A 144,179-nucleotide genomic window follows, 5' to 3' on the forward strand; every position below is an offset into this window, starting at 1 on the left:
CCGTCCTTGAGTAAAATCACCAGAGGAAATACTCGAAGTAAAAGGTGAAAAGGAAGATATAAGTAAAAATACTTTATATGAGTTAAAAACCCTTGGGCGGGAAAAATGAGAACTACCATTGGGGGAACGACACGTGTCACCACCTCAACGGGTGACGCATCGAATTCACATCATTGCACCGAAAAAAGATGACGGCTACCATTATGTGTAGAGCGTCATTTTCCAATGACACCTGTCAAGTATTAACGGAGGTTACGTATCGACGAAAAAACTCAAAGAATTCATGGTTCGGTACCGACCCATCCTACCCACTATGAATATCGAAAAATTTGTGTCTCTCGGACCCTCAAACAAACGGTCGGTCTTGCTGATGCTGGGGCTCGAATAATTTACATGGAGCATAACGAGAATAGTAACACATATGAGCAAGAGATGAATCTCATTGGATTGTCCAAATGTATACATTGGGGGACTTCTAGGCCGAATTACATGAAAAGAAAATATATATAGATAAATATTGAAAAACCCAAAGAAGTTACTGTAAGTCTTCAAAGCTCCTAGTAGACAAAATGGGTTCCCCCCGGATCCTTAGGGAAGAGTAGCAGAGAAGGGCTTCTCGCCTCCTTGATAACAAGATCCGGGCCAGAGGACTCCGAGTGAAGTACATCACTCGGCAACCTCTGCTTTGAGGGGAATCTCCCTTTGAGAAGGCCCGACACCCGCCAATGAGTCTTGCAGCTGGACCTTCAGTGCTGCATTCTCCTCCTCAAGACGGGCGACCTTCATCTGGATGTCACAAGTTTTCTCACCCAACTGAAGGAACTCTCTGGCGAACTCCAAGCCCCAAGTTCTGGCATGCCTCACCTACTGTCAATAGTTGCGGGCAAAGGCTCGAAGCCTGTCCCGGCAGTACATGTCACAGGTGTCCGGGGAGGAGTGGTGGACCTTGGGCGGGGCACTTGGGGATTTCTTGCTGGCCGCCCGAGGTGGGAGAGGTTTTGCCGCGGGAACTTCTTCCTTGATAACCTCCTTCCCCATGGAAGCCCTTCAAGCTCTCTTCGCCACCGGTTCCACAGAGAGCACTTGTGGAGGCCCCATGTCAGGCAATGCATCCACATCTACAATCTAGGCGTTGAAAAGCCCAGGGATGGAGAGATCAAGATCTTGCGCCATTAGAAGTCAAAGAAAAAGAAGAAGTTAAAGGAATGGCTTTGAAGCCAGAAGCGATGTGAATAAAATAGAAGAAGAAAATCACTTACGAAGAGAATATGAAACGGAAAACGGAAAAGCAATTGATGACAGTTGGGGTTTTTGCCACCTTTTGGACACGTGTTAGAACCCTATCATCAAGGAAAAGTACGCCTCATTATGAGAAAGTTCCTTTCCCATCACGCCATCATTTCTATTACCGCCGTTTCGTTTCCCGCGACTGATTTAGTAGATTCCCATAATACCTGGCAATCTGAGATCTTTAATGATCGTCAGAAATATGTTATTTAATCATAATTGCCATATATATCGATATTGAGTAATCATTTGGGAGCAGGAGCCACCTTGGATAAAGAGCCACAAATGGATAAGACCTGTTAGGCCCAAAATCGGTTAACAGATATGACAGTGACGTAAGAGCCGAGCTGGAGGGCCCGAGGGAGTTCGTCCTCCTTTTCCTGAACGGCCACAAGCTGCCTCTCTCGGGCTCTCTCTCTCTGAGCGGTGAGGGCCTCTGTGGCTTTCTCCTTTTGTGCGGACAGTTGTGCGGCGAAGTCTTCTTTAAGCTTCTTGTTCTCCTCGGCCGATTTTTCAATGATTTTCTGAAGCTCCTTCGCCTCCTTGATCAACTTCCCATTCTCCGCCTCCGACTTCGTGATTACTTCAGAGAACTTCTTACTCTTCCCCCGAGGATCATTGAAGTACACTCCAATCTACAAGATACAAATGAGCAAGTGTTAATACAGGTAAATGAAGTAAAAGACGGACAGAGTAGGTGAGCCTGAACCTATGGCTGGTCGACACCTGCCTTGGAGCATTAACTCCCCACCTACCCCAAATTTTCCCTATAAAAGGGCTTCCAAAGCTCATAAATCAGGGTATTGAATTCTCACCCACCACTCTTAAAACTCCCTCTTCACTCAGGCTCATACTGACTTGAGTGTCGAAGGGCCTGTCCGGAGTATACTCTGGGTCGGTCATTCTGACCTCGTTTGCTTCTGTGCACAACACAGTTCGTCCGGACCCTATTTCCTTCACTTCGGCTCCTCGGGCCCTCCAGCTCGGCTCTTATGTCACTGTCATATCTGTTAACCGATTTCGGGCCTAACAGATTGGCGCCATCCGTGGGACCCCAGAACTAAAAGCTGTTCCCAGATACCTCACACACAAAAATGACAGTGCGAGGGTGCCAACCGCGCGGACTACCCGAGCCGTCCTTCCTCGCTGGACTCGGAGTGAGCGAGTCGCCTCGCTAGTGGTGGCAGCTTCTGCTACGGCCGAACAGAGCCAACCTCGTTCGGAACACCTGAACCCCATGCCCACTCCAGAGCAAGTCAAAGCTCTCTTTCAGCAAATGACAACTCTCGTTGGTCAGTACCAGCAGCTACTCTAGGCGCCTCCTCAACCTCCTCCGGAAGCTCCACGACCTGTCCAAGAAAGGCCAGAAATCCACAGGGGAGAGTCGTCGCGCCATGGTGAGGATCGGACTCACCATTCCCCAGGACAAGTCCGTCACCCCACAGCCAGGCATGCACAGATAGAGCCGCACCGCCGCCGGAGGTCGAGGTCTCGCTCCGCGCAAAGGCGCCGAGCTCATGAAGAGCGCGCACCACAAGCAAAATCTCGGTCCCGTCGTAGGAGTCCGGAGAGCCACTCCGGCTCCGCGGCGAGCCAATCTGTGGAAAGAAGCAGGTCACCAGACCGTAGAGCTGACCCGATGCTGCGGAGAATAGAAGAGATGGACCACAGAATTGAAGAGCTGGCTAAGGATCAAAGCCGGCCTGTGTCTAGGGCGTTCTCAAGCAGAACACCGTTCACCGACGACGTGATGGGTGCCCCAGCACCCAGGAGATTTAAAATGCCAATTATCCCGCAGTACGATGGGACCACCGACCCCGTGGACCACTTGGAGACGTTTCAGACAATGATGCTCCTTCACGGTGCGTCAGACGGTTTCCTCTGCAGAGCATTCCCGACGACCCTGACAGGTGCGGCAAGGGACTGGTACTCAAGGATCAGACCGAACTCCATCAGCAACTTCGACGACTTCGGGGAAGACCTGGTCCGCCACTTCATGAGCAGCCGCAGGCCAAGGAAAACAACTGCATCCCTGATGACCTTGCGGCAGGAGGATAACGAACCTCTCAAAGCCTTCGTCAGCCGCTTCAACAGGGAGGCACTCCAAGTGCCAAATCTAGACCCCTCGGCCACTACGAACGCGCTTCTCGCAGGTGCTAGATCAAACGATTTCCGCAGAGCAGTGGCCCGCCGGAATCCTCACTCCCTAGCAGACCTAATGGCCGGGGCAGAGGAATACATATCAGTGGAAGAGACACTGGCTGCTCTGGACTCGATTCGGAGGAGAACCTCTGATGACAAGAACCAAGACAGGTACCCCGCTAAGCAGTGCAGGGATGATAAGGTTGGCAGGAGAGACAAGTCCCCCCAGAAAAGGGAGGAAAACTTCACCCCTCTCAACACCTCCCGAAGACATATACTGGCTGCCATCAGCGGAGAAGAGTTCATAAAGTGGCCAACCCCAATGATCTCCAAGGGAAACAGGAGAGACAAGTCGAAGTACTGTCGGTTCCACAGGGACCACGGCCATGATACAGACGACTGCTGGCAGCTGAAGGAAGAGATCGAGCAGTTGATCAGCAGGGGCTACTTGAAAAAATATGTCCGAAATGACACCCGCAGAAGTGACCTCAAGGAGAAAGGTCCCCAGGGCCGAAGACCTCGGCGGTCTCAACCGCCCCCAGCCCGAAAACAATCTCCTCCGCCGCCTAGTCCACCACCAGAGGCACACCGCTCCCAACCAAGGGGAGTCATTGGCACAATCATGGGTGGTCCGGCAGCTGGAGGCACCTCCTTCGCTGCTCGGAAAGCGTACGCACGCCGAGTCAATGTCGTGCACGCATGCAGCAAGAAGATGAAGACCGAGAATGAGATCTCCTTCTCGAATGCGGACCTCGACGGCCTGATACTACCACATGACGACGCCCTAGTCCTAACAATGCTCGTCGCAAACTGGGAGCTGAAGAAAGTCTCGGTAGACAATGGGAGCTCCGCCGACATCTTATATTATCACGCCTTCGAAAGGATGATGATAGGTGACGACCGCTTAAGGCCGGCGAACTCAGATCTCTTTGGCTTCTCAGGAGAGGTAGTCAAGGTTGAGGGACAAATCGAGCTTCCTGTCCTCGTCGGAGAGCCACCCTGCCAAGCCTTCGTCATGGTCAACTTCCTAGTAGCGGTCTATAACGCTATTTTAGGACGGCCTGGCCAGAACCTGATCCGCACCGTCGCTTCTGCTTATCACCAGAAGATGAAGTTTATTACGCCAAACGGCATTGGGGAAGTGAGGGGAGACCAGCCGCAATCTAGGGAGTGTTATGCAATGGCACTCAAGGGCAAAAACGCGACGGAGTCATTGCCAATCGAGCTACTCAACCTGAGGGACGAAGCTCAGGGAGCTCAGTCAACCGAGGACCTCGTCTCCATCCCCTTGTGCAAAAATGATGATGAGAAGGTGGTTCAGATCGGCTCCTCTCTAGACGACGACACCCGGCGCAGCCTCACCCAATTTCTTCAGGACAATGCAGATGTCTTTGCATGGACCCCCGCGGACATGCCCGGTATTAACCCGGAGGTCAGTACGCACAGACTAGGTGTCGACCCAACCTGCAGGCCGGTAAAACAGAAAAGAAGACACTTCGCCCTGGAAAGGCGGCATGCGATCAAAGAAGAGGTGGAGAGGCTCCTAAAAGCTGACTTCATTCGAGAAATCCAATATCCGGACTGGTTGGCAAACGTAGTCCTGGTGAAAAAGGCAAATGGGAAATGGAGAACCTGCGTCGACTTCACCAATCTGAATAAAGCCTGCCCCAAGGACAGCTACCCGCTCCCAAAGATCGATCAGCTCATCGACGCCACCGCGGGTCACGAGTTATTGAGCTTCATGGACGCCTTTTCCGGATATAATCAGATCAGAATGTATGAGTCCGATATACCGAGGACCTCCTTTGTAACAGACCAGGGGACCTACTGCTACCGTGTTATGCCCTTCGGCCTGAAAAACGCCGAGGCCACATACCAGAGGCTTGTAAACAAGCTCTTCCGGAGTCAGATCGACCGCAACATGGAAGTGTATGTCGACGACATGCTGGTCAAAAGCCGGAGTACGCAAGATCATGTCTCCGACCTGGAAGAAACATTCCAAGTCCTGAGAGAGCACGGGATGAAGCTCAATCCCACCAAGTGCACCTTCGGCGTCAGCTCGAAAAAATTCCTAGGGTTTATGGTTAGCCAAAGGGGCATAGAAGCCAATCCAGAAAAAATCAAGGCCGTGGTGGAGCTCACTCCGCCCAAAACCATCAGAGAAGTGCAGCGATTGACAGGGATGATAGCCGTGCTGGGGCGCTTCGTTTCGAAATCTGCAGAGAGGTGTCTCCCTTTCTTCAACGCAGTCAAAGGGCTCAAGACCGCGCCCTGGACGCCACGTACGCCCTGCAAGAGACACACTGAGGTTTTTGCGGAGAGCATCTAGGGGGCAAGGCTCTGGCGATCAAATTCCTGCTGAGAGGTCTGTACTGGCCGACATTGAGACAAGACGCACTGGCCCTGGTCAAGAGGTGTGAGAAATGCCAAAAGTTCTCCCCCACCATTCATCAGCCCGCTATATCTATGGCTCCGATCATTAGCCCGCTACCCTTTGCGATTTGGGGGATGGATATCTTGGGCCCCTTTCCACCAACCTCCGGAAGGCGCACCTTCGTAGTGGTGGCCATTGATTATTTTACGAAATGGGTGGAGGCTGAACCTCTAGCCCAGATCACCGAGCAAAATGTGCAGAACTTCTTTTGGAAATCAGTGGTCTGCAGATTCGGGATTCCTCGCGCCTTGATAACAGATAACGGCAAACAGTTCGACTGCCGAAACTTTCGGAAGTTTTGCTCCGACCTGAAAATTGAGCAGAGGTTCACCTCAGTAGCACACCCACAGACCATCGGGCAGACAGAAGTCATAAACCGAATCCTACTTCAAGGGATAAAGAAAAGACTGGACGAAAAAGCTGGCCGATGGGCCGATGAGCTCTATCATGTCCTATGGGCGTATCGCACCACCCCGCGCGCGACAACGGGTGAATCACCATTCAACCTGTCCTTTGGGACAGAGGCGGTAATACCTGTCGATGTAGGCACCCCGTCCGCTAGAATCACCAACTTCAACGAACAGCTCAACGGTGACGGGCTCCGCGCGAATCTTGACGTATTGGAGGAGGCCAGAGAAGAATCCTGAATAAGAGTCGCCGCCTACAAGCAGAAAGTATCTCACTATCATGACTCCAAGATGCGTCCCAGAGAGTTTCGAGTTGGGGACCTGGTCTTAAGGAAAGCTGCTATGAAGGTCGGGAAACTTTCCCCAACCTGGGAGGGGCCCTACCGAGTAAAAGAGGTGATTCGTCCGGGAAGTTATAGACTGGAAACACTTGAGGAACAGCTACTACCCCATGCCTGGAACTCAAAGAACCTTCGCAAATACCATCAGTAGCGAGCTAACCGGCACAAAAATGACTTTGTAAATATACTGAATGTAAATGAATGAAGCCCGTTCACAAATCTCTTTATACTCATCAAATTGGAAACCCAGTTCACTAAAACTAGGGTACTCGACGCTTGGTTCGCCACGGCTCGTCTCCGCAAAGACCGAGAGCCCACTCCTGGTCCGGAACCAGCCCGGATGCAAAAAACTAAAAGCTCCTCGGAAACCCAGTTCACTAAAACTAGGGTACTCGACACTTGGTTCGCCACGGCTCGTCTCCGCAAAGACCGGGAGCCCACTCCTGGTCCGGAACCAGCCCGGATGCAAAAAACCAAAAGCTCCTCGGAAACCCAGTTCACTAAAACTAGGGTACTCGACGCTTGGTTCGCCACGGCTCGTCTCCGTAAAGACCGGGAGCCCACTCCTGGTCCGGAACCAACCCAGATGCAAAAAACCAAAAGCTCCTCGGAAACCCAGTTCACTAAAACTAGGGTACTCGACGCTTGGTTCGCCACGGCTCGTCTCCGCAAAGACCGGGAGCCCACTCCTGGTCCGGAACCAGCTCGGATGCAAAAAACCAAAAGCTCCTCGGAAACCCAGTTCACTAAAACTAGGGTACTCGACGCTTGGTTTGCCACGGCTCGTCTCCGCAAAGACCGGGAGCCCACTCCTAGTCCGGAACCAGCCCGGATGCAAAAAACCAAAAGCTCCTCGGAAACCCAGTTCACTAAAACTAGGGTACTCGACGCTTGGTTCGCCACGGCTCGTCTCCGCAAAGACCGGGAGCCCACTCCTGGTCCGGAACCAGCCCGGATGCAAAAAACCAAAAGCTCCTCGGAAACCCAGTTCACTAAAACTAGGGTACTCTACGCTTGGTTCGCCACGGCTCGTCTCCGCAAAGACCGGGAGCCCACTCCTGGTCCGGAATCAGCCCGGATGCAAAAAACCAAAAGCTCCTCAGAAACCCAGTTCACTAAAACTAGGGTACTCGACGCTTGGTTCACCACGGCTCGTCTCCGCAAAGACCGGGAGCCCACTCTTGGTCCGGAACCAGCCCGGATGCAAAAACTCAAGCTTCTGAGAAACCAAGCACATTAGCATCGACCTGAGCCCATGCCGCCTGCCTAAAACAATAGCTACACAGTATGCGAAGAAATAGTATAAACTAGAGATGGGCAAGCGGAGAAGAGGTAGACAATAAAAAAGTTTGCTTTCTATTCATATGTTAGGGCCTCAGAAGACCATTACAAAAAAAACGCCTCAACGGGCTATTACAAAAAGTTGGGCCTCAGAGGACCATTACAAAAAGAAATCCAGAAATCACCAAAAAGCGGAGAAGGAGAGCTCAAGATGCCTCGTTGCCGCCGTCCGGCGAGGGATCTGCCCCTGGGGCCAAGAGTGCGTCCGCTGTGGCCGGCTCATCACCAGTAATTGTCGGTGGGTCAGGAAGAACCATCTTGGACAAATCAACGCCCGGGTCGGAGTCCTTGATCTGCCCAAGGCAGTCAAAAAACCCTATTTTATAAGCCTCACTGGATAGCAGAAGGAGTTCGTCCTCCTTTTCCTGAACGGCCACAAGCTGCCTCTCTCGGGCTCTCTCTCTCTGAGCGGTGAGGGCCTCTGTGGCTTTCTCCTTTTGTGCGGACAGTTGTGCGGCAAAGTCTTGTTTAAGCTTCTTGTTCTCCTCGGCCGACTTTTCAATGATTTTCTGAAGCTCTTTCGCCTCCTTGATCAACTTCTCATTCTCCGCCTCCGACTTCGTGATTGCTTCAGAGACTTCTTACTCTTCCCCCGAAGATCATTGAAGTACACTCCAATCTACAAGATACAAATGAGCAAGTGTTAATACAGGTAAATGAAGTAAAAGACGGACAGAGTAGATGAGCCTGAACCTATGGCTGGTCGACACCTGCCTTGGAGCATTAACTCCCCACCTACCCCAAATTTTCCCTATAAAAGGGCTTCCAAAGCTCATAAATCAGGGTATTGAATTCTCACCCACCACTCTTAAAACTCCCTCTTCACTCCGACTCATACTGACTTGAGTGTCGAAGGGCCTGTCCGGAGTATACTCCGGGTCGGTCATTCTGACATCGTTTGCTTCTGTGCAGAACACAGTTCGTCCGGACCCTATTTCCTTCACTTCGGCTCCTCGGGCCCTCCAGCTCGGCTCTTACGTCACTGTCATATCTGTTAACCGATTTCGGGCCTAACAAGACCCAACAAGTACATCCAAGCCATGAAAGGTTGGTACCAATGAACCTCAAGCTACTTCCTTGACTCGGATTTGACTAAAGGAAGTGGGGGCAATATGTTGGGGGTAAAATCGGCACCTCCCACTGATGAACGACAGGTGGCATTCTGTATTATTAGAACCCGACTCTTATATGATAAGAAGAAAGTTTATTACATATCATTTTCTATTCCTTAAAAATAGTAACGTATCTAAAAGGGAAACCGTCCCCAAGGAAGAATCCTTCAGTGAGGAGGCAACCTTCCCTACAGAACGGATCTCCGTTAAATGAAACTTACTTGTTCAGGGAAATAGGATATCTATCGAAATAGATATAAACTTATCTCCCGGGGAAGTCGACCAATTAGGCAAGACTCCTAAAACAGTATGTTTTTTACTACATTGTGGACTGCTCTCTCTATAAAAAGGGACCCTCACACTCACAACAGATTCATTCACACTTGTTGGTAACGCATCTAAGCTTCCATCTCTTTCCTTTCACTTTCCCTGTGATACCGATTTCCGACTTGAGTGTCGAAGTGGCCGCCCGGAGCCACAACTCTGGGCCCGCTAACACTTTTTCTGTGAGTGCAGTGCTCTTACAGGACCATCTCTACCACAGCTAGATCGTACGAGCGGATTTCGGCATCATCAGGTTGTATGCCTCTTCGAATTAGGGCCTCTTTACAGATAAGAAGTGGGGAGTGGGGCCTCTTTGCCCTACTACTTTCGTCGGATAGTAACCCTTGCAAAAGACCTAATTACCAACTGTGAAAAACCTTAGCATGACAAAAGCCCAGATTTCAGTCGGGTTATAAATTATAATGCAACTCAAGCACAACAGGAATCCCAACACCTTGGATACATGGATTTTATAATCAACGATTGTAAAATCCTACATTTTAAAGCTAAAACCCAGATTTAAAATGCTAAAGCTTGGATTTTAAATGCCGTGCTACCACTCAATCATGTAAAATCCAGGTTTTGGCTCATAAAATCTAGGTCTTAGCTTGTAAAATCCATCTAGGTTTTGGCTTATAAAATCTAGGTCTTAGCTAGCTTGTAAAATCCAGAATTTTACATTCCTGGATTATAAAATTCGAGAGAGAGAGAGAGAGAGTAATTCATTTTTAGAAGCATATTATTAGAGGAATGATAGATACAAGGGGCCCTCGCATAAGTACAACCCAAATTATAATAACTAATCTAAACTCTTACTATTGAGAGAGAGAGAGAGGATCATGGGGAGAATAATTCCTTTTAAAAGCGTATTATTATAACTAAATCCAAAATGTAATCTAGTGTGGATATGCCGTATTTCATTTGGAATTATCGTCATTTTCTTGAAGAAAATGGTCACATACGATGATGTTGAGGATTTCACATTCAAGCCTCATATTAACGGTATTGACCCCCTATTCATGTTCCACGTGTACTGCGGAGATGAGATAGGCTACGACAGCATTTTCTAAGGCACAAATATTGACCCCACCTTAAACCTACCAAAAAGTCTTCTGAACAATACCATGAGAGACTCTTAGAATGAGACGACCATGAGAAGCTGATCTGAACCCTTTGTACACAATAACCACCTCATCTCTACACATTCTTAACTATTCAATTAGTGAAATTGCTAAATAAATGGTTCCAGTCATGCTGTCATGAAGCCTGAACTGGGCCCACACAGGACACTTGCGATCTAAACCCTTTATCGTGGGCCCTACCACAGATGACTTCATCGAAGAATCACATTTGCAAATGATCCAAATTGTCAGATTAATGGTCTGCAAATTGTCGGTAAGAAGAAAATGAACGATGATCTGCATTCAATTTGCACGATCCAATGGTTAGAAATGTACTAATAGAGCAATCCTCACAGTTGTCTCTATACTTTGGCCACACTAAATATGCGGATCACATCGGGGAAGTGATATATTCCCCTTCTTTCTTCCCTGGGCCAGCCCCATCTCCTGTATCCATGACTATGATTTTAAATTTCGATTGAAATCCGAAAAATTTCTGGCCGAAACTGAAATTGGATATACCCAAAACGGTATAAAATTTTGACTGAAATTTTGATCTTTTCCCCGAAATTTAGGGAATTTCACCCAAAAAATAGTTTTTTTCCGTTATTTAACACTTTCCCAAAATTTCAGCCAAAATTACCAAAATTTTGGTAATTTATTTCAAAATTTTCTATGAAATAAAATATTATAGGGAATTGCTAACGTCCATCGCAAAAGGCATTTCGCGGCTGGTCTGTCGCATGTCACACCACGCACCTCATGAATGGAGACAAAAGATGTTGTCTTCATTCACGAGGTGATAGGTCTTACATGCAACAGACCAGCTGCGAAATGCCTTTTGCGATGAACCCTAGTAAATCCCAATATTATATTAGGGCCCGTTTGGATACCTCATGCATTTGTATTTTGATTTGGATTTGAGTTTTTGGATACAAACTACATCAATCTTCTTCATGATCATGTTTTAAGAGAGAGAGAGGGAGAGGGGGGGGGAGGGATGTCTCGTTGCTGCTAGAGCAACAACGTTGAGGAGCAGCGACGGTGAAGGATGTTGCCACATATTGATTTCCAAATAATGTCTCATAGAACATATTTCAAAATCGAAATTTTTTGCACTGTCGTTGCTGATTTGGAAATCTAAAGGATTTGATCCAGTTCAAAATATGAACTAAATCCAAATCTTAATCTTGTGGGTATCCAAACGTGGCCTTATTTCATTTCGTGGATTTCGCCCAAAATTTCTGTTACGATGAGGACCGAAACGCTTTCTGAAACCGAAATTTAAAACCATGTTCATGACCACCCTTTTAAGTCTTACCCTACAAAGGGATGACCCAAGGAAGAAAAATGGGCTAACAAATTATTTCCCATCACATTGTTTTGATGAGTGGGCCCGGGTAAAGCTCCTCATTCGGTTCTGATGTTAAGAGCAACTCTCAATACCATTCCCCATTACCAACAAAATCCGTTCAGCCGTTGGTTATGAATTAATTAGTCCATCATCCACGGCGTACGTTAGACATAACCCCTTCATTTCCTTCGGAATTGGGAGTATTTAGTTTTCTCAGCATTCAGGTCATAAATTCATATGTTTTTGTCTCAAAGAGAGAGGGAGAAAAAAAGAGGAGAGAAGATGAAGAGATTCCAAGGAAAAGTGGCAATAGTGACAGCCTCAACACAGGGAATTGGTTTTGGCATAGCCCAAAGGCTTGGCTTAGAAGGAGCCTCTGTTGTGATCTCTTCTCGTAAACAGGTTCCTCTTTTTTTTTATCTTTTATCTCTCTCTTTTTTTAATCAAAGTGAGAGAGCTATGATGTTCTAATAATATTGGGTTCGGTTTTTTTGTTGCAGAAAAACGTTGATGAGGCAGTTGAAAAGCTCAGAACTCAAGGGATTGAGGTTATTGGGGTCGTTTGTCATGTTTCAAATCCCCAACAGAGAAAGAATCTTATTGACAAAACCGTTCAGGTGAGAATCCTTTCTAATTTGATTCTGATTTAGGAATAGAAAAAAGTGATTTTGTTTTTCTTTTATTCTTGGTATGATCCCAAGCATGGGTTGTCAGTTGATGATGATGAATGTGATTTTATTTAGCAAATTTTTTATGTGTTTTGTGGGTTTTTTTTTTATCATTCCAAACATGAAGTTCTAGCCTATGACGATGGAAGATAATTTATAGTTCAAATTTTCACTTGGGTTATAATCAAGGATTTCAATATCGGTTTCGGTGGAAATTTCAGCCAAAATCATGTAATATTCGATACAAAAATTTTTGGTATTTTTTAAAATTGGGTGGTAAATTCAGAAATTTCGGCAATTTCGGTGGAAATCTTGCAAGTAACCTGAATTTCGCAGAAATACTGATGACATGTGGATTTCGTTTCGGCCTTGGCCGAAATCGAAACTGCTCGGCTGAAATTTAAAACTATGGTTATGATATCAAAACAGAAAATAAAGAAGAAGAAGAAGAATAGAGTATGAGAAATATTGGACAAAACAATGAGTTAATGGGAGGAAACTCGGCCTCCAACGAATAGCCATACGACATCTACATGTTAAAGAAATTTGGTAGAGCAAAATAGGAAATAGAAATCAGCATAATAAGAAAAGAAAAATAGGCAAATCTATTGCAATATGGAAACATCTTAAATATCGAAAAACAATGGTAGCATGATTCAAACATGTTCGTTTAGTGGTGTGTTTTGTTTCCCTTGTATATTTTTGTTATCACTCCAAACATGGGGTGTTTGTTGATGGTGATTTTAATTTTAATTTTTATTTTGGGTATGATTCTCAGGCGAGTTTTAGTTGACGAGAATAAAGGGTGATTTTTTGTTTGATTTTTTTTCCTAAAAATTTTGGGCATGACTTAAAACATTTAGTTTAGTTGTCGGTGATGAACATCGATTCTATATGGCGTCTTTTATTTTGGGTATGATTCCAAATATGTTGTTTTAACTGAAGACCATAGCGAAAGCAAAGATGGCCTTGAACTGGAGTATGTTTCCTTTAGTGATTGGATTCAGACAACATCTTAATCTTTTAGGCAATATGGCTGCATGTGGTTTTAGTTTTATGATCAATGCTTGATAGATTGTATTCCTACTGCTTTGTTTTTACTAATTTTAGTATGTTGTTTTGTTACAGAAATATGGGCATATCGATGTAGTTGTCTCAAATGCAGCTGCTAATCCATCTGTGGATAACATTTTGGATACTCAAGAATCAGTCCTTGATAAACTCTGGGACATCAACGTTAAGACGTCTATTCTTCTCCTGCAGGTAATTCAAAAATCACTTGCTGTGTGTTTTGAAGTTTATAGATTCATTCTGGATTCTTTCGACTTCGTTGCCATTACAGTCTGCTTCACCATACTTGCACAAGGGATCCTCGGTTGTTTTCATTTCTTCTATTGGAGCCTATCAACCACAAGCATCAATGGGAATGTATGGGGTCACAAAGACGGCTCTTTTGGGACTTACCAAGGTAGTTTTTTGACGCCCACATTGACGTTGAATATTTTTCTCTTTTTTCTTATTTCTTCTTATTGGATCTTTGTATTGAGTAAAGAGAGGATATTCCATTGAGCAGATAGTGTGTAGAGAGAGAACTACACACTATTGGCTGTGGTCTTGTTGGCTTCCGTAAAGAACATCAAGCAGACTGCAGAGGTCAGGGTTCTTTTGCCGGTACCCAAAAGCCTTCATGTGAAGTCCCTGACCAAAAGCGGGGTTCATTTCCTGGTACCCAAAATCCTCCATGTGAAGTCCCTGAGAGGAGATGTCATGTTAAGCCAAGTGTATCCGAGTCCTGATGAGTCTATTTGGTTTCACAATATCTATGAGTTTATCGGGTTTTGTGTGGTTTTTGGTTGCCATTTAAGCAAAATAATCCAATTTCATGTCGAGTTTCAAACTAGTAGGAGACTACTTGGCTTGTCTCCTTGTCTGCTCATATGGCATACCGGCACATTCCTAGCAATTTCCAAGCAAAAAATCACCAAAAAGGTGGTCTTTTACAAGTAGATTCTTGGGATCGATGCTTTTTCTCCTTTTTGTTCTCCCATTCTCTCTCTCTCTCTCTCTCTCTCTCTATATATATATATATATATATATATATATATATATATGTGTACTGATACCTCCTACCACTACTCTATGAGGTTGACAACTAAACACTACTTACCACTACACTATGAGATAACTATGAGGAGACTACTAAGCTTGTCTCCTCCCTCTTGACTACTTAAGTTTTAATTCACTGCTATTCTACGAGATAACTACCTGCAACCAAACGAGTCCTATAGAATTGTTTGGACAAAGGGGTCAAAGTTTTTGGATGTTTTTGAGATGTGGGTCTATGTTTGAAATTAATGCAGAGTTCCCATGTCTTCTTAACCTTCAATATTTACTTAAAAGTTCTTATATTTCTTAGATAGAAGAGAACAAAAGAATTTGGGTTGTTGACCCTCGGGGCCTTCTCGGTGAAGCAGTCTTTTGGTTTCCTTTTATAGACTAATACTCCTACCATTTTGGAAAGCTTAAGTTCCTCCAATAGTTCAAGATATTTGTTGGATTTTTGGTGCTTAGGAAAATTAATACCTTGGATTGGTTGAAGAAAAGGAATATTTGTGTTGCCAACGGATGTGTGTTGTGTAAGAATGAAGAAGAGACAATCGAGCATCGTTTCATGTCCTTTTTAGGATTCCAAAGGAGATTGCTAACAAATTGGAAAGACATGTAGAGGAACTTCTTGTAGGAAGGGAAAGAGGAAAGAGGAATGAGAACTTCTGAAACATCTAATTATGTGGGATGAAGCATGTAGATGAAGTATGTAGATGCAAAAGTGGTTTGGGTTGGGGAATTTGTTGTTGAGGAACATATCCCTTTTAGACAGATGGTTGTGCAGATGCGGTGAACAAAAAGAAGCCTTGTAGATGAACGATATTTTTGGGATTTTTTTTTGGGAGAGGGGTGGGGGGGAAGTTAGGTAGGAGTTGAGGCTTGGTGGCACGGATGTCGACTTGGTAGATAAGAGAATTTTTTTGGCTAGGGATTAGGTTTAAGCGTATGCGAATTTATTAATGCTATGAGAGTTTTGTTTTGTTTTTATTTTTTAGGTGGGGGGAGGGGGTGTGGCTTTCGGGGGAAGGGGTGGATTCTCTATGAACAATAAGGATTTGGAGTTTGATGCTATCCTTAACCTACTTGGTAGCTGGAAGGATTTCTATGTCTCCTGGGTTGCAGCAACGAAAAGAATATGGCTGGCAGATACTCATAGAACGTTCTCCGTGTTCTTGCTTTTCAAAGTGTCCTTTAAGGAAGATATTCCATCTTGGGAGTGGAATTGGGTTTGGAAAGCTCCATTTTTTACTAGAGTTGAATGGTTTTATTGGATGGCATTGTTCTCCAAGATCAGCATCCATGGCATGACTGGATGTGCTCTTTCCAAGATAAGAATGAGTCAGTGGACCATATTCTCATTCATTGCAATTCAACTAGAAGAATTTGGAGTGTGATTCATAAGTGGTTTGGGCCTTTGGGGTTCTCTGGATTTTCTCTGAGTCCTTGAGGGAGATATCCTTGATGATTGGAGATGTCGCCATCTTGGGAAGTAAGATTTTAAGGCTCACAGCTTCTTTTGCGATTATGTGGTCAATTTGGATTGAAAGAAATCAATTCTTTTTTTTTAAGAAAAAAAATGTGTTTTTGAAAGATAATTCTCATAATCAAAATTTTATTGGTGGGTCGAACGACCTCAAAGAAGACTTTTGGGCTATGAGGACCCGAGATTTCTTCAGGTGTTGGAAAGAAATCCTAGTAGTTACAAGAGCGAAGGAGAGGAAGTTGCAAAATGGAAACCATCTCCAAACCAACCGATAAGCTTAATTTTAATAACTTGTTCGGTGGATATTGGCGGACCCTTTAGAGACGGTCATGTTAATGGGCTTTTAGCTCACTCTTGTTCAATTGGCATAGCTTATTCTAACGAAGCCGAGATTAGAGCTTTGCTTATGGTCATTCGCTTGTTCAAGGAGTTTAGTTGAGAGCTATGTCCAGGAAACAGGAGAAAGACATAATTAGGACTCTTACATAGTCTATAATCTCATTTATAAAATGACAACATCTCCATGGACTGCTACACTCTTGTTTTGTTTTTTTTTTGTTCTTTGGAAAATGACTGATACACTCTTGTTGCCCAGCCTATTGCATTCTTTGAGTCACCCTTACAAAAGGGGAAGTGTAAGAAGAAAGCTTCGGCCGAAATTTCTGAAAAATAATATATATTTTAAAAAAAAATTCAATTTCTTGAAATTTCGGCCGAAATTTGGTAAAAATCCGAAATTTCAGGTTTCGGGGATTTCGATCTCGGTCCCAACCGAAATTCGAAATTTCGGTATTTCGGCCGAAATTTAAAACCATGGTGGTAGGTCATCCTATCAAATTCCAACATGTCTGGGGCTCTGCCAACAGTGAAGCGGACCCTACTTGGTTTGGAGTTGACCAACCTAACCTAGAGTCGTTCGATTTCCTTCCTAAACTCCTTTTAGTTGTAATTTGCTTTTTTCTTTTTTTTTGGCTTGTTTCTAACTTTGGCCATCTTGGTCCTAGGGTGCTGCCTTTTATTTCATATTAAAATTATTTTTTCATTCAAAAAAATGTAATTAATTCGAAAAAGAGGCATATTTTTTAACAAGACAATTATTTGATCAACATAAGCTTCCATCAAGTATATGTGAATTATCTGGGTATCATGTCATGTCAGACACAGTATGTTCGGCCTCTAGAAGTGTCTACGCATCATATGAGTTATATGTTAAGCAGTTAGTAAAATATCTTCTCCTTGAATCGAGTTAGTCAATCATATTTTTTTTGAAAGATTACATATTTTATTGAGATTAGAATGGCATTAGGGACCAGTAGTACCCCTTGCATTACAAAATATCAATGAGAACTGGATTAGGCATACCCAACCAGAGAAAAACCTTAAAACAAAAACAGTCTTGTATCTTTTCTTACCTTCATCGTTCCATTATCATGAACAATTTTCTTTTCAAAATTCCAAACGATTCTTTCTACATCCTCGTTAATCCCTTCAAAAGCCCTATTAAATCTTCAGCCGGCTCTCCTATGCCGAGCACTTCTCCAATTCCTCCATGATGTACTTGATTTGAAAATCCGGCATGTCAATGAGAAGGTGCTCCGGCAGCCAATTCAAGAATACATGGTTTTTTCTGCTGTCAATCCTCTCCTCCACCAGCCGGATACCTACGACCTTGTTGGCTTCCCAATTCAACCGTCTCGCAGCCCTTTCCTCGCTTAACAGCAGATGGAAGAAAGGGTGTTTGTACAACGGCGAATAGGTATTCTTGACAGAGTCCATCCCACAGAGCCTGTACATGGTGAAGGGGCGATCTTCAGCCTCTAGTTTAAATAATTTCCATTGCTTTCGGAGAAGATCTCCCGACAACTCTTTGTGGGTTGGATCATTAATAGAGGCCCTCTCTTCGTCGTAGGTCATCGACCTCATTCTCTTGAGGATATTTTCTAGGACCAGAATCTCCATGAATAACCTCCTATTCCTACCTCCATAGCATGAAGAAGATTCGTTATCCAAGTCAGGTTGATTGAGGTTAAGAACAAAGGCTTTCTTTTTCACTTCTTACTCTTTCTTCAAAACTCTATACCTCAGATGCCCTAGAATTCCAAACCCCAGATATTACAAAATCCCGCCCCAATGCCCTAGAATTCCAAACCCCAGATATTACAAAATCTCACCCCTATATAGTAAGGACAAATCACTAAGAGTAAAGAGAAGTGTCCAGATCAATGAGACACGTCGCTTAGGGTAGCGTGCTCCTAACAGGGGAAATTTATAGCCTACTTCCCCTTTACCAATAAAGAATAAATTTAAGGAAGCTTGTGCGTCACGGTTTAACCTACAGGCCTCGCATCAGCAGAAGATACTAGAAGGTGGGCCCCCTGATCCAAACAACCAGAATCTGCTAGTGGCTGGGGAAGTTATAGAGAATTAGCTGAAGGCGAACCCAACCCTGGGCAGATGGGAGATTAATTTAATAGGTTTTGGGAGCCGACTGCTACTTTGCACCCTTATTGCTCCCATGGATTTCTCCAGATAGGTTGAACAAAGTTTCACTTTTGATCTTGCCATCTTCGCCTTGAGTTTTATACCAGGGTTGATCTCGGCAGAGGGAATATTCCTTGCGTTTACTTGGCAACCACCTTTTTTGCTCAACTTGGTAGATAGGTCCAGCCACGAAACTTTTCGTCTAGGGGCAGGAGGGTCAATTGACTCAGACCCAACTAGAGAAAGACAGGAAAGACTAAGGCTCTTGCTTTCAGGCACGGCAACCCCAAGACCTTTGTCAGATCTGACCTTGGCAGCGCGCCCTGGTTCAATTCGAAATTTGAATTCGGTATGGGGGCCGGAAGATCGCCGGAAAGCAATCCCAGAGGGTTCAAAATGGCCTTCTGCTGGCGAGAATGTCGGAATATCCAAGCCAGCAAGATCCGAAGAGGATTTAGTCAAAGAATACCCGTCCAATTTTTCCGGAATTTCAATCCCGATGGAATAGACGTGATCTAGAACCCTAATTCTAACAGATGGTCCTAAAAATTTCCATCGAAGGGCTAAAACTTTTGCCGAAACAAAACTCATACAGTGTTGATGACTGCCTTCCATCTTTGTTTCCAAGACCTTACCAAAAAGATTCCCTATAGCCTCCACTGTAGAAGTAGCCCAAACGTGTAACGGAATACCATAGAAGTTGACCCACAAGGGTTCCTCTCCTTGAATAAATTCCTTATTCCACGGTGAGAGGGAGATCAATTGATTCCCCAGAGCTTCCGAGCCCTTGGAGAGGACCAGAGAGGCCTGCAGTTCTGATTCAAACATAAACAGGAACTCATCCTCCACCAAGATACAGGGGCATTGTAGTGATGGAATATCCCAAGACTTTTGTGCCCAAAACCAGAGGTCCTCTAAAAATCCTTTGTGGTCTTTCTTTTTCTCTATCAGACAGGCTTTTAGAGAATCCAATCGGACTTCTACCTCCCTACCCGGGATGGTCAAAATCAGGTTACCTCCATTCTCTTGTGAGATAATTTTATGAGTATCAGGCCAACGATTGCTCTCACCGTAATCAATCTCCGATCGAGGTAAAGGACGAGTACGGGGTACCCAATTAGAAGAGTTCCTGATCCGGCGACACCAACGGCAATTATCCCTCCATTTGAAATTAAGGTATCTACAGGGGAAGCAGAACCAGTTTCCATGGGTAGAACCTACCTCTGATTTAGATCTCCCTTTAGGCCCATCTCCCCCCTTAGATAGCAAAGCCAATTTCCCTTTATCTTGCTTACAAGTTCTACATCTTTTCCGCCAACCGAAGTTCTGGTAACAGCAATAGGGACACACTTCCAATCCTCCGACCATCTCACCCTACTCATTTTTCCTACTTGATTTGTCGTTATAGAACTACCTGATCCTTTACACGAAACATTAATGGCCTTCGCAATATCATCCAAGTTAGTCAATCATATTATTATGAAATATTCTTTGATCCTTGGGATATTTTTTGGATCGGATTTTCCACAAACCACCATGCGCACATGGCGTAGGCAAATCAACTACCTACTTGTTCATTTCAGCTGCTGGGCGTAGAATTAACCCACGGTGATGCTGTCTGAATTCTTGTGGTCCAAAGTTCACCCTCAAGGTTCGAAAGTCTCCCCTGGACTTCTTTTCCGTCAAGAGAGAACCTTTGGAAAGACCAGCTCTAGGGGAGCAAGAATGTGCAATCAAGATCAAGTATTGGGGACAATATATACTTCCATAAGTAGTTATGTGTGACCCTTTTTTGAATGATATGTATGACCTATTTTAGATTGAGTCGCTAGTTGTGAAAGAGAAACGGAATGACAAGTGTTGAATGTGCATGCTTGAAGCTTGTTCTTTATGACTTTCTCACTGTTGGGACAAGTTTGGACAGGTGCTTTACTCGTTCCACCAGTTTAAGGTGGGTGATAACTGAAGGTCCTCAAAATTGCAACACGTAGCGTGAGTCGGTAGTTGTGTGTCCGATTTTGTGGAATAGTGCTTAGTTGAATGATTTTAGCAGGTGAAGTTGGCCGAAGACACGAGCTTTTTTTTTTAACTATTTATCTAACTTTTCAGACTCTTTGGTTTGCTTGGGGCAGAAGACTGAAGAGGGGGGCTTTTTTTGACATTTTTCCACAACAAAAGGAAGTGTCCAATTAAGAGTAGTATCCAGCAGAACAAGCCTACCCTCTTTTCAAAACGGAAGAAGTGATCCCCACATGAGTGGAATGGTCTAAACACGCTTTTCCACCCTCATGTAACTATCTTCATAGCCTAATCCTCATGAAGCAGGAGCTGGGGCTGGCATATGGGCTGATGCATCGGCTGTTGGAGTGTCGGATGGTCATTTGATAAAAGGAGGTGAGGTCGTGCCACTCATAAAGATGAGGGTCAGAATCTCTCTTTGGGGTCCGGCTAGAGAAGCCCACGGAACGGTACGAGATGGTTAGAAAGTTAATGACTGGTGACAGTTTCGATGTTGTGTTTGCCAAGGGGATCCGGAAAGCCACTTACTACTTCGTAATGGCTTCATGGCGTGTCTGAAGGTGTGAATTTTCATGGTCAATTTCAATTACTTTCCAAATCGTAAAGCGAAAAAATGGAATCGCAGATTGTTCTTAGTTGTGTGTCTGATTCTGTGGAATAGTGTTTAGTCAATGCGCTTTATTGGGACCTTTTGTTAGCACCCTCCCCCTTTTGGTATCCTTAAAGTGGCATTCCTCTTTAATGTCTTGTGCATGAAAGTAAGAAGAATAGGGGATAAGGAAAGAAAACTAAAACTAGTGTTATTTACAAATGGCACATTGGTAGTGATTTGGAGATGACTGTTGCTTACATTCGGTCGAGTTAATCTTTGATGAAGAATGGACAATTTTTTCTTCCGCTTAGATGACTGAAGCTCTCTAGGTCAAGCACCAAACCTGTTAGACAGATATTCTTGTCTGTTCTCTTCAATCACAAGCACTCTACAAAATAGTCAGCCCAAAAGGGGTAATCAAGGACTTCCAAATGCTTGAGCTCATGAGTCGTGACCTAGAAATTCCAGTATCACTTTCTCTGATGAATGTAAACCGAAGTGATGAAAACTTGACCTAATATTTTTTTTTTGAAACTCCAATTTCGGTTATCTTGATCATGACCTAATTGACCTAATTGCAGCAACACAATTTTGATTATCTTCTCCAACTCCAAATCAGTCAACTTATTTTTTTTGAAAGGTCAAATCAGTCAATTTTTAAATATGAGCTGGAGGTACTTGATCTTTCTTGCAGAATAAATGAACAATAGTATGAAGCCAGAGATGTAAGATCGTTCCACAGAAGTAGGCAGTAGGAAACCTAGAATGCTGGTCTAATACTATTAGAGTTCTGCAAAGAACAAATAATTCTATCCATCTTATGTTATTTGTATTGTATACAGGGTTATAAGTTGCAGGGTATTGCACGTCAGCTAGCGTAGTGGGTTTGCTCCCCATAGATGCGAGTTCGAGTCCCCTCGGAGTTACCTGATGCATGTGGAGTTACCTGATGCATGTGGTTTACGGGTGATTGCGTGCATCCATAGGATTAGTCCCGCCCTAAAATGGGGTGGGGATACCCTATGTCATCAAAAAAAAAATTTGCAAGGTATTGGTATGCAATACACACCCAGTACTACCAAAGGAGCATTATATTCTCTAATAGCCAATTCATTGATGTTTTTTCAAGTTCTAGCTACCCTATCATAGGCACATTTGTGCACCAAAATCTTCATCATATATTCCACAGAATCCTTTCAATAGATCAATGACATCAGTGCATGAAGTGGCGTAGGTTGCAGTGCTCAAGTAGGCTTGGATACAACATAGACTTGGTGGAAGGGTACCATCTTAGTATGCTGCCTATGCTATGAACTCCATGGGGATCAATCAAGTAGAAATAAATCAGTGCATTCAACCTAATTTGTGACCTTGGTTGGTCAATTAGGCTTGAATATTCTATAGACTTAGGTGGAAGGGTACTATCGTACAATGCTACAATGCCACTGCAGACAGGAATGGTGCAGATATTACAATTTTGGGTTTCAATTAATGCCCAAATGAATGAGATGAAAGTGGGCATCTAATGTAATATTTACAATAGCTTATTCTCATCCTTCTTTTTTTTCTATCAGTGATAGAAATTGGGTTGCCTTGAGTTCCTTTGAATGAAATTATGTTTTCTTATTTGTGTGAAACATTGTATAAATCAATAGAGGATAATGCATGTCCATTGTTTTTCATTTTAAGGTTTTTTTTATTCCATCTTTTTTAACAAATTCTTTATTGGTATATTTATACATAATACAATATATGCAAAAAATCATAATAACAAATAATGATTACTTGCTATTTGTAGACACTGACATTCATTTCATGTTCTTCTCTAGGCTCTTGCAACTGAAATGGCACCCAATACGCGAGTCAATTGTGTTGCTCCTGGATTTGTACCCACTCACTTTGCCGATTTCATCACAAGAAATGAAGATGTTGTGAGTAATGTCTGGTATTCGATTTGTCTGCTTCTATTGCATTCTGCTTCATTAAACTAATTTTTCGACATTGGCAGTGATGCTGTTTCAAGATACTGTAAATTTTTATATTCTGCAAAGAGTTTTCAACTGTCTCAAAGTTGATAAAATAATTACTTGGGTTCTGAAATTATTTATCTTGTTATCTTCTTATGCATGGATTGCAGTCACATAATTCTTTTTAAGTGTTGCATTAGAATTCTTCACTTTTCAAATTTTAATATTCTGAAAAGAGTTTCTTCACTTTTTGTCTAGTAATGCATTAGAATTCTTGTTACCGTAAGTGCGTGACTCAAATCCACCATGTCAATGAATTTCCTTTTGAAAAGTATAATTACCAACTACTTCTTCCCAATTTACTGAATTTTGAATGGATACTTTGCAGAGGAAGTCCATTGAAGAGAGAACTTTACTGAAAAGATTGGGGACCACAGAGGACATGGCCGCAGCTACCGCCTTTCTGGCCTCAGATGATGCTTCTTACATAACAGGAGAAACTGTGGTGGTGGCAGGAGGGATTCCTTCAAGACTCTAGACTTCCCCTCTTTTTTACTATTTCCTTTAGGACTCTCCCTTGCTGTATTAAATAATGCATAGTATTAAACTATAAATAATGCATCTTATCTTCGCAATTTCTTTCTGGTTTTTTTATTATTCTGCTGTCATTCCCAACTGCAGCTGAATGAACTCAGCGATTTGTTTGTTTTAAATATAATTTTGAATTTGGAGTTAATACACAGTGGCAGTAAAGAAAGATTAATGAAGTTTTATAAACCCATAATGAACCATGGTAGCTAGTACTGGTAGGATAATCCAAACAGTTAAGTGGAAGATCTCATATTCCAATGAGTTTTGTCAACACAAAACACTGCCACTCTTTATTGCTGTCTCAAGCTGTGGATGTTGCAATGAACTTTTGAAATGATAAGAAAATAACCCCTGAATAGGATATGAAGGGTATTTTTGTACATTGGGCCCTCTATTTCGAATGCTCCATCGAATTTTGTTACGTCTTAGTCATCATGATTCTAAATAATTCATGAAGTTAGGATATGGATCCAATGGACATGGATCGAATCCAGTTACTAAGCCCAAATACTGTCCATTGATGTTCACATCCTTGCTCCATGGTACCCTCAGGGTCCATTGATAGCCCCATTTAGAAGTTAGCAAGATGTTCTGCGTCTCAACCTTGTTGGTTTCCTGGTATTTTTGTAATCGAATACATTATACAGTGCAAACGTGCACGTGATCCAGACAGTTTATTTAGTGGGCCCATGATGAGTGGACGGTAGCTTGCAGATCACTGTTTAGACAGTCCTCAACATCAATAGGAAGACTTTTGAGGATTGCTCAAGTGCATGTTCCTCATTCAAGGGATGGGCAATGGCACAAAATCCACATTAATAGGAAGACTTTTTAAGGATCGCTGTTCAATGATCCAACCCATCTATTTCCTAGACCTTGCTATGGATGGGACAATGGCTACAAAATTCTCTCTTATTGGAAGATTCTAACCCTTCAAATTGAGGTCACCATATAGATGGTTATAATCGTCCGACAGGGGTGGATTTTGCTCCATGATCCTTCCATAGCAATGCCTAGGAAATGAATTGTTTGGATCATTGAACGAGTAGAGTCCCTCACCTGTACTTTTGGCTACTCATATTCTTCCACTCATCCTGTAAGAACCCTTTTAATGGAGGATAATTTATGCAGGCCGGGGAAGAAAAATAAAAGAGAAGAGAACAAGAATAGGAGAAAAAAAAAGAAGAATACAGAGAGTGGGACGAAGAAAAAATCTGGGGTAGAAATTCTCAATCAATAATTAAAACTCTCTGATAATTAAAACTCTATGATACATAAGACCTAAATATAGCGTATGTTAATGACCTGAAAATAAAAGCCATAAAACTAAAAACATGGAAATAAAAATCCTAGAAACTAAACACCATGAAAATAAATCCCTAAAAGTCCTAATGGGCAAATAAGCCTCTTATTGGGCCTACAACCTGCATCAACAATACTCTGAAATTAGTTGCTTAATCCTGCAATGAAGCAAAACCATTGACCAAAAGCTAGAATTTCCCACAAAAACAAATACCAGATGAAACTCTACACATTCAACATCAACAAATGCTGTCAACAAGCAAATCTTTCCATAGAGTATAAGTGAGCATTTTAATATGCAATTTAACTGCAAACAAATCAGCTACATAAGCAAAGAGCAAAGAGGATCCCTTTTGGGTATCTTTGCATCTTATGTACATAAATCAGACCTAATAAAATGCATCCTAACACAATACAACTACTCCACAGCTTAGAGTAGATAGACAGAGAGGGAGCTTTTTTCCACCTCCAGTTGAACCCAAGCATGTATCATCCCCACTTATTATAATCATCTTCCTCCGTCTTCATACCCTCTAAAGGCCATTCTACATGAAAGAACACTGGAGCTAGTGAGAATGAGGGAGCTGAAGTGCATTATCTCCCTATTTTTTCACCCTCCCAACATTTTCTCTACACGGTAGTAGTTTTGAAATCCAATATTTACACAGGAATGACTTCGGCCCCCTGACTTTCATCGCATATCAAAACGAGGCCTTCAATGTAGGTAGGTAGAAGGCAGCTCCGCCATTGAATGCCTGTTGAGACTGGCTCTGGGGATGGTACAATCATAAGCATATTATCATGGCGCTGCACGATGCCCATCACACTTACAGTGCTTCCCTCTTTGATATACCTGGAAACAAGTATTACCTTAAATTGACAGATATAACATAGATCAGGAACATAGTTAGCATAACGTGATTTGGAAAAATAAAGAGATGGGAAAATTTGAGTTTAATACAGTATTGGTTCAGTAAAACGTAGTAAAAAAAAAGTTAACACAAAAAAATGAGTTTAGAATTTTGTAATTTACAAAATATAGGTTTAGAATTTTGTAATTTACAAAATATAGTGGGGGTAAAGTTGGAAAGATGGCCAATAAAGTGTTTAATATGTTTAAAACGCGTTTTAAGCATGTTTAAAAAAAATTCTAAAAATTACAGAGCTTTTTTTATGGTAAAAGTTTAAAACGGACTAATAAACGGCAAAGCATTAAAACACGGTTTTTTTTTTTTTTTTTTTTGAAAATAACGCCGTTTAAAACAGAGTTTTGCTAACTATGACCAGAATTAGAGAGGACTATATATTTTTTGAAAATGGTTAACTGGGTTCTTGGCTAAATTGACAGATGTAACATAGATCAAGATTAGAGAGGACTACATTTTTCCAAAAATGGTTAACAGAGTTCTTGGCCTACCCTTCTTCGAGGCGCATTATGCGGTCATCGCTAGAGAGATTACGCTCTGCCAACCAGCGGAGAAAACTAGGAGAGAACTCTCTGTTTTCCTTAGTTATATCAACCACAGTTGCAGGTTTGACAAAAGGTGCAACCTTTGCCCCAGAGCCAGCTTTCACAAGTGCTCTTAACCCAGATTGGAAGTCTGATATGTAGAAATCCGCCACATGCCTCTGTCACAATAGATAAGCAACCAATTACCATCAACAAACATTAGCACTACAGAGACAAACATAAGGATAACCAGGCACGATAGATGCAACATGACCAATAGTAAACAACTAATTGTTAGAAATCAAAGCATATATACCCACTGGAGAGAATATGCTAAGTGTTACACAAATACTCTGTTTGCTCGCGCAGGAATCTGTAAAAATCGTGGGACTAAGATCTAATAAATAATTAGCCACATTGGGATAGGGACAACAGGATGCAAAATGAATTATTGTGTACATATTGAATAAATTACAAAATGTACCAAAATCAAATCTGCTCATTCTCTTAACTACTGCAGGAGATAGCTTTGCCAATGTCCGGATTTGATAGTCAAATCCCATACTGAAATATAACATGCGCAACAAACTACACATTAAGGGCGTGTTTGGATTGCCATAATCGGAAATAAGAATTGGCATCTGATTCTTTCTCCGCCAATTCTCACATTTGGTTACATTTAATCGAAGTAATTGGAAAGGCATGGAGGGAAAAAGGGGAGGCTGTTGCCGCCCAGCATAGGTGGTATTTTCGATTTCCCTCTCTCTCTCTCTCTCTCTCTCTCTCTCTCTCTCTCTCTCTATATATATATATATATATATATATATATATATATATATATTTTTTTTTTTTTTTTTTTATTTTTTTTTTTTGAAAGATGACGGAAATATATTAAGATCATACAAAGAGTACATGTGTGGGGGACCAGTAGTCCCCCTAGTATTACCTCTCTCTCTCACTCTCTCTCTCTCTGTCTATATATATATATATATATATATATATATATATATATATATATATATATATAAAAGAAACCCTCCCGCCCATCTGTCTCAACAATTACCCCACAGAAGTCTCTCCCTTATTTCAGGGAGAAAAAAAACTCTCTCTCTCTCTCTCTCTCTCTAAGAAACCCTCCCGCCCATCTGTCTCGACAATTACCCCACAGAAGTCTCCCTCATTTCAGGGAGAAAAAAACTCTCCCGAAATCTCTCTCTCTCTCTCTCTCTCTGACACAGAGACAAAATCTCTCCCTGATTTTAGGGAGAAGAAATCTCAGAAAAATCTCTCCAAAATTTCTTTCCCTAAAGCTAGCGAAAACTCCTCTCGCCCTTTCTGTTTCTACTAAAAATATTTCCCTGTCTCTCTCCCAAAACTAACTGCCAAAATCTCTCTTCGATTTCACCAAAATCCTTCCTTCTCTTTGCTACATACTTGCTCTCTTTCAATACTCCTCAACGAGAAGAGTGAATAGAACAGAAAACCCAAAACCACCACTTTCTCCTCCTCCCCTCTTAGCGACGCCTCCCTTCCTCTGCCAATCAGCGACCCCTCACCACCTTCTCAGCTTTCTCATAACTCGTCATTCCATGCCCATGCTATTGATGAACCCAGACAAATCTCTTGGAATTCATATTCTGTTTGCAGGGTCAATCAGAACAGCAATGGCATCTGATATCCATTCGGATTCTTGATTCCGACAATCTAATTCCAAACACACCCTAAAAGCTAACAACTAGTCAAGCAGAGCACAAAGAGACACACTTTCACAATCCCCTCCATTGCTAAGGAAATCTGCAACATTGATAGCTCCTAGGAATATTGATATGCATCAGAAACACCTCTATATTTCAAATCTCAGATTGTAAGAGCAATATTAGTCAATCTTAAATCACAAGGCTTAAGCTCGAAGTCCATGCGATGGCATTAGTAGAATCAACTTCAACCTTCAACTCCAGAGGTAGGTCTGGTTCAAAGATATGAAGACACTCCAAAAGTGCATACACATCTGTGACAACAATAGGCCAGGAGAAGGCTTTGTCAAGCTCAACTGCTACATTCTTAAGAAATCATGTTCTTGAATGATCCATATTACCCTTAAAGCAACCATTGAAATTAAGTTAATTCAATTTGGAGGAGGTGAGATCACTTGGCTATAATTTACAAGGATAACACCAACCAATTTCCTTCCACATATGATGGAGTTACTCCTGAATATATACTACAACGTAAAGGTAGAGGTATATTTTTGTTTCTTAATTTCAAAACTACAAATTAGAAACAGTCAAATTATTTTTTTATTTTTTGAAAATTGACATACTTCATTAATATTCAGATAGCATTCGGGACCAGGAGTCCCAGCCTGCAATACAAAATATTAATATAAATTGGCACGGGCATGCATACCCGAGACCAATGCAAAAAAACCAAAAACTGAAGTATAGCGTAAACCATCCTTTCCTCTATTCCGTAGCACGCCTTCTATACAATTCCCATGGCATTCTTACAAAGCTGTCATCGGTACCTTTCTGAAAGTGCACATACTAGATCACCAAACAAGAACCTCTAAAGCTATAGAAGGACTACTTCTCCTGGAGTACTAGACCTACACTCTGAATTCTAAAACTCTTGATCAAATGCAAAACTCCATGAAGATATAGCAAAGCTAAAATATCCAGACAGGAAGCCTAAGCGAGAGAACGGATCTCTCAAGCCATGGCTATTGAGGATTGAGTACTTTTGGATAACAACAAGCATTTCATATTGCTATTTAGAATATAAGTGTATTGGATTACTCATCAGAAAAGTTTATCATCTACCAACCTTCCACTCTGATTCTGAGACTCCAACGAAAGACCAAAATAGTTGAGAACAGCACTACCACCAACAGGCATTTGACCAAGGAAGAGTCAACCCTAAGCGAGAGACATTGAAATCTTATGCCTAAGGGAAACAACTTCCTCCTAGAAGGACAGTTGCAATGGAACAAACCCAAAATTCTGTTTCCTTCTATTTTCTATTTTTCATTTTACCTTCTATTCCTTTTCATTCCTCTCTTATCTATTCTTTTTCTCTTATTTCTTTTTTCTTTTTTCTTTTTTTCTCTTTCTTCGGGAAGGCCATTCATCTAGAGTTACTACCCTCGGCCCCCTTCTCTTCACCATTCCTCTCCAAACATAACTCCTTACATTCTTTCAGATCTCCGATTGCCATAGACCGAAACAAATTCTTAGTGGCTTCAAGGTCATCATCGAAACCGATGCCAAAGACATCCCCTACTGCCAACAGTTCGTCCATTTCCTCAGAAAGACTAGCTCTACTTTCCTCCGACTCTAAGGGATCTACTAACTTTGAACCTTCCTCTTGATCTTCCACCTCCAAACCCATCCGGGCCCGAACTTCCATGCTAACTTCCCGATCGAGGGAATCCCTTGACTACTGGGTTTCAACGGCTACGGTAGCCTTCAGTTTTTCCAGTCTCTCAATCTCCACAACCTTCACCTCCTCCCAACGCTGTCGACGGGCTCTTCGCTCCTCCAAAGCTTCCTGAAAAAAATAAAGTTTATAGATTCTAAGAAAAGCTTCCTTAGGGTTTGTCGTCCTTGATACTTTTAGCAAACAATCCTTGTTAGCCAAAGCGTCCCTCTTGAATTTTTGCCATTGCCTTTTCTGGATACCCATAGAGATTTCCCTTGGTGTGGGGCACTCCTCTGCCTCCATTTTTTCATCAAATTGCAGCTCTTTGAGGAACTGAAGATCGCCTATCTCTAAAAAGTCCGCTTTCCTTTTCCTAGAGGACGGACCAGCGTCAGACATGGTAGAGATCCTAGAGGGGAAAGGTTTATCAAAATCCTTCAAAAGAAGGCTAAACATGGAGGCTAAGCAACTCTTACTAGATTCTTCTTTCCTCCGGAAACCCAAGAGATTTCTTTTAAAGAGAGAGAGACCCCTTTCATGACTAATAAATGCTTATTGAGACGCACGCCTCTTCCCTTCTGTTCTGCTTTTTCTCTCTAGATCGGTGTGCCTTTTCTAGAATTGACACGAAACCCTTTGAAATGACCAGTGTTATCATTCAAGATTCTTGGACTCCCTTTGTTCTTTTTGTTTCTGAAGAAACGATTTTTAAATTTTACCGCATTTTCTACTGACACAGGTTGTATATTGAGACAATCAAAGATATCCTTTCTAAAGGCTTTTCCAGGGTTGATATAGCATTTAGCTTTTAATGTCTTCTGACACGCCCCTTTCCCAGGACTTACAAATTTCCCTTTCAATGGTGGGGTTAACCTTTTTAGTGTATCTGTCGATTTTCCCATTCTCGAAGTAAAGGATAGTTCAAAATCTGGGTTAGGTCTGTCCAACGGCTCTTTTCCTTTGGATGTGACGGATTTACCCCAGAGACAGATGGAGAAGGAACAACCATCGGCGGATCAATCACCGGCAAAGGGTCAGCATAGGCTTCAGGAGCAAGAGCCAAAGATGAGGAGTCCCCTTTCACCGAAGGGTTCTTAAAGGACATTAATGCTTCATCCACCGTCTTAACTCCAACTGGATAAATAGTGGAATCTACCATAAGGTTTATAAAGGATGGTAGACAATTCCACATTGATGTTAATAACTTAACGAATGCAAATTCTAGACAATGATCATGACTTCCATACATATGTTTCCAAAACATGTCCAAAATGCTGACCCAAAACCTCCACCGTGGAAAGAGACCAAGCATAAAGTGGAATATTAGAAAACCTAAGCCTCACTGTTCTTGCTCCCGTATTTAGAACCGGTTACCACGGAGTAAGAGATAGAAGATAACCCCCCAAAGCCTCAGAATGGATGTAGCCTGACCCTGAGACTCAAAACAAAAGAGCACCATTGAGGGGCTGATACAAAAAGGCTTGCTGAGAAGCAAGAGGGCCCATTGTCTCTTCGCCCAGGACCAAACTTCTTCCAGCAGGGACCTATCCCTCAAATTGCCTATCAAACAACTTTTTAGGGTCTTCTTCCTATCATTAACCACATCAATTGGGATAATAAACGAAGGGGTTTTCTCATCCATTCTAAAAATGAGATTCTCCTGGGTGGACGTCTTAGGAACCCATGTTTTAGCCACCTCTACCTTTTTGCTAAGCTTCGGCCCTAAACATTTCCTGCAGACACTACATGATCAAAGTTGTTGTAGCTGCACTTCAAGCATTTTCAGTCGCTTTCGCTTTGATTTGGGCCGAACCTCCTGCCTTTATCGGTACCATTTCTGAAATCTAACCTCCTTGTCATCATGTCTAGGTCCTCCTGACTCCCTAGAGACCAAGGAAAAGATCTGGGAGGAAGCCATGATGACTCTCTACTCCCCCCTTGGCTTATAAAAATCAGAGATCTTCGGCAACAACTTTTGAAGATGCCTACGGTATAGAAAGCTTCCTCAGCTGAGTATCCACAATCCACAAGATCTAAAAAGGAAGGGGATACCCAGTCGAGGCTGAAACCACAAATGCACTGGTTTGTGATATTCTTCAATCCCGACGTTAGGTTTGCATGCAGACGGGAGTTTGCATGCAGACGGGAGTTTGCATGCCGGCGGTTAAAAAATTCACGGACAGACATCCCTCTTCGGTGGGATCCGTCTTTTCTAGCTCCTCTTCACTTTCTGATGCTGATACTGCCACGTCTTTAGAAACAGTCAAATTATTAGCATAGGGTTGTTAGAGAATTGTGACATTTTCATTCTCAAACTTCGCAAATTGAAACATCAGATCAGAGTAGATAAAGCAAGGGAAATTAACCAAGATGCATAAAAAGGTAGTATGGTAACTTTTACCATTCTAGGTTGCTAGTGGGGGCGGGCGTGTGGTTGGTGTGTGGTGGTGTCTTTCCTTCCATAAGTCCCACACAAACACATATCGAGTGATCTTACAAAGGATTTCACCTTTTGCAGACCAACAAATGCACTGGTTGACGATCCCAAAAAGAGCTCAGACATTGACAAAAAATATAAAAAGTTATATAATGTCCTTTCAGTTCTTTTTTTCTTTTTGAAACCGATATTGTCCTTTCAATATTAAAATTTATTTTATTTATTATCTTATGATTCAAAGATTTTAGACTGAGTCGGACTAAGACAGAGTATATGGAGGGCAACTTCAGTAATGTAAAGAGGTGGGGCAAGGATGTAGTAAATAAGACTGGACAGGAGGTACCTAAGAGGGCTATCTTTCACTATCTTGGTTCAATCCTACATAAGAGGATGTTAACCACAGAATAAGAGCAGGTTGGATGAAGTGGAAGCATGCTTCAGGAGTTCTGTGGGATTGTAAAATACCTACCAAGTTGAAGGGGAAGTTTTATAAGACAGTTGTGAGGCCAGCCATGCTGTACGGCTCCGAATGTTGGGCCACCAAAAAGCAGCATGTGCATAAGATGAATGTAGTGGAGATGTGAATGCTTAGATGGATGTGCGGCCACACAAGGTTAGATCAAATTAAAAATGAAGACATCCGTAAAAAGGCGGGGGTGGCACCAATTGAGGAGAGGATGAGAGAGCACCGCTTAAGATGGTTTGGGCATATCCAATGTAGGCCTTTGGATGCTCCAGTGAGAAGAAGCGACTCGTGCCAAGTTGATGGAGTAAAAAGAGGAAGGGGCTGGCTGAAAACAACTTGGGTAGAACCAGTGAGGAAAGACTTGATGGCTAGGAACATAACTGAGAACATGACCTTGGATAGGAGAGAATGGAAGAAAATGATCCATGTAGACGAACCCAACTAGTGTCAGGATTAGACTTAGTCAATTTGAGTCCGGTAGATTCTTTCACCTTCTTCATGAAAATTTTCAAAAGGATTCATTAGCCGACCCCAACTAGTTTGGGACAAAGGCGTAGTTGAGTTGAGTTGAGTATTATCTTATGATTCAAAATTTTAGAGTTCAGAAAGAAACTATAACTTGAAGAAATAATAATTCAATACAAGTTATTATTATTAAAAATTAATAATATAAAGAAGTTATCAATTACTCATTAGAATGTATAACTTGTATTATAACAATTAACTTACTGGAAAATGATTTGGAGACACCGCAATGAGGATGTATGTTTGAATGTCATGATGGGATACTAGGATCTAAAGTCATCAGTTTTTTTGATTTGGGGTTTGAGATGAAAGCATTTTTTAAACCTTTTTTTCCGTTGTTGTACTCAATATATTGCTCTGTTGTTTGCAATATATTACTGGAATTAGGATCTGATTTTTCCAAAGCTTAAAGCTTCTATTGCTGAACTGTTTGTTTTCTATTCTTTATCTTTTTGTTTTCCTTTTGATTTTCTTTTTCCTACTCACATCTTTTGTTAGTTTTCTTGATTTGAGGACTTTGCAACTTTTATGGTGATGATCTTTTGGGGTGTAGTGACACAAGTTAGATGCCATTTTTTTTTTAAATGAGTTTCTATAAAAGGGGTGGTTCATTTGAGTCCAACCCTGAGGGCATTGTTGGGAACGGGGCACGCCGACTCGTTGTCCTTCTACCATTGGGGGCGGGAGGTGATCGCTGCTCTGTGAATACAGCCTGGAACATTGTCCTCCCCACTCTAGGAATCGTGTCCACTCAAGCCTCCGCCCGAGTCACACGAAAGTTAGATGCCATTTTGTTGAAGACAAACCTAAATGAAGTAAGATATTATCTTCAGTTGTCAGAATGTGTAACAAAAACAGAAGACAATACTAGTCGCCAGAAAATACCAAACAAGACAAAATAAGTTAATCTAGTTCTTGTTCATCGACAGCCTAGTGCAGCGGTTATACTCACAACCAGGTACAATAAGTCAATACAAAGTAAAATGCTTGGCAGCTTCTTCAAATTATTTTTTTGAGATAAGAATCTTATGAAGGAAAAAAAATGTTGCACAATAGATGATTCTGGTCATTGGTCATCTAAGAGATTTGATAAAAATGGGGATCAAACTGTGTATGTGCTTTGTGTCTGCATGCTTTGTGTACATATATCTACACACATGTTTGAACGATATCCAAACTATGTATGTGCAGGGCATTTACCTGCTTTACCAGAACACATTTAGGACATCATGTGTGCTCATTGAGTAGACTTAATTTTACAACACATTGATGGGATATCTAGCATGAAAATGCATTGGATCTCATGCAGGTGCACGTGAAAGGGAGAGAAATCTAAAAAGACGGTCCTAGGGTGATGGTCATTTAAGTTGGATGGAGAAATTTGCTACAAAAGTACAAAGGACAAAGTGGCAGAAATATTACATGGGAATGGATTCAAGGAAAGTGAAGAAACAGTGAACGAAGTTTTGCATAATCCTTTGCATACAACATGTTCTTATTTGAATCCCCATTTACTTTTTGATGGTCACATATCCATGGATAGAAAGATAAGAAATGGATTTAATAGTGCAATGATGAGAATGGTATCTGGTAGAAAGGTTAAATAGGTTGCATTAGAGTTGGTGAAAACCGTGAAATACCAAGCAAAAAAATTGGAAGATTATTCAACACATATTGATGAAGACATTTCCATAGTGCTCCTTAGGAAAAATTTTAACAGATTAATTCATTTAATTTTACTTTTTGAAGTTACAATTTCATAAGAAAGGATCTAATGTTTGCATATTTGATGTAAGATTTAGGGATGTGGTGGAATTTTATTATGTAATTTTCTGTCCCTGATTAGCTCGATGAGTGTGGCCTGTGTACTTTTTTTAATAGATACCATATATCATTCCAAAATAATTATAAAAATTATGCCAAAGGCATGTGTAAATCAATTTGAATAAGGTGAGTTTTGGCTCTTTTGAGGGGGATTTGTCTTGTGCACTGCTCACTCCTTGAACACCGGTGGTGGAAGGAGATGTTAGAGTGTATGCCCTAAAAGCCAGTTGTTGAATAATGTATTAGGGTAGTTTAGACGTTACCTGTAGTATATAGGGGTATTGTAGTCATTGTACATTGTTGCCCTAGTTTGGGCCTATATATACATCATTTACATGGAGCTCCCTAGTGGAGATTCTACATCACTCCATTCTTCTTCTTCCTCTCTTCTAACCTTAACTACATTACTAACATGGTATCAGAGCCAAAGGTCTCGAGTTCAAACCTCCCGAATAGTAAAATTCCACTTGTGATGGTCGGCCCAAAGTGGGACCACATATGCCACGTGTTTTCCATGTGGGCCACATGTGCAGGGGAGTGTTAAATAGTTAAAGTATAAAAGATAAATAACACCTTTCTCCAACAGCTTAAGCTTTTGGAGAAGTTGGTACCGGGTGATTGTTAGAATAGGTGCCCTAAAACCCAGTATATTTCGCATGTTAATCAATAAAAGTTTCTTTTTCATGACATTTATGGGTACTAAAAGTTAGATATGTGTGATATATTACTTGTTATTGGAACGTAATTGTCCTTAGGCAGCAAAGCAGGAAACCCATGCTCATAGATTCACAAATCCTAAGGAGCAAGGAGATATGGGATTCTAGTTCTTTGCAGACCTTAGTAGTTCCTAGTTGGGGTTGAGGTTGGACATCTCCTCCTGTACACAACTAGCATCTATCTTGCCTACATGCACGAGATGTGGAGTGACTTATCTCAATCACTTGGGTAGTGGACCCTAAGCAAGATAGAATGGGTACGACCGTACGACAATGAGATTGCATACTGAACAGGATCACATTAGAATAGCTTGTAGACATTGAGACAGTTGAGCTATTCTACCAGACATGACCCTTTACATGTCCTTTGACCTGAGGGGTCATATTGGTCTATTGGCGAGTCTCTCATTTTTAGTCTATCTAACCGTAGTTCTTATTGGAGTCACAAGAGGGTAGTACTGATGTGTTGGACAAACCTTCGAGGTCAATAGTGATACCCGACATGGAATTCACTGCCAATTCAATAGGATAACATCTACGGTTTTGGTCAGAGCAGTAGGCCTAGAAAAATACCTGGCCAGATGGATTTGATAAAATGTTCAAAAAGGATTCACAAAATAAGTTTTCTTTTTGAAATGCCTTTTTAAAATGGTTTTAGCAAATGCATTTGTGGGCCGACACTGCTTGACTGAAAGGTACACCATGATTGAGCCCAGGGGGTAGTTAATGTCCACTCCCCGTAGGACTCAACTCGGTAGATGTGGACTTGGAGAAAGGACTTGCACATTTGATGTGATTAGGGGTATGATAATTTGACGGTTATCTTCAGGGTTACGTCTTGATAGAGGCCACTGACTCAATACGATTGTAGCATTAGCTATGGAGCAATAATCACAGTGGGGCCCACTTGTGGGTTCTGCAGGATCTACCGTTAAATCCCTGCTACGATCCCACTCACTACTCGATTGACCTATTATAATCTATTGGATAGAGGTCCCGCATTTATTTAGTTGCTCACACGAACTAGTTTCGTGCAATTGGATGCATTGAAAGGATATACACAATGTATATAGTGTATATGCACTATGGGACATTGGGAATACCAAAATGGTTAGGTATCAACCATAAGGGTATTTTGGGAATAACATAAATTATATTGGAGTTTTAACCCTATTAGATAGGATTGGATTGCATTAATTTAATTAGGAATTAAATAAAAATGCAATGAGAATTTAAATTGGATAAGTGGACCCACATGGGACGAATTTGGTGGGACCCATGTCCACACGCCGCATGTGGTGTGCCATTATCAATTTTAATTTCAAATAATATTTGAAATATTATTGCTTGATTTGTTTTAACAAATTAAAGCAACACATGTGATGAAAATGAAATGATAGAAAGAAGGAAACAATTGAAAAGCAAAATTGGAAACAAGAGAACCACATGAGGCAACCCAAGGAGCTTGGGCAGCAAGGCACGCCCACCTTGGGCGGCCCATGTGGGTTTCCCAATTGGGTGTGTCTTGTTTCCCAATTGGAGATTCCAATTTTGACTAGTTTCCTTAGTTTTTGGGATTTTTTTCTAGAAACTTTGGATTGTTCAAAAGGCAATTGAAAACTTTATAAATACAAGACAAAGTGCTGGAGTTTTTTAGAGCTCTCCCATACTTTCTTGTGCTGGAAATTGGTAGAGACACCCCAAAGTATTTCTCTTGTTCTTGTCCCTCAATTCCATCAACTAGTTTTTATCTTTTCAAGGTCAAAGACAATCATCCAACTAAGCTCCATTGATCTAAACATATATTCCCATATTATAATCTGATTTAGATCAGATTATAAAGTGAACAAAGAGTTGTACACAAGTTCCTTTGTGCAACAAAAGGAATCTATCAATTCAACTTGCGGTTTCGCGTCGATTAGATCGCCGGCAGATTTTTGAGTAGATCAAGCGGACATGCTCTTCTCTACAGCAACTAAAGGAATTTGATTTATATTTGTGTTTATTAAATCACCATAAAATCAATTAATTCACAGGAATCCTGGGTCAGAGCAAAAATTTTGTTCTACACGGTTTATTCTTTCGCTACGTGTAGCGATTTTGCTCGGGGTTTTTCAACATTTCTAACAGCGATGGCTTCCATATCCATCGTTGGTCGGCTCTCTTACAGGCAACGGTCTTTTCCCGTCGACCTTTCTTTTCTTCCTCATCGTTGGTCAGCTCTTTTCAGGCGATGATGTTTATGCCGTTGATTACTTGATTTAGTCTCCTTACGATGGTGTCTCCATCGTTGGTTGGTTTATCTTTTCCTTCCTTTTTTTTGTCTTCAGGCAACGATGTTCATGCCGTCGACCTTGTCACTAAACGATGATTTCCCTATCGTTGGTTGGTTATCTTCTCTCTCTCTTCTTCTCTTCAGGCAACGGTTTCCCCGTCGACCTTGTCTCCGATGGTTTCCCCATCGATGGTTATCTTCTATTGGCGTGGTGCTTCTTAGCTGGTGTCCCTGCTTGTGGTGCTTTGTCGTTGTTCACATTCACACCTTTGGTGTGCCTTTTTTGCTCGATGGATCGTTGATATTCCCTTGCCGAGGTGCACGATTCGATCCTCGGGGTTCCAGACTTATTTGCCGGGTTCTCCTTCAGGAGGAGACCCGGTTGTGACTGCTCTCGCCGTAGTGCTACTTCAGGGGGAGTTGTTCCTTTTTTGTGGCCGTTCTCTTTTGTTGTGCTTCCTTATGTATTCACCACACCAGCTTGAGGAGTGTTATACCAAGCTGGATGTGTGTATGAGTATGTACTTTTTGTTATTTTTAGTTGTCTATTGTAGTTTTCTTTGTACCAAGGTGGAGTTCCATAACATATACACTCCAGCTTGAGGGGGAGTATTGAATAATGTATTAGGGTAGTTTAGACATTACTTGTAGTATATAGGGGTACTGTAGTCATTGTACATTGTTGCCCTAGTTGGGCCTATATATACATCATTTACATGAGGAGCTCCCTAGTGGAGACTCTACATCTCTCCATTCGTCTTCTTCTTCCTCTCTTCTAGCCTTAACTCTATTACTAACACCATTGATTCTTGTATTGGACTTTATTTATTGAAGATATTCATGACATCTACTGGGTAACTTGAAAGAAATGTGTGTGATGGGCTTTTATATATTGACACATGTCTCTCCCTAGGCAGCAAAGTAGGAATTCATGCCTATGGATTCAAAGATCCTAAGGGGTAGGGAGATATGATATTCCAATTCTTTGCAAACCAAAAATGTACCTGATTTGGGGTAAGACTGGACATCTCTTCCTGTATACGACCGACATTAGGCCTTGCCTCCATACACAGATTGAGGTTGCTTATCTCGACCATTGGGGTAGTAGACCTTCAGAAGGCAACATGTGGGCTGTGAATGGTTCACGCACTGAACGAGATTATTTATATTACAATAGCCCGTGGACAAGGAATAAGGATAAGGCTATTCTACTCAGATAAGACCCTCTACCATTTTAGAAGAGTCATTTACAGTTTCAATCACAACATGAGCCTCTAAAAGTGCCTAGACAAGCAATTTGATAAATTGTTAATCAAAAGGTTTTTGAAATATAAATATATATATATATATATATATATATGTGTGTGTGTGTGTGTGTGTTTGAACGGATTTTGCAAATGCATTTCCGAGCCCGGGCTTGTAGATTATAAGGTATACATTGAGGCGGGCCCAAGGGGTCATAAGTGTCCACCCCCCAGTAAGGCCTAGCCCAGTGAGGATATGGAGCAAGGATGTACACATAGGATGTGATTAGATGTTTTTGGATGATCTGACGGTCATCTTCAGGGTAATTTCCTGGTGGGGGCCACTTACCTAAATGCGATCGTAATTGGACTATAGAGCGTGGTCGTAGTGGGGCTCTAGGAGTCATGCAGGATAGGCTATCGGATCCCTACGTCGATCCTACTCATGACTCGCTTGACCCATGAGGATTCTTGGAGAATCCAGGTCCCGGATTTATGCATTGCACACACGAATTGGATCATTTGTATGAGACAGGGAGGATTTACATCATATCATTGGTATATGCACTTTATTGTGGTGTATATTACATAATTAATTGGATTAATTAATTACTTACGGTTAAAAGGGAAACCTGGATTTCCATTAGGTGAAAATATAGAGAGATTAAGATAAACCGGAAAGATTCTATTTAATAATAGCAAATAAAAAAAGGAAAGTGGAGAAAAAGAGGGACGAGAAAACGTCCAAGGAAACCTGAATGACTCGTCTCCTCTATCTTTCTATATAAGGTGAAAAGGGGGAGAGAGAGAGAGACAGAAGAAGAAGAAGAAGAATGGACGTTTTCTACCTCCACTCTCTCTATCTCTCTCACCCTTAGTTTCTAAAACTCTTTCCCTCTCCTTCACACTTTTTGGAAGATCTAGAATTCTTCCTTTTGAGAGCCAACAATTGAGAAGAAAAGTTATCCATCGTCTGTAGTATGTGCAATCGAAGGGAGCCATCACTCCAACTTCTGGCGTTAATCTTGGGAAAACCTGAAGCCAAGCGGGGAGTGGATCAGCTAGTGATTGTCAATCGGACAATCACTAGTATAATTTTAGATCTCTTGTATTTTATTTTTACAACCATCGATCATCTAGTAATTAGGATCTTAGGAAAAGGTTAAAGGAATTATAAAGTTCTTGAAATAGTTCCTCCCAGGCCTTCCGCTGCACCTGTGAATCCCTATATACGCCCAACTAACAAGGGAATCGTTCAACATCATTTGTCTGGTGAAAGACAAAAAAAAGGTTTCCATCGATATTTTTTGTTAGAAATGAGATTAGGGTTAGAAGAGAGGAAGAAGAAGAGGAGTGAAGGATGGAGAGTCTCCACTTGGGAGCTCCTCATGAATATGATGTATATATAGGCCCAAATAGGGCAAGTGAGTACAAAGACTACAATACCCTCTATACTAGAGGTAACGACTAAACTACCCTACAACATGTTATTCAACACTCCCCCTCAAGTTGGAGTGTATATACTAGGGAACTTCAGCTTGGTACAAAGGAGATTACAAAAAAACAACTAAAAATAACAAAAAATACAATAAGCTCATACACACATCCAACTTGGTATAACACTCCTCAAGCTGGTATGGTGAATACATAAGGAAAGCATAACAAGAGATAACGACCACCATGAGAGTACGGTCGTTGAGATCAGCGGCCACCAAAAAGTTACAACTCCTCCTGAAGTAGCACTACGGCGAGAGCGGTCGCAACCGGGTCTCCCCCTGAATGAGAACTCGACAATAAGTCTGGAACCACGAAGGATCGAACTGAGGCACCTCGGTAAGGGAATAACAATGATCCATTGAGCAAAAAGGGGTCACACCAAAGGTGCGCACACAAACAATGACGAAGCACGAACGAGAACATCAGCTAAGTAGTCAATGCCAAGAAAAGAAGATAACTACCGATGGGGAAACCATCGAAGACAAGGTCGACGGGGAAACCATCGAAGACAAGGTCGACGGGGAAACCGTCGCTTGGAGAGAAGAAGAGATAGAGAAGACAACCAAACAACGATGGGAAAACCATCGTCTGGTGACAAGGTCGACGGCATGAAAATCGTCGCCTGAAGATAAGAAGAGGAAGATAACCAACCAACAATGGGGACACCATCGCCTGGAGACAAGGTCGGCGGCATGAACATTGTCGCCTGAAAAGAGCCGACCAACGATGGGAAAACCATTGTCCGGAAAAGATAGGTCGACGGGAAAAGATCGTCGCCTGTAAGAGAGCCGACCAACGATGGATATGGAAGCCATCGCCCGGAAAAGGAGGGAGAAGATAACCAACCAACGATGGGGAAACCATCGTCTAGAAAGAAGGTCGACGGCATGAACATCGTCGCCTAATGAGAGGTCAACGGGGAAACCGCCACCTCAAGATAACAAGATAAAAGGAAGAAGATAACCGAACAACGATAGGGAAACCATCGTCTGGAAAGAAGGTCGACGGCATGAACATCATCGCCTAATGAGAGGTCGACGGAGAAACAGTTTCCTCGAGATAAGAAGAAGACAGGGAAGAAGATAACCGACCAACAACGGGAAAACCATCGCCCGGTGAAGATAAGGCATAAAGTCAAACAACACGAAGAGATATGAAAAACAAGACATGAAAATAAGACAACACTCCTTCAAGAAGACAAAGACAACACTAACAACACTCCCCCTCAAGCAAAGACAACAAAGTGGACAACACTCCTAAGAAAAGACACAAAGAACTACATGAAAACACTCCCCCTCAAGTTGAAGGTCAAATACCTTCTACTTGCAACGAAAAGAAGACAAACAAGGCACTACACCGCTTTCGGACATTTGATCAAACACTTGGTGTGCGCCGTAGAGAAGAAGAAAAATGAAAAATGACAAACAATGCACCACACCTCTCTTAGATATTTTATCAAATACTTGGTGCACGCCTTAAAGAACTACATAAAAGACATAGAAAGTAATAGAAAGAAAGAGATGATAAGAAGACGACAACAAGACAAGCACAAGAGAACAACAAGAAACAATACAAGACAACTCTCCCCCTCAAGTTGAGGCCAAAGGCCTTCAACTTGAAACAAAAATAACACTTTCAAGGCACAAAACCCCTTTGAGACATTTCATCAAACACTTGGGGTGCACCTTGACGATGAGATGAGAAAGACAAAGGCCATAGGCCAAAAAAGCTATAGAGAAGAGAAAATAAAGAGAACTTTGGAGTGGAGGAGAACCCAAAATGGGTTTACACAAGTAATACAAACATGATTTTTGTTTTGTTTTGAGATATACGATAAAGGGAAAATGGGTTAAAAACGAAATGGGTTTGACAAAATGAAAGAGAAAGAGTGAGATTTCTAGGGTATAGAAATGGGTTTTTTTTTTTTCTTAGTTGGGTATTGTAGCGGGTTACTGTAGCGATTTACTGTAGCGGTGCTATAGCGGGTTACTATAGCAGTTACTGTAGTGGGTTACTGTAGCAGGGAATGGAGGGGTTAGGGGAAAGGGAAGAGGGGCAGTGGGAGGAGGAGGAGAAGGGAAGGACACGAGAGCGAGAGATTTTCTTCAAAAAAAAAAAAAGGTTTTAAAGACAAGGAAAGAGAAACACTACGAGAGAGATATTTGAGGGATTTGAGATTTGAGGAAGAAACTATAGAGAGATAAAGAGAGGAAAACGAGATACGAGAGAGATACGAGAGAAAGGGATGATGGCATGGAGGGAGATAGACTCTTCTTCTTTCCTTCTTGAAGGATCAGCCCATTGGCTCTGATACCATGTTAGAAATGAGATTAGGGTTAGAAGAGAGGAAGAAGAAGAGGAGTGAAGGATGGAGAGTCTCCACTTGGGAGCTCCTCATGAATATGATGTATATATAGGCCCAAATAGGGCAAGTGAGTACAAAGACTACAATACCCTCTATACTAGAGGTAATGACTAAACTACCTTACAACATGTTATTCAACATTTTTCAACAAAATGGAGGAGACATTGGATATGGTGGAGGGGCACGTGAGTTATTTCAACGTTCTCTGCTCATGTAATTGTCCGGAAGATCAGTTGGTTCGATCTGGGGTGGAGAGGAAGTGTTTGATCACCTTCCGCCTTGAGGAGTTTGTATCTTTTGCTCTTGTTTGGGTGTAGCCCTTGACCAACTCCGCCAAAAAATATATATTTTTGTTTAAATAAAGCTTCGTCATTAAATAGTATAAAAAGAATAGAAAGTCAAGCATGTAGTGCTTCAACTTGTGAGCGGAAATGGATCAGATTTGAGGGAGTTCACACAAAGAAAACGAATAGGGTGGGACAAATACATTTCAAGATTTAGTATTTATGCAAATAAACCTGTAGAGGCAGTGGGATTCTAGTGGTAAAGAATTTAAGGATTCAATGTTAATCTGTCTTGACAACATTAAAGCATTAGAAGAATCATATCCTTTGGAAGATGACCATGCAGACATCGATTATCAGACTAGTGGACGTGTTACTGTTGAAGCTACAATACCAATTCGGGATTAGTTTGATAGTCTAACATAATTGGATGAACCTCGATAATCAATATTTAGCATTGACGCTTGGTTTATGGTTTTCTACTTGATATGGTATGCACTTGGCTTTCAGTTTTTTACTTTATTTGATCTTTTTGTGAATGGTGGTTGATCTTGATGTGTGTGTGGGGTTGATCTTGTTGGCTTTCAGTTTTTTACTTTGATTTTCTACTTGAAATATTATGCACTTGGCTTTCATGTTTGCCTTTTGGTCAAACAAGCCAAACAAAAAAGGCAAACAGGAAAAGAAAAGGCAAAAATCAGATATAATGAGGCATAATCATGGAGGTAGAAAATCAAAGTACTCCAATTTCATCCAGGAAGTGCCCAACCGAGAGAAACAATCAGCCTCACTATTTACCAACCTCCACACGTGTTGGAAGACAGCGTAGTGGCCAACGATCCGCTCCTGCACTTCTCCAAGGGTAAGAGGCCCCTTACTCATCGCCCTACTTACATTGAGTTGTCATCCTCAATTTCTGCATTGATAGAGTCCATATGGGCTGAAGTGCCAGCATAAGCCTACCTAATCTCTCCATATAAGTCCCAAATGAAGCCCCAGATACCCCCTAAAATAAGGGTTTCCTACGCACGAGCCATCAAAATTGAGCTTGAGAAGGCCAAAAGAGGGGGGAATCAACATAGCCGAAAAAGTAGTTGAATCTTGAGTATCTTGTTTTATATTTATGTGGCCTTATTTGATTATACTCTAAATTGATTGTTTTTCTTGTGATTCTTGTGAACTTCATATATGGTTGACTGATATCCAGTCATAATTGGATGAACTTAGATGTTTAGTAATATGTGGCTGAGGAGTCCCGTCTGTGCCGTGCATTCCGGACCTTTGGGTTGGGGAGTCCCGTCTATGCCATGCATTTCCAGACCATACTGTCTAGCGACCAGTGGGGAGGAGTATGTGACTGTTTGGTGAAGGGGCGAGGAGTTTGTGAATGTTTTTTGGGACATTAGGCTTCGAAGGGATCTCAAAGAGGAGGAAATTGACAGCTTCTTATCTTTACTTGGTTTTCTCTCTTCCTATTATTGTTCTCCTCATGAGTAGAATCACTGGCTATGGACCCCGGATACTCAAGGTGGTTTTTCTGTTAAATCTTTCTTCTACAGGTTGAATGATGGGTGTAGGGCTGCCTCAAGTCGCGCTCGTATTTGGATTTCGTGGGTGTACTTCCAAGAGTTGTGGCTTTTGCATGGATGGTAGTTCACATATGGATCAACACCTGAGATCGTATCAAGAAAAGAAAGTTTTGGCTTCCTTGTTGGTGTGTACTTTTCCGCAAGGAGGAGGAATTGTTTGACCATTTGTTATTACTTCGCACTTTCTCCTATTCCCATTGGATGGGCCTTATTAAGTCTTTTGGAATGTCGTGGGTACTTCAAAACAACATAAAGAAGGTACTAATCCATTGGTGTGGCGCCTTTCCTGGTAGTACTGGGCAAGCTATGTGGAAGTTGGTTCCTTAGGTTTTGATTTGGCATATTTGGAAAGAGCAGAGTAACAGAATATTTCAAGACAAGGAAAAAAGATGGCATCACATTGCTCTTGACATCAAGCTTACTCTTATTACTTGGACAAGAGAAAAAGTTGGGGTTCCTTATAGTGCTACGGTTATACTGAGCAATTGGCGGCCGGTTATATCGGAAAAGAAACTTATTGTGAAGGCTACCCTTAAGAAGAGGGTGCCTCCGGTGGGGTGGTTTAAATAGAATTATGATGGTAGCTCAATGGGTGACCCTGGACATGCCGGTATTGGCAGATTGGTTCGTGATGCAAACGGTCTCATTTTGATGTCTTTCTCCGACCCGGCTGGTACGCACGATGCTAATGAAACCGAAGTGAGGGCTTTACTGCTCGGCTTGAAATGGTATGATAAACATAACTTGGGTCCCCTTATTGTTGAAGGGTATTCCTCGAATGCACTTGCTTGGGCATCGAATAGAGGAGTAGTGGACCATGGAAGCTCGACAACATTATAGCTGAGATTAGGGACCTAGTTCGTGTCATTGGCCCTCAAATACAACATATGAGGAGATCCGCCAACGAGATGGCGGACCGTTTGGTGAAGGATGGGGTCAATTTGGAGATGGTTGATGTGCTTCAATGCTGCCCTCGTATTGGGCCAAGCCGGCACCTTAAATTTTATTGGTATGAAAAAATAGTACAAGAGGGGGATATGCTTCCTGACCTCCAACCTAAAGATATACAGTGCACTAAAGATTGCTCCGATAGCTAGCAATTCCAAATGCATCGCAAAGAACCATTCCTCTAGAGTCCCTTTAGGTAACTCTTTCCACGAATTAAAATTTTTGCTATTTTTGTTATTACAAGCAAAATTCGCTAAATGGTCTGCCTCTTGATTACCTTCTCTTGAATGATATTGATCAGGACTTGGCTATCTGATTCAATCCATACCCCCGTAATCTTCAGTCATGCAGTATCTTAGACCATCTAATAAAGCTCTGCACTCAGCCTGCATATTTGTACCCACACCATAATAGTGAGAAAATGATAGAATCACTTTTGCATTGCTATCCTGAATAATTCCTCCTCCTCCTGATTCACCTGGGTTGCCCTCAGAGGCCCCATTTATATTCATCTTGAAAGTTGGTCCTGGTGGCCTTCTCCAACTCACCCAAACACCCTTAGGAGGAGAAACTTTGATTGGAGCCATTCCCAAATGGGAGAGAGCCAATGATTCGATAAGGAGCACTCTTTTTGGGTTTTAAACCTTCATCAAGGCAGATTATCCACTCAAGAATAGACCTGACAGTAAAAGAAATAGGCCTCCTTCCATTCTCCTTCTGCATCTCTCCTTCCAAAGTTCCCAGGATATTATAGAAGGGACAACTCTGATAATATTGACATATTGCGTTTGGACCCTTCTCGAGATGTTATACCAATAAGTAAGCCTGCCATGAATACTTTGATTACACATCACCGGGATATCCAACTTGCTGGAAAAGCAACTCCAAACTGATTTTTCCATGCTACTATTAATGAAAAGATGGTCCATATCTTCCGCTTGAATATTATCACAACAATTACACTAGGCGAGCTTAGAGGCGAGCTGTACAGTCTTCTTCTGGATCTGAAAGTCCACAGGAGTGGCTTTAACAAATAGCCTCCATAAAAAGCAACTAATCTTTGAAGGCAGCTCATTCCATATAAAGTTCGCCCATGATTTCCTTCTCGCTTGATGTCTTATTGAGTTCCAAGCAGAACTTGTTGAAAAATTGCCAGCTCTATTTGGCATCCACACCAGCTGATCTTCACGGCTAGACACTGCAATGTTAGAGCTACTGACTGCATTGACGATCCCAGGAGGTAGCAAATTTTCAAATTGACTACTATCCCATTCACCATACCCATTAACCACGTCTTGGATAAGCAAGTCTAAATTAAAATCCAACACATTATCTACATAGCAAATAAGAGGCAAGTTGCAAATCCACCAGTCTGTCCAAATATTAATATTATCTTTCCCAATGATCTACTTTGCGTTAGAAAACCATATGTCCTTTATATGAAGCATGTCTTTCCAAAGTTTAGAATCTCAAGCCTTTGATTGAGCTAACCAAAATCTCTATCATCGTAAATAGCGGGTCTTTATAAATTCACTCCATAAAGAATAACTGCTATGGAGCCTGTGAATAGCTTTGAGTCTAAATGCCATACCTCCTTTATTGACTTAGTACCAATCCCACCCTCGGCTTTCTTCTTACAAATCTTGTCCCTCGCATTTATGACCATGCTCTATCGTCCCCCACCAAGAGTTTGACAAAATGCTTTCTATTCTTTTGATAACAGTGATAGGAGGATTCATAGCAGAGAGTATGTAAATTGGCATAGAGGATAACACATGGTTCAATAACACTAACTTACCTCACTGGAAGAGTAACTTGCCTTTCCAACCTTCCACTCTGCTTCTAACTTTGTTAACAAGTTTCTCAAAAACCTCAACTTTTGAGTCTTCCTTTGAAGAGAGGGGGCGAATGAGTCTGTGGGTTGCAACATTTATGCTACAACACAATTTTAGTCTGTGCCTTCAATGTATGGCTATGAGTAGCTAATACTCCCCTCACACATTGGCTCTCACTATTTTCTCTCGGGTTTCGCCAGATTACGCAGCTAACAGAGAGCTATGTTTCTCTGCACTTTCACTGCACTTTGTGGTTGTGCCTCTGCTCTCTGTCTGCATTTATATTTGTACTTTCTTTTTTGTTGTTGTGTTGTTCTTGTCTAAGGGAATCTCCTTTTAAGGATGAATAAAACGACGTTTCGCGCATGTAAGCGTCACAGCAGAATTCGACACTGAATTCGAAAAACTGATTTTACTGACTTTTACGAATGCACGTGCCGAAAGTAGCCGACTTTTGAGCGTGCTTCACCGAAAGAGAGAATTTTCTTCTTCTTTCTTAAATAAAATAATAATATACATCACCATCATCATACTTTAATACACACACACCCACTACCATTAAAATGATCGGCACTCCCAAATGGGAGGGACCCACTCCAACAAATCTCCCCCACGACTTATTTGGGGAGGCCGTCAAGCCCGCTTCTTTTCTACTAGCTTGTAACTTTTCTTTAGGTAAGGTTTTTGTTGTCATGTTGGAGCCATTATTATCAGTGTGGATTTTCTCAAGTTGTAATAGCTTTTCATCCAACACATCACGTATCCAGTGATACCTCACATCGATGTGTTTGGATCTAGAGTGGAACATTGAATTTTTCCTGAGATTGATTGCACTCTGATTGTCACAGTACAAGAAATACTTTTCATGCCTCTAGCCCAATTCTTATAGAAACTTCTTCATCCATAGGATCTCCTTACATGATTCTGTTAAAGCAATGTATTTTGCTTCTGTAGTAGATAAGGCAACACACTTTATAATTGGGACTGTCACGATACAGCTCCCCTTGCAAAGGTTAATAGGTACCCTGACGTGGACTTTCTCGTATCTACATCACCAGCCATATCAGCATCTGAGAAACTTTCCAATACAAGTTTAGCATCACTGAAACATAACTGAGTGCTAGATTTAACGCTAAGATACATGAGTATCCATTTGACTGTTGCCCAATGTTCCTTACCAGGGATTTGAGAGGAACCGACTGACAACTCCAATTGCATGAGCAATATCAGGTCTTGTGCATACCATGGCGTACATTAAACTGCCAACTGCTAATGCATAAGGCACTTTATCCATTTCTGATTTTGGAAAGTATGATGATGGTGATGTATAGCATTATGTGATTGACCGCATCACAGTAGAGAACATGCTTTGCTGAGATGGATTGCACTCTGAATGTCCCGTGGTTTTTCCCTTCACCTCGGAGGGTTTTCAACGAAAAGCTACAAGCTTGCAGAAAAAAAGCAGGCTTGACGGCCTCCCCAAATAAGTCATGAGGGGGAGATTTGTTGGAGCGGGTCCCTCCCATTTGGGAGTGCCGATCATTTTAATGGTAGTGGATGTGTGCGTATTAAAATATGACGATGGTGATGTATAGCATTATTTTATTTAAGAAAGAAGAAAATTTTCTCTTTCGGGGCGAAGCACGCGCGAAAGTCGGCTACTTTCGGAGGGTGCATTCGCGAAAGTCAGTAAAATCAGTGACCGAATTCAGTGTCGAATTCTGCCGTGATGCTTACATGCGCGAAAGGTCGTTTTGTTTATCTATAAAAGGGGATTCCCTTGGACAAGAACAACACAACAACAAAGAGGAAAGTATAAACACAAGCGTAGACAGAGAGCAGAGGAACAGACACAAAGTGCAGTGAGAGTGCAGAGAAACATAGCTTTCTGTTAGCTGTGTAATCCGACAAAACTCGAGAGAAAATAGTGGAGCCAGTGTGTGAGGGGAGTATTTGACACTCATTGCCATACATTGAAGGCACAGTATTTGTGTGCACTTAGTAAAAGATCCACCTTGCAGGTGATGTTGTAACTCATTATTCATCATAGTGAAAGATTTTAACTGGTCTACGGTCCCGTGGTTTTTCCCTTCACCCCGGGAGGGTTTTCCACATAAAAATTTATGGTGTCATTTGTCAATTTATTTTCACCTCCATATTTTTATCCCATTTAATTTTCACAGCTTCGATTCGGGAAAACTTTATTTAGACCTGAAATTTCACTCTTCCTCTCATACGATCGGCAAAATACCCCATTGTCTCAAGGGCAAGCCAATAGAGAGTTGAGTAGGCATGGCATAATATGGGATGTTACTAACCAAATATCTTCTTGAAAAACATGTTCTCTCTCCTAAACCTTTTCTAGAAATTCATCTCTAACAAGAGAGATCGACAATCATCCACCTGAGCATCTCCTAATTGACCTTTACCCATGATAGAATAAAGAAATGCATAACCCACACTTTGTGCCCCTCTCTACGAAAATGTTTTCTTCAATTTTGTGTTGGAAAGACGTGCATTTGATCTGCATCACATTGAAATTTAAAAGAACTAAGCATGCTCATCAACTGTGACATATTGCGAGAGAATGGCCCATCTGTACTTCGGGTGAAAATAATAGTCCTTTCTGGCGGGTCATGTACCAATACACAAAAAAAATGAAATAGAGCTTGCACCAAATTCATCTAGCAAATAAGATTCCACGTGCACAAAAGGAGGCAATCGGTACTCGCAGCCTACAGTAATCTGTGAGCAAGCATTGCTGCCCAAAGTAGGATGGCTATTGAGTAAGATAAATTTCTAGGAAAATGATAACCCTTAATTAATCTGAGAGCAACCATGACATCCAAAAGAGGATGGCTATTAAGTAAGGTAAATTTGTAAGTAAAATGATTAACTACATGCACGATTCTGAAGGCTGCATCCTGTTATTAAATCAAGGCAAATGATACTAATTGACTAGTTTTCCTTCCAGTGATCCGTTTATTCGGGAAAATTGAATGAGGTAAGGGAGATTTCCACCATGTATTGATTCTTTCTTCTAGTAATCCCGTTTTGTTTTGGTTCCTTAAGGATATGATAATAATTCCCCAAACATAGATTGGAAAGAAAAATAAAGCGAGGTGCATTATCCATCCAATCATGACAAATAAAGCCATAAGTTCACCAAATAGTTTTATACCACTCTTTTTAAATCTAAAGCACTCAATAAGTCCTGAGAGGTATGATTTAAATCTGCAATCCCTATTCTCTCTCCAAGTATTCTCCTTTATTTATGCCACCTTACTTTTATTATTTAGTCCTGTCAACTTCCAGTAAATATGTCTATCCCCATAAATCAAGAAGTTTCTTTCCACTGGCACTACTCATGTTGTGAGCAACAAATGGTTAGTTACCACATTCCCAATATTTTATTTGTTGAATCTCTTTTTCGTTTTGAACATTGAGGTAGGAAAGTTCAATCCCAGCTTAAACTCAACTCAACTCAACTAAGCTTTTGTCCCAAACTAGTTGGGGTTGGCTAATGAATCCTTCAGAAATTTTTCATGGAGAAGGTGAAAGGATCTACCCGGCTCAAATTGACTAAGTCTGATCTCGACACTAGTGGGGTATGTCTACGTGGATCAATTTCTTCCATTCTATCATTTCTAAGGTCATGTTCTCTGTTATATTCCTAGCCCTCAAGTCTTTCCTCACTATTCCTACACAAGTTGTTTTCGGTCTGCCCCTACCTCTTTTTACTCCATCAACTTGACACGAGTCGCTTGTTCTCACTGGAGCATCCAAAGGCCTACGTTGGATATGCCCAAACCATCTTAAGTGGTGCTCTCTCATCTTCTCCTCAATTGGTGCCACCCCCACCTTTTTACGGATGTCTTCATTTTTAATTTGATCTAACCTTGTATGGCCGCACATCCATCTAAGCATTCGCATCTCCGCTACACTCATCTTATGAACATGCTGCTTCTTGGTGGCCCAACGTTTTGAGCCGTACAACATGGGTGGCCTAACAGCTGTCTTATAAAACTTTCCCTTCAACTTGGTAGGTATTTTACGATCGCACAGAACTCTTGAAGCATGCTTCCACTTCAACCAATCTGCCCTTATTCTGTGGTTGACATCCTCTTCAATCTCTCCTTCCTTATGTAGGATTGAACCAAGATAGCGAAAGATATCCCTCTTAGGTACCTCCTGTCCAGTCATATTTACTACATCGTCACCCTACCTCCTTCATTACTAAAGTTGCACTCCATATACTCTGCCTTAGTCCTGCTTAGTCATATTCAATCCCAGCTTACCTATCAAAAAAAATCTCGCTTTGAATTACAACAATATTTTCACCCTTATAAATATTTTCACCTTTGTCATAAACATGCATAGCCATACGGGAAGCGTACCCAAAATGGCGATGGGATATGATATTTAAGCAAGGTAATCCAACATATGCATATTCTCCCATGGCTACGTGATACACACAATTTTACAATGTATAGAACAATGTGATATGCACATCGGTTTATGCATTTGGCAAGGAACCCCTGGTTTTAAAGGTTAATCAGTTTTTTGGTTTATCATTGATATATAAAGTTGAAAACTATTACACAAAGGATATAGCTTACACAAATAATACCATCAGTCAAGAGTAAATAGATTCCTTTTAGCAAGTATGTTTTAGCAACTTGCATTCTTACATGGTCACACATATGCATGTCATAAATAAATATACATATATAGAGATTTGCTAGCCACTTCGCAGGAAGCCATTTCTCGCCTTGCTTTCCACGCACGCACGCGCGCACACACACACACACATATATATATATAGGGATTTGCTATCCACTTTCGTGGGAAGCCATTTCTCGCCTGGCTTTCGCAAGTGATGACAGACGCATGTGTTGACTTTTGGGAAAAGTGAGTATGAGCGGTATATGAGGTGAAGGTTAGAAACACGGTGGGCCCACATTTTTAGGGTGATCCAAACCATTCGTTTGATAGGCCCTAACATAGATAGGGTGTGCCCAAAAAATCAGCTCCATAGGATCAAACCAACCCTTCGAACTGTGTAGGTGAAAAATGGGCAAATTTGGGCAAATTTATACCCGCCCATTTTCACGTCCACAGTTTGAAGGGTTGGGAAGATCCTATGTAGCTGATTTTTCGGGACACCTTATCTATGTCAGGGCCTATCAAATGAATGGTTTGGATCACCTCAAAATGTGGGCCCACCGTGTTTCCAGCCGTCACCTCATATAAGCTTATATGAGGGGCCACTCATACTCACTTTTCCCTATATATATATATATATATATATATATATATATATATATGTGTGTGTGTGTGTGTGTGGACAAACTGTGTCTGTCCATTTTTTCCCTCTGCTGTTGGATGGGTTAGGATGATCCTATGGATCTGATTTTTTGCTGACACCCTATCAAGGTAAGGGGCTTTCAAATGAATAGTTTGGATCACCAAAACAATGTGGGCCCCCACTGTATTTAACCCGACCGAGTAGATAAGCTTAGCTACAAGACCGAGTAGCAACACTTTTCCGTATATATATATACTTTTCTACACACTAGTGTAGATAAGTTATCTACACACTAGCTTAAAATACAGTGGGGGCCACATTGTTTGGGTGATCCAAAGCATTCATTTGATTGGCCCCACATAGATAGGGTGTGCCTAAAAAATCAGCTCCATAGGATCATCCCAACCCTATGATTTGTGGAGGTAAGAAATGGACGTGTATAAACCTTCACAAATCTATCCACTTTTTGCCTCCACGGTTCGAAGGGTTAGGATAATCCTATGAAGCTGATTTTTTGGGCACATCCTATCTATGTGAGGGCCCATCAAATGAATGCTTTGGATCACCCAAACAATGTGGCCCCCACTGTATTTTAAGCTAGTGTGTAGATAACATATCTACACTAGTGTGTAGAAACCGTTCTCTCTCTCTCTCTCTCTCTCTCTCTCTCTCACACACACACACACACACACACACACATATGGGTTTTGCTAACAAGTGCCCTAAAGGCACTCGTTAAGCATCATTTAATGGCCCTAGGGATCATGAATTTACACGTACTTTGATGAAAAAATCTCAAAACATGTGTAAAGGTATAAAAGTATCTGTAAAATCATGTTCCCAATAGTCATTAAATAATGCTTAAGTGCTTAACCAGTGCCCTTAGGGCACTCGTTAGCAAAACCCTATACATACATATATATATATAGGAAAAGTGTTTGTGAGCTAGAGTTCATATAAGGGCCTGTCAAATAAATGCTTTGGATCATCCAAACAATGTGGGGCACCCTATGTTTGTGAGCTCTAGCTCATATAAGCTTATATGAGCTCTAGCTCACAAACACCTCTCTCTCTCTCTCTCTCTCTCTCTCTCTCTCTCTATATATATATATATATATATATATATATGGGAAAAATGTTTCTACTCTGACGGACCATATAAATTATATATATATATACAGAGAGACAGAGGGCGATAGACAGAGGGCGAGAGAGAGAGATGGTTATATTCCAATGCATAGAAATTCAGATTCTGTTGACGTACATATTAATTACCCTTAATCCTACTCTAAGAAACTCTAACCTTGGCAAATTGATAAGCATCCACACCCTTCAAAAGAAAGGGCCTGCAACCCTATGCAAGAATTTCAATGTATCCCATGATGTATGCCGGGACATGGATAGCTAGTAATGCAAAGTCCAAGCAGTAGTAACTTGATTAAATCCGAACAGCTAAAAACTACAGGTATGCCCTAAGCTTTCAACCTCCAAAAAAATTATTGTAGAATGAAACTACCAGAGTTCTAATGTGGAAAGCATGACAAACTGACCTCTACATGTCTTGAACCCCAAGTAAAGCGACGGTGATTAGGATTTGCAGACTTTCCACCCCATCCTCGGTACTCGTGCAATTCAGTGGATACATATATACACCTAGGGAGCCTCTGAAAAGATGACTCAAGAGGGATACTGCCACACGTGACAACCTGCATGAAGAAAAAATCGATATTGTTTCAGAAAAGAATATTGCAATACAGAAATAAAAAAAATAAAAAAAGAATATTGCAATACATATTGTTTCTGAAAAGAATATTCCAACAAGGAGATATCACAGTTTGAGAAGAGCATTTCAACCATTTGGAAAAGCTGAAAATACATGGCAACACACTGAAATTTGGCTTTCGACGTCCATATATAGCTACTGAAATAACTTCAAGATAAATTTCATGAAAACAATGTCCGTGAATTTTATTTTATTTTGTTTGGATAGTTGATGGATTTTATTAATAAAAGCAAAGAATAAATTAAAAACAATATCCATGATTTTTTTTTGTTTTGATAGTTGATGGATTTTATTAATAAAAGCAAAGAATAAATTACAACAGGATCAGAGAATGTCCATTGCACCAGAATGGTGAAATTACTTCTTCCTTAGCATGTGTATCCGGTGCAAATTACTTCTTCCTTAGCATGTGTATCCGGTGCCTCCGAGATAAGTTTTTAACTAATAACTATACGATCACTTTGAGAAATTCAGCTGCATAAGTGAAATCTGCATGTGTGAAATCAAGCCCTAGATAAATATTAGTAGTTACACAACAGTTACTGTCATAAATCAAATCCAAAGTATTGATTTCGCAATTGGAGGAAACCCAATATTGCAAGCAATGGATCTTCTATAATGCCTTAAAAACTTATTTTCTGATGAGCTGTCATCATAGGATTCATATAAGACCCATGTATAGAAATCCGTATTCCTTGGAAGAATTTACTTCAACCTATACGCTCATAGGCAAGCCTGTATGTAACATATAAATTTAATGCAAGGATGAGCCATGGCCCACCAAAGATGGTCCTGGTGGGGACCATGGCCCACCAAAAGTGTCCACGTGACCCTTGAGTGGCTTTAGAGAAGGCTTCTTTTATTTTATTTTTGTTAAATGGCGAAAACTAATTAGAAAAAAGGTGGTTAGATGCAAGCCAAACAAAGAAAATAGAGGAAGGAATACAAAGGTAGTATCAAGAAGGAAGAAAATTGACAAGCTCCATTTCAAGCCTAGCGCTACTACAATGAGCTAAGTGGTTTGCTTCGCTATTCGTACCCCATAAAACACGACCCCTTCCTGATCACCCAAAGGGAGTAGGAGTGTGGGACCACCTTTCCTTCCAAATCACCCAAAGGGATGCCAACAACACAACACTCCATAAAACGCGACCCCTTCTATGCCGGGGGGAGTAGGACCACCCCTAAAAAGAGTCCCAATATGCACGATAAGAACCCAAATTGAACAACAAAAGACCCCACTCGTAATTCTGCGATGGATGAGGATATGGTAAACGAACTCGCCCACCTCAAGGCATAGAGCACAATGATATATAATGAGCATCTTCTGATTGCGTAAGTGGTCCGACGTGAGAATTTTAATGAGGCACACCGTGAGGATTTCATTTGAAAGACTATTATTTTATGGACATAAAAGGGTATTTTGCTAATAAATCAGTGTTAGTGTTTAATTACAAATAGATGTGAGTGAGAGAGGTCTCATAATAAGCATCAAGCCAATTTTTCATGTCAAGGAAGAGCCCTCTAAGTCTTCAAAGATGGATGCTCTCATACTTCAACCATGATAAAATTGGCTTAACTTGTAAGTGAAATGCCCTCAATACACATTGTTGACTTCAAAGAACCTTACCTTTCGAATCCTAGTTAGGACAACTCTCATTTCAGCATAAATTGCCTGGGAATCAGCAGAAGGGCCCACATATGCGAATAAAAGCCTATCATTAGCATCCGAGATGGCTTACCCAAGCCCAACACTCAGAGAAGAAGTGTTGTTCAACATAGGGACCTTGTTGCTCCCGTCAAAGTTCAGTTTCAAACATCTGTTAGAGGGGAGCAATCCATACAACATAAACTTTGAAAATTGTAAAATAGAAATCAATTAAATAATTAAAATAAATATTAATAAAAAGATTAGTTTAGATGTTCCCTCAGTCACCTCAATGATAATTTTATTGATTATGATTGCAGAAATGTGATTATGGTCAAAGAAGATGTGATCATCTCTCTCTCTCTCTCTCTCTCTCTCTCTCTCTCTCTCTCTCTCTCTCTCTCTCCATTTTTTTAAATGGCATTTCTCTCTCTTTCTCTCTCTCTTCATATGATCCAATTATTGATGGGAAAATAGGATTTTCCAAATACACGATAGCCTTTTGTTTCCAATTGGTCTACTATACCACCAAATCTAGTGGTAAGTCAAACTGGAGCAACTATCTAAGTTACTATAGACATTAAAAGGCGTGACAAAATAGTCCCAGAGACCAACACACCAGGGGCAAGATATGAATAAATGTGATGGGTTATCCTCTGGGAGGTCACAAAAAAGAGCAATTCACGAATTCACAGATGCTCCTCTTCAATAGTTGACAACGAGTGAGAAATGCCACAGAGAACATACCAGATTGGTCAGGTTTAACGTCACGGAGAACATACCAAATTGGTCAGGTTTCCATATCACATCATCTTCATCATCCAATGTTGGCACAATACTTGTGTTAAGTAGTAAGTACAAATCCAATAATCCATCAGAAGCCCTTAAAGAGAGGCTTTCACGAAAAATCAAAGTGATGTGACCAGATAATCCTTGGAGGCCATATAATCTGCAACTATAGCCCTAGGATTCAGGGCTTTCGTAAATAAGATTGGGTAGTGATTGGCCAGAATGCAATCTCCACACCATTTACCCAGCCAGAATAAAGTTTCTTTATTTCCAATGCTGTAGAAAATGTTTAATTTCAAAATTTTGAATTTTTATTTCCGGGAATTTCATATCTGTGAACCCTCACTATTCCTTCCTAGGCGAAGGCTAGACCCTTGCTTTTGATATCTTTCTCGAGTTATAGAGGCCCAAACTCATTTTGTCACTAAATAGTCTCCAGACTCTCTACCACCATTTAGCCAGTAAAGTCCCGATTTGAATCCAAATATTCTTTACTTTGATCCCGCCTTTTGGGTTGGGAATACACACCCGATTCCAGCCGGAACATTGGTGGTTTGCTTGTGGGTTGTGAGAGGACTTGCTTGTGCGTGCGAGGCACACAGCAGGAAATCATACTGCAGCTCATGTGCATGGTCTAAGGGAGCTTTGAGTGCGGACTATGAGTTTCCCAAGGGAATGCTCCAGTTTCTTTGGTTGAGGACGGGGGGCCAAAGACAATGCATGTTGAGTTGGTTTCCCACATGCCTTGCGCGTACGGTGTAGGGGGCTCGCTATACTACTTGCCTTCTACATCGCAGTACGTCTTGTGGGTAGGCCAATCTCTAGGCCTTCCATGAGTTCGTGCCGGGGCGACCTTGGTTGCCCTCGCAAGGTGCACAGCTTGCGGATCAATCCATAAGGCATCTTGCTTCTTGGATGACCAAGCCTTTGTCCTTGGCGGATTTGTGCATGGCATCGTTATGCCTCGTACTGGATGGACTTTGCATTAGGCTTCAAGGCCTGATGTTTGATGTACTCGTGATGCAGTTTGATCACGAGAGTGGGTTCAAAGTAGGTCTCGGCAAGTCTAAGCTCAGTAGCTTTTGATGAAGGTTTGGTGGCTGTGAGCAAAGTATCTAGAAGTGCATGTCAAGATCTTAGCCGAGTAGCCCTTTGAACAGCTTAGAGATTGTGTGCACATATGAAGCAACAAGAGGTGTTGGGAGTGCAAGACCTTTAGAGCTTTGCACGGGTTGAAGGTCGGCCTTAGCATATGCGTATGTTAAGGCGCCGCACGGGTTATTCCGCTGCTAAAACAAAAGGCCCGTGACACTAGTGACGTGTGTTGATGTGTAATCCATACAATGTTTAACATGATACATACACCACATTTCCAATGCTATTTATATAAGAGAAAACGGTTCCTACACATATGTGTAGAGAGTTCTCTACACACTAGCTTAAAATACAGTGGGGGCCCACATTGTTTGGGTGATCCAAGCCATCCATTTTAAAGGCCCTCACATAGATAGGGTGTCTACAAAAAATCAGATCCATAGGATCATCCCAACCCTATGATTTGTGGAGGTAAAATGGATGTCTTTAAACCTTCACAAATTAGTTCATTTTTTGCCTCCAAAGTTTGAATGGTTAGGATGATCCTATGGATCTGATTTTTTGTGGACACCCTATCTATGAGAGGGCCTTAAAAATGAATGGTTTGGATCACCCACATAATGTGGCCCCCACTGTATTTTAAGCTAGTGTGTAGATAACTTATCTACACGTGTGTAGGAACCGTTTTCTCTTTATATAAATATAATTATGTAAAACATACTAGTTTATCATATCAGTTTTAGGAATTGCTAGAATAAGCACAAATAAACACTAGAAAACATCACATGAGCAAAAAAAACAATAATTGTTTAACAATATCATACCCCTAGTGACGTGTGTTGATGTGTGATCCATACAAAGTTTAACATAATACACACACCACATTTCCAGGGTGTCGGGTGGGATCTCTATGGACGATTAGTCTCATAAGAGGTGATTTTTCTTGGGATTAAGCTTGTGTGTCTCTATGTGTGTGGGTGGAGGGGGTGTTAAAGGTAGAATGCTATAGGAACGTGGGTTAGGAGGGGGTGTTGAAGGTAGATTACTATAAGAATCTTAAGGATGTTGATTTTGATAAAACTCTTTACTACTAGGTTAGAGGACTTCTACGTCTCTCCTGTTAAAGCAAATAAGAAGTTATGCTCAAGGTATTTTTTTCTGTCAGCTCATTTTTCAAAGTGCTCCTTTGTATTTGTTGGACGGAAGTGTTAGGCAAGGCCAACATATACGATCGACTCAAGAGGAGGAAGTTTAAGTTTGCCAATATATGCATTCTTTGCAAGATGGAAGAAATGAAGAAGAGCCAGGGACCATATTTGCATTCATTGCATTTGGCTAAAAGAATTTGGAATGCAGTTCGTAAGTGGTTTGGGGTTCTTTGGATTTTCCTAACGGCGTAGGACGGCCAACTAAAACAATTTCTTTATTGGTTGAGGGCCAAATCTGGGATTGTTAGGTCAGAAAATAAACTGGAGTTATGGGACAAATTGGGATAAATAAGGTTTAGAAGGTTTATGGCAGGGTCAGAGAGAGAGAGAAAGGTTGATCTGGACAGATCTATACAAATAGTTGAATTGGGTTTGCTTCAGGTATAAAGTTTATAAATTTTAGATAGATTAGGGACAGAGAACAAATATAAGGGTAGGTTGGATCGGGTTTATAAGCAAGAAATTTGGACTGTTACAGGTTGTCCAGTGACTGCTATGGTTTGAAATGGAATGAATACCAATTACAGTCAAGGGGAATAAGGTTTAAAGGGATTTCACAGTGACGGAAGGGTCGCAGGTTGCACATATCCAAAAAAAAAAAAAAAGACTAGGATCAACTAGGGGCTACCGGAAGAATAGTAGATAGGAGTCGACTGTGCATATATTGTGCTGTAATAGCTTTTCTGCAGGGTTTATACTTTATACTAGGTGTTAGGAACAAGTAGGCTTAAGAAAGGATTTGGGTGTGGTCTGAGATATGTAACTAAAGAAGATGAAGGTTCTAGAAAGGATCTTGAATGCATAATTACTCAAGGTGGGGGAAAACTGTGTTGCGCTCCGGTTGATGAGGATCCTTCGATCCGTCCGATGGGACGTATGATCAATGTTGGCCTCTTCGTAGGTTAGTCGGTCCCCCCTATCACGCCCTTATTAGTATAGATTGTTAGGCGGTTTTCTTTTCCTTTGATTTGAAATCTGCAATGGATACGTTGCCCTCTGGTATCACTGAGATTATCCTCGGGCAGCTGTCTGGGGTAGGGTTTGGTCTGATAAACCTCGCCCACAAGAAGTATCCAACGTCCTCGTTGGAATAGAGTCTAACTACTGCTGGATGAGGCTTTCAAACTGCCAAAGCGTCGTATCTTTCTCCCATGAAGCTTCCTCCATCAGCTTCCCTTTCCACTTAATCAAAAAGTAGGTCCTCCGACTCTTCTGACTTTGGCCCTCCGTTTTGTGATCAAGGATTGCTTCAGCGACGTCTGTGAACTGCTTCCTGATCATTGGGGTTTTGGATAATGGCTTGCAAGTTTTAACAGTTGAAAAAAGATTAAGAATTTGGGCTCTGATCATGGAACCAAGTGATCACGGGTCGAATCTAAGGTTTAGTTTTCGTGTGGCAGGTTAAAGGTTAGGTGTGATGTTGGGGTAAGGCAATGTAACGGAAAGGGAAAGGGGCGGCAATAGGAAGTGTTCAAGAACCGGTCGACAGTCTAGTTCTGGATTGCAAGTGGTGAGAATAAAGGGTTATGTAGCCTCTCGGGTGAAGTAGAAAGGTTTCTATCCAGTCATAAATCAAGGTTGAGGAATTTGATGGTTGGGTGAAAGGTTTGGGTAAAGGCTGTTGGTCGATGGAGTGAAGGATGGAAGGGTGCAGGTGAAAGGTTAATGGTGGTCGATGGGTTCAAGGTTTCTGGCAAAGGCTTTAATAATGTAAACAAATGAGAGAAGAGAGCAAGAGAGAAAAGAAAGTAGAGAAACAAGGAAGAGAGTAAAGAGAAGAAACAAGAAAACTAACCTAAAAACATCCCAAGGTTCTCCTAGGCATCACACCATAGGATCTAAGGCATCACACTAATCCCATAAAGAAAGGGTTTCAATTCATTAAATCTTCAATGTCCATCAAAGGCAAAAGGCAGTTGCAATATATAGACTTTAACTCCCATCAAATTCAAGACTAGAGGAGGATTAGGAATCCTAAAACTCACCCAAATCTAGTTGTAAACCCCGATTCTTACCCCTTCTAGGATTCCTATCAACTTAGAACTCTTTTATATGCACTTTCCTATTTATAATAGAATTCTTAACATTCAAATCCCTTATTGGTCGGACCGTAATTGGAGTGTTCTTTGGATCCTATATCCCGTGTCTCGGTTACGATCCATTTCAAATTGGACCGTCCATCGAAGTGTCCTTGTAGATCCTACTTACATTGTATGAAGTCAAAATTCTTAAAAGAAGCAAGCGCAAGTGCGAGCATGAGCCGCAGCCACAACGGCAAGTGCGAGCTGCAGCGACAACGGTAAGGCCGAACTGCAGCGGCGATGGCACAATGGGTTAGGGATTTAGTGTCAATACTCAACTCAACTCAACTCAACAAAGCCTTTGTCCCAAACTAGTTGGGGTCGGCTAAATGAATCCTTTAGAAAAATTTAATGAAGAAGGAATATACCCAGCTCTAATCCTGGCTCTAGTTGGGTTCTTCTACATGGATCATTTTCTTTCATTCTATCCTATCCAAGGTCATGTTCTCTGTTATGTTCCTAGCTATCAAGTCTTTCCTCACTGTTTCTACCCAAGTTGTTTCTCACTGTTTCTACCCAAGTTGTTTTCGGTCTGCCCCTACCTCTTTTTAAACATTAAGAAGTTTTAATAGTTTTGCAAATGCATTTGCGAGGCTTACATCACTTGACCAGAATGGTATACCATGAATGGGCCCAAGGGGTAAGAGGTTTCCACTCCCCGTAGGACTCAACTCGGTAGATGTAGATCAGAGAAGGGACTTGCACATAATAGATGTGGTTAGGGATTGGAGAAAAAAGCTAAGCGGGTGACTTGAGACTTGGATGAATGACAAAATACTAAAAATAGGAATTGTTCAAAAATCTCCACATTTCCTATACATCGAAGTAATAGCAATGGTTATTGCTTGGGCGAGATCTCTTACTATGCTTCGATGTGTTTCAGCTTATGATTTATGGGAGGGGTGGAAGGTGGTGTGTGATAGCAGTAAGGGCGGGATACAATCGTTCAAAAATCGGAGGCGCCTCCAACAGGCATTCGTAAGCTTAACTTTGATAGCTCTAGTTTGGGAAACTCGGGGCCCTGGGTATTGGTAGAGTATTGAGAGATTCTTTGGGAGGTTATATGGGCCTCTTCTGGCCCTATCGAGACGGCAGATGCTACTGAAGCGGAAGTTAGAGCAGTACACAAAGGTATGAAGTGCCTAAACAAAGAATCAATGGACATATTGATTGTAAAAGGCAATTCTAAGAATGTCATTCGATGGCTAAGAGGGTCAGAAGTTCCCTCTTGGAGATTCGCTCCTTTTTTTGGTGAAATTCAAGATCAGATAGGTGACTCATCAATCATATTCAATCGCATAATGCGATCGGCTAACTATGAGGCAGATAGTCACTGCGTGGTGTTGTAAGGAGACCGGGGTTGGAGTTGTTCGATCTCCCCCCCCCCACCCCCCACCCCCCCGTCGTGATTGTAATGGTTCTTTTTCTTTGCTTTTCTTTTCTATTTTTTCAGATATTGTACTTGTGGGTTTGACTGTCTTGGTCTGCCCTTTTTTTTTAATGAAACTGCAACCATTCAAAAAAAAATTGCTCGAAAAAATACGTATGATTTATTTTTACTAAAATACCCCTAAAATAATACTTAAAGTTAAAAAAATTTGAGGGTATTTTCATAAAATAGTATGATAAAATTGGATTTAGGACTATGCCATGGGTCATTGATAGTTGTCTAGATCCGGTCAAAAATAATTTTGGATCGTATATTAGAGATCCAAATTTATCCATGTGTCCTAGTAATGTGTCTAGATCCTGCCTGTCTAAGTTCAGATTCGGATAGTCCCAAGGAAGTAGGATTCTTCCCTGGGAGCCTTCGATTCCCGCTCTGGCAACCTTGAGTAGGATTCTTCCCTGGGAGCCTTCGATTCCCGTTTTGATTCCCGCTTTCGATTCCAGCTCTGGCAACCTTGGATAGTCCATTGGTTTCGGTCGCCATGGAAATGGAAATGTTTCAGTTTTGGTTAGAAACTTTGATACAAATCCGGTAAAATCACAAAAATATATGGAAACATATTAAAATGATAGAATTTTAAGATGAAACTTCAGAAAATATTAAAAAAAAGGTACATACACACTTATAAATCATCACAAAAGCAAGTTAATAATCTATAAAGGTTTGACAACATAGAACACTTAGTGACAAGCGTTGTCACGCACATCTGATAATTCATTACGTACCAAATTTCACATATCATTCATATAAAAATGTATACTATATTAGAGATCCAAATGTGTCCGTGCATCCTAGTAATGTGTCTAGATCATAGTTGCTAGGTCGGGAAACGGAAGCGTGAAACGGAACGTGAAACGCCTGAAAAAAATCAAAGGAGAAACATGAAACGCGTTTTCTTGAAAACTTTCTCCCTCTTTTTATCAATATAGTGTGATATATAAAAGGAAATGATTTGACCCTTTTGTTTTTGGGGACAGCCCTATCTAGTGTAAAAAAGGAGCAATGCACTAAAGGGGGCTGTTCCAAGTAAAAAAAAATGACGTGAATATATCACTTTGCCTGCATAAAGTATTTGCCCCTTATATAGGTAAGTAATATATTGACCAGATTTTTTACTCGGAACAGCCCACTTTAGAGTGTTTATGGCCCCTCTTTTACACTAGATGGGGTTGTCCCATTTAACAAATGGGGCGAATACTTTATGCTGGTAAGTATATATTCACCCCATTTTCTTACTTGGAACAGCCCCTTTTAGTGTATTTATGACTCCTCTTTTACACTAGAGGGGGCTGTCCCCAGTATTTTAATATCTGCTCAAACCACCTTGTCTTTTTAGTATTTAAAGAACTGTCAAAAGGTGATTACATGTCCCAAAAAAAGAAAAGCTCTCACAAGCCGATTAAAGAAGAAAAGACAGTTGTGCAAATATTAAAATATGGTTGTGATGTATAGGCCCTTTTCTTTACTAGGGACAGCCCCATCCAGTGTAAAAGAGAAGCCATAAATACACTAAACAGGACTGTTTCAAGTAAAAAAAAACGATCAAAAAATTTTAGTATCTAAAGAACTGTCAAAAGGTTATATTTCCCAAAAAAGCTCTCACAAGTCACAAATCACGAGCTGTGCAAATATTGTATAGCCCCTTTTATTTATTGGGGACAGCCCCATCTAGTGTAAAAGAGGAGTCATAAATACACTAAAGGGGGCTGTTCCATGTAAAAAAAAGAGGTGAATATATCACTTACTTTTTTTTCAACAAAACCCTAATCCTGCCATCTCTCTCTCTCTCTCTCTCTCTCTCTCTCTCTCTCTCTCTCTCTCTCTCTCTCTCTCTCTCTCATACGTTTTACCTCCTTTTCCCAGTAGTTTCCGACACGTTTCCCTGGAGTTTCCGGCACGTTTCCCTGGAGTTTCCCATCCGTTTCACTATTTTTTTCAACCCGTATCATTTCCGTTTCGGAAACGCGTTTCCCACTTTGCACCAACGTTTCCTGCAACTATGGTCTAGATCCTGCCTGTCTAAGTTCGGATTCGGATGGTCCATTGGTTTCGGTCGCCATGGAAATGGAAATGGAAATGTTTTGGTTAGAAATTTTGATAGAAATCCGGTAAAATCACGGAAATATATGGAAACATATTAAAATGATAGAATTTTAAGATGAAACTTCAGGAAATATTAAAAAAAGGTACAAATACACACTTATAAATCATCACAAAAGCAAGTTAATAATCTATAAAGGTTTGACAACATAGAAGTATAGAACACTTAGTGACATGCGTTGTCACGCACATCTGATAATTCATTACATACCAAATTTCACATATAATTCATATAAAAATGTATACATAATACATACATCACATTTCATATGCAACTCGTAAATTTTTTTATTTTTTTTGAATGGTTATGCAATTCATGTAAATATAACTGTGTAACACATATTGATATAGTAGACCATAATACACTTATGTTTTTTGTTTCAGTATGCATTTCAGTTTTGGTATGCGTTTCGATGGAGATGGAACGGAAACCATTTCGGTCATTTACCACCGTAATACATACATCACATTTCATATGCAATTCGTAAAAATTTTTTTTTTTTTTTAATGATTATGCAATTCATATAAATATAACTATGTAACACATATAGATATAGTAGACCATAATACACTTATGTTTTTTGTTTCAGTATGCATTTCAGTTTTGGTATGCGTTTCGTGGGAGATGCAACTGAAAGCATTTCGGTCATTTACCACAATTCAATAATATAAAAAAAAACATTTCTGTCATTTTTTGTTGGTTTTGGTGGAAATTTAAAACCATGCAAATCATCATAGACTATAGTAGCTAATGACTTACATGGCTGCCTTATTGAAAGAGAAGTCGATAGCGATGCAATGTATGTGGGGCAAGCTCATGCCCTAATGTTTGTTCTCTTCTATTAATGAAAGCAGTCACTATTTCAAAAAGAAAAAACAAGTTATAAATAACATAGAAGGCACTGACGGCCTTCCCAAAGAAGGCGCCCTCTTGGAGGAGAATCGTGTGATTTTCTCCGTGGACTAACCCCTACAATCTTGCTAGTCGGGTTGTTTTTTCTTTTCTATGGGCCATGTTACTGTGCCTTGTACTATTTTGTCTGGGAACGTCTAGTACCCTTTCAAATTGTAACTGGATCACGTTTCATGGAATAAACTGGTTGTTAATTTTCAAAAAGAAAAAAAAAGTTATAAGTAACATAGTCCCTATGATTGAATTCTTCCTTCTAACACCAAGCAAGCAAACATCGGTACACTCAAGGCCACCCTAAGAGGACAAAATTGAACCACAAACTTCGAACTTCATGAACTCAAACTAAATGTCCATCAAAGTTTAATCGAGAGATGCTAGAAGGACCACATGGCTGCATTTTGTACCATATTATACCTAACAAGTGTCATTGGAAGATATAACCCTAAAGCATATTTTGGAAGATTCCCCGCAGTCAGTGCCTTCCAAAGTACATGAAACCTAGGGTTTCAAACCTACGTGATGCCTATTTACTCAAACAATCACCATGAAAACGAGCGCAACCAACCTTGACTTAAGGAAGTCTACTACCAAAGGTGCGTCATCCCAGATATAGATAGGTCAACTAATAACCAAGTACCTAACTAAACACCGGGTGCCCCTGATAGATCTTAAGGACATCACTAAACTCTTTGAGAACCAATCCTTTAAACAATTCTACAAAGGGATTTCCAATTCATGTTTCTACATCCATTTATTAGATGTCATTCAATTCTACAAACATTAGAAGAATGAAAATAGTCCATTGCATCAAAATATATATAAATGTGTGTGTGTGTGTATTATGCTAACCAATAAAAAATACAGTAAATGCTGCAATCACTGAGACACTTATTACTAAACCCACGATGAAGAATCATAGTTGAAAGGCTTACACATTGTTCCTAAAACCAATCTAGCTAAAACAAAATCAATGTTAGTATGCCTTAAGAAATTAGAACAAGTAATCCTATACATCGCAAGGCATTCTCAGAAACACAATAAAAAAAACAGACAAATCTAAAATACATTCAGGCAACACAATGATGAAGACAACAATGTGAGAAGAGAAAAAGAAATTTACCCCTGTAACCTTCACATATTCCCCGTTTTTCGCACCCCTAAGCTCAGCATCAGGATACCTCCTTAAAAACCTCATCAAACCCCTTCTCCCCAAACCATAATTCCACCCCACTAACACCAAAACCGGCGCGAAAATCCCCCCAACAACCACCAAAATAACCACTTTTTTAACTGTCACCATCATAAACACTCCAGCCATCAAACCAATCGCAAAAACCACCCCACAAACCCACATTATCGTCTTCGAAATCTTAAACCCTAACTTCACGTCCTCACTAAGACTAGTAACAGCCGGCCCGTAATGCCCCGGCTTAACCACCGACGGATCCAATTGCCCAGACCGTCGGCCTACTGACGAGCCAAGCGGGCCACCGGAAGATCCGAGCGGTCCAGAAGTAATGAGTCCAGTGGGTTGGAGCGGGAGCGGGCCGGACGATTTTTTAACAGGTCCAGAATTGGAGGATTTGGGTTGGGGTCCGGAATTAGATCCGGATCGGAGGGATCCGGAGTTGTGTGCTGAGGAGGAAGGGCGGGGTTTTAAAGATGATGATGAAGTTGTGGCCGTTGGATCTAGGACGGGGATGTCGAACATTTTTCCGAGCTCGCCAGATTTTTTCACGTCTCCGCCCGTGTAAGGCATGGCACGTGACGCCATTGTTGGTTGCCTCTCTTTGTATTGTTCAGGCCTGCCTGAAACATAGAGGCCACTACTAAGTTGGTGTGATGGGATTCTACTCCCCATCTGGTTTTGAGTTTTTCCTTTCTTTTTCTTTTTCTTTTCTTTTGTGAGGAATTGAAGGGAGAAGAGAAGAGATGTGGAGTGAGAGAGTAAAAGGAGTAGTACTCTTGGTTTTGTTTTTGTTTTCTTCTTTTGGGGGTTATGGGGAAGAAGAAGGAAGGGGAAATGACGGATATGGGGTGAGAGATTTGTGATAATGACGTGTGTATCCTGTCGCCGGAATAATAGACAAAGGTGGGTTGCTACCCGGTGGATAACCGAATTTGCCATTATGCTTACTAGAAATGACTAGTTTCTCTTCTTCTTCTTTTTGTTGGGAAATGATTATGAGAAGTTTATTTGGAATGATCGGATACGTTGATCTAATTGACAACTATAGATGATCTTAGGCACTTGATCCATCGAGGAATGGATCATGCCTCGTTTGATCTAAATTACCAATATAAATATAAATCATAGAATTTTAGTTTGCCCAAACATGTGAGGGGCAATTAGTGAGAGTTTGATAGGGTGATAGCGAGGAGAGTAGGAGAGGACGCTCCAAATGGGAGAATTTTGATTTTGTGGGTGACTTGATCATTCTTCTTACATTATCCATCACCCCTAGCAAGCATCCAAGTGAGTCACTACTCCAAAGTTTGTGGGTCTGGGATCTAAAGTCGGATAAGGAATAGAAGAGATTATAGTTTTGATCTTCAAGTATATGCAATCATTTCTTATTTCCTTTTTGTATCTAGAGCTAATAAACATGCAGGGGCCGTTTGGATACACGGATTTTAGAATCTTGTATTTCCTCAAAATCCTGGATGGTTTTCTGATTTCTCAGCCTTCTTTCCGTCGATTAAGAGAATAGGAGATCATCCTGTGTTTCCAGGTTTTAGAAACCTTACGATGGGGGAGAGATTTCATACCTGGATTTCTTACTTAAATTCGAGGATAATGGATTGTAAAATCTAGAATTTTACATCGCTTTCAAACTAAAATCCATGTATCCAAACAGCCCCATAAATGTAACTAGGATCTTAGGCTTTTCCGAAATAGTTTTTAAAAGGTATTTTTACAAAAAATAATACCCTAATTTGCAGTTTCTCCCTTTCAAGGTCTAGCGCCCCACACTCCCCTCCCTCTCATGCTTTGGCATACCAAAATTCCATGATTTTTTCTATGGCGGCCAAACTAGCCCGTATCATGTACATTGGATGTATATTCAGAATGGGATCAAGACCATGTGGATCACCTCATTATGTTCTAAAAGATCAACGGTCTTGTCACGTACATGTCACCATAGACTCGATTTTACTTTTTATTGTTGATCTGGTTGAATGAACCATATCCATCATATTTTTGGGGGATAGTGATTGAAATATCCATTTCGTGGGTCTCGCCATGGATGGATTGTGTTAGGGTGAAAATCCGACCCCCAATAGGGCGTCGTCGCGTGGTGTGAGGTGGTTGGAGACAATAGACGACCAAACGGCAACCGAGGGCACAGAGATCATTCACACCTCATACCGAAGCCGTAATTTCACAAACCGTGCCCAAGAAGGAAACCTCGATGGCGGTGTGGATAAAGATAGCAATCGACTTCTAAGGCAAGCCACCAATCACAAGGACTCGACACAAGGCAGCAAGTTTCCTAAACTGCATGTGACTCTAGTCTTTAAAAGGGGACCATCGGCCAAGATATGGATCTTTGGTTACCCCCTAACCACATTCAAACTCTTCTTCTCTAGCTCTTTCTGCCATTAGCACTCAGATCTCCTATTTGGTGCCCCGATATGACTTGAGCACCTGAGGGTTTCCTTAGAGTCCAAACTCCGTGCCCTCTAATGAGTTCTTGATGAACTCGTTGGTCGTCTACATTAACCGAGACCAGCAGCAGTGCTTTCCCGAGGCTCGAATCCGGATTTAGACATAAACAGATCATATTCCAAAGAACTGCATCAATTCAGAAGTTAATAATTACTTAATCACGAGCTTTACAACTAGATAGTGATGATATATATTAATTAAGTAGGCATGCATACATTCATTGGAAAGTTAGGATGGTTGAATGGATGTGATTTTTGCATGTTGACTCCCAATAGTTTGACCCACTAGTTGGATACTTTAGACAATGAATAGCCGTGTGACTTCAATGGGAGCAGTGGGTTGGGTGGGGATGATTGAAATTTTGCAATAAAATCAAATTTAAGTTGCATAAATCTTAGATTAAACACAATAAGATGATTTAGTAGACCTCAACTCTTAGATTTTTAAGTATTTTCAAGAATATAAAATTATAAAGAAAGAAAAAGTGAGCAGTTTAAGTTCACGGCCTCCTATTGATTCCTACTTCTGTCGTTGCTTCCTTTGTCCAAGTGAAGTACATGAAAATTCAAGAGATGATGTCCATCTTTCTTGTAATTTCACGATCCTACGCTCCAATATAGAATTAGGGTTGTTTATAGTTAAATATGTGTGGGATCTTTATGATTTTCAAGACTATAGTAGTAAGATATCTATTCAACTCTTCCAATCAAATTGGAGATCATATTCATAAGAAAAATATTCTCCTTATATTATTTAATAATAATTGGCTTCTACCTATGATAATTAATTTCCATCAGCACAACGTCATATGACTCATAAAGCCTATTAACACAATGTCATATGACTCATAGAGCCTACAAAAAGTTATAATTATAAGTATATACATCTTTATACAGTATTACTGTGTGGACCCACCGGGATTCCCATGAATTTCAATCATGATTCAATAATTAATTGAATTTCTAAAAGATATTATAAATCTTTTTGTAAATCTCAATATTTTAAAAAAAAATCTCAATATTCATTGGTAAACTATTTGAGAAAATTCTCCTATCAATTGCCCCCGGATCTAGATTTCTTAGGTACAATATGTATGAAGACCATCTTAATCGTTCTCTTCCATTGGAGTGGTAGATTCCATGTTGGAAATTCATATGTTGCATGCATCGTGCGGATTCCTTGTTGAAAATTTATATAGTTCATGCATTGTTTACATAATTCAACTAGCTCTCTCTCTCTCTCTCTCTCACACACACACACACACATATATATATATATATATATGGGAATAATGTTTCTCCTCGGTCGAGGAGATAACGTTATCTTCTTAGTCAGCAAAACACAGTGGGCCCACATTGTTTTAATGATCCAAAGCATTCATTTGATAGACCCTGACATAGATAAGATGTGCCCAAAATATCAGCTCTATAGGATCAACCAAATCCTTTGATTTGTGGAGGTTAAAAATGGACAGATTTGTGAAGGTTATACCCGTTCATACGCTTTCTCCAAATCAATGAAAACCATATGAAGGTCCTTTTTATTTTATTTAAATCTCTCCATTAACCGCCTAATCAAAAAGATAGCTTTCATAGCCGATCGTCCGGGGCATGAAGCCAAACTGATTCTCTAACACCTTAGTCTCTTTTCTTAGTCTATGTTCAAATACCCTCTCCCAAAGCTTCATAGTGTGACTCATTAACTTAATTCTCCGGTAATTGGTGCAACTCTGAATATCCCCTTTATTCTTATAAATAAGTATTAATGTACTCTTCCTCCACTCATCAGGCATCTTGGTATGTCTCATATGAAAATGTTTATAAAAGAAAATGACTTCTATGTACATAAAATGCTAACAATGATGAGTAGGCATACCATGATGCAGTGGTGATACACGGAAAGTTCAATGTAATTGGTGTCTACACTCACATATGGTTTATTTACCAAAAATTAAAAAATCAAATTGAGATATGAAGAGGGGCCCACTGCATAAAACCTATTGTACTTGACAGATAATATATACAGCAAATATTGTGTATAAGATAGTACCGTTAGGCCTTGTTTTGGGAGTAATGGGGCATCATTCTTTTCTAATTCTGAAGCTTTGGATTCTTTAACCTTTAGGCTTTACCTTTGGGGTGTATAAGATGGTACCGTTACGCCTTGTTTTGGGAGTAATGGGGCGTCATTCTTTTCTAATTCTGAAGCTTTGGATTCTTTAACCTTTACGGCTTTACCTTTGGGGGCGAAATATAGCAAAAATCCACCCAACTATATTTCCAGACTTATCAAGGGCATATCTGGAAAATGACAGGTGTCTTTTTCTTTCTTAAGCAAGGGTATATATGGAATTCTGCCACCGACTTAGCCACGCAAGGAAACAAGGATCCCTCGTGGATTATGAAAAGGCAAAAATATCTTCAAGTATACTAAAAGCCACTCGTCCTACCTTCGAGGCGAATAATAGAAACATCATAGGCTTCGTAAAATGACACTTCTGTCCTTTTGTTTGACGAAACTATGCTCAAGCCATCGTTTTGTTCGTTTGTTACGGGTACCTTTTCCAAATTCAAGCTTTGAAAGTTGCAAGCTGTCTTCCTTTAGGCTCTGTTCACTTGTTTTTCCGGGATAGGAAAAGAAAAGGTTTCTCAGGAATCTGACGTGGCATTAGGAAAAAAAACCCAGGAATGTAGGAAAAGGTTTCCCACTCCTATTCACGTGCGCAGGAATTGTGCAGGAAAAAGTTTCCCTAGAAACTGCTTGCCCACCTTTTTTCATTAGTTTTCCCGGAAAAGTAAAACCGACCAAAATAGTGGAATTTGGTTTCCCACACTTTTGAGAAAAGAGACATTTCCACATCATTTTTGGCAATTTCCGTGTCATTATTTGACATTTTCCACCTAGGCTTGTTACTTTCTCTGCAAAGCAAGTGAACATCAGAATTCTGTCTTGTCAAGGAAAAAATAGGTTGTTGTCCAAGGATTTACTTTCCCGAGAACGCAAGTGAACAGAGCCTTACGCCATTTGGATTGCAAGAAAAGTATTTTTGAAGGGAAAATTTTTTTTGGAAGTTTTCCTGTCCATGATTATAAGGATATGATATGATTTTGATTAATTTAGAGGGATATCATCGTATATTGAAGATCCCTCTAAATAAAAATTGAATAGGGTTGATTCAAGTTGTCTTTTTGGGGGATTGAGCTTCTAGCTCAATGGTCAAGACTACGTTCTTTGATCTTGAGGTCGGGGTTCTATCCCGGCTTACCTACAATTTTTTTCCTTCTGTCTTAGTGTGTAAAAGTGTAGGAAATTTTAGAAATATCTTTCTTTTCAAAAAAACAAAATATTCCTGCAATCCAAAGCTGGCCTTAGAGGAGATGTTAACTTTTAAGTAGCTTTGTTGGAGTAGGTGGGGGCGATCATGTTACCATTGAAAGGTCTAGGTCTTTTTTTATTTTCCAGTAGGTGGGTCCAATTACTATCTTTTTGGATTTTCTAGTAGGGGGGCCAATCACTGCAGCTCTATCACTAGACTTGGCAAACGGGTGGGCCGGGCCGGGTCAACCCGCGGGTGATGCGGGTGCGGGTCACATGGGTCGGGTCAGGAAATGACCTGCATTTTTGCAGGTCAGAATTTACGTGACCCGCGCGGCCCGCGGGTGGGCCGGGTCAACCCGTGGGTCACCCGCAAATTCAAACGGTGGTTAAATTCAAACGATTTTTTAAATTTAGGAAAATGTTAAAACTTAAAAGTAGGGTATGGCCGGCACCGTGAGATGATCCAAACCGTCCATTAGATGGCCCACAGCCTAAATAGGTTGTGCCCCAAAAATCATTTCAATAGGTTGAACCCAACCCTCCGATCTATAGAGGGTTAGGATCAAGTGATCAACCCTCTAACATTCAAATCGGAGGGTTGGGATCAACCTATGGTGCTAGCCATAACCTATTCAGGCATCAAACCGTTAAAAAATAGATTAGCATGACAAAATCACCATCCTTTGCATTAGAAAAAAAAAGCCATATAACTAGATTAGCATAACAAGACCACCACCCTTAAAAAAGCCAAGTGACTTGCGGGTGCCCGAGGGTTGACCCGCGCCGACCCATGTTTTTGCGGGTTAGGTCACCTGCGGGTTAGTTTTGACGAGTCACTAAAACTCAGACCTGTGCCCGCAAATTTGTGGGTGGGTCGGGTCGACCCGCGGGCACGGGTCGCTTTTGCCAGGTCTATCTATCACTATGTCAGGAAAGACATCATGGACGAAAATGACCATGACTCAATGGACATGTGGCATATGTGGTTGGTGATCGGGGATGGGGATCGTTGATCTGATGGACCATCGATCCAGGTCCAATGATGAACGAAGATCCCATTCACAAGACTGAGACGTGCAAAAATCAACGGCTTAAAGACACCTGTTTCTTTAGGCTCGATCAAAGGTCTCGAATCATCCGATGAGGGTGGGACCAAAGTCAATAGGCCGTACTTGTGACAGCCAATAATATTCATGGGCTAGTTCAGTCTACATATAGTGGTGGGTCCATCAATACAATAATTACTTTCCTTACGGTCCATTTCTTTTAAAGTAAAAAATGGCTCAAAGGCATAACATTTGTTTTGTACGTTGAAAGAAATAGAGCAGTAACAAAAACAAGAGGAATGATAGAATGAAGAGTGCCCTTGCAGAAACCACTTTCAAGGGCGCCCCCACCGGTCAGTTTCTTCAAAGTGCACCGAAAAAAGTGGATGGCTAAGGAAAAAACAGAAAAAGGATTCGACTTCTGCTGAAACTGACCAATGGCGCCCTTCAGTATATCATTCCTCCAAAAACAATGACTGTTCAAGAAAGTTTTTTCCTCAAGACAAAAAGCACGACAAATACCTTTAAAGCTAAACTATTTTCATGTGCAACACCCTTGCCAACCCCAATATAATATAGCTTTCTTAACATACATTTTAATTTAGATTCTACGATGAATCACCAATATAATATAGCTTTCTTAGATTTAGGAGACTAAGCATATGTTTTAATTTAGATTCTATGACGATGAAGTACTGTAATTGTCACATTATAATATATACTTAATACAATGTACATCGTCATAAGATCTTCTTAAGAGAATATTTTATCATTGGATGTTGAAGCATTTTTAAAGAAAAGGACAGGTGGTGGTGGGGTTGGTCTACTCGCATTTGGTGAAATGGTAAGGGACCCCTGTGAAATTATACCATTCAGGTCTCTTCCGCCAATGGGAACAGGTAGACCAAAATGTCTATGGTCTAGAATTCTAGAATTCTAGAATGAAGACTAAACCATTCATCATATTGACCGTAAAATCATCCCAATCCTAAGAATAACTTATCCAAGAATTTCTATCCCCGTTGTCTATCCCGGTCGATGACTTTGCCAATACGCTAGAGACTAGAATTTGGGGTGTTACTTTGAAGACCTCTAGTACTAAAGCATGTCATTCCTTTAATTCTTCTCTTAAACAAATGATTACGTATATGGATGTCTAAGACAACACATGAAGCCATGTTTGATTAAGAGAGCTTTTATAAATGAGTTGGGGAAAATCCAAGACTTAGCACGAGACCACATGTGGGGATAATTATATAGAAAAATCTTCTATGACGGCATCATTTTCATTAACAAGAAACACCCAATGACCATGTACGGCATAAACCCACTTAGATAACTGATATATAAATACTATTGGCCCTCACAAATCTGGCCTATTGCCCTAGGCACAACCCCCCGCTCTCTCATTCGGATGATTCTAGACCTTTGATCAAGCATAATGAAATAGATGAGTTTATGCACATATTTTTTAAGGGTTTTGCTAGGGTCCATCGCAAAAGGCATTTCGCGGGACGTCTTTTGCATGTGAGAGCAGCCACATAGGCTCACTTTGTAACAGATTTTGTCATTATTCATGGGGTGGCTGCTCTCTCATGCAACAGACGTTCCGCAAAATGCCTTCCGATGGACGCTAGCAAATCCCTTTTAAACAATATAGAGGGGCCCATATTATTCGATGATCCAACCATTCATCAATTGGCCTTGGGCGTAAATAGGAGGTGCCTTGCAAATCATTTCTAGAGAATGATCCTAACCCTCCAATCTGTATGATGGGTTGTCCCTCAGTGGATCATAGGGGTAAGATCATCATGTGGAGATTATTTTAGTGGCATGACTTATTTATGGCGGGCCCCATTAAATAAATGGTTTTAATCATAAATAAATTGTGGGCCGCATTATATTTTCATCTCCCACCTTGGATCCATAATTTCTAGGAAGAGGGCTGCTGCTATGATGTTAATTAAGTAACATCTAATCTAATTATATATAAGTAAAGCTGAATGTCGCACAACGTGGTGCTGCCACGTGGCACCTCTTTATACACGCAACTTCTGTGTATAACCCCTAAAAGAAAGGAATATATACACGCAACTTTCTGTGTATAGCTCTATACCACACACCCCCTCTTATACATGCAACTTATGTGTAGCCCCTAAAAGAAAGGAATATATACACACAACTTTCTGTGTATAGCTTCTATACCACATTTCCTCCTCTCCCTTTCTAAATCGTATCTCAACTCTCTCTATCTCTATCTCTATCTCTATCTCTTAAAGACCATTCCAACAAAGACTCCTTTCCTATCCTTATATCTTTGAAAGACTAACTAAACTAGGACTCCTTTTCAAATGTATCCTCACTATCTCTCTATAACTATTTCCCGTTTTTTCTATTTATTCTCCTCTTAGCGTAGGAACCAAAATTCCCGGCAAAGAAACAGAGGGCAGAGTAAAAGGAGTATGCAAAGCAAATTAAATTTCCATAAGAATAGGAAACAATTTGCTTAAATTAACGATTTGCTTTAAATAAAGGCAGTTTCTAGCTGCCTAAAAAGAAGCCCAACTATTGTGGTTATCAAAAATATTCTCCCCTTCTAATTCCCTATATAGAGGCCGATTTTCCTTCTAATTATTGTTTCATGAATTTGTATTTCGAATATCTGCATGGAACGAACAGCCTAGATCTATTGAATTTCTATTTCTACTTCAGAGGTGAACTTTCATCTTTTCTAATTATTTCGCATTCTTTTGTTTTTTTTTTGCTCAATTTATGTTGAATTTTGTGCTGATATTGTAACGACCCGATTTCGTCAAGTCGCTACGAGCAAAAGAACAACGCAAAAATCATGGAATTTTTTTTTAAAAAAAATAAGATAACCAATAACCACGACAAAAATCTTATTCCAAATTAAATAAGTCTACCATAACAAGAGGTCCTTTCAAATCTTATACTCCAAATGAAAAGTAAAGTTTTTAATAACTAAAGTTCAAACTAAAGAAAGTCCCAACAAAAAAATAAGAACAGAAAATGACGCAAGACGTCATAGCGCAAAAATCCATGAAGCGAACTCGCCGATCACACAATCCCTTATCCCATGGTTTCTTCATTTGCAAATGCTCTCCCATCTAACGCCTCAACTTCTGTGGTGGAGAAAACAACGTTAGAGCAGGGTCCTCCAGAGACCGAGCAGAGTAAAATGAACAATATAAAATGGCATGCAATAATAATTCAGATCCTTAGCAATCATCTAAAAGCAATAACAATAACTGAAAAATAAAACTACACCATCTATAGCAGTATAAACAGGAATGAATGACAATAATGAATAATATGCTATGTGTGCATCGAATATATAAAATGAGACAGTATATTCCCCAGGTACATCCGGCCTTTTTCCCCATTTTTTTCTAGTTAGTTTTCTTCTGACCTTTTCTTTTTACCGGTGTCTTGCCGCACGACTACCCACTACCCCTGTCCAAAGGTAGTAGCGTTATGGACTCGAATTTCGGTCTCGCATTTAATGCCGAGCCGTTTCGGGGATACTATCCCTTTGAATGGTTTGCCAACGAAAGGCTGTACACGCTTCTCGCGTTGGCCTTTGGACCTTAGGTCCCAGGATGATACCGCCACACCCTTAATTTTCCCTTTACTCTCTCCCATGTATGATATGCAAATAGGGATTTTAAAGTACGTTACCTTTGCCTTGTTTTCCTGCATTCTTTCACTTAAAGGTTAGAAGCAGTTTATTTTTTTTTTCATTTCAAGTAAACAAGTATAATGAGCTATACAGTTATCACAAAGAAAATAGAATACGGAAGATTACTTTGTATGAAACAAGTTATATTGAAACCAATACAACACAAGGTCTAGTTGTCACCTGCCTTGATTTCTGAGTGTGGGGACAATGCTAGGTCTCTACTAGTCACACAGAAAGGCCCCCTGAAAGTTTTATATATCAAGGGTGTTAATGTAGTACTTTGGGAATTCCTTCCTTATTTCTAATATTTTACACTATCATACGCTCTTTATTTTGCAGGTTTTATCAACGAGGGTTTGGGCGTGACGGAGATCTGAAACCAAGGAAAGTGTACTGGGTCTTTGATTGCAAATTTTGCAGTTAGCCATTTTGAAAGGGGTGCGTGCTTATCAAATGAATGCTAGGGTATTATGTCTATCCAATGAAAGAATGTGAAGGGGTGTCATTATCAAAATGATAGAGATGAAAATCAGCACCTTTGCTTAAAATTTTGAGACAAGGCTATATTAATCAGATAAAATTATTAGTATAAAATAATGTTGAAAATCAGCAACTTCTATTAAAATTTTGGGAAAAGACAAACTGAGATTATGCCATTATTAAAACGAAATAGTGCTGAAACCAACAGTATATTTCATAAAAATTAAAAGACAAACCTAATTTGTGCCAATATAAAAATATAAGAATGCTAGAACAACCTTTGTTGTCTTTAGAAAAGACGAATTGGTTTTGTTTGTGCAGTTGTTAAAATATTTTTGGGCTGAAATCTAATAACTTTTTGCCCCTAGCCATCTCCCCCATTTAATGTAAAATAAAACACCACAAATTAACTGGAAGGGTGTCTCAAGGGTAAAATGAGGTGCATATGTATATATAGATTACTTTATTTATTTTTTTTCTTTTGTATCTTGCTTCCTTTGTTTACAGAATCCCTATATTTATTTTAACATAGGTGTGGGTTTTGCAGGTGTTGGAAAGTAAGATTGGGCATGGAAGAAATCTTGGAATAAGATGGTCGTGAGCAGACCAAAGGATCTAGAATGAAAAATTTGCATATAAGGAAGGGCTTTTTAGGGTGTGGCTCTGAGTCAACATGGAATGGGTTTTAAAGAAATAAACAAAGAGGGTTCCATTGTATATAAGGTTGGGGATGCAATTCCATGGCTTCAAAAAGGTTTGATGAAGAAGTTGCCATGGAATTGAGGGTAGTTATTGATCAAGGAATTTCAAGTAAACTCAAAATAAACATACCTCTCGGCTGTGGTGAATGGTGAAAACGAAGTAGCAAGATGGGTTCCCGGCCAAGAACAAGGATGCTGTGCCCGAGCCTCTCTCTTTTTTCCTCTCGCACTGTATTTCTTTCCCCTTTTTTTGTTTTTGATCTTAACGATAAGGCAGTGTAGCTAATTTGGTGGGATTTTAAGTTTCAAAGCAAGGATAGGTGGTCCCACAAAAATATGCGTTCCACATAAAAATCTTGAGTTTTGCCCACGCTTCTCTCAATTTTAGAGATCGTGATTCCCGCCCCCCCCGAAAATCTCCAACTGTCTTTCCTTTCCAACCTTACTAACCTTCTTAACTTATCCATCATATGACCCTAGTCACTTACCCTAATTATGCATATTGAATGGCTTTTGAATGTTAGTTCAAATTAACAGCAAGACATACTAAAACATTGGATTTTAAAAGGATCTTCAACTCTCCACTTGCTATTTATTCTCCACTTTTAAGTTGTTTTCCATGTAAAATAATTTCTAAGGAAAATCCTATAATTACTAGCCATTTCATGTATTTACTGAATTAAATTAGGGCCCTTGATTCTCAAATCGTTTGATCCAAGATAATCAAGGAAGGACGAGACAATCACTCTCGAGATTACGAATCGATCCAAGGCAGATCGATAATCTTGACCCTCAATTTTGATTCAATGGTCTAGAATTTACAATTTAAAAAATTAACTTTATAGATGAATGAGGGTAGTCGTTACAGATATGGAATATTTTTGTCCAATGTAATTGCACAGACAGTAGATAACCCTAGCTGACCCAATCCGACGGATTTCTAAACTGCAGTGTATTCAATTTGGGTTTTTGGGTGGGGCATGGGCATGAAGATATCAGACCGTCCATTTCATATAGTAAACTTATTTGCAAGTTAATCTTAACCATCCAATCAATGATCTATTGGGGTATAAGACTTCTTTTCTTCTCTATTAGAGGATGTCTTGATGTCTTTGAGGACATGGGTTCCACACACAAATATGAGATCATGTTCATGCTTTGGTGGGTTCCACTATAGATGGGTGGTATTTCAAAGTTACCATGTTCTTTATCTGCTGGGCCCCAAAAAGCATAAACCACACATACGTTTCCCTATTGCTTTAGGAATAGGACTCTATATTTTCATATCTCCATTCTTTATCCAAAACAACCCAACAGCTTTAAAATAGCCCATTGCTATACGTCCACACTTCACAAAAATTACACGTTTCACACTTTCCCAATTCTACTCAAACTCTAAATAGCTAATGATAATAAACACAAACACTTAGTATGATCCAACACTTGGATAAAATCAAGCAAGTTATATAAAATATAAAAGATAAAGCTAGCTTTGGTTTGATTGGGTTTGGTTTCAATTTTGGGGCTTCATGGAATCCATGGTGATTGTGGGATTAGTTTTTTTTTTCTATTTTTTTTTTATTTCCTGAGGAAAGTTTGGGAACATGGTAGAGTTCTCCAAGAGTTTGCAGATTCTGAAGAAGGTCGGTGTTTAATGAATCTCTTCAACAGTATTCAGTTGCTTCCTTCTTGACAAATTCAGTTATCTTAATCCATAGATTAAAGAATAATAAAATTGGTTGTGATTTCCAGGTAAGCTTTTTCAGTATTTTAATCTTCGGTTGGAGAGTGATTTGAATCTCTATCTAAATAAGCATATTTTGACATTTATTTCTTCATAGTAGGACTGTTACAACAGCCCAATCGTGCACTTATTTCAGCATGATTTTTCCAACTGATTTTCTTCTTCTTCTTTTTTCTACAGATTCGTATATATAATCTTTGGGTAGAAAAGGAAAACATCCGATAATACAAGGTGCAATTTATTTGTAATTTTTGTGTATTGTTTTCTGCTTATCTCCTTTCTTTTTTGTTGATTTAATTGTATATGTCATGCTATATTGGATTTTTTTGCAATTTATTTGTGATTTTGGTGTAATGTTTTCTGCTTATATGCCTTCTTTTTTGTTAATTTAATTGTATATGTCATGCTATACTGGGTTTTTTCTTTATTTTCCGTTCCCATGCAACGCACGAGTCTACAACTAGTTATCTAACATGACATTAAATTGACTAAACCCATAATAATTATGATAGTGAACTCAATAAAACCATAAATAAAAAATTTGTATGTCTATATAAAAAAAGTTTATAAAGAAATGACATATTGGAACTGATGTAGGATTATTGTCCCTCTGTAGATCTACAGAGGAGTAGGATCATCCTATGGGGATTATTTTATTGGCATGAGCTATTTACGTTGGGGCCCAATAAATGAATGATTTTAATCATAAAAAATTGTGGGCCCCACATTATTTTCATCTCCTACCTTGGATTCATAATCTCTAGGAAGAGTGTTGCGGCCATGATGTTACTTTAGTAACATTTTCTAAAAATCTAGCATGACATTAAATTGAATATTGTTGGAAGGGTTATAACCCTCAGGGGAAATTGCTACATGCAGCGGAACTAGAAATCACGTAAAATAAATATTTTCTCATCGATTTCGCCCTTTAGCCTAGGAACCTAGGGTCTAGATGATCTGATAGTAATTCAAATAAAAATATAAGACATAAAAATACTTTTTTCACTGACCGTAATATCAGTATCCACTTGCTCTACTCCACGAATGGCCATGAACGACCCGATCACCGTAGACCCGCAAATTGAACTGATAAATTCCTTCGAATTGCATGAAGGGAAACTTGAATGACTTTTATTATTGTATAGGTGTTGATAATATCAGAACCTTAGATGAGAATACCAATTTTATTCTATGGAGCTTTAATGGTGTCTTTCTAAAAAACTAGAAGAAAAAAGATGAACTAGAAGAGAGAGAAATAGAAAGAGTTTGGGAATTCTTTGGAGAATGAATTCACGTGAATTCCCAGCGAATCCTTACTATCCCACACGTCGAAACATATTTAAATAGAGTTGTGTTTCAATTTTAAAAGGTTTCCTATTAATTTCTCTTCAAAACTAGATCAAATAGAAAACTAGCTTTCATTACTTTTGAAAATATAAAGTAATTATTTTGGGGATATTCTCAACCTTTTTGGACATTTTACCAAGCTAAGTTGGACATCTTTTCTATTTGGGAAAAAGTGGTTTGCTGTTTTATCTCATATAAAATCTCCTATTAGATCTCCAAGAGTTTCTCCAACAGTCTCCTCTTTTCTCTTTTAGTAACTTTCCCTATTTTTTTGTACAAACAAAAAGGAAATAATAGATTTGAATGTATATTTAAATATATACATAAAAAGAGAAAATGTGTCCCCATCCCAAGAGTTGGGCATTTTTGCATGTGGGGCCCACCTTAATGCAAGTGCATTCCCGCCACAAAGCTGCTATCCGATTTTCAAGGAAGTTTTTGGACTATTAGATGAAAGATTATGAAAAAATCATAAACTAGGAAGTTGTAGACATTTGAAAGTTGTTTCCGAAGAGTATTTACAAACTCAATTTGGCCAAGTGCTTAGTGAGTTATGGATGTTTTAGTAGACTATGTCTATTTGCTAAATAAACACTTGTTATTTAATTTTCTAATTAAATAAACTTAATTCTTCCCATCCAATAGGATAAAAGCTCCATCCGTAATTTTCTATAATTCTCAAAATACCCCTAACTTAACAATTAACTATTTGGGTATTCCATGTGTATCCTACAGTGTGTATACACCAAAGGAACTACGCAATTTTTTTTCTTTGCATCATATGCAACGAATCTAGTCTGTCCGTGCAATCTAGTAAATGTGGGATCCCTATCCAAAGGTTATAAATGGGTCATTTGAATTTTGAGTGGGATCGTTGCAGGGATCCGACGGCCAATCCTGCAAAACTTATTGATGGGCCCCAATATGATCTTGCTCTGTAGTTAACAATTACAATTGCATTGGATCAGTGGCCTCCGTCGAGACGTAACCCTAAAGATAACTGTCAAATCATCTTACCCATAATCACATCTAATATGTGCACATCCTTTCTCCATTCCACATCTATCAGGTTGAGTCCTATGGGGCGTGGACACTCATTACCCTCTGGGCCCAGTCATGGTATACCTTCCAGTCAAGAAGTTAGGGTCTGCAAATGCATTTGCAAAATCATTTCAAAAAATATTTTAATAAAACACTTGATCAACCATTTAACAAATCCGCTTGGCCAAGCTATCTTTATAGGCCTACTGCTCTCATCAAAACTGTAGATTATATTCCCAAAATTAGGGTGGAGAATTCCATGTCGGGTATCCTTATTGGCATCGTGGGTTTGTCCAAGACTACAGTACTACCCTCAGGTGACCCATAGAATGACCACTGTTTGATGGACTAAGAATCTAGGTCGAGTCCACAGACTAATACAAAGAGTATACCCAAATACATAGTTTGTTTGTAATTTTTGGTTGAAAAATAAAGAAGTTACGGGAATTTGAAATTTCAGGTAAAAGAAGGTTTAAAAATCTATATTTTGATATTTCCAACAATCTCTGACGAGAATTGGACGAAGAGGTAAACATAAAAATTGTTTGTTACTTCAAATAAAAAAAAATTGATTTTTAAGGTTATTCCTAAATCTAATTGTATGAGGAGCTAGAGTCGTAAGGAAAGCAACGGTTTCGCAACCCCGAAGGGTAGGCAAACTCTCCTCGACCTGGGAGGGGCCGTATCGGGTAATTCAGATCATTAGACCATGACGCTACAAGTTACCCTCGACGGGAACCCTCTCCTCCACGCATGGAACTCGAAAAATCTAAGGAGATACTAGCAATGAATGAATGTTTATGTAACCCGATGAAATGTCGAAAAGAAAATCAATATCTGTGTAGCCCGAATTCTTACTGTTAATGAAATGCTTGTTTCTTTCTTGAGAAATTAAGTTAAGTGCTACCATATAGAAATCTTTGGTAGTTCCTAAAAGGTCCGAAGATTATTTCAGACCTGGAACCAGAGCCAAAGAGGAGCAATCCTGTTAGCAGAATCACCTACGTGAACTAGTATTGCAAACCACAACCATTCATAAAAAGACTTGAGAATTCTTTCGAGTCCAAGGCTTAAGCTAATATCAAGAAAAGGGGGGGTCAAGTAAACAAAGACGAGTTACAAAACTTGAAAAGTTTCCAAAATGTTATTTTCATTCGTAAAGACCTTTCTTGCGATACAAAAGAGGCATCACGGCTAAGGAACAACAAGGACACGACTAACAAAACAAAAAAGAAGAAGGGGGGGGGGGGGACAAAGGCCTAAGATTCAAGATCCTCCAAACGCTTGGCAGTAGCTTGATCCGAGGCAAGCTCAGTACCTCTCCCAGCACCCTGTTCGGTGGTCCCATCCTGATGCAGTTCAAGCACCTCCTCATTGTCTTTACTTTCATCTTCCCCGAACAACCTAACAGAGATCTCCTCCAAAGAGATCTGAGGGTATTTCCCAGTAATTCTACCCTTGCATTCGTTGAACCCATCGACGTACGCTTCTGCCGCTAGGTTTACAAGCTCTTTCTCCTTGGCTGCCACCGCGACCTTCCTTATATTACTCAGCTTTTTTAAGTGCTGGTTATACTTCTCGAGGTCAGTTTCCCTCGTAACCCTCTCTTTAGCTAGCAACTTCTTCAGACCTTCTATCTTAGCATCCCATTCACTTACGGTCTGATTCAAATGGATCTCCTATTGCTTCAACTGCCCAATCTCACAATTCAGGCCAGTAATAGCTCTGAAAGAACTCTTCGATTTGTCAATTAGATCGCCGCACCAAACATTCAAGGCGTACAAAGACGAGCAAATCCCATCGATACTCGTCTCCAAAGGCTCTTCAGCTACCCGAGCCAGGTCCTTGGGAAGACGACTCTTCAAAACTATATCTTTGGCAACACGGGATTCACCAATGCCAGTGTTCACTTTCAGAACGGCCCAATCTGGGCGAAACACCGGATCGACTTCGACAGGAAGATCACGAGGAACGTCTTGCTCGACATCCACTACATCGGAAACTCCCAAAATATTGTCTTTTAGATGCTTCTTCAAGGTACTCAGGGATTTCCTGCCCACGGTTTGACGTGACTTATTCCCAGATGAGGGATCCTCAACGGATACAAGCAACCTTTTGCTGGGGGTAGAACCTCGTCCAGTGCCATCCTTCGAAGAATCTGCCTTAGCCCCTTTTCCACCGGGCTTAATCAAGGCCTTCACCTTGTCCAAAGCACTAGCAGAATCCATCTCTACAACAAATAGAAGATGAAAATAAGTATCAGTACAAAATATCATCCTAGAAAATAGCGGTTAAGAAAAGCAGAAAACAAAAACAGAATTGGATGACCTAAGACACCTACGTGCTCTAGTAGCGACACTAACTCCAATCTCCACCAACTTCTGTTCAATAATAAATTCCTTCCAATGGATGCCTCCAGTGGCAGCTCCATATGATTTAATCAACTCAAAGGTCTCGAGGTCCTCCCCCTCTAAAGAAAGCATTCGTCTTAGGGCCTTTGTATCACCATACGACCAGTTAATGGGAACCGCCCATTCCGCTTCCTGAGTAACAAAGAATAATTTGTTCTTCCAACTGTGGATGGAAGTCGGTTTACCCTTTACCATCTTAACATCAGCACGTTGGCTCAGATAAATCCAACCATCGAACTTATGCCTCTTTAGCTGAGCACACATTCAAAACAATCCTAGGGAAGTGGTCCTCTTCAGCTCCGCTTTTAACAAGTACAAGAAGCCGATCAACACTCTCCAGGAGTTTAGCGCAACCTGGGCCGGGGCCAAATGATAAAACTGCAAGACCTCAGCAATAAAGGAGTGCATTGGAAACCTGAAGCCTCCCTTCAAAGTTTCCTCATAAACACATAAGTCTCTAGGAGAAGGATTACATGCCCTATCTCCCTCTAAAGCATTTCGCAAGCCAAACTCGACAGGGATGTAGTATTTGACCTTGATGAATTCCAACCTGGAATCCCGAAGTTTGTTTCCCTCATTTAAAGCACCGATGTTATACGAGGGGCTCGCCTCCATTCGAGCTATGGCCCGCACGTTCGAAGCCGCACCATCTCGGCTATCGTCTAAGCCGTCGCCCTCACCATCAAGTCCCTCGTCGTCCTCTTCTTCTCCGTCCTCGTCTAAATCCAAAAGCTCAGAAGAATCTACTTTAAAACCCAAATGCAATATCAGTTCTTCCACCACATCGGACCTGCTATCCTCTGCTTTGTCACCTGTGTTAGCTTCCTCATCAACTCCTACTACATCTACTTCGACCTCTTCCGACGGACTACTAGAAGATGAACTACCAGAAGAAGAGCTAGACTCCGAGTTAGACATATCTTCAAAGACATGCGAAAATGAGATGAGGACGGAGAAAAAAGGATACTTTACTGATCTAAAAGAGGCCGATGCGCTTAAAGGCCGAATTCTCGAACTGTGACCCCAAGAGCGAGAGAAGAAAAGGAAAACCGCGAGGCCAAGATGGAAATGAGAGAAAAACCATCCTCCATACCTTATATAATGCGCCTGACAGGTTAACGACAGCTCGACATGTCAGGTACCATAAATGCGATCCGCCATGTGTCCATAATCCGCGTGAAGCACCTATTGGAAACACGCATGACGAGCTTCGTGGCGCCTCCTCGATTCTCGTGAAAATCGCCATCATAATCACGCCCCTCATCGAAAATGAAAAACTACGTCGAAAAAAGTAGTTCGTCCAAAAATTGCCCCAGATGGGCAGTTCGGCCCAAATCCAATTCGTCCCTTGGAGGAACTAGGTGCCAAAAATCAATAAACGACAAAAATTGCCCCAAATAGGCAGTTCGGCACAAATCCAGTTCGTCCCTAGGACGAACTTGTGAACTCCGATCCGGAGGAGGCGGCGAGGAGCGAGTCCCCCGTCGGTCCTTTGGGATCCCCACATGAAGGAGAGCTCTACCAAGGAACTCTCTAAATAAAGCGCCCTATTGCGATAAATGAGATACCTCTTGATCCGCAGCCAGGGCTCGAAACCATGGTGTACCTAAAACTATGAAAAAGAGTTGCCATCCATGGATAGGCAATGAAACAAAAAACAAATGCTCTGTTTGCAATGGATAACTAGAGAGGTTGAACTACCTAAAACTCTGAGCAAATGCTAGTAGATGATAACAAAAGTAATAATCAGCAATAGTAAAGAGCTACAGCTAGGCATGTGATCAGAAGACAATAAACTGATATCAGTAAAGAGCTACAGCTAAGCATGTGATCATGCAATAATAAACTGAAATCAGTAAATAGCTACAACTAAGCATGGAAGAAGCAGTAAACTAGATAAAACAGGGATGTAGATGTTACAGCTAAGCATATGAATCACCTAAAGAGAGTAATCACTTATCATGTCAGAGGAAAGCATACTAACATATCCCTATACATGAAATCACAACAAGCAATAAGTCATACAACCAAAATCACACAAGAGATATAACAAAAGAGAAAAACACTCAAACATACAAACAAGTACCAGACTACAAATCCCTGTGACTCTAGGATAATAAACCCTAAGACTCTAATTGTTTTTCGAGCCCGAATCTTTAAATAATCCGATGTTCTTCCAAAGCCGCCTACGTATCGCCGCCTCTTTAGGAATCAAGGCCACAAAGTTCTTACTCGCCTATTATAGACTATGATGCCTAAGATATCTATACCACTAAACTAGACTCAACTTAAAAGACCGGATTGATTTTTAAAGCTTCTCGAACGTTATTTAGGTTAAAATGAATTGTGGATTTTAGGACTTCCTATATGCCCTAACTAAATGCATGTTAGCCTTAAGCTAATGCAAGTGGGCCTTACATCATATGTGTAACTAGGCTGTACATCTTGAGGAAAATAATGGGCTATCTAACGCACCATATTCTAGTCATCAGTCGGCGATGTGAATCGCCAGCTGACCGGACAGAGGCGAAGACAAACTCCTAGCTAGGTCAGACTCCTAACTCTGACACAAATACAAAACAACCAAACAAACATAAACAAAGTACACAACATACCAATGACAAATTCCTAACTCTAAAACCCTCTATCTAGGACAAACTCCTAACTCTAGAAGAAGATCTTTTCAAAAACATGTTTTATGAAATTTTTTTAAATTTTTAAAAGGGTTAAATGATTTATTTACAAAATTTGACTTGACTTGGGAAAAAGATCCCAAGCTGCCTACGTACCTCATGAGAGAGGATCAAGCGAACGTAGTTCGGAAACAAACTTCCTAACTACACTCCTAAAATCTTAGAGCATTAGATGCTTTTAAAGTTTTCTGGTTTTCAAATGTTCTAGTGTTTTAAATTTCCGATGTTTTTGGATTTTAAAATGTTCAAGTGTTTTTTAGATTTTAAGACATTTTCAATATTTTTGGTGTGTGGACCCCGATCCGAGGACGGTGAGGGAACGAGTCCCTAACACCCTCTTGGATCATCCACGTGTGAAGGAGAGCTCAGCCAAGGAACTCTCGAAATGGTTGCCACCCTCATAGCATAGCACGAGTGGCGATATAAAAAGAAAGAGATATGTCTTGATCCGGAGCCAAGGCTCAAAACCCAGACATACCTAAAATAAAATCAGAGTCGCCATCCATGGATATACCATGGAACCCTAAAATCAAATTCTCTGTGCAATGGATAACCAGAAATATATATGGGTTCGTGCCTGATTACGAATGGAGAAGGTCTGAAGAGCACCCCCAATTCGTTCGAATGCAAGCACTTGGTCTCTTATGCCATTTTCATTAACTCCAAAGAAGTTTGGGTAAAAATCGTGTGAAATGGGAAACAATATCCCCGAGTGAACGTCTACCTAATCATGCATGACTCAGGGATGAAATAATAAGCACATATAAAGTAAGATAAAAGATGTGTCACTTAATGACAAATAGGTTATGAGTGACATACCTAACTGGTGTCTAAGTTCTGGTAGACATAACACATGCAAGCTACAACTAAAGGTATAGGATCAATACAAGAAAGTAAGAAAACACATCAAAACATACAATAACAAAACAACAAATCCTAAGACTCTAAATGATTTACCCGAGTCTTCGGATGGTCTGATGTTCATCCAAAGAAGCCTACGTATCCCCGCCTCCACAAGAATCAGAGTCACGTAGTTCTTCGCGCCTATTCTAAGCTATGATGCCTAAGACACCTAGACCTCTATCCTAGACTCGATCTAGAAGATCAGACCAGTTATTAAAGTTTCTTGTACGATTATTTAAATTCCAATGAATTGTGGATTTTAGGACACCCTATTTGCCCTAACTAAATGTAAATTAGCCCTAAGCTAAAGCAGGTGGTTCCTACAACCAATGTGTAACTAGGATGTGTATCCTAAGGAAAACAAAGAGTGTACTAGCGTATCCTACTCTAGTCATCACTCGGCGATGTGGATCGCCGACTGACCGGACGGAGGCGCTCCTATAACTCTAGGACAGACCCTTAACTCTAAAACAAGCACACAACAAACAAAAAAAACAAACAACCTACCAAAAGAAACTCCTAACTCTAAAACTCTCTATCTAGGAGAAACTCCTAACTCTAGAAAAAGATCTTTTGAAAATAAAGTTTTAAAGGTTGCTTATTCAAAAAGGTTTTAAAATGTTTTTTTTTTACAAAAGTTTGGCTGGGCTTGGGATATAAATCCCAAGCTGCGCTACGTACCTCGTGGAAGAGGATCAAGCCAACGTAGTTCGAAACGAACTCCCCTAACACTTCAAATGATTTAACGGTTTTAATGTTTTTTAAATGTTTTTGATATATATATATATATATATATATATATATATATATATATATATTTAAGTTTTCAAACGTTTTCTGAGTTTCAAATTTCTAATATTTTTGAGTTTTAAAATATTCATTGTTTTTGGGTTTTAAAGCTTTTCAAATGTTTTTGAAGTTTTAAAGAGTTTTCACCCTTTTGGTCAAAAACCTAAGGGAATATACAAAGCAAAACCCTAGGGCCAAACCCTAGAGCTAACAGGGGAAACCCCTAAACCAGGTAAACCAATGATCAAGGATAAAGACAACGATCTAAAAATTCCAAAAGGTAAAGCTCTAAAGAGACTGTGCTAGTCCCTAACAAACAAGAGTGACGACAACACTAAGGAGAAGCTCCTAAAAACAACTATAGAAAATGGGGAAATAAGCCAAAGACTCTCTAATACCGCTATCAAAGGACAAGTGAGCCAAAGGCTCTCTAATACTACAACTTAAAGGAGGAATGAGTCAAAGACTCTCTAATACTACCACTAAAAAGGATAAATGAGTCAAAGACTCTCTAACACTCTATAAAGGGGGACAAATAAGACATAGCATGTCTTTTAGCTCAAAAGAGAGACAAACAGGGGAGGTTCTATAAATGAGGCACTGTATGCCTCCAAAGGGAAAATGCGGGCTCTAAGCAACGAGGCTTGCTCCCAGAGGAAAGCTGCCTAACGAGACAAAGCGTGTCTCCTATGATGGAACTCGCTAATAAGACCACAATGGTCTCCTAATGAGGAAGAGAAACTATCATCTAATGGTTTATAAAAGACTAGAGAAGTCTACTAAATAAATAGGGGGACACTACTTGGACTAAGCAAGTCCCTCGAGGCTGGGCTTGCTCTGTAGAGACACAAATTGTCTCTCTAAAGGGGAGGCTCCGACTATCGCCATCATTGCCTTGCCTCCACAACCTCAGCCAAATCACAAAATTAAGATGATTTCCATCTTCCTTAAAGGACAATTCGCAGAATACATAATTACTATAGAATCCTCATGCAGAGAGCATATAATGCAGAATACTAATACAAAAGATTTCAAAGTTATAGATTCATGAAACTAATAGCCACACTTTGTAATTATTTCCTCCTGTTCACAATAACATGCCATTTACACCTACTTTTCCTAAACAATGAACTTGCATGCTCTGTAAAATATTGAATTAATATATGATCAAAAATTAACCCCAATTTTTCTTTTCTTTCAAACATGTTATTCTTCCTTAGCTGAAATAACAAGGCATGCACATAACTGAAACATATCCATAGTCCCCTGTATATGAATAATTCTTGATGAATATGAATAACATGGTGATCTATCAACAGCACCATCTCAAGTTATTTCTTGTTATGAATAATGTAATCACCAATACTTTCATAGCTCTCTAATAATTGCTATGACTATAGAAAAAATAATAAAAACAAGTGAGCCGACTCATCAAGTGTTCAGAATTTTGAAATGAGTAATCTCAGATTAAAGTGAACATGTTAGGTTAATATGGTTGATGATATACATCAATGAATGCATTGATTCCTTGAGAAATAACATGAGAATTGAAAGAAACTACGTCATGACCACAAGCTGGAAAACTATCTATTTGTATGCCATTAACACAGTCATATCCAAATACAAACCAAGTATATGAAAAAAAAATAAAAATCTATCCAGATTCAGGGTAAAGGAAACATGCATCTGTGGACCCTGATCCGAGGACGCAGTGAGGGAACTAGTCCCTAACATCCTCTCGATCATCCACGTGAATGGAGGAGAGCTCTACCAAGGAATTCTCAAAACGGATGTCACCCTCATAGCATAGCACTAGTGGCGATATGAAAAGAAAGAGATATGTCTTGATCCGGAGCCAAGGCTCGAAACCAAGACATACCTAAAATAAACTCAGAGTCGCCATCCATGGATATGCCATGGAACCCTAAAATCAAATCCTCTGTGCAATGGATAACCAGAAATATATATGGGTTCGTGCTTGATTACGAATGGGGAATGTCCGAAGAGCACCCCCAATTCGTCCGAGTGTAAGCACTTGGTCTCTTATGCCATTTTCATTAACTCCAAAGAAGTGCGGGTAAAAATCATGTGAAATGGGAACAATCCTCAGGAGTCGTCTACCTAAGCATGCATTTCCTGAGAATACAAATAATAAACACACATAAAATAAAATGAAAGATGTGTCACCTAAGCATAGCTAGGTTATGAGTGGCATGCCTAATGGGTGTATAAGTTCTGATGTGCAAACACATGCAAGCTATAGCTAAAGGTATAGGATTAGTACAAGAAAGTAAAAAAACACATCAAATCATACAATAACAACACAACAAATCCTAAGACTCTAAACGATTAGCCCGAGTCTTCGGATAGTCTGGTATTCATCCAAAGAAGCCTACGTATCCCCGCCTCCGCAAAAATCAGAGCAACGTAGTTCTTCGCGCCTATTCTAAGCTACGATGCCTAAGACAACTAGACCTCTATCATAGACTCGATCTAAAAGATCGAACCAGTTATTAAAGTTTCTTGTACGATTATTTAAATCCCAGTGGATTGTAGATTTCAGGACACCCTATATGCCCTAACTAAATGCAGATTAGCCCTAAGCTAATGCAGGTGGTTCATACAACCTATGTGTAGCTGGATTGCTTCCTAAGGAAAACCATGGGATCACTAACGCATCTTAGACCTAGTCATCAGTCGGCGATGTGGATCGCCAACTGACCGGACGGAGGCGCTCCTATAACTCTAGGACAAACCCCTAACTCTAAAATAAACACAAACAAGCACACAACAAATCAAAGACAAACTCCTAACTCTAAAACTCTCTATCTAGGACAAACTCCTAACTCTAGAGGAAGATCTTGTTGAAAACAAGGTTTTGAAGAAAAAGGGTTAAAGCATTTTTATTTACAAAGTTTGGCTGGACTTGGGATATGTATCCCAAGCTGCACTACGTACCTCGTGGAAGAGGATCAAGCCAACGTAGTTCGAAACGAACTCTCCTAAACTACTACCGAACTCAACACTTTAGGCTTTTTTTAAGGTTTTCAAATGTTTTTGATATTTTTAAAATTTTTAAATGTTTTTGAGTTTCAAATTTATAATGTTTTTGGATTTTAAAGCTTTTCCAATATTTTTTTTTTGAAATTTAAAGAGTTTTCACCATTTTGGTCAAAGACCTAAGGGGATATACAAAGCAAAACCCTAGGGCCGAACCCAAGGGCTAACAGGGAAAACCCCTAAACCAGGTAAACTAACGCCGAAGACAAGGGAATGGTCTAAGCCCACAAATAAGAAAAGCTCTAATGAGACTGTGCTAGTCTCTAACAAAGAAGAATGACGACAACACTAAGGAGAAACTCCTAACAGATAATACCAAGGAAGGAGCACAACTGAGACCGAGGCTCCCTAATAATACCACGAAAAGATGAATGAGTCAAAGACTCTCCGATAATACCAACTAAGAGACAAAAGCGTCAAAGACGAATGAGTCAAAGACTCTAATAATACCAACTAAGAGACGAAAGCGTCAAAGACGAATAAGTCAAAGACTCTCTAATAATACTGCTAAAAGACGAATGAGTCAAAGACTCTCTAATAAAGCCACTAAAAAGACAAACGAGTCAAAGACTCCCTAATGAAACTACTAAAAGGACGAACGAGTCAAAGACTCGCTCCAAAAGAAGGGAGACCTTTAACATGAGGCTGAATAAGCCTCCTAAAAGAGAAACTCACTATCGAGACAAAGCCTGTCCCCCTAAGAAGGTACGACTTTCCAGCGAGACAGAGCTTGTCTCCTCAAAGATGCAACTAAATTCTAATGAGACAGTGTGTGTCTCCTATGGGTTAATTTTCTATAAAACTAAAAAGGAGCTCCTTAAGGGATAGATTCTAAAAATGACAAGGCATGTCTCCGAAGGAGAATCACCTTAATGAGACCGAGGGTGTCTCCTAATGGGGGGCCAGATAACTCTTCTCATTGCCCTTGCAATGAGGAAGAGATGTAATACCATTCTAATGGTGTCTAAAAGACTAAGCAAAGGAGGGGTATGCTACTTAGGCTGAGCAAGTCCCCCAAGGATGGGCTTGGGCTAGTGGCTTCATCGCCCAACCCTAAATCACCGCAAGCATAGAGCAATGCAAGGAAGGCAACATGGTCCGGCATCAAATCACTACATTTAATTGCATCAAATACTCTACATGAGTTATCCACATTTCCACACCTTGCATACATAACCACAAGTGAACTACCACGAGAACCAACCATGACCAAACCCCTCCTGATTAGGAATCCATGAACTTGTTTTTTCCTTTTTTTTTCATGGCAGATAAAGAGGCAATAGCCGAAAAGACGCTCACTAAGGTTACTGTATCAGGTTCAATACCAGCCTCTTACATATCACAGAACAAATCAAGGGCTACATTTGCAAGCCCATTTTACACATAACCAGAAAACATCGAATTTCCTGAGACATAATCTCTATTATCAATCTCCTCAAACACTTTAACTGCATTCTTCATTCGTCCCGATCTCGAGTACATAACAACCAAAGCATTAGCCTCAAAAACATCAAGTTCATCACAAGATTTCAAAAGAGCAGCATGTATCTCCATGCCTAATTTTATAAATGAAAGCTCTTACAAGTTGAGTGAATACAAAACATAGTAATATCAGTTTTACTCATCAACAGAAATAATCAAAAGATCCTCTTTTAGGTTTATGAAATCAACATTGCTGTGCTTTGATAATCACATTAAACTTGCCCTGTCCTCTACTATTTATTGGCATTAGAAACCATTACAACTCTCAACTCATTCACATAAGACAAACAAACAGCCATGTAATTAGGGAATAGCCAAAAGAAACACTTCTCCAAGCGATAATAACATGGTCAAAGCATTCGGATCATATCTATGATCCAAACCTCTAAATTTCCAGATTAAACCACTTACAAACAAAGAAACACTCAAACGTCTAATTAGCAAAAGAATGCACAAATTCAACACATCTAATTAATAAAAGAATGCACAAATTCTATACCTCAAATTGCCTCGATTTGATTTTAAACCATGAACTGAAGAAAACATAGGGTTACTTCTCAGCCGATCTCCTTCTTCTCCTCCCTTGCTTCACTGGCCCGAATCTTTGATGAAGAGGATCAGATCGGAGGAAAGACCAGAGCATGGCCGGAGTTAGGCCGGATTTCGGGAGAAATCTCACCGGAGAAGATGAGAAGATAGGCTTTCTAGTGGTTGAAGCTAGGGTTTGAATGGAATATGGGATTTCTAGGGCTTCAAGAAAGTTAGGGTTCAAGGAAAATGAAGCTCGGCTATGGTTTCTATAGAATAAAATTTCAGATCTGATGGAATTAAAATCAGCTCTAGATTGGAATTAGACAGATCTGTTGAAATTTGAAAGCAAAGAAAACTAGGAGTAAATCTGATTAAAAATGTATAAAACTAGAATTTATTGTGATGGAAAATGGGTTTGTGAGGAGTAATAGATCTCAGATATAAGAACTGGAGGTTAGGGCTGAAGAAAAATGAAGAAATTATGCAACGAAATGGACGATCGGAGCTTGGATTCTGGCCGGTAGATCTGCCGGAGAAGAAAGGGGAAGAGATTGAAGAAGAAAAAAAATAAGATTAGGTGCGGCTGAGAAAGGATATGCTTGAAGGTGATAATGGAGTCGATGCTAGGCCGGATCTCCGGTAGGATTGCCACCGGAAGAACCACCGGAGAAGATGAAGGAGAGAAGATCCAGATCCTCCTCTCTCTCTCTCTCTCTCTCTCTCTCTCTGTTTCTCTCTGTGAATTTTCTTCAACGAAAATGAATAATACTCCTTCTGTTCTTCGTGATTTTTTTTATATTAAAAATAAGGGTGCTGATATCCGCACTACCCATTTGATGGGCGCACAAATGTTGATGGGTGCGCGAATCAAGCGCGGCCCGGACGGAATTATGCACCCCCCTTTTTATATGAAAATGATATATTTGCCTCCTTTTTCCCGCGGACAACTCCCTTTTCAGATGTATTCACTCTCCTTTTTGGTCTGTACTGCGCACATTCTCTCGGCTTGTTCATTGAGCATACGCGCCCGGATCTCGACGAAATTTTACGGAGACTTATGGGAGACCTCAAGCTACTCCAGGGTTCAATTTGGGACCCCAACTCACTGATTTGACGAGGATTCGCACAAGTGACGCGAACTCGGGTCCGGTCAAAATGGGTGTCTACAGCATCTAAATTCTGTGTATGACCATGAGATGACTGATCTTGGACAAATTTTCCACATTGCAACTACTACTATTCCGTACATCAAAAGATTTTACACAATTATGTCATTTCAAATGAATCCAAGATAAATAAACTGGTAATGTCATCAACTTCTAAATGATTCTAGAAAAGAATTACTAGTAGAACATGCAGATTATGAAGTAACATAACCATTTCCAACTGTGGACCCCGATCCGGGAGAGAGATGGGGGACGAGCACCCAGCGGCCTCTAGGATCATCCACGTGTGAAGGAGAGCTCTACCAAGGAACTCTCGAAACGGTTGCCACCCTCATAGCATAGCACGAGTGGCGATATAAAAGAGATACATCTCGATTCGGGAACAAGTCCAGATTCGAAACGTATCTAAACAAACTCAGAGTCGCCATCCACGGTGTACGGCCATGGATCCTTTAAACAAAAATATGCTCTGTATACCATGGATAACCAGAAATATATATGGGTTCGTGCCTGATTACGAATGGAGAAGGTCTGAGAGCACCCCCAATTCGTCCGAGTGCAAGCACTTGATCTCTTATGCCATTTATTATTAACTTCAAAGAGTTTCGGGCGAATATCATATGAAATAGGAACCATTCTCAGGAATCGTCTACCTAAGCATGCATTTCCTGAGGATAAAGAAATAAGCATACAAAACGAAATGAAAAATGTGTCACCTAAGCAAAGCTAGGTTATGAGTGACATGTCTAATGGGTGTCTAAATTCTGATGTGGAAACACATGCAAGCTATAGCTAAAGGTATAGGATCAGTACTAAAAAGTAAGAAAACATATCAAATCATACAATAACTACACAACAAATCCTAAGACTCTAAATTATTAGCCCGAGTCCTCGGATGGTATGGTATTCATCCACAGAAGCCTACGTATCCCCGCCTCCACGAGAATCAAGGCAACGTAGTTCTTCGCGCCTATTCTAAGCTAGGATGCCTAAGACACCTAGACCTCTATCCTAGACTCGATCTAAAAGACCGGACCAATTATTAAAGTTTCTTGTACGATTATTTAAATTCCAGTAAATGGTGGATTTTAGGACACCCTATATGCCCTAACTAAATGCATATTAGCCCTAAGCTAATGCAAGTGGTTCCTACAACCTATGTGTAACTAGGCTGTATTTCCTAAGGAAAATAATGGGATCACTAACGCATCCTAGACCTAGTCATCAGTCGGCGATGTGAATCGCCAACTGACCGGACGGAGGCGTAACAGACTCCTAACTCTAACACAAACACAAACACAAACAAAACACATAACAATCAAACAACACACCAAGGACGGAACTCTTAACCCTAAAACAAACGTAAACAAGCACATAACAAATCAAAGACTAAAACCAAACACAAACCCCTAACTCTAAAACTCTCATTCTAAGACAAAGTCCTAACTCTAGAGGAAGAATTTTCGAAAACAGGTTTATGAAATATTTTTGTACTTTTTTAAAGAGTTTGAATGGTTTATTTACAAAGTTTGACTGGACCTGAGATAAGAATCTCAAGCTGCACTACGTACCTCGTGGAAGAGGATCAAGCCAACGTAGTTCGAAACGAACTCTCCTAATTGCTACCTCTAAAACATTCAACACTTTAGATTTTTGATATTTTTTAATGTTTTTGATGTTTTTAAAGTTTTTCCAATGTTTTTGAGTTTCAAATTTCTAATGTTTTTGGGTTTTAAAGCTTTTCAAATGTTTTTGGATTTTGAATTTATGATGTTTTTAGATTTTTAATTTCTGATTTCACCCTTTTGGTCAAAGACCTAAGGGAACACACAAAGCAAAACCCTAGGGCTAAACCCTAGGGCAAACAGGGGAAACCCCTAAACCAGGCAAGCTAACTATCAAAGATGACAAAAGGATCTAAGACCCAGAAGGTAAAGCTCCAATGAGACTGGGCAAGTCTCCAACAAACAAGAGTAACGACAACACTAAGGAGAAGCTCCTAAAAATAACTATAGAAAAAAAGGGAAATGAGTCAAAGACTCTCTAATACTGCTATCCAAAGGACGAGTGAGTCAAAGACTCTCTGAAAGAAAAAGGAATATGAGTCAAAGACTCTAACAATACCAACTAAAAGGATAAATGAGTCAAGGACTCTCTAAAAGAAATGGAAACACGAGTCAAAGACTCCAATAACACCAACTAAAGGATAAATGAGTCAAAGACTCTCTAAAAGAAAAGGAAGATGAATCAAAGACTCCACTAATACCAACTAAAGGATAGATGAGTCAAAGACTCTCTAAAAGAAAAGGAAGCACGAGTCAAAGACTCCACTAACACCAACTAAAGGATAAATGAGTCAGAGACTCCCTAAAAGAAAAGAACAAGAATTTGCACATTTGGCAGAGGTAAAACACCCAGCCGGGCCGGACAGCTACTTAGCCCTAGGGTGCAACAAATGTGCGCCCAGTACCCCCATAAGGGTAGGAGTATGAAGCCAAGCAGAGTAGGGTATTCTCCCAAAAACCAAACGACGCACAAAGAGGAGAACTAACGAGAGAATGAGACCCGACGGGTCTCCCAAACACACACAAAGATGGGCTCCAAGTAACCTTATCATTGCCCTTGCAAGGGGTAAGCAAGGCTAAGACAATTAATTGACCAAATTGGTCTCTAATTAATAGAGGAACAAATTGAGGTGCAACCTCAGAGAGGATTCTACAAATGAGGCCAAGCCTTCTAAAGGCTAATTACTTACAAAGCCAAGACAGATGACTCCCTAATAACATCAATAAAGATCAAATGAGTCAAAGACTCCCCCGATAACATCACCACACAAACGAATGATTCAAAGGCTCTCTAAATGAGGCAAGGCATGCCTCCTATGGGTACACCATTTATCAAAATCAAAGCAACCTCCTTGAGGTTAAGCTAAAAATGAGGCTTGCCTCCAAAGGAGGATTTCCTAATGAGACAGAATATGCCTCCTAGTACAGGTTCTAGTATCTAAAGAAGTCTAGAAGACTGCGTTAGTCCACCAAGAGAGCAGAAAAGAGCTACTAGGCAATCTCAAATTTCCATTCAATTCTTATATAAACAAATCAAGTACTAAGCAAAGAAAGACTTATAACTAAAGAGTACACAACCCGTAATAATAGCAATTATAGCATGATAAACAACATTAATTAGCCCAGACCAGCCGCTAGGTAGCCTAATGAAGTAAAAACAATATCAAACACTTCAAAGCCAACCACAAACCCCAATATGGGGACTCCAATGAAATCAGATGATGCCAAAGTAATCATCTGATTTCCTACACGTATAATATTTCTACAAACCGCCTTGAAATCAGACGATATTCGTGTCAAGGACATCGAATAGTGCAAATCATCTGATTTCCTTCTTCAATTAAACAATTTATTTAAAATAAAATTAATTAGCCCAGACCAGCCGCTGGGTAGCCTAATGAAATAAAAAAATGATATTAAACTCTTCAAAGCCAACCACAAACCCCAATACGGGGACTCCAACGAAATCAGATGATGCCAAAGTAATCATCTGATTTCATACACATATAATATTTCTACAAACCGCCTTGAAATCAAACAGTACTCATGTCGATAAAATCGAATAGAGTAGTCATCTGATTTCCTTCTTCAATTAAATAATTTATTTAAATAAAAAATAAGTATGATAAGCTTTCAAGATAGTCTCACCTAAACAGTCCATTCATCTTCAGAACCTAACTCAAAACTTAACATAAAAGAAGAATCTTAAATTTTCAACAAATTATACAAATGCATGCAATGATATTTCTGATTTTTATAAATTTTGGTGCATAACAGGGGGCATCAACTTGTGCAGATTCAAGTGCAAAAAAAACGGTGAGCCACAAAACACAAAGACGGGCTCCAAGTAACCTTATCATTGCCCAGAGAAGGTTTTTTTTTAAAAAAATGGTTAAGAGAAATCCAAAAGGTTGGGTAGGCCTACTAAACAAAAGAGGGAAGCGCTACTTGGATTGAGCGAGTCCCCTAAAGATAGGCTTGGGCTATCACCTTCATCGCCCCCTGCAACGAGGAACTTGTGTCTAAAAGGATATAAAATTGAAATCTCCTTTCCTAAGGCAAATCTAACTTTAAATATTACACACCATCATCATTTTTGGATATAAAACACTAGGGTAATAGTCAAGAGATAAAGTGACATTAAGGTGATTATCCTACAAGGAATACATGAATGATAAAGTACACCCACGTGATTGTAATCAAGCAATCAGACTAAACCATTGCTAATTATATAAACAACCAGTGCCCTTCATCTCAGGATTAAAAATCGCACTATACTGATATAATAAAGCTAGACAAACCAAGAATCTTATCTACACTATACACCCATGCTCTTGATATTTATCAAGAACAAACCCAAACATATGTTGTCTTACCATCCTTGTCATTTTCATGCTGTAACAATATGCTACTAATGAAACATCCTTTTGATAATGTAAGCATACAAACCAACAGACCCTTACTCGACTGACCTGGACAAAATCTATAAATCATACATGATATCTAACAGAGTAACATCATTAATTTCCAGATCCAAGAAAAAATTAAAGAGGATGGCATAACTCTATTCTCGCAATAATCCAAGAATTGAATAGAAAGGAATCAAAATCCAAGTACATAACCTTAACTCTTTGACAATGAAAACTTCACTTAGAAATCTTCTTTGGGTTAAGAACCGATCGGAGAAAATACAGATTTTTATACAGATGAAAATCTTAATAACAAACCAATATTCCAGCAACAATTTTCATTTGAAAAGATCATTAAATGAAATAAATAAATAATAATAGTAATAAAAATGAATGGCTTCCAACAATAAAACCAACCATCTTCATTACTACTTCTTAGTATTAACAACTATTCTGTATATGCGTACTAGTCCATAAAACCAATTAAAATAGCAACATGATCTCATCTCAAGGATATACTGTTGTGGATACCAAAACCCCTATAATATCCTGATTTCCTCAGCGATTCACCTTTTCTCTTCGATTTTCAGAATCAACTGAGCTTCAGATCTCGTATTCGACGATCACCACGGCGAAGCCTTTACACGTTCAGATCTGAGTTATGTGCACTCAAATCCAATGGGCAGATGAAGATTGGAGAGGTTCGGATTAAATGGACGGAGCTCCGGTAACCGGAAGTTGCAGGGGAAAATGATCGGAGAAGAAACCTAACTGCCGGAGGTTGGACGGAGATGGTAGATCTTGCTATAAAGATCATCAGAATCTGCAAAGGCTCGCCGAAGGTAGTGTCCGGCCGGAGAAGATTACCGGAATACGGGTTCTCTCTCTCTCTCTCTTTTTCCTCAGACTAAAACGAAAAAATTCCTCCTCTTCTCAGATCTGAGATCTCCTTTTTTTTTTAGACGAATTCGAAGGCGGGAGAGATAGTGGTGGTGGTGAAGAAAGCTGGAAGAAGAAGAAGAAGAAAGAAATCGGAGCTCGGCCGGAGCTGGATCGGAGAAGACAACCGGGTGAAAGAGAAAACCCCAAATCTCTCTCCTTCCCTCTCTCTCTCTCTCAGATTTCTGCTTTTCAACAAAAATGAACAGTCATTTTTTTTTTCGTTTTGATTTTTTCTTTTATATATTAAAATAACTGTGTTGATAATCGCAGTCCCACTTGATGGGTGCACAAATCTGGATGAGTCGCGCCCGCCATTTTTGTCTTATTTGGCCTGGGCGCGACCATTGCAGGATAATTCGCCCCTCTTCTCACTTGGACATCCCCTTCAGCAGATAATTCACCCTCCTTTTGATCTGCACTGCGCACCTTCTCTCGGCTCGTTCACTGAGCAAACGCGCTCGGATCTCGACGAAACTTTACGGGGACCCCGGTGGGACCCTAACCTATCTTAGGGTGAAGTTTGGGACTCTACTTAGCTGATTTGATGGGTTTTTGCAAAAAATTGGAAGGTGAAGGGTACTGTCAAAATGGGGTGTCTACAGATGCCCCTCTTTGGGAGAGCGTGCTTGTCGCGCGAATGCCAAAGTCGAACAGACAACACATTTTGATCGACCCGAAAACAAAACAAAGCTTATTATTATTATTTTTTTTTATTTTTTTTTATTTTTTTATTTTTGGTTCAAAAATGATATCCACAAAAGTAAAACATTAAAAAGAAACTATAAGACTCAAAGCAAATAGGGAAGTGATCTCTCACTAATTCCTTAAAAATGATAACCATGACATCTCAAAGAGATAGCCTCTCTCTAACGCTCATGACTCCACTAAACAAACAAACACAAAACACTCCTTCATTTTTGCAATCACAAACACTCAAAGAAATTTTGCTTTATATGGTGCTGCATAAACCAGCTCCATAGAAATCCAAATTCGTATGGTTCTGCATAAACCAGATCCATATGAACCTTCTCTTAGACATACTAAAACAAACATAAAACCAAACACTCACAGAGCTTTTTTTTTTATGCGATGCTGCATAAACCAGCTCCTTATAAATCCAGATTCATATGGTTCTGCAAAAATCATATCCATATGAACCCCTCACAGATATTACAAAATCAAACATCCAAAGATTTCTTTTCCAAAAACGCGGTGCTGCATAAACCAGCTCCATGCGATTTTTCAAAATAAATGCGGTGCTGCATAAACCAACTCTATGTGATTTTTTAAACAAATGCGGTGCTGCATAAACCAGCTCTATATGATTTTTCAAAACAAATGCGGTGCTGCATAAACCAGCTCCAAGTAAAGCTTTCACAAATATACGATAATAAGCACAAAACCAAACACTCAAAGAGTTTAATACCAGGGCGATAGCTATACAAACCATTACTGAAAATCCATCTGTTTAGCTATCAAGGTAACTCTGACTCCTCTCTTTCAAGGTAGCGAATCATCCAAGATTTACATGGCGCCGCATAGACCAGCTCCATGTAAACCCAGATTCATAAAGCTCTGCATAAACCAGCTCCATATGAACCCTCGCAGATATGCCTGACCCCTAACATCATTAGGTAGCAACACATTGCGGATCAACCTTGATTGGTATGGTGCCGCATAAACCAGCTCCATACAGATACAAAACCAAACACTCAAAGAGTTTTTTTTTTTTTTTTTTGTTCACTGTATGAAAAACTTCATCAAAATGAGTATAAAAGCAAACACTCAAAGAGTTTTATTTCGAAAACTGAAGAAAAAGACCAAACCGCGAGGTACAGACTCCAGTAATCTCCAACTTTATTGGAAACTTCTCAATACGATGAAATAAAATCAAGACCGTGAAACACGGAGCATTCAATTTCTAATCTGTTTAGAAACTCAAAACAATAGATGATTGAAGAAAAATACATTATAAACTTTCAAATTGATGAAAGAAAAGGAACAGGCCCTGAGATACAGATTCTGGTAACTTTCTACCTTATTAAAAAAATCTTAAAACAAATGAAGCAATAAATTGACTTTCGTCGATTTCACTGAAGGACCAGTCATCTCTCACAAAGAGTGACTAAAAAAAAACATGATCTTGGTTAAAGACTGGACTCAAGTAACTTGAAGAAATTCTCGGGTATCAACTATTTTTCAAAAGTGAAAACATTCAACGAAGATTTAAAGATTGCCAGAATGAATTCTAGACTCCGCTGGGATAAAGAATTTCTAAAAAACTTGACTCCAAAGGAGAAAAGCCGGAATGAAGAGCTCGACTCAAAAGAGCATGCTCAAACTTCTCTAGTTGTTATCTGATGAAAATATCCATCTCAAGCATCATTGCTTGCTTGACATCTTTTATGACGTAAGTTATAAAAGATGCCCCTAGTATGATTACTTCCATAACAAGATTCATCATAGAGCAACACAAGAAAAATAGGCCAAAAGTTTTTCATTATCAAACACTTGGGATTTACAAAAGATTCTTCTCACGAACACTTGAATTTACAAGGCTTTTTATAAGGTACAAGAAACTTGTTCTGCTCAAAATTCTCTTCATTTCTGCCATCTGCTGATACTGCAAAGGAGTTTAAAGAGTGTCATTTTCTGAACTCTGCTCGGTTTCACACTATCCACGGGAGCCACTAATTCTCTTCTTCTCTGAGGGATTTTTTTTTATCACCCCAGCTTTAGGAGAACTTTGACTAACAAGACCTCAAAACTTAAACTCGACTCGACAGAGGAAAAACTTTGATAAGGAACAAGACAAGACTTTGACAACACATGACTTTTACACTAAGAGAGACTGAATCTGCTTCTTAGACTGATAAATGTTTTAAAATGTTAAAAGTCAACCACTCTTAGAATCTTTTGAATACCGCGTTTAAAGGTGTTTTATTCTTCTTTTCGGTATTTCAGTCATGGTTATTATCCCTTTGGATTGCTTAGTCTAAACCTCCCTAACCCAAAGAGTATCAAAGAAAACCTTGCTGGCGCTTACTCAGACATTGAAGTGATGCCAAAGAAAAGAAAGTCTAGCTGACTCTTGAAATTGCCCTTTCTGCATGAAGTCACTGCCATGACCAAATCGCCTTTTCAGGTTTTCGATTTAGCGGACCGCAGGCCTTAATTTTTACCTGGACTGTCTGCCCTTGCAAATTTTCCATCCAGCAGGCTTCGTACCCTAATTTTTGCCTAAGCCGCCCTTTCGGGTCTTCAGCTTAGCGGGTGAATGACCATAACTTTTGCCTAGACCGCCCTTGCGGGTTTTCGGTCTAGCGGGTCTAAGACTCCATCATCTTTTTTCTTCTTTTTTTTTTTTTTTTTTTTTATTTCTCTACAAACCTGGGCCTAAAATACACCAAAAGGACTTTCAGGTAGGCTTAGGTTCAAGCAGGATATACATTGGTGTGTTTAAATGTTTTTAAACCGAATCTGGACCCTCCAGACTGCCTACGTATCCCTGAAGAAAATGGGAATCAGGTCTGCGTAGTTCGCCCATTTGGGGTTTCAAAGATTTTTATTTTCAAAATGTTATGAAAGGTGTGACCGAACCTGAATTAATCAGGCTACTTACGTACCCTTAAAAAGGGATCAGGTCATAACGTAGTTCAGGTGTAATATCTTTTATGACGCAAGTCATAAAAGATGTCCCTGGTTTGAGTTTGTCAAAGAAAGGAAATATTATTTTTTTACTGGCCCAAAGGGTTTGCAAATGGTTTTAAACATATAGGTTGATGGCTCAAAGCTCAAATCGATCAAAGATGGCCTTCTGGTGTATCAGGCGTAATATTTCTTTAACTGATCCAGGTTTGTAGGTTCATTTAATTTTTCTCCGCTTTCATTTAGGAGTCTTACGGCTTTTCCAGGCAGTACTTCATCAATAATGTAAGGACCAGACCAGTTTGGCCTGAATTTCCCCCTCGGATCAAATATCGGTGCCCTATTGGACTTCAAAACCAAATCTCCTGGCTTCAGGTCACGGACTCGAACTTTCTTATTGAAAGCTCTCTCAATCCGCCTTTGATATCCCTGAATGTGATATAAGGCTCTCAGCCTCTTCTCATCTATCATCTGCAGCTCATCATGTCTGGCTCTTGCCCACTCAGACTCTGGTAAGCTAGCCTCTATCATTACTCTCAAAGAGGGAATTCTCAGCTCAACCGGCAAAACCGCTTCCATTCCGTACACCAAAGAATACGGAGTCATACCTGTCGAAGATCTGATCGATGTCCAATAAGCCCACAAAGCATATGGAAGTTTGTTCGACCAGTCTTTATAAGTCTCAGTCATCTTACTGATAATGACTTTGATATTCTTATTCGCTGCCTCTACAGCCCCGTTTGTTTGAGGTCTGTAAGGAGACAACTTATGATGTTTGATCTTGAACTCTTCACACAGGTGTAAAACCTCCTTTTTGAAATGTGACCCATTATCTGAAATCAGCTCGTGAGGTACTCCGTATCTGCAAATGATATTCGCACGAATGAACTTTGCAACTGTGTTCGAAGTTATGGAAGCATAAGATGCAGCCTCGATCCACTTCGTAAAGTAGTCGATAGCTACCAAAATGTACTCATGACCACTCGAGGATTTCAGATAAATCTTCCCAATTATGTCTATTCCTCATACTGAGAATGGCCATGGCGAAGACAAAGAATGCAACTCCGAAGGAGGAATATGAATGAGATTCGAATAGACCTGACACTTGTGACATTTCTTCACAAAGGCAAAACAGTTTGCTTCCATTGTGGGCCAATAAAAACCAAGTCTCAAAATCTTTCTGGATAACATTTTCCCATTCATATGAGGGCCACATACTCCTTCATGGGTCTGCTCAATAAGCTCTGCAGCTTAGTCTTCATCCACACACACTGGAGTTGAATACCATCAAAAGATCGCCTGTACAGTTCTTCACCACAAATGATGAAGTTGGCAGCTAATCTCTGAAGGGTTTTTCTCTCTTTGCTCGAAGCTTCAGGAGGATGTCCTTTACCAGAAATGAGGTTCTTGATGTCAATAAACCACGGCTTTCCATCTGGACACCTGGCTGATATCTCAATTGCATTCACATGCGTCGGAGCCCACTGTAATCTCACAGCTAAGGGTTGAACCTCCATAGTTGCAGAGATGTCAAGCATCGAAGCCAAAGTAGCCAAAGCATCAGCAAAGTGGTTCCTGGTTCTCGACAGGTGAGTAAAAATGATATTCTTAAATTTTTTAACCAGAAATTCCAAATATGTATTATAAGGAATCAATTTATCCTCTCGAGTTTTCCATTTCCCATTGATCTGACAAATAATGAGCATTGAGTCCCCAAACACATCTATGTCCTGAATTTGAAGAGCTAAAGCTGCCTCAAGCCCTGCAATACAAGCTTCATACTCTGCCATGTTGTTTGTGCACTCAAACTGTAGTTTGATGGATATAGGGATATACTCTTTCTTTGGAGATATCAAAACAGCACCCACTCCTTGACCCCGGTTATTGACCGCTCCGTCAAAATACATCGACCATCTGGTACTCGGAGTTTCTTCTTCAATATCCATGATCTCTTCATTAGGAAACTCAGCCTTCAGAAAAGCACTCTCCTCAACAGGAGCATCAGCCAATTGCTCTGCTATAACCCGTCCTTTGATGGACTTCTGAGTGACATAAGTGATGTCAAACTCAGACAACAACAATAACCACCTTGTAGTTCTTCCTGTAAGGGCGGGTTTTTCAAACAAGTACTTCAACGGATCCATCCGTGACAAAAAATCATTGTTCGATAACAGATAGTGGCGAAGCCTTTGGGTAGCCCAAACTAATGCTAGACAAGTCTTTTCCAAAACTGTGTATTTTAACTCATATTCTAGCATTTTTTTACTGATGTAATAGATGGGCTTCTCCCTTTTAGACCCTGCATCTTCTGAGCAAGCATACACCCCATCGCAGTATTTGTAATCGACAAATACATCAACAAGGGTTGGCCATGAATGACGGGTGATAAGACAAGAGGCAAAGATAAACATTGCTTAACTTTCTCAAACGCTTCCTGGCATTCATCATTCCACTTCTTCGAGGAATTCTTCTTTAAAAGCTTAAAAATTGGTTCACATGTCATAGTTAAATGAGATATGAACCTTCTCAAGTATTGAACTTTTCCAAGGAAACCTCTGATCTGCTTTTCTGTTTTTGGCGGTTCCATTTCCTGGATTGCCTTGATCTTCTGAGGATCCACCTCAATTCCTCTTTCACTGACCATAAATCCAAGGAGTTTCCCTGATGTAACTCCGAATACACACTTGTTTGGATTCAGGCGAAGCTGATATTTCTTGATTCTCTCAAAGAATTTTCTCAAGGCAACTGTATGCTCCGGTCTAGTCTTTGTTTTAACGATCATGTCATCTACATACACTTCGACTTCTTTGTGAATCATATCATGAAGAAGAGTGGTCGCAGCCTTCTGATAAGTCGCACCAGCATTCTTTAAACCAAATGGCATTACTTTGTAGCAGTAAGTACCCCACTGAGTGATAAACGCTGTTTTCATCATGTCTTCGGGCGCCATCTTAATCTGATTATACCCGGAGAATCCATCCATAAAAGATAAGAGTGCATGTCCAGCAGTATTATCCACCAGAAGATCAATGTTCGGCAGTGGAAAATCATCTTTTGGACTTGCCTTGTTCAGGTCTCGAAAATCAACACACATTCGAACCTTCCCATCCTTCTTAGGCACTGGTACTACATTAGCGAGCCATTCAGGGTATTCAACCACTTGGATGAATTTCACCTCTAGAAGCTTCTTGACCTCTTCATAAACTTTCAACTCCCATTCAGTTTTGAGTTTTCGGAGTTTTTGCTTCTTTGGATTAATGCCAGGGATTAAGGGTAATTTGTGCTGAACAATCTCCTCACTCAATCCCGGCATGTCATCATAAGACCAAGCAAAGACCTCCTTGAACTCTTTAAGTAAAGAGATTAATTCCTTGCGTTCCTCAGGAGATAAAGTTTTGCCAATCCTTATTTCCCGAATTAAGGTTTCATCACCAATATTCACAATTTCAATCTCCTCTTCAAGTGGTTTTGCTCGGCGACTCTCCTCCTGTTGAATCATGTGTTTGATTTCAGGGGAAGTTTCGTCGGCATCCTCATCAGAGGGGGAGTCTTGATTATCATTATTATTATCAGATTTTAAAGCAGATTCAATAGATGAAACAGAGACAGGAATATACACAGAAGAAAACTCCTTTATTTCATTGAAAGTAGAATTGAATACATCCAATAACGAATGGCCCACATCAGGTTTTACAATGGACTCATGAAATGTATTTACAGACTCAAATGATAGGTTGACATCAGCATCAACCGATTCAAACAAATGTAAAGAAGAAACGCCAGGCTCATCAGCAGAAACAGCCTCCAACTTGACTTCACTAGGTGAGATGGACTCATCACCGACCTCAGAAATAGACTTGACCTCTACGGTACCTGCATTAAAAGAATCATTAGAAATGGAAGACCCTGAATTAGACTAGAGAATGACACATACTTATAAACAACTGACTCTTTTGAGGGAGAATGACAGGACTGAAAAGTAACCTGAGGTAGGACCTGAGAGGTCCAGTTAGTCAAAGGTCCATCAGCTGAGGTGATAAGATGAGTGGGATTCAGTATGAGCGGGCTCTTGCTGATCACGGCTACAGTCTACGAACTCTCATGGAAAAGGGAGCTCAGTGCATCCGGCCCTACTGTATCTGCCCAGTCTGTTTCAGCATCTGTTTCAGCTCTTGTGCCCTGCAGACTCATCAACTCATCATCAAGCTTTAAGTCAAAGAAGATCTCAAAGCCCGGCAGCCATTGCCCAGTAGATTTATCTTTCCATACTTCAGCAAAGCCACAGAATGGGATATCAGATCCTTCTTTGCGGAACCTCCCATTCATAGTCAGATCAAATGGTCCCATTGGCAAGTCCAAACCTCTACGGCGACATTCTGCCCATTTCATCATGTACTGCTTCATCTCTCTGACCTTTGCCTTGGTTGGTTCATAACCGAGCCCAAACAAACCATTGAAGGTCTTGAATACTGGCCACTCAGTCATACCCTGATGGTATCTGCCCAGCCCTGCACCCGGGATATAACCTTGCAGACGGATCATTTTGACGACTTTGGAATTTGTACTGCTCAGGAAAAAGATCTCTTCATTCATCGCTTCTTCTATAGTTATAGTCGCCACTTCCAAGGAGAAACCATTAAAATTAATATCTCCCTCCTTTCCCACAGTCAATTCTTGTGAAATCTGGCCCACTTCCAAATCTGGGTCTCCCTTAACAGTGATCACCTTATGGTTTGAAATGAATTTCAATTTCTGATGCAAGGTGGATGGAACAGCTCCAACCTTATGTAACCACGGGCGGCCAATCAACAGCAGAAAGGATGCCTTAATATCAAGAACTTGGAACTCAATATCGAATTCCTCTCCTCCTATTTGCACTTCAGTTACTAAGGTCCCTATCACATCACGCCTAGTCCCATCATAGGCCAAGATACCTTGATCTGAAGGAATGAAACTCTCGGGTCCAAAACCCAAAGTAGTTGCTGTGCTTAATGGGCATACGTTCAAGGCAGACCCATTATCGATAAGGACTTCAGGCACCTTCTTTTTGTTGCAAACAACAGAAATTCGGAGCGGTTTCGTATGGTCCTTCCCCTCTGGGGGCAAATCACTGTCTGTGAACGAAAGAGTCTTCGCTATTCTGGCCACGGAAACTACACTGACAAGCTCGTCAGGAGTTATCTCAACAGACACCTGGGCAGAATTTAACTCTTTCAGCACCGCTTTCCGGTGCTTCGAAGACGACATCAAGAGACCCCAAACAGAGATGTTCGCTTGGGTTTTCTTCAACTGTTTCAAGAGATTATCATCTTCTTCATTCACCACAAACCGATTCTGTCTCTGGCCATCAGCAGCCCTTGCAATCTCAGCCGGATTGTCAGCGCTCAACTCAGGAGGCTTAAAGACCCGCCCTCCCCTAGTCATGTGACGCATCTCATCACATTGATCATCTAGCAGCAGTAACTCATCATCATCCATACTTAAAATGTAAGGAATTCTGACATCTTCTTGCTGGAAGTCATCCATTTCCAAAACATATGGAGCCTTCCTTTCTTTCCCCTTATCACCATAATGAGAGGTATACGACTGAGACGAAGAGGACTCAGCAATCTCTATGTCACTGAATGACAATATATAGGGCTGCTTCCCTTTCACATCTTGAAGCTCTTCCTCATCAAACTCTAAAACATAGGTGTTATCTGTCATGATAGCACATATAAGGGCAGAGGGATCAAGGATGGGCTCATCACAAAAGATGGCATTAGTTGCAGGAGGAGGAGCAGCACGATGATTCGGGAGAGGATTCTGAGTAATATTCGGCCCTTTAACTGAGAGCTCATCCTTATCAATCAGGTTTTGAATGGCATGCTTCAAGGCGAGGCAATTTTCAGTCAGATGACCTGAATTCCTGTGATATTCGCAATGCTGATCCAACCTCCAGTATGGTGGTAATGGATTTGGCACAGGTTTTAGATCCGGAAGTTTTATCTTTTTGTCTCTTACCAGCTTTTTCAATATCATTGGTAAAGGGTAAGGGAGGGGATCGAATTGCCTGAAAACATTTTTCCTCACTGGCCTAGCCACCTCAGCAACAGCCTTGACCTCTGGTCTGAAAGCCGGCTTGAAATAGTTCATTGCATGAACTTCTTTAGGTGGGGCCATAGGCCTCTTGCCTTCCCGCACATCAGACAATGCCTTTGCCCTAAGCCCCTTGGCTATAGCGTCCTCGGTCTGAGTACCAGTTTTTATCAGATGATCAAAACTGGGATAATGCTGGGGTGCTATGAAATGGAAGTATTGCGGAGACAGACTTTTGATCACTAACTTGATCTGATCCTCCTCGGGCATCCTCTGACTCAACTGAGCAGACTTGCGCCTCCAGCGCCTGATAAACAAAGTGAAAGTTTCCTGAGGACCTTGCTTTAGCTGCTTCAGGTCTCTCTTCGTTATCTCAATCCCCTCCTCCATCGAAAATTGTTCAACAAACAAGTTCGATATATCATCCAAAGATCTTGTTTCTTCCGGCTTTAACCTCATAAACCACTTCTTAGCTATTCCTATGAGAGACATGGGAAATAGCTGAGCCATTTGTTCACGGCTCAACCCGTGCTGCTGAGAGAGGGTTATGAGCCATCTGACATGGTTCCTCGGGCACCCAATGCCATCATATCTATCATAATCTGGTGCTTTGAACTTCGGCGGCAAAGTAACAGTAGGAGTCTCAAAGTACTCAGAAATGTCGAATCTTTTCGGCCCTTGGAACTTCATGTTTTCAATGGCCTTGGCCATCTTCTGACACATATTGAATAACCCCCTCTCCCTATTCGCTTGCGGAGCGCAATATTCTTCGGCATATTGATCCTCATCTAGGTCAATCTCCACAGGAGGAATATGAGGTCTATCGGGGTTAGGAAATGCAGCAGGAGTAGGCTGGATGACAGGCGCTCTAGAAGTAGAGGTCTTGTCGGTATTCTGAGATTTTAGCACAGCCATTTCCTCTTTCAACCCCGAGATATCTCGAGACATGTTTCTCAACAATTCTTGAATAACCATCATGGGATCAGTTATATCAGCCATTTGGTCAGACTCTGATGAGTTAGGTAACTCAAAGGTAGGGGATAAAGATTTTCTGGATGATATGGGTGAGTCAAAATGACGGACAAGTCTAGAGACCGAGGAAGGTCTAGACCAGGTAGGTTTGGACTGGTTATCTTTTGATGGAGCGATGGTTGCGCTCTTTCAGAATCCTGAATGGAAATGAACATATTAGATTAAATGGATGATGAGTGAAATAAGACATTCTGAGCAAATAAAGATAAGAAAACAATAAACACACTTTATTGATAAAACTTGATCCGATTACAAAGATAAACTGGTAAAATGAAGGATCGCATGATCATAATGCTGAAATTCGGAACTACAAGATGCTTAAGACATAAGATAGATGAAGATTCTCAATCATCTTTTTCCTCCAATCTAGCCTTCTTAGGCTTACGATTTTCGGTGTCCTCCAATAACCACTGATAATACCCTTCGGATACTCCACAATATATCTTGCCTCGCAAGCTCCACGACAATCGCATTACTTTATGATCCCAATCTCTACAGATTTCTTCGGCAATATTACGATTGAATTGTACAAGAGGACGATCAGGTGCTAGGAGATAAAACTCAGTTCGAAAATCCCCATGCAAACATTCAGTTTGAAATCCTCCGTATTGACGGAAGATGCGGTCCGGGATATAGAATGAGGTTTTCTCCAGACCAAGAAATTGAACAATTCTATTAGCCCGGGTCTGGGTTACAAACTGATGGTAAACAGGGAACCACCAAGCAATTTGGTCAGCTTGACGGGAAGCTAACCAATCAATCCATTCAGCCTTAGTATAGGAAAAAGTTTTGTGTTCCCATTGGTCAAACCTGGACAAGGTAAAGTCCTTGTTTTGCAAAGGTACATAAACTTGGAGTTTTAAACAGAGCCAGATGTACAGAAGGACTGGGGATCCAGCAAAAGTGGTATGTACTCCATTGACAATGTCATCCAATCCATTTAGGGTTTCTGCAAGCATGGTGGGGATTGTATTATTCCCTTTAGAAATTTGATAGACAAAGTCCAGAAGTTTAGGGGAAGCATAATGGATATCTTGGGAAAGTAACCATTTGGAGTAGACACACAAAACCAGGGCATGACTACGGCTGGTTTGGAATTCCTTGGTTAGCTTACCAGGCTGAGCAAAAAATTTGACCAATTGCTTAATGGACACACCTTTCTCCCCTAAGATGGATTTAACTGGAACAACTTGAGAGGAGATAAGCTGCTCAAAGACATGATTATAACCTAACTTGGTATCAATTTTGACCAAGGGGCCAGAGCGATCACGGTCCATCAAATAACACCATTCGTCAAAAATGGGGCAGACCTCTTGCATGCCGAATCGAAACACATGGACATCCGGCTGCCAAAAGGTGGCGGCTGCCTTAAGGAGGTTCCAGTCAATCTTATGGGTAGCAAGACGGTAGAAATGGGACAAGTCATGACCAGAGAAGCTAAGGCGACCACCTCTACGATCATAAATCCACTCTTTCAACACTTCATTAGACATGATAAATCACCTGATAATTAAGGAAGGTAAATAAAATGAGAATGAGGTCGACTCTAAATATTGAGATACAAAAGGAAAGGTATTGACAATAAATCATATGCTCAAAGGATACAGGTAGGATACAAACAAGATCAAACTTTTCCATCAATGATCTCGATAGGATCCAAGGGTAAAATATGGATCAAATGGATAGTCACTGGATGATAGATCATGGTCATAAGAATGACAAAGTAAGGTCAAGGACCAAATCTAAAATCTGCGTGATGGATGGATATATTTGATCAACTTAGATAAGAAGCTCTTACTAAGAAGTAGGTCCTGGTCTAAGAATCAAGAAATACCAAGATTGAATTTATCATCAACGAAACAAGATGGAGACCTGGCCATAATAGTGTCAAAATAGAATCCACTGACCAGGTCCAAATCCGAAAGATGAACTGATACCAATGATAGACTTAGACAAGGAAACCTCACAAGAAGAGTAGGCCCGAGTCTAATAGGATCGACTTTACCATGAAAGAATCAAAAGATAGACCATAGCCACAAGGGCGACAAAGAAAGAGCCACATGGCTAGGTCTAAATCTAAAAAAAAAAAAAAAAAATTGATATGATTGATTGGATTAAATAAGGAACCTCACGAAATATGTAGGCCATAATCTAATAATCAATAAATATAAATATATATACATGCATACACCCTAACCAGGGGCACCATCACTAGTCTAATTTAGCAGAGTCAAGAAAATCTTGACTCTTGACAGACTGATGAGTGTACTACGACTGCGTCTGTAGCCACATGAAGTGAGCTACCCTAATCTATAGATAGGACAAGGCCCCTAACTCTAGGCTCCACAAGTGTAAGTAACACATATTCGTCCTTATATGCAAACAAGAGGACAATGCAATATATAGAAGGGGTACCGATGCGAGGTCCACCTGGCCGGGTGCATAGTTACTTGTACACTGTGACATAGAGTCCAGTGTACGAACTATGTCCGTTTTACACACGAAGTGTCCAGGTGCTGAGTATACTACTGGTGCGGTGGCACTAGAAGGCGGGTATAGCCCTCACGGCTCCTACTCATAGTATCTCGAATAGGTCATCTGGTAGTATATCCAAAGCAAACCATAGCAGAAAGTAACCACAAAACAGATAATATATGCATGGATGAAAGTGGTGTGTGAACCCTTGTTTTATTTACGCATTTAATTGGCCCCCCTGGATTCTAATCGATTAAATTCCCATTTATAATGATTTTAGCCCAAAATTCTTCAAAATTAGTAAATAATGGCATTTTTACAGAGTTAGGCAATGTTCCAAGAAATCCCCAGTAGAGTCGCCAGCCTGTGGACCCCGATCCGGGAGAGAGGTGGGGGACGAGCCCCCAGCGGCCTCTAGGATCATCCACGTGTGAAGGAGAGCTCTACCAAGGAACTCTCGAAACGATTGCCACCCTCATAGCATAGCACGAGTGGCGATATAAAAGAGATACATCTCGATTCGGGAACAAGTCCAGATTCGAAACGTATCTAAACAAACTCAGAGTCGCCATCCACGGTGTACGGCCATGGATCCTTTAAACAAAAATATGCTCTGTATACCATGGATAACCAAAAATATATATGGGTTCGTGCCTGATTACGAATGGAGAAGGTCTGAGAGCACCCCCAATTTGTCCGAGTGCAAGCACTTGGTCTCTTATGCCATTTATTATTAACTTCAAAGAGTTTCGGGCGAATATCATATGAAATAGGAACCATTCTCAGGAATCGTCTACCTAAGCATGAATTTCCTGAGGATAAAGAAATAAGCATACAAAATGAAATGAAAAATGTGTCACCTAAGCAAAGCTAGATTATGAGTGACATGTCTAATGGGTGTCTAAATTCTGATGTGCAAACACATGCAAGCTATAGCTAAAGGTATAGGATCAGTACTAAAAAGTAAGAAAACATATCAAATCATACAATAACTACACAACAAATCCTAAGACTCTAAATTATTAGCCCGAGTCCTCGGATGGTCTGGTATTCATCCACAGAAGCCTACGTATCCCCGCCTCCACGAGAATCAAGGCAACGTAGTTCTTCGCGCCTATTCTAAGCTAGGATGCCTAAGACACCTAGACCTCTATCCTAGACTCGATCTAAAAGACCGGACCAATTATTAAAGTTTCTTGTACGATTATTTAAATTCCAGTAAATGGTGGATTTTAGGACACCCTATATGCCCTAACTAAATGCATATTAGCCCTAAGCTAATGCAAGTGGTTCTTACAACCTATGTGTAACTAGGCTGTATTTCCTAAGGAAAACAATGGGATCACTAACGCATCCTAGACCTAGTCATCAGTCGGCGATGTGAATCGCCAACTGACCGGACGGAGGCGTAACAGACTCCTAACTCTAACACAAACACAAACACAAACAAAACACATAACAATCAAACAACACACCAAGGACGGAACTCTTAACCCTAAAACAAACGTAAACAAGCACATAACAAATCAAAGACTAAAACCAAACACAAACCCCTAACTCTAAAACTCTCATTCTAAGACAAAGTCCTAACTCTAGAGGAAGATTTTTCGAAAACAGGTTTATGAAATATTTTTGTACTTTTTTAAAGAGTTTGAATGGTTTATTTACAAAGTTTGACTGGACCTGAGATAAGAATCTCAAGCTGCACTACGTACCTCGTGGAAGAGGATCAAGCCAACGTAGTTCGAAACGAACTCTCCTAATTGCTACCTCTAAAACATTCAACACTTTAGATTTTTGATATTTTTTAATGTTTTTGATGTTTTTAAAGTTTTTCCAATGTTTTTGAGTTTCAAATTTCTAATGTTTTTGGGTTTTAAAGCTTTTCAAATGTTTTTGGATTTTGAATTTATGATGTTTTTAGATTTTTAATTTCTGATTTCACCCTTTTGGTCAAAGACCTAAGGGAACACACAAAGCAAAACCCTAGGGCTAAACCCTAGGGCAAACAGGGGAAACCCCTAAACCAGGCAAGCTAACTATCAAAGATGACAAAAGGATCTAAGACCCAGAAGGTAAAGCTCCAATGAGACTGGGCAAGTCTCCAACAAACAAGAGTAACGACAACACTAAGGAGAAGCTCCTAAAAATAACTATAGAAAAAAGGGGAAATGAGTCAAAGACTCTCTAATACTGCTATCCAAAGGACGAGTGAGTCAAAGACTCTCTGAAAGAAAAAGGAATATGAGTCAAAGACTCTAACAATACCAACTAAAAGGATAAATGAGTCAAGGACTCTCTAAAAGAAATGGAAACACGAGTCAAAGATTCCAATAACACCAACTAAAGGATAAATGAGTCAAAGACTCTCTAAAAGAAAAGGAAGATGAATCAAAGACTCCACTAATACCAACTAAAGGATAGATGAGTCAAAGACTCTCTAAAAGAAAAGGAAGCACGAGTCAAAGACTCCACTAACACCAACTAAAGGATAAATGAGTCAGAGACTCCCTAAAAGAAAAGAACAAGAATTTGCACATTTGGCAGAGGTAAAACACCCAGCCGGGCCGGACAGCTACTTAGCCCTAGGGTGCAACAAATGTGCGCCCAGTACCCCCATAAGGGTAGGAGTATGAAGCCAAGCAGAGTAGGGTATTCTCCCAAAAACCAAACGACGCACAAAGAGGAGAACTAACGAGAGAATGAGACCCGACGGGTCTCCCAAACACACACAAAGATGGGCTCCAAGTAACCTTATCATTGCCCTTGCAAGGGGTAAGCAAGGCTAAGACAATTAATTGACCAAATTGGTCTCTAATTAATAGAGGAACAAATTGAGGTGCAACCTCAGAGAGGATTCTACAAATGAGGCCAAGCCTTCTAAAGGCTAATTACTTACAAAGCCAAGACAGATGACTCCCTAATAACATCAATAAAGATCAAATGAGTCAAAGACTCCCCCGATAACATCACCACACAAACGAATGATTCAAAGGCTCTCTAAATGAGGCAAGGCATGCCTCCTATGGGTACACCATTTATCAAAATCAAAGCAACCTCCTTGAGGTTAAGCTAAAAATGAGGCTTGCCTCCAAAGGAGGATTTCCTAATGAGACAGAATATGCCTCCTAGTACAGGTTCTAGTATCTAAAGAAGTCTAGAAGACTGCGTTAGTCCACCAAGAGAGCAGAAAAGAGCTACTAGGCAATCTCAAATTTCCATTCAATTCTTATATAAACAAATCAAGTACTAAGCAAAGAAAGACTTATAACTAAAGAGTACACAACCCGTAATAATAGCAATTATAGCATGATAAACAACATTAATTAGCCCAGACCAGCCGCTAGGTAGCCTAATGAAGTAAAAACAATATCAAACACTTCAAAGCCAACCACAAACCCCAATATGGGGACTCCAATGAAATCAGATGATGCCAAAGTAATCATCTGATTTCCTACACGTATAATATTTCTACAAACCGCCTTGAAATCAGACGATATTCGTGTCAAGGACATCGAATAGTGCAAATCATCTGATTTCCTTCTTCAATTAAACAATTTATTTAAAATAAAATTAATTAGCCCAGACCAGCCGCTGGGTAGCCTAATGAAATAAAAAAATGATATTAAACTCTTCAAAGCCAACCACAAACCCCAATACGGGGACTGATGAGCACATTTATGTGTGAATTGTAGGTGTAAAAAGCATGCATATTTGATAATTAAAGCGGTGCTACTAATGTATTTTGTGTGTTTCTGGTGTTGCAGGGTTATTTATGGATTTTCACGGAAAATAGAGCTAAGGAGATGAAATTCCTAAGGAAAACAATCAATTTTCAAGAAAATCTAAAATTTCAAGATACTTTGGTGGCCGAGTTCAAGATGCTCTAACTGGGTTGAATTTAACGGTTCAGATTACCTTATTGGAGTTATTTAAGGGAAGCAATCAAGTTACATGGTGGACCATTAAATTGGATGGCTCGGATCAGCTATGGAAATGATTTAGAGGGTGCACTTGATTACCATCACGGCCCATTAAATGAATAGTTTAGATCATCCAATAGAAATGGTTTGGGAGAAGTCCGTCAAAGCTCATAGTCTAGATGGTTTGGATTAGCGAACAAGTGGCCCCTAAAAGTAGTTTTTATCACTAATATTTGGATGGTCTAGATTGTTCTTTGGAATTATTCAAAAGGCACAATCCTATTTACCTTGCAGCCAACAAATTGGACGGTTGGATTGTCCTATGAAAACCAATTTGGGGACTTTTAAATGGGCGGTGTGGATCGTTCTACGAAGATGAATTAGGGGTGCAACCACTCTATATTATCGCCCATCATTTGTACGGTTTAGATCATCATACGACAATGGGTGAGGTGCGTCATTAATTTATCTTGTAGCCCAACATAATGAGCGGTTTGGATCATCTTACGGAAATAATCCAAGGGATCTATTTATGGACCATCCAATGAACAGTTCAGATTGCCTTGTAGAAACGATTAAGGGGCATAGCCTCTCTGCATGGAAGGGGGTTTTAAATAAATGGACGGTCACATCATCATATGGAAGTTGCTTATGGGATTTTTGGACATATATATGATGGAGGGGCAGTTTTGCCATTTAGAGAATAACCAAATATCTTAAATAGGAATTGCACTAAGAAAGAGATGGTTCGAATTTGAAGAAATATCCGTATATGTATTGGGGCCTACTTTCTCAACTCACATATTATATTTAAAGAAGGTTCTTTGTGGCAGTAGATGGAAAGGGCAACTAAATTTTCCATTGGATTCTTATATGAGTACATGCATGCACGTACAGTTCTATTGAGATGGGATTTTCGAAAGCACATGCAAAGGGGGCGTAAATATCAGTTTCCTTATATTCATGGTGGGCCCCACGTTATTCTAACGATGTTTGCAAATCCAGCGTGCTCCAAGGCAGAAACTTTTAATATTAGAATGGGGTGCGAGTATAAAATAAACAAGGAGTGTGGATATCATCAACAAGCAGCCCTCAACTTTGGCAATTGCCATATTGTGTTACAACAATAGTGGGACCCATTTACAGTTTGGAAATTACCAAATACATGCAAAACTCTCTACAACCCACGTTTCCTTTTGAAAGAAATAGCAACTTCCTAATTGCTATACATGCATTTGTGGGACCCACTTGAAGATTAAAAATAGCATTCCACGGTTTTGGATTCAAAAATAGCTTGTCTTATATGTTATATAATGCAAATGGGACCCACTTACTAACTTGTTTTACTTGTTTGCACATTTAATATAGGTTGGGCCCACCATGAAGAATGAGAGAAAGTTGCTAAATTCCCACCCATTTCTACGTAAGAGAAGAGGAAAAAGTCAACAAAAATGGCCCAAATTACCAAGACAAGGTACAAAGTTGCTGAAATTATACACACAAGGTGGAAGTTGCTAAAATTTCAAAGATGCCAAGTTATTTTTGTGAACTTCCTTGGGGCTTGTAAATAGAAAGAGATTCCCTCCATATATTGGTGTAAAGAATAAAAAAGAACTCTCCTCTCGATCACCCTTCTCTCTTACATATTCTCCCTATGCCCTCTTGTTAAAAAAGTTCTCTTGCTCTCCCATGCTTTCCTCACTCTATTTTCTCTTTTTCTCTCCACTACTCTCAAGCTCTCTCCCTTAGGTTTTCTTGTTCTTTCTTTTTCTTTTCAACTCTCAATCCAAGGCATCATCATCCACCATTCAAACTCAAGGTGACATTAAAGCTTGAAGGAGGAAGATGCAACCAAAGTTGGAGGAGAAAAAGACTAAGTTCTATTTAATTTTTGTTATTTATTTTAAGTTCAATTTGATGTAATTTTGTTTCAATTCAAGTTAGTGAAGAAGTAATTAGTTTTTGTTTAATTTTCTTTCAAGTTCTATATGGCAATTCTTCTCCTATCTATCTCGTTTATTTTTGTTTTTCTTCCCTTCTTCATGAGTAACTAAATCCTATTTACTTAGGGTTTAGTTGAAACCATGGGGAAGGAGAAATATTTACAATTAAATCAATCTACTCAATTGAAAAATTGTGTAGGATTTTGTGTTTGGAAAATCCCAATCATTCATGCCATTGGCTTTCCCCTTTCGTATGAATGATTGTTGATTAACAAATATAAAGTTCTATATAATCAATGTAAATTGGAAAGTGGATTTGATTAATTACTTATAAGGAATGACATCCCTTTGATCTTATTCCTTATTGACTAGTTAATCGAATTTTCAACCCAATTCAAGAGTTGTTTTAATTAATCAATTTAATCCGAACCCATGGTGGATTCTAACCCTAAGTAATCTTTTATATTGAATTAAGGTTTTTCACTATTCTAAATTACTTTTGCAATTTTTCAATTTACTTAAGCCCTTAGAATTTAGTTTTCTAATTAAATTAGATAAGTAGTTAATAGAGATCATTAAAATTTGGTACACTTTGCCTAAATTAAGATTTCCAAATCAAGATCGTAGTTGAATTTGATTCTTAGATTGAATAGAATACACGCTTATATATAGTGTTGGCTCCGAGGTCTAAGTCCACGGAAATCCTGAGATTTTGCCAGGCAACAGTATATCATAGCTAGTATTCTAATCGGTACAAGAATAGGATTGACAACTAGATTTCTCTTCCTTGAGTTCGACCCGTATTTACACGATCCGTGCACTTGCGGTTATTTAATTTCTCAATCAAGTTTTTGGCGCCGCTGCCGGGGAAGAGAGTTGCATTAGAATCTTAATTATTCGAAGTGTTAGATTAGTAGTTATTTTTATTTTAGTTATATTTTTTGGTTTCTTGGCTATCCATCTCTCTTACTTGGTTTTCCTGTGTTTATGAGTGAAGGTTGGGTGCGGAACTCGGCCAATCGACTAGAAAGAGCAAACCGGTTAGAGACGGAGGAAGACATCGAACCAAATCCAAATCAAGTAGCCATGGCGGAAGAACAAGAGCCGCCAAAGAGTTTACGCGATCGCTTCTATCCGGCCCGAACCGCGCAACCTTCTTGCATTAGATTGCCGGTTGCGCAGGGCAATAATTTTGAGCTAAAATCGCAATTTATTTCTTTGCTTCCTCATTTTCATGGCCTCCCTTCGGAGGATGCTTATTTATTTTTGCGTGAGTTTGAAGATGTATGTGCTTTAATTAAGATGCAACAACTTACCGATGATGCGGTAAAGTTGCGGTTTATTACGTTTTCACTCAAGGAGGGAGCTAAAAAGTGGCTCTATGGCTTACCAACGAACTCCATCACCACTTGGGAGGAGTTCGCCGTCGCTTTCCTAAAAAAGTTTTTTCCATTACATAAAACTAATAAGCTTAGGAACGATATTTTACAATTCAAACAAAAGCCATTAGAGTCATTTTCTAAGTTTATGGAGAGGTTCAAGGACCTACTCCAAGAGTGTCCTCACCATGGAATTGATGTGTGGCATTTATGCCAAATTATTTATGAGGGCATAGATTACCAAACAAAGCAACTTCTTGAGTCCATGTGTCCTAACGGTTTTACATCTTTCACAGATGAGGCCGCGGCATGGAACTTCTTACTTGATTTGGCGGAAAAAACAAGAGAGTGGGAATCCACTCAAGAAGGTGAGAGAGCCAACACAGGTAAGGGATTTCTAATAGAGGGTGCCGTGGCTAAGGAGGCCCATCTTGATAGCCTAATCAAAAGGCTAGAAGCAATATTTGTCAAAGGACCTTCACAGGTCCATCAAATTGCACATAGTGTTCCTATGTGCAATTGGTGTCAAGCCACGGACCATGTCATGGAAGAGTGCCCAACTCTTGCTAAATTTGGTAATTCTAATGAAAATGCAAGTGCCATGGTTTTAAATAATCCATATAGTAGCACATATAATCCGGGATGGAGGAATCATCCCAACTTTTCTTGGAATCAAGGGAATTATCAAGGAGGGCCATCAAATTTCCAAGGTCAAGGCCAATTTGGCCAACCTAGGCCCACCTTCCCTTCTATGAATGTTCGACCACCCCTAACCACACCTCCACCTTTTCAAAACCCAATTTTAAATAATGTTTCAAATCAGCAACCATCGGGTTTTCCAAAACAAGGGGAGTTGGCACGCATAACTTCCTTAGAAAAGAGCATAGAACTTCTCACTAGCACTTTCATGACAAGCCAACACAATATGGAGAAGCAAATCTCCCAACTTGCCATGGCCTTGCATGAAAGGGAAAAGGGGAAGATGCCAAGTCAACCAATTCCTAATCCAAGGAATGTGGCCATAAATGGGAATCAACAACCACAGGTAAATCAGTTGAATCCCATGCAACCAAACTTGCCGCAGCAGGAGCCCTCCGATCACTGTAACGCTGTATTTGCTTTAAGGAGTGGCAGAGAATATCAAAGGGAGGAGGGCAGATCCGAACCTTCTAAAGATGCTCAAGAATCTCCAATTAAGGTAAGTAAAGAGTCATCCTCCATTGGTTCAGAAGCAGAGCCCGAACAGGTAAGTACAGAGCAGGCAGTTTCTCCACCTGAAAAAGAGTATGTGCCTAAAGCTCCTTTTCCAAGGAGACTTGCTAATAATAAAAATGTGGCTGCTAAGGAGAAAATTTTAAATATGTTTAAACAAGTGCAAATTAATATTCCATTGTTAGATGCGATTTCCGAAGTCCCGACTTATGCCAAAGTTTTAAAAGACTTGTGCACACAAAAGCGCAAGTCTAATGTACCCAAGAAGGCATTCTTGGCTGCAAACATTAGTTCCATCTTGTCTCAACAGATGGTGGCTAAGTACAAGGACCCGGGATGTCCTACCATTGCATGCACTATTGGAAATACTCATATTAATCATGCTCTTTTAGATTTAGGGGCCAGTGTGAATTTATTACCTCTTTCTGTTTTTAAACAATTAGGATTAGGAGAACTCAAACCCACCACCGTCACTCTTCAGTTGGCGGATAGATCAATGAAGAAACCGAAAGGGATGGTTGAGGATGTCCTAGTTAAAGTAGGAGAGTTCTTATTTCCTGTAGATTTCATTGTGCTAGAAACTGAGCCCGTTGCTAATATCAAGGATCAAATTCCTATAATTCTTGGTAGGCCTTTCCTTGCTACGAGCAACGCCTTAATTGATTGTAGAAATGGTTTAATGAAATTAACTTTTGGGAATGCTTCCATGGACTTTAATGTTTTTAGATTAGGTAAGCAACCTAATTTACAAGAAGAAATTAATATGTTGCACTCCTCTCCTGAGACTAATTGTGAAAATATTTTGAATGCAGGATTTGAAGAAGCTCTGGATGAAGAAGGCTTGGAGAATGCAAGAGATATAGGGGACTCCTTTTCTGATGACCTTAGCATCCAACAAATAGAATTTGGAGCATCCCTATCTCCGCCCCTTCCCAAGCCTCCACCCAAAAAGGCCCCACAGTTAAATTTGCCGCCTTTGCATTCAAATTTAAGAAAAGCATATTTGGGTAAGACTTGCACATCTCCTGTGACAATCAAAATGGACTTAAACTCGACCCAAGAAGAAGAGTTAATTAATTTTTTAAAAGAAAATAAGGACTCTACTTGGAAGGACAAGTTTCATTTACTCAGATTGAAGTCCTTTGTTGAGTTACCAAGATCTAATTTAGAAGAGGTCATGGATCTTCATGAGCCTCTTTATTCAAATCTCTCTTAAAAGAAAAAGGTACGCCCCTCTCTTCTCTTTATTGTCCTTGTTTCTATTTTCGCATGCATTGAGGACACTGCATGATTCAAGTATGGGGGGTAGCTTTTAGAAACTTTCTTTTCTAATCTTTTCTATAGTTAAAGTTAGAAAATTTCCTTTCTTTTTATTTTTGGTAATTTTTCGCAAATTAGAAAGAACTTGGTATTCTTAGAAAGAAAGTTGTTCTCTTATTTTAAGAAATAAAGTTAGTGGATATTTTAATTTTGGAATTTGAAAAATTAGAAAGAATACTTTCCTTTCTTAGTTTTGTTTTCTTTTGGAATCTTTCTTTTAAAAGGATTTGAATAAGAAATAGAAATAGAAACTTGCTTTTTATATGGTATGGATAAAAAGGAAAGAAAGGTTGAAACAAAAGAAAGAAAGAATGATTTGTTAGAAAGTTTGCGTCTTGATTATAGTTTTGATTTGTAGCCTTTTTGACTTGAGCTATTAAGTCTGAAGGGTTTTTATGCCTAGTTCCTTAAAGCCAACTGGCTTGAGAGCAACTGACTGAAAACTCCATACATGGGTCAATTAGAAAGCTTAATGAATCAAAGCATTGCACATAATCAAAGGTAAAGCTTGAACTCATATGCATCAATGTCTATGACATATGCAAATCAAAGATTAGTCGGACACTGCTTAGTAGCCTGGGTGTCTGGTGCATGCCCTGCATGTCATTCACGCCAAAAGCAGTAGAGGATTACAAAAAAAAAAAAAAGAGTTCTATTCTTAGAAACTATGGGAAAAGTTGAAAGAATGGTGGACCATATAAATTTGTAAGTTTTCTACGAAGTTTCCGAATCAAATTTCTTTTATGGTACGATTACAATAGAGGCAAGTTTAAGGGAGCAAAGTAGGACAAATTCAAAAGAGGATTCCTTGATTAAAATATTTTTCTAATTTTTCCGACTTGGGATAGGATGCAAAGTTTAAGTATATATGTATTCTTGTTCTTCTATTTTGAGTAATTTATCAAACAAATAAAAAGGATTAGAAATTTTTGGCTTTATTCTATAGTGAGATTTAAAAAGAAAAGTTTATTTTTAGAATTTTGTGTGTATATTCACTGCAAACACTCACGAGACACAACTCGTCCACTAGGGTAACCTCGGGGTTTAAAGGCTTGTTGCACGCGCTAAGTGCAATCGTGATTCCTACGAAAGTGAGTTAGGATTTTATTTTTATTTAGTTTTTGTGTTTGTTTTAGTTTTTCTTTTTGTTTGCTTGAGGACAAGCAAAACTTAAGTATGGGGGAATCTGATGAGCACATTTATGTGTGAATTGTAGGTGTAAAAAGCATGCATATTTGATAATTAAAGCGGTGCTACTAATGTATTTTGTGTGTTTCTGGTGTTGCAGGGTTATTTATGGATTTTCACGGAAAATAGAGCTAAGGAGATGAAATTCCTAAGGAAAACAATCAATTTTCAAGAAAATCTAAAATTTCAAGATACTTTGGTGGCCGAGTTCAAGATGCTCTAACTGGGTTGAATTTAACGGTTCAGATTACCTTATTGGAGTTATTTAAGGGAAGCAATCAAGTTACATGGTGGACCATTAAATTGGATGGCTCGGATCAGCTATGGAAATGATTTAGAGGGTGCACTTGATTACCATCACGGCCCATTAAATGAATAGTTTAGATCATCCAATAGAAATGGTTTGGGAGAAGTCCGTCAAAGCTCATAGTCTAGATGGTTTGGATTAGCGAACAAGTGGCCCCTAAAAGTAGTTTTTATCACTAATATTTGGATGGTCTAGATTGTTCTTTGGAATTATTCAAAAGGCACAATCCTATTTACCTTGCAGCCAACAAATTGGACGGTTGGATTGTCCTATGAAAACCAATTTGGGGACTTTTAAATGGGCGGTGTGGATCGTTCTACGAAGATGAATTAGGGGTGCAACCACTCTATATTATCGCCCATCATTTGTACGGTTTAGATCATCATACGACAATGGGTGAGGTGCGTCATTAATTTATCTTGTAGCCCAACATAATGAGCGGTTTGGATCAACTTACGGAAATAATCCAAGGGATCTATTTATGGACCATCCAATGAACAGTTCAGATTGCCTTGTAGAAACGATTAAGGGGCATAGCCTCTCTGCATGGAAGGGGGTTTTAAATAAATGGACGGTCACATCATCATATGGAAGTTGCTTATGGGATTTTTGGACATATATATGATGGAGGGGCAGTTTTGCCATTTAGAGAATAACCAAATATCTTAAATAGGAATTGCACTAAGAAAGAGATGGTTCGAATTTGAAGAAATATCCGTATATGTATTGGGGCCTACTTTCTCAACTCACATATTATATTTAAAGAAGGTTCTTTGTGGCAGTAGATGGAAAGGGCAACTAAATTTTCCATTGGATTCTTATATGAGTACATGCATGCACGTACAGTTCTATTGAGATGGGATTTTCGAAAGCACATGCAAAGGGGGCGTAAATATCAGTTTCCTTATATTCATGGTGGGCCCCACGTTATTCTAACGATGTTTGCAAATCCAGCGTGCTCCAAGGCAGAAACTTTTAATATTAGAATGGGGTGCGAGTATAAAATAAACAAGGAGTGTGGATATCATCAACAAGCAGCCCTCAACTTTGGCAATTGCCATATTGTGTTACAACAATAGTGGGACCCATTTACAGTTTGGAAATTACCAAATACATGCAAAACTCTCTACAACCCACGTTTCCTTTTGAAAGAAATAGCAACTTCCTAATTGCTATACATGCATTTGTGGGACCCACTTGAAGATTAAAAATAGCATTCCACGGTTTTGGATTCAAAAATAGCTTGTCTTATATGTTATATAATGCAAATGGGACCCACTTACTAACTTGTTTTACTTGTTTGCACATTTAATATAGGTTGGGCCCACCATGAAGAATGAGAGAAAGTTGCTAAATTCCCACCCATTTCTACGTAAGAGAAGAGGAAAAAGTCAACAAAAATGGCCCAAATTACCAAGACAAGGTACAAAGTTGCTGAAATTATACACACAAGGTGGAAGTTGCTAAAATTTCAAAGATGCCAAGTTATTTTTGTGAACTTCCTTGGGGCTTGTAAATAGAAAGAGATTCCCTCCATATATTGGTGTAAAGAATAAAAAAGAACTCTCCTCTCGATCACCCTTCTCTCTTACATATTCTCCCTATGCCCTCTTGTTAAAAAAGTTCTCTTGCTCTCCCATGCTTTCCTCACTCTATTTTCTCTTTTTCTCTCCACTACTCTCAAGCTCTCTCCCTTAGGTTTTCTTGTTCTTTCTTTTTCTTTTCAACTCTCAATCCAAGGCATCATCATCCACCATTCAAACTCAAGGTGACATTAAAGCTTGAAGGAGGAAGATGCAACCAAAGTTGGAGGAGAAAAAGACTAAGTTCTATTTAATTTTTGTTATTTATTTTAAGTTCAATTTGATGTAATTTTGTTTCAATTCAAGTTAGTGAAGAAGTAATTAGTTTTTGTTTAATTTTCTTTCAAGTTCTATATGGCAATTCTTCTCCTATCTATCTCGTTTATTTTTGTTTTTCTTCCCTTCTTCATGAGTAACTAAATCCTATTTACTTAGGGTTTAGTTGAAACCATGGGGAAGGAGAAATATTTACAATTAAATCAATCTACTCAATTGAAAAATTGTGTAGGATTTTGTGTTTGGAAAATCCCAATCATTCATGCCATTGGCTTTCCCCTTTCGTATGAATGATTGTTGATTAACAAATATAAAGTTCTATATAATCAATGTAAATTGGAAAGTGGATTTGATTAATTACTTATAAGGAATGACATCCCTTTGATCTTATTCCTTATTGACTAGTTAATCGAATTTTCAACCCAATTCAAGAGTTGTTTTAATTAATCAATTTAATCCGAACCCATGGTGGATTCTAACCCTAAGTAATCTTTTATATTGAATTAAGGTTTTTCACTATTCTAAATTACTTTTGCAATTTTTCAATTTACTTAAGCCCTTAGAATTTAGTTTTCTAATTAAATTAGATAAGTAGTTAATAGAGATCATTAAAATTTGGTACACTTTGCCTAAATTAAGATTTCCAAATCAAGATCGTAGTTGAATTTGATTCTTAGATTGAATAGAATACACGCTTATATATAGTGTTGGCTCCGAGGTCTAAGTCCACGAAAATCCTGAGATTTTGCCAGGCAACAGTATATCATAGCTAGTATTCTAATCGGTACAAGAATAGGATTGACAACTAGATTTCTCTTCCTTGAGTTCGACCCGTATTTACACGATCCGTGCACTTGCGGTTATTTAATTTCTCAATCAGGGACTCCAACGAAATCAGATGATGCCAAAGTAATCATCTGATTTCATACACATATAATATTTCTACAAACCGCCTTGAAATCAAACAGTACTCATGTCGATAAAATCGAATAGAGTAGTCATCTGATTTCCTTCTTCAATTAAATAATTTATTTAAATAAAAAATAAGTATGATAAGCTTTCAAGATAGTCTCACCTAAACAGTCCATTCATCTTCAGAACCTAACTCAAAACTTAACATAAAAGAAGAATCTTAAATTTTCAACAAATTATACAAATGCATGCAATGATATTTCTGATTTTTATAAATTTTGGTGCATAACAGGGGGCATCAACTTGTGCAGATTCAAGTGCAAAAAAAACGGTGAGCCACAAAACACAAAGACGGGCTCCAAGTAACCTTATCATTGCCCAGAGAAGGTTTTTTTTTAAAAAAATGGTTAAGAGAAATCCAAAAGGTTGGGTAGGCCTACTAAACAAAAGAGGGAAGCGCTACTTGGATTGAGCGAGTCCCCTAAAGATAGGCTTGGGCTATCACCTTCATCGCCCCCTGCAACGAGGAACTTGTGTCTAAAAGGATATAAAATTGAAATCTCCTTTCCTAAGGCAAATCTAACTTTAAATATTACACACCATCATCATTTTTGGATATAAAACACTAGGGTAATAGTCAAGAGATAAAGTGACATTAAGGTGATTATCCTACAAGGAATACATGAATGATAAAGTACACCCACGTGATTGTAATCAAGCAATCAGACTAAACCATTGCTAATTATATAAACAACCAGTGCCCTTCATCTCAGGATTAAAAATCGCACTATACTGATATAATAAAGCTAGACAAACCAAGAATCTTATCTACACTATACACCCATGCTCTTGATATTTATCAAGAACAAACCCAAACATATGTTGTCTTACCATCCTTGTCATTTTCATGCTGTAACAATATGCTACTAATGAAACATCCTTTTGATAATGTAAGCATACAAACCAACAGACCCTTACTCGACTGACCTGGACAAAATCTATAAATCATACATGATATCTAACAGAGTAACATCATTAATTTCCAGATCCAAGAAAAAATTAAAGAGGATGGCATAACTCTATTCTCGCAATAATCCAAGAATTGAATAGAAAGGAATCAAAATCCAAGTACATAACCTTAACTCTTTGACAATGAAAACTTCACTTAGAAATCTTCTTTGGGTTAAGAACCGATCGGAGAAAATACAGATTTTTATACAGATGAAAATCTTAATAACAAACCAATATTCCAGCAACAATTTTCATTTGAAAAGATCATTAAATGAAATAAATAAATAATAATAGTAATAAAAATGAATGGCTTCCAACAATATAACCAACCATCTTCATTACTACTTCTTAGTATTAACAACTATTCTGTATATGCGTACTAGTCCATAAAACCAATTAAAATAGCAACATGATCTCATCTCAAGGATATACTGTTGTGGATACCAAAACCCCTATAATATCCTGATTTCCTCAGCGATTCACCACGGCGAAGCCTTTACACGTTCAGATCTGAGTTATGTGCACTCAAATCCAATGGGCAGATGAAGATTGGAGAGGTTCGGATTAAATGGACGGAGCTCCGGTAACCGGAAGTTGCAGGGGAAAATGATCGGAGAAGAAACCTAACTGTCGGAGGTTGGACGGAGATGGTAGATCTTGCTATAAAGATCATCAGAATCTGCAAAGGCTCGCCGAAGGTAGTGTCCGGCCGGAGAAGATTACCGGAATACGGGTTCTCTCTCCCTCTCTCTCTCTCTCTCTCTCTCTTTTTCCTCAGACTAAAACGAAAAAATTCCTCCTCTTCTCAGATCTGAGATCTCCTTTTTTTTTTAGACGAATTCGAAGGCGGGAGAGATAGTGGTGGTGGTGAAGAAAGCTGGAAGAAGAAGAAGAAGAAAGAAATCGGAGCTCGGCCGGACCTGGATCGGAGAAGACAACCGGGTGAAAGAGAAAAACCCAAATCTCTCTCCTTCCCTCTCTCTCTCAGATTTCTGCTTTTCAACGAAAATGAACAGTCATTTTTTTTTTCGTTTTGCTTTTTTCTTTTATATATTAAAATAACTGTGTTGATAATCGCAGTCCCACTTGATGGGTGCACAAATCTGGATGAGTCGCGCCCGCCATTTTTGTCTTATTTGGCCTGGGCGCGACCATTGCAGGATAATTCGCCCCTCTTCTCACTTGGACATCCCCTTCAGCAGATAATTCACCCTCCTTTTGATCTGCACTGCGCACCTTCTCTCGGCTCGTTCACTGAGCAAACGCGCTCGGATCTCGACGAAACTTTACGGGGACCCCGGTGGGACCCTAACCTATCTTAGGGTGAAGTTTGGGACTCTACTTAGCTGATTTGATGGGTTTTTGCAAAAAATTGGAAGGTGAAGGGTACGGTCAAAATGGGGTGTCTACAGATGCCCCTCTTTGGGAGAGCGTGCTTGTCGCGCGAATGCCAAAGTCGAACAGACAACACATTTTGATCGACCCGAAAACAAAACAAAGCTTATTATTATTATTTTTATTATTATTTTATTTTTATTTTTATATTTTTGGTTCAAAAATGATATCCACAAAAGTAAAACATTAAAAAGAAACTATAAGACTCAAAGCAAATAGGGAAGTGATCTCTCACTAATTCCTTAAAAATGATAACCATGACATCTCAAAGAGATAGCCTCTCTCTAACGCTCATGACTCCACTAAACAAACAAACACAAAACACTCCTTCATTTTTGCAATCACAAACACTCAAAGAAATTTTGCTTTATATGGTGCTGCATAAACCAGCTCCATAGAAATCCAAATTCGTATGGTTCTGCATAAACCAGATCCATATGAACCTTCTCTTAGACATACTAAAACAAACATAAAACCAAACACTCACAGAGCTTTTTTTTTATGCGATGCTGCATAAACCAGCTCCTTATAAATCCAGATTCTTATGGTTCTGCAAAAATCAGATCCATATGAACCCCTCACAGATATTACAAAATCAAACATCCAAAGATTTCTTTTCCAAAAACGCGGTGCTGCATAAACCAGCTCCATGCGATTTTTCAAAATAAATGCGGTGCTGCATAAACCAACTCTATGTGATTTTTTTAAACAAATGCGGTGCTGCATAAACCAGCTCTATATGATTTTTCAAAACAAATGCGGTGCTGCATAAACCAGCTCCAAGTAAACCTTTCACAAATATACGATAATAAGCACAAAACCAAACACTCAAAGAGTTTAATACCAGGGCGATAGCTATACAGACCATTACTGAAAATCCATCTGTTTAGCTATCAAGGTAACTCTGACTCCTCTCTTTCAAGGTAGCGAATCACCCAAGATTTACATGGCGCCGCATAGACCAGCTCCATGTAAACCCAGATTCATAAAGCTCTGCATAAACCAGCTTCATATGAACCCTCGCAGATATGCCTGACCCCTAACATCATTAGGTAGCAACACATTGATTTTTTCTTTTATATATTAAAATAACTGTGTTGATAATCGCAGTCCCACTTGATGGGTGCACAAATCTGGATGAGTCGCGCCCGCCATTTTTGTCTTATTTGGCCTGGGCGCGACCATTGCAGAATAATTCGCCCCTCTTCTCACTTGGACATCCCCTTCAGCAGATAATTCACCCTCCTTTTGATCTGCACTGCGCACCTTCTCTCGGCTCGTTCACTGAGCAAACGCGCTCGGATCTCGACGAAACTTTACGGGGACCCCGGTGGGACCCTAACCTATCTTAGGGTGAAGTTTGGGACTCTACTTAGCTGATTTGATGGGTTTTTGCAAAAAATTGGAAGGTGAAGGGTACGGTCAAAATGGGGTGTCTACACCAACTAACACTTCAACACACATAAATGAGCCACAAAAGCTCTCAAATTAGCACAACGTAAATGACGTACAAGAGCTCACAATGAACATGACCTGTAAGAGCTTTTAATTCAGCACAATGACATTAAACTACATTAGCTTTCATTTCAGGTACAATGGAGATAAACTATGACATCATAATGAAGATGAACTACCATAACTTCAGCATGGCGCAATAAGAAATAAACCATTGGTTTTTATTTCAAGTTATGACCATTGATCTCAGGTTGTATATTAAATGGTTTCGCTGTGATAAGTGATAAAACTGCTGGGACTCTATAAATGTAATAGAAAATGGGCTGACTTTGTAGCATGAAAAACAAAGCTGAAATACAAATGAAGGGGCTGACTCATGGGCTGATTTGTGCCAAAACAGGGCAGAACTATGTTTACCAAACAGGGCTGAATTATGGGGTAATAACAAGGCCCAAACAATGGAGAGAATTGCTACATAGTGGGGTTGAAGTATGAAAACCCTCATTGAACTTGGAGGAGATAATGTGGCTTTATAACATGGAAATCATCTAACCTAAAGGATTTTCAAACAAACACAATATAACCTCATAAGCATCATCCATTTCATGTACATATTCTCACATATATACGCTCAAAGATACATGTCTTCACACACAGCCATATGCATTTTCATAATCACATGTATTCATTCGTATATGCATGGATACACACAGTCACTCCCACAAGCACATATTCATTTACTCATTTGATAATTACACTACTAATGAAATATCTCTGCTCAACAATAAATAATTTGCAGAGCAATCTTCATTTTAGATATCATAAACCTGTAGTGCGTATCAGCTTTATGGAATCCATCCACACAATAACAACACTCAAAGGTTAAAATTACTTCAACTGTGTAAACAAAGAAACCCAAATCAGGATATATCTGACAGAACTTAGAAAAATAAAAAATGCCTTAGTGCTGTTGCAAACAATCAAAACCCCCTAACCTTATATTTACCGACTTGAGCATTTTAGCACTCAACCAAAACCATTTTGGTCCTTTTCAGAACATGAACATATAACTATTATTTAATAAATTTACTTACCTATCCTCATTAGGATAAAAAAAAATGATTGAATAAAAATTAACTCATAATTTTAAGAAAAATAGCCACAGATCTAGTATAATAAGAGGTTCCCAACAACTCATTATCACAAACACATATTCCAGCATAATTCAGAACATTAATGACCAATTCATAGCATTAAGGTAAGAAAATTGCTAGTATAATTTAAAGACAACTTTTACTTCATCACAAAGAAAAATGATCAGTATAGTCTTTCAAATTTACATCCTCTTTGAAGATATTACATGTACAGCTTAAACACACGGAGGAGAGAACATTCATTTTTAAAATTTGTATGCTATAGAACTAATCCAAACATGTAACTCTCACACCAATATGACTCTAAGTAAGTTTTCCACATGATCCATAAGGAATAAGATTATTAAACATCCCATATATATATACATATATAAGATCACAGACTCCTGAGAATAGCCATACACAAGAAAGGAAAAAAAAATTAAGCATCAAAGAAGACAAAATACAGATGTAATTAACTTACCTTGAATTTTGCTTCCAAAATAATTATCAAATGTATTTGTTAGAATTCTGAACCGATCGGAGCTTTAGATCTTCTCCTCGTTGACACTCTCTTCTAATTTTAGGCCTCAGATATGAAATTTCTTTCTCATATCCACGACCCCCTCTGTAATTTCTATTGAAGACACAGAGGAGATGAAATACTAGTAATGGATCTACATATAAGAGATCTAATCCAAGGTTTGGAACAATAGAGTAGTATAGACCTAAGGTTTCTACATAATAGAGTTGAGATTAGGGTTTGAGGCACTTGAAGAGGGTTTACAATAGAGAAGGTAGGGTGAAGATGATGCCAATCGGTAATTCCTAGCTAGAACAATTAGAAGAAGTGATTGAAACGAGGAGATCTGAGGTTTTAGAAATGGTTTGTATGGAACATGAAGCTCGGTTGGAGTTTCTATAGAAGAAAAATTCCAGATCTGATGGGATTAGGGCTAGCTCCAGATTGGAATAGGAAAAATCTGATCGGAGAAGACGATCAGAGGGAAGAAGAAGATCATAAATCTCTCCCTCTCTCTTCTCAGATCTGAGATCTAAGATCTGAGATTTCTCTCTCACGGACAGATTCGAAGAGGGAAAACGGATCTAAGGTAGCAATGATCGGCCGGAGTTTGGAGGTAGGGGAAGAAAAACAGAGGGTTAGGATTTGAGGAATGAGCAGACCGGAGCTCCGATCAACGCAATCGGAGAAGAAGATCTCTTCTCCCTCTCTCACTCTCTCTTTCCTTTGGATTTTCTAAAACGAGAATGAATAGTCTCCACTTGATCTTTTCGATTTTTTTTATATTAAAATAACAAAGCTGATATCCGCACCCCTACTTGATGAGGCGCGCCCGCCATTTTTGTCCTATTTGGCCCGGGCCCGACCATCGCAGGATAAATGCACCCCCTTCTCAACTGGATACTCTTTGCTGTGGCTAAATCACCCTCCCTTTAGGTTCGTACTACACTCCTTACATCGCTCGTCTTATTTGACAAATCGGGTCGGTTTTTGATGAAATTTGGCAGGGGCTTTGGTGAGACCCTAACCTAACTTGTGATGCAATTTGGGATCCTAGCTTGGTGATTGGATGGGGCTTCACACAAACACCGCGAACATGGGTCAGGTCAAAATGGGGTGTCTACATGGTGTTTTAAATTTCTAATATTTTTTTGAATTTTAAGATGATTTCAGCCAAACATAACAAGACACTAGGGCCAAACCCTAGAGCTAAAAGGGAAAACCCCATACAAACAAACTCACTAGAAGTGAAATGATCCCAAAACGAGTAAACTTGTTTTCCAAATAAAATAAAAATGGATAAGATCCCAAGTAGATAAGGCTTTAATAAGACTGAGCTAGTCTCTAACAAAGAGGAGTGACAACAACACTAAAGAACAACTCACATCTAAAAGGTAAACTTCTACACTAGGGAGGTGACTCAAAAACTAGCAAACAAACTCCTAAGCTAGAGGATAAACTCATAAGCGAGAGGGCAAATTAATAGTCTATAAGATAGACTCCTAAACAACTAATTCTAAAGAGGGGGTGCAAATATGTCTCACACTCTACAAAGGAGTGCAAATAAGTCAAAGTATGACTCATAAATAGAGAGAAAATAAACAAGGGTGCTAGTAAAACTGACTAAGTCTCCTAGATACAAAGGTGAGCTCCAAGTATCCCTATCATCGCCCTTGCAATGATAAATAGGGAATAAGGCAACTAAAAACTAAATTAGTCTTCTAAAGTGTTTTGCTAATACAAGGTTTATTTCCAAAGGAGAACTACCTTACGAGACGAAACATGTCTCCTAATGGGGGCTCTAGAAACTCTTTCATTGCCCTTGCAATGAATGAGCTTTTACAGTCTAAGAGTACCTAAAAGGACTAGGCTAGTCCACTAAATAAAGAGGGGAACGCTACTAAGACCGAGCAAGTCCCCTAAGGATGGGCTTGGGATGACTCCTTCATCGCCCTTGACATGATCGGTTCCCTCACGGATGGGAGAAGACTCAAGAGGACATGATCAAAATGAAGGATAACTATACCCCCTAAGGGTGAAATGAAAGCAAACATGTCATCTCCCAAGAAATGGAAAGAATCACCAAACATGTGAAGCACATGTCATATCCCAAGAAATGGAAAGAATCACCAAACATGTGAAGCACATGTCGGCTCCCTCACGGAGAAAAGACACACTAAGCTAGAAAAGAATTCTAAGAATTGATGAGATAGGATGAACCTAAGGCAGAGGGTGTCCCATTAGATGTAATCAAGAAGTGAGTGAAGGACGTAAGGCAATCAATGGATGATGCGTGCAAAAGATGTAATCAATGGGCAATAATAAAACCGAGAGGCAAGAGATGCAAGCAATAGATCTCAAAGATGGAATGAGACAAAACATGTCTCCAAGAATAAAACTCGCAAGATTTGGAAGGTTAAACATGTTTGAGAAGTGATCCTATGAGTTTTAGATGCTAAGTTGTCATTTAGTTCAAGAACCGGAAGAATGGAGCAAGCTTGTTCGTGGTGTCTCTCTAGCAAGGTCATATCATCTTTTAATACTTAATTTAAGCTTCTTTTAGATATTTTTAGCCTGTTTTATTGATGTTTGATCATGATTAAATCATTTGTTTGCATACATCATTGATTTCAATCACTTGACATTGAAAAGGTATTGAAAGCACACAACACAACATGCAAATTTCACTAAAAATGCATAAAAATTTAAAATAAATCATAAGAATTACTCTATATATGATTTATAATCTGCTAGCATGCTCAACATAACCAAAAGCATCCATTTGAATTAATCTAAGCTCAAAACAACCTTAAAAAGGAGGAAAAGATAAAATTTCCACAAAACATGCAATTTTCACCAAAAAGGGTTAAAAATGCCAAACAATTCATGAAAATTATTCAATATATGATTTAAAACTTGTTCGCATGCTCATCATATCCAACTATAAGCATTAAAAATGATTTAGGGCCAAAATAGCCTTGAAAAGAAATAAAAGGCAAAATCACAACTAAAGATGCAATTTTCACAAGAATGTCCCAAAAATGGCAAGTAAATCATGAAAAACATTCAAAAGATGATTATTGACTTGCTACCAAGTTAAAAACATCCAGAAACAACCACTAAAAATGATTAGAGCTCATGTTGTCCATGATTTTCATGAAATTGCATAGTTATGCCATATAGTGTGAAAAATGCAACTTTGCATTGAATTTCGGACCCCTCAAACATGAAAACCTTCAAAACCTTACTAATCAAAATTGTAGATCTCAACATGAGTGACATTCTTAGTTAACCACTTCGCCTGGTTCAGGCCGGAAGTGGCCGGAAAATGGCCATTTCCGTCTCATCGCCATTAAAAAGCACATTAGTGTTTTAGCTGAGAGTTCGTGCTCAGTTTTGACACTTAAAACATCGTTTATGAAAAACTTTGCTCAAGGACAAATTTTTAGGAAATCATTCAAGGAACAACTTTTTATTCTTCGGCTCCGCGCTAGATCAAACCGGAAGTGCGCCAAAAATGGCCGACAATTTGCTGTTACAGCAATCACAGTTTTACGAGAAAACTGAAAATTTGAAAGTGATTTTTGACACACTAGACATTATTTCTGGAAAAATGCATGTATTGAGAAAGTTTTAGGATATCTCATGATGAACAACTTTGTCTTCTATGGCTCTAGCCGAATCCAGCAAGAAGCAGCCCAGAAGTTGCTCGACGCGATAAATTTTCAAAAAACTAGAAAAAATTTAACACATTGAACGACTGAAACTTAAAAGAGCATAACTCTCTCATCCTTTGGCCAAATTAGAGCCATAATATGCCAAATTAGATCTCGGAATGCTCTACAACCCTATGTAGTCTATTCCTTTCAGATTTTACCAAAAATTACAAAAATGATGAAAAACAAATCTGGACAGCATAAAATTTTAAGATTTTTCAAAACATTTCAAAGCCAAACTTTACATCTAAGAAGTCTAGCTCTAAACCTTTGCATTATATATGTTTCCAGACTTGAATTAATGAATATTAGGCTCAAATTCCAAGCTTAAGATGATAGAAATGAGAAAAAGCAAGGTGATTTTCCATTTGAGTCTTTGAAAATAGCTGAAATAGTAAAATCGTCATAACCTTCATTTCTCACTTGATTTTAGCTTAAAATATGTTAAATCGAAGGTTTTGAATAGCTCTACAACTTTTACATGTATCACTTTTGCAAATTCTAATCGAAGTTTAATGAAAAAGTGCAAATACAAATCTGGACAGTATGTATTTCAACATTTTCAACATCTTGTAAGAGCATTTCACATCAAAACCCTAGATCTATCATGTATTTCACTAGATATTAACATTACACACATATTAACACATATTTTTGAATTCCAAAGCTGTTTACATCAGATGTAAAGATTTTCACAAAAATCATTCAAGAATTCACCATTTTAACCCAGAATTTCTGATGAAATCTTAAAATTGGCATAACTTCTTCGTTATCTTGGCCAATTTTGGGGCATAATATGCCAATCGAAGATCTCACGAATTCCAACCAAAAATTGATGAAAAATGGCAAAAACGAGGCTGGACGACACATAATTTTGCTATTTTCACATCAAAATTCAACTAGAACTCAAAATCTTAGGTGAATTGCTTTAGATCTTTATATGAGACATGCTTTTAAACATATTTTGATAGATTTTAGCCTTAGGTTGGTAGATCTAACTATTTTAAAGCATTTTCCACTTAGATTTCCCATTTTAGACTAGATTTTCAAAGAAAACTCAAAATAAACTCAAAACTACTAACCTTGTGCTTTTCTCTTGGATCTCTCTTTGAAAGCTTCTTCTCATCCTTCTTTCTCTCTCTAAAACTCTTTCTCACCCTATAATTCTCTCTCTAGAATCTTATCTCTAGAAAACTTTCCCTGTCTCTCTCTCCCTCTAGAAAGCTCTCTCTTAAGCACAAACCCTAGATTTAGAAGAGAGATCCCCAAATGAGGGCCCTTAATCTCCTATTTATAGAAAAATGTGTTAATTTTTAACCCTCATAAGTTTCCCCAAACAACCATCTTTTATGTATATTTTGTGCTTTGACTAAAAAATGAGTAATTTCAAGTAAAATTCTTTATGGGCGAATTTACAGGGATAATACACTCCCTTTTTGCTCTAGTGTAAAAACTGGCTGGCTTAGAGGATATTTCACTCCCCTTTTGCACCACAATTCTAATTCGGGTTGTCCTATTGGGCAGTTTTCAACGGATTTTGACGAAATTTTAAAGGAACCTACTTGGGATCCTAACTTACCGTAGGGTACAATTTGGGACTCTAAATCATTCATTTATCAGGTTCTTATTTAAAATAAGATGTAAAGGAGTTCGGTCAAAATGGGGTGTCTACAGATGCCCCTCTCTGGCAGAGCGTGCTTGTCGTGCAAATGCCAAAGTTGAACAGACAACACATTTTGATCGACTCAAATATGGAATAAAATAATTTTTTGGATTTAAAAAGGTTTTACAACAGTATTCACAAAGGTAAAGCCACAAAATGATTCTCAACTAGACTCTAAGACTGCAAGCAATATGGAGATACCCTCTCACTGACTCTTAACATAGCAACTATGACATCTCAAAGAGATAACCTCTCTTTAACGCTCACAACTCAACTATCTAAACCAGTCCACAAGGACTCTTATTAAAACAAGCAAGCACAAAACACAAACATACATTTCTATTCCTAAGCCGAGGCTTTACCAAAGCAAATACAAAATAATAGCTCACAAACATACATTTATACTCTTAAGCCGAGGCTTTACCAAAGCAAATAGATACCCTCTCACTGACTCTTAACATGGTAACTATGACATCTCAAAGAGATAGCCTCTCTCTAACGCTCACAACTCAACTATTTAAACCAGTCCACAAGGACTCTTATTAAAACAAGCAAGCACAAAACACAAACATACATTTCTATTCTTAAGCTGAGGCTTTACCAAAGCAAATACAAAACAATCACTCACATACATTTCTACTCTTAAGCCGAGGTTTTACCAAAGCAAATACAAAATAATCACTCGAAGAGCGCAAACCAAACAAGTGCGAACCCAAATAAGTACCAACTAATCACTCAAAAAGTTTTTTTTGTGTGGCATTAAAACTTTTCTAAAACAAATATAAATCCAAACACTTAAAGAGTTCTCTATTTTTTTTACTGATGTATTAAAATTTGTCTAAGACAAATGCAAACCAAAACACTTAAGGAGTTTTCTTTTCTTTTTCTTACCATTGTATTGAAACTTATCCAAAACTAATACAAAACTAAACACTCAAAGAGTTTTTTTTTATCGTTATATGAAAAACTTCATCAAAACAAGTACAAAACCAAACACTCAAAGAGTTTTTTTATATTTTTGTACGAAAATCAAACACTCAAAGAGTTTTTTTATGAGATGTTAAAACTTTTTCCAAAACAAACATGGCGCCGCATAAACCAGCTCCATGTAAATCCAGATTCATATAGTTCCGCGTAAACCAACTCCATATGAACCCTTCGCAGATATACCAAAACAAACATAAGACCAAACACTCAAAGTGTTTTTTTGTGTGGCTATATTGAAATTTTATCAAAACAAATGTAAACCAAAAGGTTTTGTTTTTCAAAAGATGGAAGAAAGGATCAAACCATGCAACACAGAATATAGTAAATTCTTATTAAAAACTTTTTAAAGCGATGGAAGAAGAAACCAAACCGTGAAACTCGGAGCCACCAATTTCTATCCTTATTAAAACTTTTCAAAATGATGGATGAAAAGACCAGACTGTAAAGCATAGAGCTGTCAATTTCTACGCTTATTAAAAACTTTTCCAAATGATGGAAGAAAAAAACTAGACTCTAAAACACAGAGCTGTCGATTTTTATCCTTATTGAAAACTTTTCAAAATGATGGAAGAAAAGACCAGACTCTGGAGCACAGAGCTGTCAATTTCTATCCTTATTAAAAACTTCAAAACAATGGAAGAAAAGACCAAACTCTGAAGTACAGAGCTGTCAATTTCTATCCTTATTAAAAACTTCAAAACAATGGAAGAAAAGACTACACTCTGAAGTACAGAGCTGTCAATTTCTATCCTTATTAAAAACTTGTTAAAATGAAAAAAGAATTTACCATCTTTGATTGATTTCAATAATGGATTAGTCATCTCTTGTCGAGAATAACTAGGAGTACATGATCTTTGCTAAAAGCAAAACTCAAGTAGATTGATGAGATTTTTAGGTATTTACTCTCTCTAATAGGTGAAAGCATTTTGCTGAGGTTTGAAAATTGCAGGGGTAGATTCTGGACTCCGTTGGGAATTGAAGTTTCTGAAACTTTGATTCCAAAAGAGACAATTTGATCAAGGAACTTAACTCAAAGAGTGTTCAAGCTTCTCTGGTTTCTATTTGCTAAGAATAGTTATCCCAGTTATCATTGTGTTTGATATCTTTTATGACGTAAGTCATAAAAGATGCCTTTAGTATGATGTGCTTCTATGACAAAGTCTTAAGAAAGCAGAACCAGGGTAAGTAGGAAAATTTAAATTTGTATGGGTTCTTTCTTTGGTATAATGGTAAAACTATCTCTAGAAAGGCTGAATCTGGGAATTCTTCCTTTTGCTCAATCTTTAAGGCTTTGATGACTCAGGCATGTCTGAAAGATATGCCACTTGCCCTTCTTTAATTCCTAAACCAGGATCTATTCTGGATTTTTCTTTTCACTTTGGAAGGTATACACCCATTCTCTCTAGTGCCAGACACTTTGGACTTTGAAAGAAGACAAATATAAACAAGGAACAAACTCCTAAAGACTCTTTCAAAGAAGACTTATGATACTCAAGGGACTTGACTCAATTTTGATTCACCCTTAGATCAAATGTGTAATTTTTTATGGTAAGGTTAGCCACCCTTGGAGTAATCTCAAAAACCATGTCAAGAGGTTCTAATTTTCTCCATCAGGATTTTTGTCATGGTTATTACCCCCTTTGGATTTCTCAGTCTTAATGCTCCTAGTTTAGAAAGATGTTAAAGTAAGTCTCACTAACACTATTAAGATTCCAAGATCCTGCCCTGTGTAGTGATTGTTTCTTTATCTCTTCAATTTTTTCCCTCGTGAGAATCCACGACTATTTCATTCCAGGTTTCTAGTCTAGCAGACCACTTGTCTCAACTTTGTCTGGATTTTTCATACTGCTCAAACTCTGGAATTCTTCATAACTGAGAAACTCCTTCTATATCTCATCAACTCACTCTTTATGGAAAGTCTTTGTCCTCTGACTGGATTACCTCTTCAAATTTTCAATCCATCAGACCGCTACCCTCAATTTTGCATTAGCTAATCCCCTTTACTTATTGACTTAGCAAGTACATGACTTTGTCTAGGTCGCCCTTTTGAGTTTTCAACCTAGTGGGTCTTCAAACTCTCGTTCTTTTCTTTTCTTTATGTTTTTATTTTCATTCGCCTTAGACCTTTGGTTGTTCCACCAGAAGGACTTTCTAGGTGGGCTTGGGTTCAAAGGAGTTAGATATCTAAGGTTTTAAAGATTTGGACAGAATCTGGCTTTGCCAGATTGCCTACGTACCCCAAAAATGGAGGATCAGGTCCACGTAGTTCGCTTTTTGGGGTTTGTCAAAGAATGGTTTAGCTTTTTAGCTTCAAAATTTTGAAAGGGGAATGATTTAGCTTTTGTTCCCAAGGTTGACTGAACCTGAATAAATCAGGATGCCTATGTACCCCTGAAGAGGTGAGGATCAGGTCCGCGTAGTTCGGGTTGATAGATGTCCCGAGTTTAAAATGTGGTTTGAAAGAAATGGTTGGTTTTAAACTATTGGCTCAAAGGGTTTACAAAAGGATTTTTAAACATTAGGATTTTGGCTATAAAGGCTCAAACGTCCAAGGATGGCCTCCTAGTGTTTCAATGTGCAAGCTCTTTTGAGTGAACCAAGTTCAAAGGCTTTGAATGTTTTTGTCGAGGAGTCTTGCGATATTTGCAGGCAAGACTTCAATCACGATGCTCCACTTTCGAATTTTGGAGATCTTGAATTGGTACTCAAGATTCTACAACTCTTATGAGTTTCCAAATGCCGAAGAAAATTCTCATATTCATTCTACTCATTGACTCTATCATCTGGGTCTACTCCTAAGGAGTTGTCTTTGGGACATATGCCCTCATTTTTTTTGGATACTCTCTCTCTTTCTTTCAAATGTTCTGTTTCTTTTGGACATTGAGAATACCCTCAATCTTGAAGTATTCCACCTCAGAATCACGTCGAAAATATGCAGCCCAAGTGTTCTTTTTAGAGTTCAAATCTATGACTTCATTTCGTGAAAGTCCCCTTCTAAACTTCTCATCAGCTCCACTAGATATCTAATGCTCATCTCTCTTGAATTTTATTTTTTGACTTGTGGTCTGAAGCTAATGGAGTCTTGCTTTGCATCACAACAGGGCATTCTCCTAGTTTATCCTTATAGAATCAAGCAAGACTACCTCAAACTCTTCTAAACAGGTTTATCAATTCTTTGTGCTCCTCGGGAGATAAAGTTTTGC

The 144,179-nt window shown here is 39.7% G+C and overlaps 2 protein-coding genes and 1 non-coding gene across 4 annotated transcripts; 1 reads left to right on the top strand and 2 right to left on the bottom strand.

The window, feature by feature from the left end:
- Positions 1-12,073: 12,073 nt before the first annotated feature.
- IBR1 (indole-3-butyric acid response 1) lies at positions 12,074-23,915 on the top strand. 2 transcript variants are annotated; one of them, XM_077364954.1, is made up of 6 exons: positions 12,074-12,265; positions 12,364-12,480; positions 13,660-13,794; positions 13,874-13,999; positions 23,042-23,143; positions 23,568-23,915. In XM_077364954.1, the coding sequence occupies exons 1-6, from the start codon at positions 12,101-12,103 to the stop codon at positions 23,715-23,717; spliced, it is 795 nt and encodes a 264-aa protein (XP_077221069.1). In that variant the 5' UTR covers positions 12,074-12,100; the 3' UTR covers positions 23,718-23,915. The 2 variants fall into 2 exon arrangements, with proteins under 2 accessions (XP_077221069.1, XP_077221074.1); XM_077364959.1 differs by having other exon boundaries at positions 12,076-12,265; positions 23,042-23,157; positions 23,568-23,707.
- A 1,368-nt stretch (positions 23,916-25,283) lies between these two features.
- LOC143862465 (Ubiquitin-specific protease family C19-related protein) lies at positions 25,284-68,321 on the bottom strand. Its single transcript, XM_077373518.1, has 4 exons — positions 67,440-68,321; positions 54,803-54,958; positions 26,490-26,701; positions 25,284-25,925 (listed from the first exon to the last, which is right to left on the bottom strand). The coding sequence occupies exons 1-4, from the start codon at positions 68,178-68,180 to the stop codon at positions 25,733-25,735; spliced, it is 1,302 nt and encodes a 433-aa protein (XP_077229633.1). The 5' UTR covers positions 68,181-68,321; the 3' UTR covers positions 25,284-25,732.
- A 54,062-nt stretch (positions 68,322-122,383) lies between these two features.
- Positions 122,384-122,490, bottom strand: LOC143870161 (small nucleolar RNA R71). Its single transcript, XR_013244954.1, has one exon. It is a non-coding gene; the product is annotated as a small nucleolar RNA R71 (small nucleolar RNA).
- Between the last annotated feature and the right edge of the window lie 21,689 nt (positions 122,491-144,179).

The sequence above is a fragment of the Tasmannia lanceolata genome, unplaced genomic scaffold, assembly GCF_043159265.1.
Source record: "Tasmannia lanceolata isolate RefF3 unplaced genomic scaffold, GAP_Taslan_0.1 ptg000003l, whole genome shotgun sequence".
Lineage (NCBI taxonomy): Eukaryota > Viridiplantae > Streptophyta > Magnoliopsida > Canellales > Winteraceae > Tasmannia > Tasmannia lanceolata.

Bases quoted from the DNA above. Each gene is read 5' to 3' on its own strand.
- IBR1 (XM_077364954.1), top strand. From the start codon at position 12,101: ATGTTTTTGTCTCAAAGAGAGAGGGAGAAAAAAAGAGGAGAGAAGATG. The intron at 12,266-12,363 runs GTTCCTCTTTTT...TTTTTGTTGCAG, and splicing joins TGATCTCTTCTCGTAAACAG to AAAAACGTTGATGAGGCAGT. The intron at 12,481-13,659 runs GTGAGAATCCTT...GTTTTGTTACAG, and splicing joins TTATTGACAAAACCGTTCAG to AAATATGGGCATATCGATGT.
- LOC143862465 (XM_077373518.1), bottom strand. From the start codon at position 68,180: ATGGGGAGTAGAATCCCATCACACCAACTTAGTAGTGGCCTCTATGTT. The intron at 26,702-54,802 runs GTCAGTTTGTCA...CTATTGTGACAG, and splicing joins GGGGTTCAAGACATGTAGAG to AGGCATGTGGCGGATTTCTA. The intron at 25,926-26,489 runs GTAGGCCAAGAA...ACTTGTTTCCAG, and splicing joins ATAATGCGCCTCGAAGAAGG to GTATATCAAAGAGGGAAGCA.